Source organism: Neoarius graeffei, chromosome 24 (assembly GCF_027579695.1).
Source record: "Neoarius graeffei isolate fNeoGra1 chromosome 24, fNeoGra1.pri, whole genome shotgun sequence".
Lineage (NCBI taxonomy): Eukaryota > Metazoa > Chordata > Actinopteri > Siluriformes > Ariidae > Neoarius > Neoarius graeffei.
This window is the reverse complement of record NC_083592.1, coordinates 10102421-10246599: the sequence shown is the minus strand read 5'-3', so window position 1 is coordinate 10246599 and position 144179 is coordinate 10102421. Positions and strand designations below refer to the sequence as shown.

Below are 144179 nucleotides of genomic sequence, written 5' to 3'. Positions count from 1 at the left end.
GGGGTCACCCAGACAATTTTGTGTTTTCCATGAAAAGTCACACTTTTATTTACCACCATAAGTTGTAAAATGAATAGAAAATATAGTCAAGACATTTTTCTGGCCATTTTGAGCATTTAATCGACCCCACAAATGTGATGCTCCAGAAACTCAATCTGCTCAAAGGAAGGTCAGTTTTATAGCTTCTCTAAAGAGCTAAACTGTTTTCAGCTGTGCTAACATGATTGTACAAGGGTTTTCTAATCATCCATTAGCCTTCTGAGGCAATGAGCAAACACATTGTACCATTAGAACACTGGAGTGATACCGTAGTTGCTGGAAATGGACCTCTATACACCTATGTAGATATTGCACCAAAAACCAGACATTTGCAGCTAGAATAGTCATTTACCACATTAGCAATGTATAGAGTGGATTTCTGATTAGTTTAAAGTGATCTTCATTGAAAAAACCAGTGCTTTTCTTTCAAAAATAAGGACATTTCAAAGTGACCCCAAACTTTTGAACGGTAGTGTATCCTGTTCCTATTTATACAGGTGACATTGGGCATACCTAACAACCTGTGTTCTCTCTCTCTCTCTCTCTCTCTCTCTTTCTCCCTTCCCTCTGTCTGTCCGTCTCTGAGTTGCATGTCGATCCTGAGACACCAGTGATGCTCCTCGGACCTGTCTGATCCATCCTGATGCCCTACTTCTGGCTGGAGTCTCATCATGTTGCTCCTGTAGAGGACGGCCCCATATGGACAGTTGAAAGTCGTACTTGGAAGACGCTCTGGACTCTTACAGTAATACTTTTATGTCCGAGGACTACAGTTGACTTGATAACTTTAGGACTGCAGTTATCATGAACAGTTTTGCACTCAAGTTTCCATCAATGAACAGTTTATAACTTCAACAAAACAGACTTCATGTTAAACTATCATGAATTTCCTGGTTACAGAATTATACTTTGTGACTCTATAGGACACAGTTCCAGACACGAGTTATTTATAGTCATGCTATCTGTTATCACCCAAATGAGGATGGGTTCCCTTCTGAGTCTGGTTCCTCTCAAGGTTTCTTCCTCATGTCGTCTGAGGGAGTTTTTCCTTGCCACTGTCGCCACAGGCTTGCTCATCAAGGATAGATTAGGGATAAAATTAGCTCACGTTTAAAGCCTTTAATTTTCTGTAAAGCTGCTTTGTGACAATGTCTGTTGTTAAAAGCGCTAATAAACATGACTTGACATAAGTGACAAAAAGCACTGACCTAAAAGTGTGAACAAAAACAGTAAACGACAGACAGTGTCAACAAACAACAGATTAAATAAACACAATGCCTCTCAAGTCTGACCGATTTGATTTGTTTATCACTATTTCATAAAGGTCTTGTCGTCATCTCTTCAACGATGATTAGCCCCAGAGACATTGATCATGGCTGGTAATTTCATGCTCCAGCTAAAATGATAGGTTTTTCCGTCATTTCACATCATGACCAGATGAAAATCTCGGCTCTGATGAGAACCTTTTCTGAACCTAGTGAGGTCTCTCTTCTCCGAGTTTCTCTTGGTCTAATTAACTCTCACGGGGCTTGTGGAGAAAATATGGTATGTATAAATAAGCATGCGAGGGAAAACTTCATCCCACTGACACTTGTACAGGATTGCCTCGAGCAAAATCCACCTCATTACAATATCTACTTGTGGTACATGTTGGTCAGAAGATAAATAGAAGAGCATGAGGTTTAAAGCGTCCTTTCGGCTGTGAATGAATTACGATTCTGACCTTGAGTGGATTATTAACGATCGTAATACATTAAAATTAAGAAATTAGGGATTGATAACTTCAGAGCTTTGTGCATGTTTCGAGGAAACCTATGTCACAAACTGATTTGTTTTTTTTGTTCTTATTTGTTTTCAATTATTCTCGTCTCCTCGTATAAATCTCTATTGAAAGCATGTAACCAAAAGTTTCAATCCTGATTGGTCAGAATGAAGATTTTCCGTACCAGCAGCTCTGACAGTTTGCATGACGTGCTGTTTTTAATTGAACTAATTAAAAAATATATATTTGCAATGTGGAATGAAACACTTCAGGACACGCTGTTATCAGAAAATAATCCGAGGTAGGAACAGTAATGCAGCTTCGTCACATGACCACCCTATCGAGTTTATTCACTGCATCACTTCTACACTAATCCATGTGATTAAACAGCCTATTAAAACAGAAACGCTGAGGCGGGATGGGTTTTGGTTGTGCGACACGGCTGACTGCTGATTATGATGCAGAGAAATCCAGAGGGCCCTTAACACCGCCATCACGAACATAAACACATACGGAGCTGATTGGCCAATAATAACAACATCTGTTTTAATGTTTAGGCTTATTACATAATGAAATATTGCCCCCCTCTCTCTCTCTCTGTGTGTGTGTGTGTGTGCACGTGTGTGTGTAAGTCTTGCCTTCTTCTTCATCATCATATCGGTAACGACCATTGCTCATCCCTCTATCATGGTCCATCCTGAGAGAGAGAGAGAGAGAGAGAGAGAGAGAGAGAGAGAGAGAGAGAGAAAGAAAGGAAAGCAAAAAATAAAACTTGGGGAAAATTGATTCTGGGAAAATAAAAACGTCCATTTATTAAACAATAAATAAGTGAAATAAAAAAGAAAGTAATAAATAAGTAAGTAAGAAATAAATAAGTAGGCAAGTAAAGTAAATAATGAATGTAAATAAGTCAGCAAGTAAGAAGTATGTAAAGTAAAGTAAGTAGGTAAGTAAGTAAATAAGTAAGCAAAGTAAGTCAGTCAATAAGTAAGTAGGTAGGTAACTAAGTAACTGAGTAAGTAAATAAATAAGTAAAGTCAGTCAGTCAATAAGTAGATAAGTAAGTAAAGCAATCAGTCAATAAAGTAAGTAGGTAGGTAACTAAGTAAGTAAGTCATTAAGTAAGTGACTGAGTAAGTAAGTCAATCAGTCAATAAGTAAGTAGGTAAGTCAGTCAGTCAGCCAATAAGTAGGTAAGTAAGTCAGTCAATAAAGTAAGTAGATAGGTACCAAGTAAGTAAATAAGTCAGTAAACAAGTAGGTACGTCAGTCAGTCAATAAAGTAAGTAGGTAAGTAAGTCATTAAGTAAGTGACTGAGTAAGTCAATAAGTAAGTAGGTAAGTCAGTCAGTCAGCAAGCAAGCAAGCCAGTCAGTCAGTCAGTCAATAAAGTAAGTAGATAGGTACCAAGTAAGTAAATAAGTCAGTAAACAAGTAGGTACGTCAGTCAGTCAATAAGTAAGTAGGTAGGTAACTAAGTAAGTAACTGAGTAAGTAAATAAATAAGTAAAGTCAGTCGGTCAATAAGTAAGTAGATAAGTAAGTAAAGCATTCAGTCAATAAAGTAAGTAGGTAGGTAACTAAGTAAGTAAGTCATTAAGTAAGTGACTGAGTAAGTAAGTCAATAAGTAAGTAGGTAGGTAACTAAGTAAGTAAGTCATTAAGTAAGTGACTGAGTAAGTAAGTCAATAAGTAAGTAGGTAAGTCAGTCAGTCAGCAAGCAAGCAAGCAAGTCAGTCAGTCAGTCAGTCAGTCAGTCAGTCAGTCAGTCAGTCAATAAAGTAAGTAGATAGGTACCAAGTAAGTAAATAAGTCAGTAAACAAGTAGGTACGTCAGTCAGTCAATAAGTAAGTAGGTAGGTAACTAAGTAAGTCATTAAGTAAGTGACTGAGTAAGTAAGTCAGTCAGTCAATAAGTAAGTACAGTGCATTGAAAAAGTATTCATACCCCTTGAACCTTTTCACATTTTTCCACCTTACAACCACGAACTTAAAAGTTTTTTTATTGAGATTTTATGTGATAGACCAACACAGAGTAGCACATAATTGTGAAGTGAAACAAAAATGATAAATGGTCTTCAAATTTTTAAACAAATAAAAATCTGAAAAATGTGATGTGCATTAGTATTCAGCCCCCTGCGTCAATACTTTGTAGAGCCACCTTTTGCTGCAATTCCAGCTGCACGTCTTTTGTGGTATGTCTCTACCAGCTTTGCACATCTAGACACTGAAATTTTTGCCCATTCTTCTTTGCAAAATAGCTCAAGCTCAGCCAGATTGGATAGAGAGCGTCTGTGAACAGCAATTTTCAAGTCTTGCCACAGATGCTCAATGGGATTTAGGTCTGGACTTTGACTGGGCCATTCTAACACATGAATATTCTTTGATCTAAACCATTCCATTGTAGCTCTGGCTGTATGTTTAGGGTCATTGTCTTGCTGGAAGGTGAATCTCCTTCCCAGGCTCAAGTCTTTTGCAGCCTCCAACAGGTTTTCTTCCAGGATTGCCCTGTATTTAGCTCCATCCATCTTCCCATCAACTCTGACCAGCTTCCCTGTCCCTGCTGAAGAAAAGCATCCCCATAGCATGATGCTGCCACCACCATGTTTCACAGTGGGGATGGTGTGTGCAGGGTGATGAGCAGTGTTAGTTTTCCACCACACATAGCGCTTTGCATTTAGGCCAAAAAGTTCAACTTTGGTCTCATCTGACCAAAGAACCTTCTTCCACATGTTTGCTGTGTCCCCTACATGGCTTCTTATGCCTGTCTTTCAACAATGGCTTTCTTCTTGCCACTCTTCCAAAAAGGCCAGATTTGTGGAGTGTACGACTTATAGTTGTCCTGTGCACAGATTCTCCCACCTGAGCTGTGGATTTCTGCAGTTCCTCCAGAGTGATCATGGGCCTCTTGGCTGCTTCTCTGACCAGTGCTCTCCTTGCTCACTCTGTCAGTTTAGGTGGACGGCCATGTCTTGGTAGGTTTGCAGTTGTGTCATACTTTTTCCATTTTTGAATGATGGATTGAACAGTGCTTCTTCAGATGTTCAGAGCTTGGGATTTTTTTTTATAACCTAACCCTGCTTTAAACTTTTCCAGAACTTTATCCCTGACCTGTCTGGTGAGTTCTTTGGTCTTCATGATGCTGTTTGTTCTTCAGTGTTCTCTAACAAACCACTGAGGCCTTCACAGAACAAGTGTATTTATGCTGAGAGTAAATTACACACAGTAGGACTCTATTAACTAATTAGATGACTTCTGAAGGCAATTGATTGCACTGGATTGTATTTAGAGGTATCAGAGTACAAGGGGCTGAATACTAATGCACACCACATTTTTCAGGTTTTTTATTTGTTTAAAATTTTGAAGACCATTTATCATTTTCGTTTCACTTCACAATTATGTGCTACTCTGTGTTGGTCTATCACATAAAATCTCAATAAAAAACTTTTAAGTTCATGGTTGTAAGGTGGAAAAATGTGAAAAAGTTCAAGGGGTATGAATACTTTTTCAAGGCACTGTAGGTAAGTCAGTCAGTCAGCCAATAAGTAAGTAAGTAAGTAAGTCAGTCAATAAAGTAAGTAGATAGGTACCAAGTAAGTAAATAAGTAAGTAAACAAGTAGGTATGTCAGTCAGTCAATAAGTAAGTAGGTACCGTAGGTAACTAAGTAAGTAACTAAGTAAATAAATAATTAAAGTAAGTCAGTCAATAAGTAAGTAGATAAGTAAAGCAATCATTCAATAAAGTAGGTAGGTAACTAAGTAAGTAAATAAGTAAGTAAACAAGTAAGTCAGTAAGTGAGTAAGTAAGTAAGTAAGTAAGTAAGTAAGTAAGTAAGTCAGTCAGTCAATAAGTAAGTAGGTAAGTCAGTCAGTCAGTCAGTCAGTCAGTCAGTCAGTCAGTCAATAAGTAAGTAAGTAAAGTAAGTCGGTCAATAAAGTAAGTAGATAGGTAACTAAGTAAGTAAGTCAGTAAACAAGTAGGTAGGTAAGTCAGTCAGTCAATAAGTAAGTAGGTAAGTAAGTAAAGTAAGTCAATAAGTAAGTAGGTAGGTAGGTTACTAAGTAAGTAAATACGTAAGTAAACAAGCAAGTAAGTAAGTAAATAGTCAGCCAATAAGTAAGTAGGTAAGTAAGTAAGTCAATAAGTTAGTAGGTAGGTAAGTAGGTAAATAAATAAGTCAGTCAGTCAGTCAGTCAGTCAATAAGTAAGCAAGTCAGTCAGTAAGTAAGTAGGTAAGTAAGTCGGTCAATAAGTAAGTAGGTAGGTAACTAAGTAAGTAAATACGTAAGTAAACAAGTAGGTAGGTAAGTAAGTAAATAAGAAAGTCAATCAGTCAAAAAGTAAGTAAGTAGGTAACTCAGTAAGTAAAAAAGTAAAGTAAGTAGGTAAGTAACTAATGTAAGTAATTAAAGTAAGAAATAAGTATGTTAGTAATAAGTAAATAAATTAAGTAAAGTATCGAAGGAAGTAAACAATTAAGTAAGTAAAGAAAGAAAGAAAGAAATTACCAAGAGCTAGTACATGTTTGGCTAAATGTCATTTCTAAATGAGATTCCTCCATTATTCCCCAACATGTCCAAAACCATTTGTTCCCATTCAGCAGAAATCTGTTCGAGATTTTATGTTTAAAAAAAACAACTGTAATATCTTACCAACTTTTCTAGCAGATAATTTACTACAGGAAACAGGACAGAACTCCAACACGGATGCCATTTTATTTCATGACACACGACAGTGAAGAAATTTCAACCGCATCACTGAGTTCGTTTTAAATACGATTCTTTTTCTTGATTTGTCTTTGTTTATGTTTGAAGAGCATATTGTTATTTCAGAAAGATCACTGATCAGAATGCTTACACATTTATATGGAGGTTTTAAATCTAGATAATAAAGATTATGTTGAGAAGCACGACTGGCTGATGAGCAACAGACAAAAACCTGTTGCACTTTATTAAGAATGGATTAATGATCTTATGAGTTCTTTGAATGTCAAAGTGAAAATGTAGAATGAAGGAGGAAGATTACAAACCTAGATTTTACATTATACTCTGGGGAGTAGACATCAACGCCCGAAATTTATACTCAACTACCCTGTCATAATAAACAACAATATTCTTGCTTAAATAAATAAATAAATGAAGAAACTTAGTAGACTTTTTTTAAATGTGGTTTTGTGGCAGTTCTCCTCCCTCGAGGCTCTGACTCAGAGTATCGATCTGCCTCGTGGCTTTGTGTCCCATCTCCTATCGATACTTAACATAATTAGACTCGCCCAGGCTCAGTGGAAACACGTGATTAAGCACAATGTGATTAAAACCACTGTGAGAACCCGTGCAGCTCGTGGCACATGCCAGATCTCCTCTGCAGCTTGCATTGTGACAGCTAGCTATTAGCATTCAGCTAGCTTGTATGATCAGAGTTATCATCATGCTATCTAAGGAGTTCTCACGTTCCTACTAAATTAACATGTCTGAAATCAGACATCTTTTGTAAGCCTTTAGTGAGTTCTTTTTTAACCTGAAAAGTGCTCTCTGATGGAATATGCTGCTCAGATACAAACATTTTTTTCTGTAATATTTAATTTTGTGCTGGAAAAAACGCGAACATTTGGAACTCTAACATGTTTTGGTACTGACTCGATAATGTAGAAGTCATAAAATAGAAATCTATAACAAAAATTGTATGAAAAAAACAGGGGGCCGAAGACTTCTCCACAGTACTGTATATGTTACAGATGTTCCAGCTGTATGGATACGGGGATGGTGCTGGCACTGGCTTTGCTTCATCAGTTTTCTGGCCTGTAATTCATCCTGTCACATCATCAATCAGTATCTCGCTGCCTCAGAGAGAGCGCCACAGAGAGACAGAGAGCGAGCGAGGTACTGGGACAGGCCTTTTTGACGAGTGAATGCATTCCTCCACACAAATCGCTGCACTCTCATCTCTCGCCATCTGTCCAAATTTCCCATTAAAAAAAAAACGTCCTACATGAAAAAGTGAGCGCTGATCAGGGTCCTCACAGTCATTAATCAATGAAGTATCAAGCCTTTGGATTTTTTTTCTCTCCTCAGCAAACACTTCCACTCAGACATCATGATGAATGTCTTACCGCCTGAACTCTGCACTGCCGCCTCGTTTTTCATTTAAATTGCCGAGAACAATAACGTCACAAAGACGCACGTGGCTGACGTTGAAGTCAAAGAAAATTTTCTGTAATGGCACATTTTCACATGAAAGCATAATTCAATTAATTTGGGAAGGTAGAAATGCCTCAATTCCCATATCCCATACCAAGTTCCGTTCTAGAATCATTTCCCAAACTGACTTAAAAGCCAGGGCGGCACGGTGGTGTAGTGGTTAGCGCTATCACCTCACAGCAAGAAGGCCCGGGTTCGAGCCCCGTGGCTGGCGAGCACCTTTCTGTGCGGAGTTTGCATGTTCTCCCTGTGTCCGCGTGGGTTTCCTCCGGGTGCTCCGGTTTCCCCCACAGTCCAAAGACATGCAGGTTAGGTTAACTGGTGGCTCTAAATTGACCGTAGGTGTGAATGTCAGTGTGAATGTGTCAGCCCTGTGATGACCTGGCGACTTGTCCAGGGTGTACCCCGCCTTTCGCCCGTAGTCAGCTGGGATAGGCTCCAGCTTGCCTGCAACCCTGTAGAACAAGATAAAGCGGCTAGAGATAATGAGATGAGATGAGACTTAAAAGCCAAATACAAAAATGACACCTCAAAGTCATGGAGAATTCTAGAATGGTACTATGGACTCGAGAAACATATAGTAAACATCTGGAGAATCTTAGAATCACATGTATAATTATGCATCACTCAATCTGTGAGACTTCTAGAATAAGAGCAATAACGTCATGTACATGAACGTGGCTTTGACACGTGGTGTTCTGTCACCAAAAGCAAAAATATTCAAGAATATTTAATTGTTTGTAATATGATTCAAGACTATGTCATAGGGCTAGAATATTTCAGTGGATTTGGCATGCGCTTATAAAACATTTCATTGTTTGTCACACGATTGTAGAATGTTGTATTATTATCTCATGTTTCATTGTCATTGTTTGTGATACATTTCTAGAATATTTCATTGCTTGTGATGTTTCTAGAGCATTTCATTGTTTGTGAAATGACATTAGGACACATCATTCTTTTATATAAATACATGTTTCAGTTGACTCCAGAACATTTAATTGTTTGTGATCAGACTCTAGAACTTTGTCATTTGACTCAAGAATAGTTCATGATGCCAAAACATTTCTGTTTGTGATGTGCTTCTAGAATATTTCATTGTGCTATATCTATACAGAATGTTTCAGTTGACTCTAGAATATTTGTTTGTGATTAGACTCTAGAACATTTCATTGTCATGACTCAAGAATTGTTTTATATCAATATAGAATATTTCTAGAACGTTTCATTGCTTGTGATATGTTTCTAGAATATTTCATTGTTTGTGATGTTTGTGAAATTTCAGTGCATTTGGCATGTGCTTATAAAACATTTCATTGTTTGTCACACAATTCTAGAATGTCTTATTATTAGCTTGTGTTTCACTGTCATTGTTTGCAATATGTTTCTAGAATCTCATTGCTTGTGATGTTTCTAGAACATTTCATTGTTTGTGAAATGATGTTAGAACACTTCTTTTATATCAATACATAATGTTTCATTTGACTCTAGAATATTAAGTAAGTAAGCAAGTAAGTAAGTAAGTAAGTAAGTATGCCCTTTATTATCCCACAATGGGGAAATTCATGTGTCGCAGCAGTACATCACACAATCAACATGTATCCAAGGATAGACAACATACGTACAAACACAGGACCAAAGTTAAAACTAAAAGGATATATACAAGATAAATACAGGAGGGGGGATGTTATGAAAGTAAAAGTGTTATTACTAATCGACTAGATAAATAAATAAGTACATAAATAAAAAGTTAAAAATACACAGACAGTGCAGTCATATAGCAGCATAAGAGGGGATAAAAAAATCCTAACAGCACAAGATCATCGTCATCTTCATCACCCTCATCACAAACCCCCTCACCCCTACCACCCAACCCCCCCCCCCCCCACAGCATCATCATCACCATGGCTACCGCAAAGAGTTGTTAAACAGTCTAACCGCAGAAGGAAGAAAAGACCTGCGGTACCTCTCAGTCTTACAATGTGGGTGGATAAGCCTGCTGCTGCTCAGTGGGCTCTCCAGGGCTGCCATTGCTCCATGGTGGTAATGGTAATGTCCACCACCCATGCTCCATGGGTGGTGGACATTACCCAGGATTGACGACAGTTTTGTCATCATCCTCCTGTCCCCCACCACTTCCACAGGGTCAAGGCCACAGCCCAGGACAGAGCCAGCTCTCTTGACCAGTTTGTTTAATTTCTTTGCCTCTGCCACTGTAATGCTATTGCACCAACACACCACACCATACATGATACCAGATGTGACAACAGAGTCATAGAAGGTCCTCAGAAGGGTGTCCTGCACCCCAAAAGACCTCCACCTCTGTAGCAGGTGGAGTCTGCTCTGACCCTTCTTGTAAAGTGCCTGTGTGTTAGCAGTCCAGTCAAGTTTCTTGTTGAGGTGGAAACCCAGGTATTTGTAAGAGTCCACAATCTCAATTTCTACACCCTGAATATTCACGGGTACTTCATTGTGATATAACACCAGAACATTTCCTTGTCATATGACTCAAGAATAGTTCGCTGTTTTATATCAATATAGAATATTTCTAGAATAGTTCACTGTTTGTGATATGCTTCTAGAATATTTCATTGTTTGTGATCCAACTCTAGAACATTTCCTCATCATTTGAATCAAGAATAGTTCGTTTTTTTATGATGATTCCAAAACTTTTCTCTGTTTGTGATGTGCTTCTAGAATACTTCATTGGGCTATATCAATACAGAATGTTTCAGTTGACTCTAGAAAATGTCATTGTTTGTTATATGACTCAAGAATATTTCATGTTTTATATCAATAGACTATATTTCAAGAATATTTAATTGCTTATATGTTTCTAGAATATTTCATTGTTCTATATCTTTAGAGACTGTTTCAGCTGACTAGAATATTTCTGTGATACAACTTGAACATTTCCTTGTCATGACTCAAGGATAGTTCGTTGTTTTATATCAATACAGAATATTTCTAGAATAGTTTTTCGTTGGCGATATGTTTCTAGAGTATTTTGTTGTTTGTGATCTGACTCTAGAACATTTCCTTGTCATTTCACTCAAGAATAGTTCTTTTTTTTGTGATGACTCCAAAACTTTTCTCTGTTTGTGATGTGCTTCAGGAATATTTCATTGTTCTACATCTATACAGAAATGTTTCAGTTGACTCTAGAATATTGCGTCGTTTGTGATATGATTCTAGAATATTTCTTGTTATATGACAAGAATATTCATGTTTTATATCAAGAGAGCATATTTCTAGAATGTTTCATTGCTTATGATGTTTCTAGAATATTTCTTTGTTTTTGATCCAACTCTAGAACATTTCTTGTCATATGATTCAAGGATATTTCATTGTTCTATATCTGTACAGAATGTTTCAGTTGACTCTAGAAAATGTAACCATTGCTTGTGTGTTTCTGGAACATTTCATTACTTCATACCATTATAGGGAATTCCCCCCCCCCCCATATGATTCCGAAATATTCCAGCATGTTTGGCATGTGATTCTAGAACATTTCTTTGTTTGCAATTTAAGTCTAGAAAATTCCATTCTTGGTGATATGGTTCTCAAAATTTCTTTTTTTCCAGTTTCATTTCATTCTGGAACATTACAGCATATTAAGCATCGCCATGTGATATTTAATGTGAATATTTCATTGTTTCTCACATGACTGTAAAATGATTCTAGAAATTTCAGTGTCACAGGATCCTAAAATAAGTACATTTGGCATCTCTGTGTTGTAGAATATTTCAGTATGTTTAGCATATGATTTGAGACGATTTCAGCATGTGTGTTGGCTGATTCTAGAATAATTCATTATTGGTCATATCAGTATTGAATATTTCATCGTTTTTTTTTTTTTGATTGTAGAATATTTCATTGTCATGTGATTCTAGAATATTTTATGGTATTTGTTTTAACAAAATCATTCTAAAAGTTTCAATTGAGATTTTTTTTTTTGCCATATATTATTCATTTTGTTTTGAAATCTGTATCATAATTCGATTTCTGTTCGGTACCAGCTAACATACTATTGTGTATAATCTTAAATAGCCAGGGGTGCTGAACTGAGCCAGTGTTCTGTTGTATGCTTTGTGAAGCTTCTAGGTAAAACACATCATTTTCAACATGACAGCTTATACTGTACGTCTCAATGGAAACCATTACCTAAAGAGGTTTTATTGTCTACAATGAAATATGATGACATTTATAGCCTTAAAAGGCCACTTGGACTGGTGTGATCGTATAAATCTGCTGTCCTGTACCTGTTCAGTCGAAGAGTGATTAAACAGTTTGAACATTTACGATAAGCAAATTATCTTTCTCAAAAGGACTCAATCACCGATGAACATATTCCTGCTCTCGATGTTTAATAATCTGAAGTAAAGATATAATCATATAAAAGTATTTCAGATTCTAAGTCCCTGGATGTCACATGACACAGGCTCATGAGATTACACAATCTAAAGGAAAGAGCACCGAGGTTGGTTGGTTCAAGTAAAATAATTGAAACATCCATTTTAAAACATACGTCTGCATTACATCCTCCTAGTAAAACTAGAGTTTTAGAGATATTATTGAAGCAATAAACCACCGTTACAGACATCCTGGAGTTACTGCTTTTATAAAATGGTGACAAAAACAAAGGAATAAAAGTCAGTTCAATAATTAATTTGCAGTAAACAATTCTTCTGCAAAACACAATGGAGTACTGTATATTAACAGGAAGCTTTGGTTTCTAAGCAATGTAACGGATGAAATGTAGCGTATACTATGCACAGAAAAATGGCTGTAGTGATGTAGTGGGAGGTTTGCGGATTTCAAAATCTGGTGCGTTAATACAGAATTGTGATGTTCACAAGTGTGTGTATACACTGCAAAAAATGGCCTTTCAAAAATAAGAAATAAAAGATTAAAACAAAGCATATTTGCTTGAATCAGGTGAAAAAAATCTGCCAATGGAACTAGTCAAATTTGACTTGGTCAGATTTCTTAAAGTAAGATGAAAAATCTAACCTGTTTTTAGATTAAATAATTCCAAAATAAGATTGGGGAACTTATTATGCGAGATCTGATTCACTCAAAATAATCAAAATAGTTCTTATAACAAGATCGTACTTCTTACATTTAGCCATTCAAGTCATTTTTATTTATTTCATTTTAAGGGTATTTCACTTAAATTCATGACAAAGTCTTAGCAGTAAAAACTGAATTTAAGATAAATATACTAATATTAGGATTGTTAAATTCTACAACTAAGCATTGCTAGCTTAAAAGATTCTCCTTTTGTGACCTGTAATTAGTAAAATACTCTAGATATGAGACCAGAGACTATCTTGAATCAAGTTGACGACACGTGTAGCATTGCAACAAGTTTATTTTTTTCCCATTTCAACATTAAAACATCTCTTAAGATTCCACTTCCCCAGGACCTCAGGCACTAAAATAATAATAATAATAATAATAATAATAATAATAAAAAATGTCTACGCATTTTGACTTACAGTGCTTACACAATACCAAAGCAACAGTGCATTTTGGGGGCAAGATTCAAAGATTTCAGTAAAGTTCATTTATTCCCAAAACAAGCATACTTTTTTTTTCTTGAAACAAGATGAACCGCATTTGACAAATGTCCAAAATGTACTTGCTTGTTTTAAAAAAAAACTTGTTTTATTTTCAAAGCTGCTCCAAATAAGACTTTAAGACATTTTGTCTATACAAGATTTTCAAGATGGACTGCCTAAAAACTAGCCTTTCTAGCTAAATGAGGTTTTGCTTGTTGGGCAATTACGTCTTATAATAAGGGTGGCTAGATGTTTTGACTTGAAAATAGACAAATAAACTTCCTAAGATTATTTTTTGCAGTGTGGTTGTTCCTCAAGCCTAGGCAAAGGCGAGTGCAGAGTGTATATCAGCTCTTAAATATTTAAATATGACAACACACACTCACGGTAAGCAAGAAGTCTTACCTGGTTTCACCTGAAGAGACTGAACAACAGAGTGAAGTAGGATTCTCACTAATCAAAGGGATTCATGAATGCAGCTTGGAAAAAGGTGAATGAAAGAGCTACAGAAGGAAAACTCCAACACACTATTTCATTCACACATACAAACACACACAGGCTAACTAGCTCTCAGTCAATGCTATGGACCACTGAATAAGTCAATAGGTGGAGAACTGGGATTCAGGCAAATGGGACACTGGGATGTTTGTGTGTGTGTGTGTGAGGTGACTTCTCACATCACTGCACACACACTTTTCCGTTCCATAAAGTCTTCTAACATGATATCCAGCAGCTATAAGCATTCGCTCCGTCGCTCCTTTCCATTTTCTTTTTAGTTAAAGACAAATTTGCACTGGAGACTCCTTCCATAAATGTTAAACAAACATTGTCTGAACATTCAAGCGGTATAAATGTCAGTATTTACCATGTAAATGTAATTGCAGGACGTTAAATGTCACCAGTACTCTTGTGTTCAGTGCAGGAAGACACCTCCAATGCATACGGCAAGCAGAGCCTGTTACTCCAAGCCCTAAATGACGTTTATTCACTTCTGCTACTGGTATAGGACAATTTAATATCAGCACGTACTACAAGCTTCCTTTATAATATTTCAGGAATATTATATTAACAGCTCTATCAGTATCGATAAATCTCAGATGGCATTAGTGAGCTGATGTTCCAGCTTGGAGGGAGGATCTCTTTCCATTCTGATCACTGGGTTCTCATTTTATCTAAACAAACAGATATGGCTTTGTCAATGAGCGGATCCATTTTGGCCACCTCGGGCTGCTTTTGTATCAACAACACCTCAGCCTGGGATCTGGATCACGCTGGGTTAGGAGTGTTAGCAGTTATCGACTGCTAGAAATATTCCAGTTTGTGACAGATGGTATGCTCACACACGCACATACACACAAACACAAAGCCAATCAAGATGAAAGGTGGATGTATACCAGTATAATGTAAATAATATACACTGTAAAAACAATGTATAAAGCAGAAAAAATAAAACAGAATTAGTTAGCTCCATTTCGTTACATTATGACACAAGTGATTAAAGTGTTTCATCAGCTCTTTCGATTTCTGATGTACAGTGTATATATATATATATATATATATATATATATATATATATATCGACATTAACAGCATTGCGTTCCATCATGACGTTCGTCGTAACAGAGTACCGATATCTGTTTTCAGTGTGTGCTGTACAAAAGAAAACACTAAAGAGAAAATGGCACAAAACTGACATACGAAGAGGAATAAAGAAAAAGAAGTAGAAGAATCTCTCGATGCTTTGGTGGGTGTTGTCTCATTTGCATAGTGGCTACTTAGTACTATCGTTTTGTCACGTTTAGTATAAAGCAGTATACCGTATCCTGTGTTATCAGAGTTTTCATTAAGTTCATATAACACCACCACCACCAACAAGACCATCAATGACGACGTAGCTCACTCCGGCCCCGTCTAGTATAGAAGGAATGATCTAAAGTGGGCCACCTTGTGCAATACACTACCGTTCAAAAGTTTGGGGTCACTTTGAAATGTCCTTATTTTTGAAAGAAAAGCACTGTTCTTTTCAATGAAGATCACTTTAAACTAATCAGAAATCCACTCTATACATTGCTAATGTGGTAAATGACTATTCTAGCTGCAAATGTCTGGTTTTTGGTGCAATATCTCCATAGGTGTATAGAGGCCCATTTCCAGCAACTCTCACTCCAGTGTTCTAATGGTACAATGTGTTTGCTCATTGCCTCAGAAGGCTAATGGATGATTAGAAAACCCTTGTACAATCATGCTAGCACAGCTGAACACAGTTTAGCTCTTTAGAGAAGCTATAAAACTGACCTTCCTTTGAGCAGATTGAGTTTCTGGAGCATCACATTTGTGGGGTCGATTAAATGCTCAAAATGGCCAGAAAAATGTCTTGACTATATTTTCTATTCATTTTGCAACTTGTGGTGGTAAATAAAAGTGTGACTTTTCATGGAAAACACAAAATTGTCTGGGTGACCCCAAACTTTTGAACGGTAGTGTAAATGTTGTAAGCTATATCCACCCTAGGAATACTGACCTATTTGCCAGAAAGAATCCAAAACGGCGAGGAATTGACCAAGAAGAAGTGATTTTTGTTGATTTAATTAGTCCATAACTTCATTAAGAATTGTAATTAAGCAAATCTGGATAGGTACCCGATAGGTACCCTTACCTTCATACCAGAAAGAATCAAAATCGGTGAAGAATTGAGGGAGAAGCAGCATGTAGATTTGTGCGGAAACTGCTCAGTAGGACTTAATATTAGTCCAAATCTTTATTATTAATTGAAATCATGCAAATTTGGGTCGAAGCTACACTGTAAAAAGTGTGACTGGTCTGAATTAATATTTGCAAAATAAATATTAGTAACATATACATGAAAAAAAGACTGTGTGTAGCTTGGTATATTATTATTTTGATTTAATCAATTTTTAATTACTTAACAATTGCATTTTACTAATTTCAGTTTGAATAAATTCAGCTAAAAATCACTGTGTAAACTCTCATTATATTTTATCAGCAAAGTTAATGATGTCGGGGCGGTACGGTGGTGTAGTGGTTAGCGCTGTCGCCTCACAGCAAGAAGGTCCGGGTTCGAGCCCCATGGCCAGCGAGGGCCTTTCTATGTGGAGTTTGCATGTTCTCCCCGTGTCTGCGTGGGTTTCCTCTGGGTGCTCCGGTTTCCCCCACAGTCCAAAGACATGCAGGTTAGGTTAACTGGTGACTCTAAATTGACCATAGGTGTGAATGTGAGTGTGAATGGTTGTCTGTGTCTATGTGTCAGCCCTGTGATGACCTGGCGACTTGTCCAGGGTGTACCCCGCCTTTCGCCCGTAGTCAGCTGGGATAGGCTCCAGCTTGCCTGCGACCCTGTAGAAGGATAAAGCGACTAGAGATAATGAGATGAGATAAGTTAACAATGTCGAAAATTAATAAATTCTACTCATTGGGGGCTCTTTACTTGCTGTACACTTCCACCCAGAATGCGCGCCAAACACGGACACGTCTTCCACACAGCCGTCAACTGACCGCTGTTTTCTCTTAAGGTAAGAGCTTCAATAATGCTTTATTATCTTGCCCCAGCAGTTGAACATTGTTTTGCGTCACCGCAAGTTACCAAACAAGTTTACTGGGCTGGCTGTATATTAAGTTTAAATCTATATAGTGATTCAAAGTCATTCGGAGCTGCTTGGAGGAAAAGCTGCGAGTCATCATTGAGGACCAAATTGAGAAGTTGGTCCTTCCATCAGGAATCCCACCTACTGTTGAGGAGCTGCAAACTATTGTCAAAGAGAACTTTCGGATTTCTGGAGAGTTCAGTTTTCAGTATTTGGACCCCGAATTTGAACAATACTTCATTCTGCATAAAACTGACCAAATTAAACATAAAGACACTATAAAGGTTGCCTATGCTACCCCGATTGTTCTTAACTTGCAGCAAGTTCATGAAAGTTTGGACATTTCTTTTGGCCAACAGTCAACTGACTGTGACTCAGAGTCTTATACAGAGTAATCTGTATCAAATGCAGAGTCCTCTGATGGAACATCATCCTCACAGGACACCATTATCCTGCCTAGACGCAGAAGCACCACTGAACGATGTCAGTCATGGCCAAAGCAGTTCCCCGTTCCACAGTTTGCATACGAGACTGAGATGTGCCTTGAAAGAGCCGATGAAGACTACAAAAAGAATGGAACACTTCTGACTGCCTCAAAGGTCAAGGCAAACATACTGGAAAAGCTGGCAGAAGCGATATATGTGTATACAGCTTATCCATCAAGTGCACAGATAAGTGATGTTGCTGAGGCACTTGTTAAGAAACATCCTTGTCTGAAGGAACCTGGCTCCTTCTCAGGTTACTATGGCTGGCAACAAAGCCTCAAATACAAGATGGCAAATTATCGTACCAAACTCAGAGGCTACGGTGTTCCAGAGCTGATGTGCAATGCCTTGAAGCGCAAGAGCCCTGCAGACCAGAAGTCTGCAAAGAATGTGAAAAAGCCTTGAAAGGCAGAGGTAAACTACCTTCCCCCTTACCCAGCAGGAGAGGATGAGGAAAGTCAAGAACAGGAAAGGATTCAGTTGCTAACAGAAGTAATGAAAAGAGACAACAACAAATTGATCAAAGAAAAGATGGCCAAAACCTTTGCACACCGAAGAAATGAAATCATCAACCAATCACCCTCCATAGAGGACATCAGAGCCAGGTGGCCGGCTCTATCTGAGGCATCTAGTGTTTGTTACAAGTGTATAGTAATCAGAAATATTCCTTTGTAGTTGTGAGAGGTCTGCTATTTGAAACATGTGTTAAGTTACTGCCATCTGTTTTCTAAATCATGTTTTCTGGTATTTTCAAGATAAAAAATGGTTTACAGGTGGGTCATTCCATGCCAAATCAACAAATATCTGACAAATTTATGCTCGACCATCTCAGATTTCAATGAAATTTGGAGGGCTCAGAGACACTATTAAAAGAAGTTAATCCCCAAAATTTGAGCTTCCTATCTCCAACGGTTTCAGAGATACAGGCATTTGAATTTTTCGATTTTTTTTGCATTTTGCTCAAAACATACATATTTCAAAGTGTAATATAATCTTTATCATGCAAGATAGAAACCTAAAATTTTGCACAGAGAGACTCAATGTCTTGTACTACAAGCGTCAACTTAGAATTTCAATGGTCATTGTATATTAGATGGTGATTTTAACAAGGAAATTAAAAAGACAAATTTGCATTTTTAATTCATTCTGGAAGCTTGCCTGTGGCAGTAATGCTTAAACTAAGAATGTTATTCAAATCTACACAGAAATATCTACCAATTTCAGTTTTACCAAGTCTCCACTATTCCTAGTTTGTCTGTAATAGGGTTTTGAAATTCGCCGAGTTCTAAAACATGCCATTTTCAGTAGCAAGAAATCCAATGTGGGATAGCAGTTAGGAACTTGTAAATTATTTTCAGTAATCCCCAAGACCCATATTTTATATTTCCAAATTTTTGTTCTGTGGCTCTCAAGTATTTTTAAACTACAGGGGTTTAAAAAAATCCATTTTCACCTGTTAGGGTTTTGCTGGGATTCGAACCTGGTTCGTTGGTGGGATAATCCAGCAAACCCCCACTAGGCCACCAGGGGGATGACTCAAATGCAGAGGCGTGAGGCGGAAGTAGAAAAAGAATCAAAAGGTTTATTTAAACTATATACACTATATACAGGGCAAAACAAAAGACAAAAAAAAAACAAAGAGTATAATCCAAAAGAAAAGCAAAGTGCAAAAATTCAAAAGCTAAGAAGATCAAAAAACACAGTACAAAGGAAACTGGAGATAAACATAACAGCACAAAGACTCCGTGACAAGAGGACTGAACTCAGGGGTATAAATAGACAAACTAATTAAGGACACAGGTGAAGATAATTAGGCAATTAACACAAACACAAAACACAGGAACAGTGGCGGCCTCTAGAGGCCAAAATAAACACGACATGAAAAGGAAATAACAGCGGCCTCTAGAGGCCAAAACAGTCCTAGTCCTAACAGGACCCCCCCCTCTAGGAGCGTCTCCTGACGTTCCCAGGGCGATCCGGATGGGCCGAATGGAAGTCCCGACATAGTTCTTTATCAAGGACATCCCGAGCAGGAACCCAGCAGCGCTCCTCAGGACCATAGCCCTCCCAGTCCACCAGATATTGCAACCCGCCGCGGACCCGGCGGGAGTCAAGCAGGCGATTCACAGTGAACACAGTCTGCCCCTGGAAGATGCGGGGGGGTGGGGGGTTCCTAGGGGCAGGGGCATACGTAGACGTCAGTACGGGCCGTAACAGGGAAACATGGAAAGTGGGGTTGATCCTCAGAGTCCGGGGCAACTGGAGCCGGTAGGAGACAGGGTTCACCCTGCGCACCACCTTGAAGGGGCCAATGTAGCGAGGAGCAAGCTTGCGGTTCTCCACCCGCAGTGGAAGGTCCTTAGTGGACAGCCAAACACGCTGCCCAGGGCGGAAAGCGTGTGCAGGTCTTCTATGGCGGTTGGCCTGAGTCTGGTTGGTTCTGGAGGTCTGTATGAGGGTCTTCCTGACCTTGCTCCAGGTCTTGCGACACCGTCTCACATATTGGTTGACCGAGGGCACCCCCGCGTCCTCCTCCTGGTCCGGGAACAGAGGTGGCTGGAACCCGAATTGGCACTGGAATGGCGACAGCTTGGTGGCCGATGACTGCAGGGTGTTGTGGGCGTACTCCGCCCATGGCAGCCAGGTGCTCCACGATGTCGGGTTATCCATAGCCAGGCCTCGCAGGGTGGTTTCCAGGTCCTGGTTGAGCCTCTCCGTCTGACCATTGGACTGTGGGTGAAACCCAGAGGAGAGGCTGGCAGTGGCTCCGATGACCTTGCAGAACCCGTGCCACACTCGGGAGGAGAACTGGGGCCCTCGGTCTGAGACGATGTCCTGTGGAAGACCAAAGACTCGGAAGACATGATTAAACAAAAGTTTCGCAGTTTCAAGAGCAGAGGGGAGTTTGCACAGTGGTATGAAGCGGCAGGCCTTGGAGAATCTGTCAACTAAGACCAAAATGACCGTGTTACCTTGTGACTCAGGGAGACCCGTGATAAAGTCGACTGCCACGTGGGACCAGGGACGCCGGGGAATGGTCAGAGGATGCAGGAGACCCTGGGGACGCTGTCGTGGGTTCTTGGTTCTGGTGCAAACCTCACAGGACAGGACAAATGACCTTACTTCCTGCTCCATGTTAGGCCACCAGAAGCGTCTTTTCAGGAAGTCCAGGGTCCTCCGAGCTCCCGGGTGGGCGGTGAGAGGGGAAGAGTGACCCCACTGGAGAACCTTGGCCCGGGCTTGATGTGGGACGTACAAGAGGCCCGGTGGCCCCGTCCTAGGACCGGGGTCCTGGCGTTGGGCTCGTCGGACAGCCTCCTCAATACCCCAGCGGACAGGGGCCACAATCCGGGACACAGGGATAATAGGCCCGACTTCATTCTCCCTGTTAGTGGCAGAGAACAGTCTGGACAGTGCGTCAGGTTTGGTGTTCTTGGAGCCGGGGCGGTATGAGAGGGTGAAGTCAAATCGACTGAAAAACAGGGCCCACCTAGCCTGTCGAGGGTTCAGTCTCTTGGCTTGCTGGAGGTACTCCAGGTTCTTGTGGTCAGTCCAAACCAGGAATGGATGTTGTGCTCCCTCCAGCCAGTGCCTCCACTCCTCAAGGGCCAGTTTGACCGCTAGCAGTTCTCGATCCCCCACATCGTACCGGGACTCCGCAGGACTCAGGCGGTGGGAGAAGTAAGCGCAGGGGTGCAGCTTTCCTTCCGAACGTTGAGAGAGCACTGCGCCGACACCACTGTCCGAGGCGTCCACCTCCACGATGAATGGTTGGGAGGTGTCCGGGAGAACCAGAATGGGTGCCGTGCAGAAGCGGTCCTTGAGGTCTTTGAACGCCTTTTCTGCCTGAGGAGACCAGCCATAAGATCCACCTGTCCCTTTGGTGAGGTCTGACATGGGTGCTGCCACAGAACTGAAGTTCCTGATGAACTTGCGGTAGAAGTTAGCGAATCCTAAGAACCGCTGAACCTCCTTAACGGACTTGGGAGTAGGCCAATCCCGGACGGCCAGGGTCTTGGCAGGGTCCATTTGGAGTTGGCCTGTCCGTACAATAAATCCCAGAAAGGAGACCTCGGGAACATGAAATTCGCATTTCTGGGCCTTGGCGAACAGATTGTTCTGTAGCAGCCTCTGGAGAACCTGGCGGACATGGTGGCGGTGCTCCTGCACGGTCTTGGAAAAGATAAGGATGTCGTCGAGGTAGACAAAAACGTATAGGTTAATCATGTCCCTTAAGACGTCGTTGATTAGGGCCTGAAAAACAGCTGGTGCGTTGGTGAGTCCGAAGGGCATCACCTGGTATTCGTAGTGCCCAGACGGGGTGTTAAAGGCAGTCTTCCACTCGTCTCCCTGTCGGATACGGATGAGGTGGTATGCGTTCCGTAGGTCCAACTTGGTGAAGACGGTGGCGCCTTGGAGCAGGTCGAAAGCTGTGGACATCAGCGGAAGGGGATATCGGTTGCGCACAGTGATCTTATTCAGGCCCCTGTAATCAATACATGGTCGGAGCCCCCCATCCTTCTTGCCGACAAAGAAGAAGCCGGCTCCAGCAGGTGAAGTGGAGGGTCGAATAAACCCAGAGACCAGGGCATCTTTGAGGTATTCCTCCATGGCCTTGCGTTCTGGCTGAGAGAGTGAAAACAGTCTGCCACGAGGAGGGGTAGTCCCAGGGAGCAAGTCGATGGCACAGTCGTAGGCCCGGTGCGGAGGAAGAACGGCGGCCCTGCTCTTGCTGAATACCTCCTTGAGATCCCAGTACTCTGTGGGAACTTGAGATAACTCGGTGAGATCAGGGGGCTCGGCAGGAGACACAGGAGAGCTAGAGAGCAGACAAGAGGCATGGCATGCAGGGCCCCATTCCACAACCTGGCTTGTTACCCAGTCTATGCGAGGGTTGTGGCGAGTAAGCCAAGGAAGGCCTAGAATAACTGGGAACTCAGGTGAAGGAATCAGGTGCAGGGATATTTCTTCCTTGTGACCTTGAGACTGGAGGAATACTGGAGAAGTAACTTGGGTGACTCTTCCATCACCTAACGCTTGGCCATCGAGGGCAGACACAGACAGAGGGACTTCAAGAGGTGCAGTAGGTATATTGATGCTTTGGGCGAAGTGAATATCCATAAAGTTCCCAGCCGCCCCTGAGTCTATCAAAGCTTGACAAGAGTGGACAGACTCACCCCAGGAGATGGAGACCGGGATGTAGATTCCTTGGCCAGGGAGTCCGGGAGAGAGGGTAGGCCCCGTCACAACCCTCCCTCGGCTGGACGGGGCGGTCCTTTTCCCAAGAGTTCGGGACATGATGCTCGGAAGTGACCAGGCTTGCCACAGTAGATGCAGCACTTGTCCCTCCTTCTGCGCTCCCTCTCAGATGCGGAGAGGCGAGTACGACCCACTTGCATGGGTTCTGGACAGTCACTGAAGGAGGTAGACGGTCTCCAGGTAGAGGTAGGGAGGCTGGGGGGGCTCAAGGCTTGGTGGCGTTCTCTCATCCTGTTGTCCAGACGAATAGCATGTGAGATGAGGGTTTCGAGGTCACTTGGGCATCCAATAGAGGCCAGACCGTCCTTGATGGGGTCAGACAGACCATGGTGGAAGGCTGACACCAGGGCAGTCTCGTTCCATCCACTTACTGCTGCGAGTGTTCGGAACGAGATGGCGTAATCTGCGACGCTTCCTCCTTGCCGGATGGACATGAGCTTTCGGGCTGCGTCGGTACTGATGTCTGCCTGATCGAAGACCCGAAGCATCTCTTCAGAAAACAGCTGGAAATCAAAGCACTCAGGTCCCTGTCTTTGCCAGATAGCAGTAGCCCAGGCTCGCGCCTTACCAGCTAATAAGGTGATCACAAAGGCAATCTTGCGGCGATCCGTAGTGTAGGTGGTAGGCTGAAGCTCAAAGGTGAGTTGACACTGGGTAAGGAACTCTCGGCACTCACTGTGCTTGCCGTCATACCTCTGTGGTGCAGGAAGGCTGGGTTCGCGAGGTGAAGAAGGCAGCATTGCAGGAGGCACTGGAGCAGGAGTGGGAGCTGGATCAGGAGCAGGAACTGGATCAGGAGCAGGAGATGCAGGCAGAGATGTCAGCTGTGCCAGGGTTTTCCCAATTTGCTGAAGCAGTTCCTCGTGGCGAGCGAGGGCCTCACGTTGGCTGGTGAGCGTACGTCCATGAGCGTCCATGGTCGCTCCGAAGCGTGTCAAAGCTGCCATAATTCCCTGAAGGTTGGCCGGGTAGACAGTTGAAGCAGCCTCTGCTGAGTCGGTCATGACGGAGTCTTTCTGTTAGGGTTTTGCTGGGATTCGAACCTGGTTCGTTGGTGGGATAATCCAGCAAACCCCCACTAGGCCACCAGGGGGATGACTCAAATGCAGAGGCGTGAGGCGGAAGTAGAAAAAGAATCAAAAGGTTTATTTAAACTATATACACTATATACAGGGCAAAACAAAAGACAAAAAAAAAACAAAGAGTATAATCCAAAAGAAAAGCAAAGTGCAAAAATTCAAAAGCTAAGAAGATCAAAAAACACAGTACAAAGGAAACTGGAGATAAACATAACAGCACAAAGACTCCGTGACAAGAGGACTGAACTCAGGGGTATAAATAGACAAACTAATTAAGGACACAGGTGAAGATAATTAGGCAATTAACACAAACACAAAACACAGGAACAGTGGCGGCCTCTAGAGGCCAAAATAAACACGACATGAAAAGGAAATAACAGCGGCCTCTAGAGGCCAAAACAGTCCTAGTCCTAACATCACCAAATTCGAATTTTTGATATATTTTCATATAACTGATATTTGAGGGTTAATAAATGCTTCAATAAGGCTCAAGTAGGTTAGGAGACATGTTTCTTCCTCAATTTTAAATAAAATTTCAATTAATGCTCAGTATTAATTATTTGTAAATTGATTTTAATCTAAGACTGCGTAACATTAGCAATCAATGACCAGCTATTGTGTACCAGTCAACAGCCAGCCTTATCACTATCAACACAGCACAATAGGTGACCTTTGATACCAGAACAGGTGGCTCAATATCTTATAGTTTTAGAGTCTGTAAACTGCATACTTGTTCAGATAACATTATATTGCTTGGATTATATTAAATACATTGTAATACAGAGCACTGAGAAAATTTACCAATGTTATTAACTGAATGTGTTTCTTTGCAAGGATTGGATATTTTTGAATAGTTGACTAGGGAATTTAATTGTAGTTGCTTTCAATTTGAGATCAGTATAAATGAGTTTGTTCTTAGACATCTAGAAATGGCTGAACTTCCTCCCTGTTCTATAGGAATTGGACTAAAGAAAGATTCTGACTGCCATAAACTAACATACAACAGAAATTGTAAGTTAAGTGATTTATATGAAAAATGACTGACTTCTTTAGTTTTTATATATATATTTACTGAAAAATGTGAAATGTTCATATATTATTTAGCTTATTTCAAAATGATAATATTTTTAAAACCATATTTCTGTGACATGAACACAAGTAAAATGTTTCCTTATCTATACAAATCATTTAGTTGTATTTATCAGTCCTTAATCATCAATAAAATGGAAATAATATAAAAAATTCAAATTTGGAAAAAATGGATTTTTTAAACACCTGTAGCTCACAAATACTTGAGAGACACAGAACAAAAACTTGGAAATATAAAATATGGGTCTTGGGGATTACTGAAAAAAATTTACAAGTTCCTAACCGCTATCCCACATTGGAATCCATGCTACTGAAAATGGCATGTTTTAGAAATCGGTGAATTTCAAAACCCTATTACAGACAAACTAGGAATAGTGGAGACTTGGTAAAACTGAAATTGGTAGATATTTCTGTGAAGATTTGAATAACATTCTTAGTTTAAGCATTACTGCCACAGGCAAGCTTCCAGAATGAATTAAAAATGCAAAAAATGCAAATTTGTCTTTTTAATTTCCTTGTTAAAATCACCATCTAATATACAATGACCATTGAAATTCTAAGTTGACGCTTGTAGTACAAGACATTGAGTCTCTCTGTGCAAAATTTTAGGTTTCTATCTTGCATGATAAAGATTATATTACACTTTGAAATATGTACCTTTTGAGCAAAATGCAAAAAAAAAATCGAAAAATTCAGATGCCTGTATCTCTGAAACCGTTGGAGATAGGAAGCTCAAATTTTGGGGATTAACTTCTTTTAATAGTATCTCTGAGCCCTCCAAATTTCATTGAAATCTGAGATGGTCGAGCATAAATGTCAGATATTTGTTGATTTGGCATGGAATGACCCACCTGTAAACCATTTTTTATCTTGAAAATACCAGAAAACATGATTTAGAAAACAGATGGCAGTAACTTAACACATGTTTCAAATAGCAGACCTCTCACAACTACAAAGGAATATTTCTGATTACTATACACTTGTAACTCACACTAGATGCCTCAGATAGAGCCGGCCACCTGGCTCTGATGTCCTCTATGGAGGGTGATTGGTTGATGATTTCATTTTTTCGGTGTGCAAAGGTTTTGGCCATCTTTTCTTTGATCAATTTGCTGTTGTCTCTTTTCATTACTTCTGTTAGCAACTGAATCCTTTCCTGTTCTTGAGGAACAGGAAAGGATTCAGTTGCATGAATCATGAATCAGGTTCATGCACCAGATTCTTCATTGGGGATATTCACCTCATATACATATATCTGTATTTTTCTTAGCTGTTTAAAATTTTCACCAGTGCAATTTTCAGACTAACTGGAGACATGTTAATGAAACCCTTACAAACCTCAAATCTATGTCTGGTTGACTGATATCAAATTTACGGATTATTATATTCAGATTCAATTTTCTCATTTTTAAAAATATGTGGGTTATCAGGTTCATGCATGGGGCCACAGAATTCTTCTTCATTAAAGCAATATATGGCGCAAAGAACCACTCCGTACACTAACAATTGTTTCACACATGAGGGAAAGCAATCATTGTACAAGAATGTATCCTTCGCTCCATGTAGAACAAAGTTAGGGAAGGCATGAAAACTGTGCTGAGGAACAGAAAAGGCTCTTTTTACCTGATTGAGGCACAAAGGGACTTGATGATCCTATGCTGCTCTATTCTCTTCTCCTGATTGTGAATTTGTCACAGCAGTTACAGCTATAGTATCTGCAAGACTTTCAAATGACCCATGAAATCCTGCTTGCTGTTTCCAGAAACTGGAACAATTATTGGAAATAAAATATTTCCAATATTTCCTTGTGATGTTCAATCTAGCTCCCTGCACTTAGCACCCAATCTGTCTTTCATATTTGATCATAGCTTCCTGTTGTTCTTAACCTTCGTTCTGACTGTGGGTGCTAAAGAAGGCAACTGGACTTACTTGAAATCCTTGAAGACGTTTCATCTCTCATCTGAAAGGCTTCTTCAATTCCATCTGACTAGTGGGGAGTTCCAGGTATTTATCCTCTAGTGGGCCAAAAGCAACCCTAAGGAGAGTCATTGAGGTCACATGGGTCGTTGAGTCATCCTGTAGATGTAGGTCACTGGAGGCCGGGTGTGAACGGTGTTAGCAACCTAGAGAGTCATTAGGGTGATTTGTGGGTCGTTGGCTCTCTCTGCCATTATGTGAGTCTTTGAAATCAGCTGAGTCTTGGTGTGGATGTGTATTCAGTTTTATGGGAAGTGTGCCAAGGACTGCATTGTAGGTGGCTGATAAGTGGTGTCTCAGACCACCTCCTCTGTTCAGTGATGGTTGTTCCAGGTTGACGAAGATGGCTTCTTTTACTCCTCTTTCAAACCACCAGTCTTCTCTGGCTAAAATGCGCACATTGCAGTCCTGAAATGAGTGTCCTTTGTTATTGAGATGAAGATAGACCACAGAGTCTTGGCCTGAGGAACTGGCTCTCCTGTGCTGAGCCATGCACCTGTGAAGTGGTTGTTTCTGAGACAGAAATTGGTCCACCCTAAGGACAAAATACCCAGACACAAACAGGACAACGTAGTGTACGCAGTTCAATGCAGTGAGGAATGCACGGACATGTACATTGGGGAAATGAAACAACCGCTTCACAGGCGCATGGGTCAACACAGGAGAGCCAGTTCCTCAGGCCAGGACTCTGTGGTCTATCTTCATCTCAATAATCTACACCTTCATCTCCGTGACCTACACCTACAGGAAGACTCAGTGACCCATGTGACCTCAACGACTCTCCTTAGAGTTGCTTTTGGTCCATTAGAGGATAAATACCTGGAACTCCCCACTAGTCAGACAGAACTGAAGAAGCCTTTTGGATGGGAGGTGAAATGTCTTCAAGAATTTCAAGCAAGTCCAGTTGACTTCTTTAGCACCTACGGTTTTACTATGACCTAGATGACTGAGAACCTTCACAGACATACTTCGCTCTGACTGATTGGCCTTACACGAGTCTATTTCCTTCAGCATCTGACACCTCTGTCAACCAGGTTGTGTTCAGGGTGTTGGAGAAGAAGTGGGTCCATGTAGCACCTTTTAAGGGTTTGTCCCTCTGGTGGATGTTGGAGCCCTTAAAGATTGTACATAGAGCCCTACAACAAGGTTGACATTCTGGGTAGCACGTCATTACTAAGCTAGAACCTTAATGATCCAAAGAACATTTGAGGAACCAATTGTAAGTGTTGCTGATGGACTTTCATCTGAGAGGCTTCATCAGTTCTTCTGCATGGTGGGGAAATCTTCACTAAATTAAACACTATATGTGATTCACATACATGGTATCCATGAATTGGGTAGTGTTGCTGGCTCACAGCTCCAGGATCCCTGGTTTGATCTTGAGCTTGGGTTACTACATCCCCATATCCATGTAGGTGTTCATTCCTCTGGGTTCCAGAGCGTATGCCTGTGTCATGCCTGGTAATCCCAGTATAGGCTTTGACTGGGATAAAGTGGTTGTTGAAGATGAATGGTCATCAGTAGCATGACCCAGGGGTCCAGTGGGGTAAATTATCCTAGTCAGGGTGAAGCCTATCCTAGGAACACTGGATGTGAGGTGGGAATATACCCTGGATGGGATGCCACTCCATTAAAGGTCACCATGCATACACATTCACACCTAGGGTCAATTTAGATTCACCAAATCCAGTCATCGGAGTTGACTGGGAGGTGGGGAGAAACCAGAGAACCTGGTGCCAAGTAATACAACCCATAGGATTTTCACCCAATTATCTCAAGATAAGAAGTTCAAAATCCATCAGTACCAAAGCCAGCAGTGGCCAGAAGTCCAAGCTATCTGGGTGAGATGTTACATGAGCAGCAGTCTGAAAAGCTGTACTATCTGGCTTCAGATCATAGGAAGCATATTAACCATTGTCCTAGCTCAGTTAGAAGATGTAATTGGATCTAATCAAATTAGAGTGGAAAAATTAAGGAGCTTCATGTTTAGTGTCATATATCAGGTTAGATTAGATTCTACAGCCTGTTGTTCAGTGTGCCTGCTATGACTTTAAATAGCAACCCAGATTCTTCTGCTTTTTCAGCAAATCTCCCAAAGGAATGGCAAGTTAACCTGCTATCCACTCGTGAGGTCCACATGCCATCTCCTACACCTTTCACAGCAACAACTTTGTCATCTTTGATGTCTCAGAAATCAATCTGAGCATCAAGCAGGGATGAAGATGCAAAAGTGGTAGTATCATCAACCATGTATTTCACTGGAATATCTAATGAGTAATAATTGTAGGAGGAAAGATACCACCGGAATACCAAGAACCACAAGATGCTGTAAGTCCAAATATGTTTATCATCATTACTGAGTTTACAGCTTAACCAGTTTAGGCAGCAGTTCTGTTTGATGGTTGATCTGAAGTAACTGGTCAGGGCCTTTGTTCTATTATTATTATTATTATTATTATTATTATTATTATAGCATATCCTTTCTATAGTAATGGTTCATTCACAGGGAGTCTTCAGGATGGAGGAATTTGCATTTAGTCTTCATAGTAACTCCAAGAGAAAGTGATGGAATGACTCTTTATATCTTCTGTAATTAAGTGATAACAGGAGCGAACTTGGTTAATGGAAAAATTGCAATTGTTGACAAATTGCTTTGGTATAAGAGGAATAACACTTTAGAAAGTGCTGTTATAGAAAAACAGTCAGCTCTGGGGTTGATGAAGGAACTCTGGAGTTAACACATTAAATGTCACTTGCACTCCAGAGAACCAGCGCTTACACTAATCTTCATATTTGTTCAGACTCTATCTCTTCTTCATACCACTACATCATCCAAAATGTTGGTGGCAATTTACTTCTTCCGTACTTGTATCACAGATTGGATTCTACCTCAGTTATCATCATCATCATCATCATCATCTACCATATCTATCAAATGAATATGGAAAATGTTAGTGTAAACTTAAATACATACACATGTAAGTATGCTATTTAAAAAAAAGTGCTTTTTTGGCAATGTAGTGAAAAGCTATGCTTTTTCAGTGTATGGAAAATAAGTTTGACCCAGGAATGAGCAAATTAATATGCCCCCGATGCTGCCCAGCAAAACAGTCTTGGACAAAATTTCAAAATGAGCCTGGCATAATTGGCTGTGGGATGGTGAAGAGGAGGATGAGGCTGAGAACAGGAAGGAAGTGTACACTGAGGCAAAACCAGGTGTGCAATTTTAGCCCATTTTCTACCAATTTTGCTAGCCTGAGTTGTACCCATTATCCCAGCCTTATCCCATCCTGTTTATTTACTTACATGTGCCTGGTGCTCACTAGCATGCATTTATTGGCTCCTGGTGCAGCGTTCTTCACAGGAGAGCCCTCCCCCCTCAGGCTGGGTCAGCTGGCAGACCATGAAATAGAGGACCTTCTGAAGCATGTACAGGTCATCAAGCGGAACTCCAGGCAAAGTCATTTTAATCAAGCGAACATAAGTGCAGGCTGATGCACATGCTGGGCTTCAACTCACGCATGAGCTAACCAGGACAGAAAGAGTGGAGGCTGGGTCGTTTACGAAGTTGAACTCTTAGATGTTGGCGTGACCTTGTCTGGAGTGAAAGGTATATTTAAGGAATCTGTACCTCAGCTGTTGCAAACCTAATGATGACAGGTAGCTTAAACATGATCAAACCTTGCAGGATCGTCTCATGCACTAATGTGACTGAGTGGGCTTGAATGTCCAAAAAGTCAGGAGTAATTTGTACAGAGCAATATAAATACACAGACGATACAATATACAGCAATCTAATATGTGCAAAAGGGAACAGGAGTGCAATATTACAAGAGTCCAGGGTGAGTAATGGGAATGGTGTATAGGGTAATATGCTGTGTTTTTGGTCACAGCAACAGTTTCCAACAGTTGAACAAAGTTCATCAAAAATGACGCCAAGCACTTTAAATAAATATATATATATATATATATATATATATATATATATATATATATATATATATATATATAAACTCCTGCCGAATCAGGTTGCAAGTTGAGGAGTAAGGAAGAAAAACAATCATGGAGTGAGTGAATGTGACGGGATTTACGATATGCTGAATGGAAAAATATTTCACAGCCAATATTCCGACACTGCAAAGCATCGGAAACTAACAACTTGTGTATTGTTGGGACATTCCTCCATATACAAAATGACATCCCGCTTTATGTCAGCACAAAAGATTGCCAACACTGATTAAAAAAACATAAATGGCACTCAACCTTTAGATCACCTGAACAAATCCTTAACTGCTGGGCTAAAACTGCTCATTGTGTAAATACAAAAAAGTTCATTTTGGCACCCTTTCAACTTCTTTGGTTTGGGAATGATTACAGTTTACATGTAAATTTCTACAACATTCCAAGTAGAACCCCTTTAGAAAGCGAAAACCATTAAACCATTCCAAAGAACCACTGGGGAACCCTTTGTAAGAGTGTTGGTAACTGCTTTCTACGTCTCTTATTAACTTGCAGATGCACTGCAGTAAGAAACATAACACTTAAGCCTAATTTTAAATTTTATGGTGAAATTTTTTGGAAGGAGTCTGCAAGGTCAGTGCTTTGTCACGATCAGATTGTTATTCCTCTTCGTCCCGGATGGGACATAAGGCTAGCTCTCTCCACCTTGCCCTGTCTTGTGCGACCTTGTGTGCCTCGCCCCATGTGAGCCCCATCTCATCCAGCTCTGCCAAAACTGTCCTGCGCCAGGTGGCTTTTGGGCATCCTGGTTTTCTTTTTCCTGGTGGTGTCCATCTTAGGGCAATCTTTGGGATGCGCTGACTATCCATCCTCAGAGTGTGGCCAAGCCAGGTCAGCCTTCTCCTTCTGATTTCTGTGATGATGCTACGACAGCCAGTCTTTCTGTACAGCTCTTCATTCTTGATTTTGTTGGGCCAGAATATGCGGCAGATTTTACGGAAGCATCCATTATGGAAGGCTTGGATCTTGTTCATGTCTGTTTTCACAACTCGCCAGCATTCTGATCCATATAGCAGAACAGATTTAACATTGCTATTGTACAGATGGATCTTGGTTTTGAGGGAATACTGTTTGAATTTCCAGATGGGACCGAGTCTAGCAAATGAACTATGGGCTTTACCAAGTCTTGCCTTGATGTCTTTCTGGGCTCCATTGTCCTTACTGATAAGACTACCAAGATATGTGAGGTCTTCCACACATTCTAGTGGTTGGTCATTCACTGTGATAGTGAATGTAGGTTTGGCATTGATACACATAAAACTTGAGTTTTGGTGGTACTGATGTTGAGTCCCACTTGTTTGGCACTGCCCTCCAGTCTGTTTGTCTTCTCTTGGAGTTGGAGCTGCATAGCAGACAATGCAGCAATATCATCGGCAAAGTCCAGGTCTTCCAAGCATGTGAAAAGGGTCCACTGGATTCCTCTGGGTTTGTCTGATGTCTGCCTCATAATCCAGTCTATGGCTACAAGGAAGAGGATAGGAGATAGGATGCACCCCTGCCTTACTCCAGACTCTACTGGGAACCATTGTGAGAGGGTATTATCCACAATGACACTGCATTCAGAGTGCTCATATAACTGTTTGATGAGAGTGATGACTTTCATTGGAATCCCATATGACTGCATGATCTTCCATAGGGTGTCACGGTGAACACTGTCAAACACTTTCTTGAAGTCTATGAAGTTGATAAATAAGGGGGTGTTCCACTCCAGGCACTGTTCAATGATGTTTCTTAGTGCAAAGATCTGGTCGATACATCCTCTTCCCTTCCTGAATCCAGCCTGTTCCTCTCTCTGTTTGGTGTCTATGGCCTTTTCAATTCTCTTTAGAAGGATTCTGCAGAAAATCTTGCTGGGGATTGATAGTAGTGTTATGCCCCTCCAGTTGTAACAGTTATACAGGTCACCTTTCTTTGGGAGTTTAACAATGAATCCCTTCATCCAGTCTTTGGGGATTTTGTCCTCTGACCAGATTGCCCTGAAGAGATCTACAAATACTTTTGTGCTGGTATTGATATCAGCTTTCAACATCTCAGCATGAATGGAATCAATGCCTGATGCCTTGCCATTCTTCATAGCCTTGATGGCAGCAACAATTTCTTCTTTGGTAGGCTGGCTGGTGTCAATGTTGAGGACTTTGTCTGTGAGCAGAGGTCTAGCTGGCTCATCTGGCTCTGGGCGATTCAGTACTTCTTGAAAGTGCTGGACCCATCTGGCTGCTTGTTCACACTCAGTTGTTATTATTTTTCCTTCTTTGTCTTTGATGGGTGACGACTTGGTGCTGTATCCACAGAGGCGTTTGGTCACCTTGTAGACTGTGCCCATCTCACCCCTCAATGCTGCTCTCTCTGCCTCACCAGCCAGTTCCTCGATGAAAGTTCTCCTGTCACTCCTGGCACTCCTTTTCACTTCCTTGTCTTTCAACTTGTAGGCTTCTTGTGCTTTTTCTCTCAGTCTTTGAGATTTGGTGTTGAGCAACTTCTCCTTTAGATTTTTTCTTTCTTCTATTCTGCACCATGTTTCAGATCTTAGCCATTCCTTGTTCTTTTTCTGCCGGTAACCCAATATTTTCTTGGCCGATTCACAGTACATCTCTTTGATGTGTTATTCCATCTATCCTCTATGTCTAGTTGTTTTTCCTCATCTAGGTCTGACAGAACACTGAATCTGTTCCTGACCTCTGTGACAAATTCCTTCTTGACGCTAGGGCACTTTAGTTTTGCAATGTCAGGTTGTCTCCTGTGCTGAGTGAGTGTTTTCACCTGTCTCAGTTTTAGTTTGACTGTTGCTGTGAGCAGGTAGTGATCACTGTTTACATCAGCGCCACGGTAGACTTTAACGTCCAAGAGGGATCTGCGCCACTTGCCACTGACTATGACATGGTCAATTTGGTTGACTGTGTGACCATCAGGGGACTTCCATGTTAGTTTGTGGATGTTCTTATGTTGGAAGAGGGTGCCACCGATGACACAGTTACAGTGGGGCAAAAAAGTATTTAGTCAGTCACCAATTGTGCAAGTTCTCCCACTTAAAAAGATGAAAGAGGCCTGTAATTTTCATCATAGGTATACCTCAACTATGAGAGACAAAATGAGAAAAAAAATCCAGAAAATCACATTGATTTTTAAAGAATTTATTTGCAGATTATGGTGGGAAAATAAGTATTTGGTCAATAACAAAAGTTCATCTCAGTACTGTTATATACCCTTTGTTGGCAATGACAGAGGTCAAACGTTTTCTGTAAGTCTTCACAAGGTTTTCGCACACTGTTGCTAGTATTTTGGCCCATTCCTCCATGCAGATCTCCTCTAGAGCAGTGATGTTTTGGGGCTGTCGCTGGGCAACACGGACTTTCAACTCCCTCCAAAGATTTTCTATGGGGTTGAGATCTGGAGACTGGCTAGGCCACTCCAGGACCTTGAAATGCTTCTTACGAAGTCACTCCTTCGTTGCCCGGGCGGTGTGTTTGGGATCATTGTCATGCTGAAAGACCCAGCCATGTTTCATCTTCAATGCCCTTGCTGATGGAAGGAGGCTTTCACTCAAAATCTCACGATACATGGCCCCATTCATTCTTTCCTTTACACGGATCAGTCGTCCTGGTCCCTTTGCAGAAAAACAGCCCCAAAGCATGATGTTTCCACCCCCATGCTTCACAGTAGGTATGGTGTTCTTTGGATGCAACTCAGCATTCTTTCTCCTCCAAACACGACAAGTTGAGTTTTTACCAAAAAGTTCTATTTTGGTTTCATCTGACCATATGACATTCTCCCAATCCTCATCTGGATCATCCAAATGCTCTCTAGCAAACTTCAGACGGGCCTGGACATGTACTGGCTTAAGCAGGGGGACACGTCTGGCACTGCAGGATTTGAGTCCCTGGCGGCGTAGTGTGTTACTGATGGTAGCCTTTGTTACTTTGGTCCCAGCTCTCTGCAGGTCATTCACTAGGTCCCCCCGTGTGGTTCTGGGATTTTTGCTCACTGTTCTTGTGATCATTTTGACCCCACGGGGTGAGATCTTGCGTGGAGCCCCAGATCGAGGGAGATTATCAGTGGTCTTGTATGTCTTCCATTTTCTAATAATTCCTCCCACAGTTGATTTCTTCACACCAAGCTGCTTACCTATTGCAGATTCAGTCTTCCCAGCCTAGTGCAGGTCTACAGTTTTGTTTCTGGTGTCCTTTGACAGCTCTTTGGTCTTGGCCATAGTGGAGTTTGGAGTGTGACTGTTTGAGGTTGTGGACAGGTGTCTTTTATACTGATAATGAGTTCAAACAGGTGCCATTAATACAGGTAACGAGTGGAGGACAGAGGAGCCTCTTAAAGAAGTTGTTACAGGTCTGTGAGAGCCAGAAATCTTGCTTGTTTGTAGGTGACCAAATACTTATTTTACCAAGGAATTTACCAATTAATTCATTAAAAATCCTACAATGTGATTTCCTGGATTCTTTCCCCCATTCTATCTCTCATAGTTGAAGTGTACCTATGATGAAAATTACAGGCCTCTCTCATCTTTTTAAGTGGGAGAACTTGCACAATTGGTGGCTGACTAAATACTTTTTTGCCCCACTGTATTATTCATGCAGAAGCCCACTAGACGTTCGCCATTGTCATTGATGTCACCACAACCCCGTGTTCCCATTGCTCTTTCACTGTTGTGTTATCTGAACCCACATTGGCATTCATATCTCCCATTAGCATTAGGTCCTGAAGCCTCACACCAACATACTGTCGCATATGGACAGAGGAATAGCTGAAAGACTGGTAGTTATCGTTTCATAATCACTCGCATAAAGGCTGAAATTATTATTCTCATGATGATGATGATGATGCCTCTTGCTGTCAGTGAGTGAAGTGCTATTTTGGCTCCACGGCTCATTTCCCGCCTGTCATTGCTATAATTATTCCAGTTGCAGCACTTGTTACTCGTCCAGAGCCTGAGAGAGTGCACGTGAAAAGTGACCGAGTTAAATTAATAACAAATTTGACCAGGTGGTCCCTTCATTCTGCTGGACTTGTGTCTTGGTGCCATTTTAAATTCAGCATCAGGTGAATATCTGGATGTTTTTTAATTCAAGTCTAATTTAGCTCACACACATGACAGGCACCAGGAGGGTTCCGTGGGTAGAACCAAATCCTTTAAGTCTGAGCTGAGTGCTGCAGGTTTCTGGCTGTTTTCCAAGCATCAACTGCAGAGTTTCACCCACAGTGCCTAGCAACAAAGCCTTCTAGAAAGCAGATAGAGCAGCAAACCACAAAGGCAAGATGGTAAAGACAGAGAGAGAGAGAGATGTCAGTTTGTCTCGTATACGATGGGAAATAAACAGGCTTGGGAACAAATTCAAGTCAGTCATATTTTATTGGTGAGGACCGCAGTGGAGTTTTTATAAGGCCAGTGGTGCAGAAAAGTTCTGTCTTCAGCAACAAGCTTAAAGGAACAGTACAGCCAAAAACCTCACAGTGTACAATTCACTCTGTCTCTACAGCCGAGACATGTTTAGGGTCTGAAATATGCTACTTTCATTTGTGTACTGAAATGACAAGAACAATGTAGTGTACAAGGAAGGAATGAGAGAAGGAAAAAAAAAAGTTGCTATAAGCCTACTTTAAAAAAATAATAATTTTCAAAGAAACTTTTATAAAATAGCCATATTCAGATGGGATTAGTCTCTCTCTATTTTATGAATTGAACTTCTGAATTGTGGGCTATATGAGCTATATTTAACAGTTATTCCACAAAACCGAGTCGTACATGAGCTGATGGCTCGACTATAAGCCATGTACGACGTGATTGAGTAACTGTTTTATTCTATCCACATTCACTGGATTTTGAGAAACAGAGCATTTCAACTTTTATTTTTTGCAAATTTGATAATAAAATCTTTATACACAATGTCCGACAAAATCATTTCTGCTCAGAATGTAAACAAACCGGTGAAATGACAGGAGCAATTTGTGAAAAATGCTATAATAATAATAATAATTCTTGAAAATTTAATTTTAAAAGATCTATCAAATACTTTCATTCCATATTTTGTTGCTTTTTTTTTTTTAGGGATTTGTTTTCGAGTAGTTTTTATTTCGTCCTCTGTTGGTTCAGCAACACGCGCCGCCATTTTGTTTTTCTCTACTCATGGTATATAAGCTGATATCCTAGTAGTAGAATAGCCAATCAGAGCATGCGATTGCTCACATCCAGTGGACGTGGATTGAATAATTACTTATATAAATCGGCAGCATTTAACATTAAATTATGAAGGAATTATTAAGGACAATGATACAGGTACTGCTACTTGTTCATTTATTTATAACAGTCCTAGAATTTGCATGATATAATTTGGTGATATATGTATTTAATATATTTAACATGAATATAGGAAATTTAGAGAATTCTGGCACAGATGAAAAATCAAATGGATTAGGAATTACTCTCGGTGTACCATGTAGAACGAATCCCATCCAAACAGGGCTGTAGTGTGTATTAACATGTTTAAGTTAAAGGTCAAAGTCTAAGTGCTGTGGTACAAATTCACCACAGAGCTCAAAAAAAAAAAAAAAGCTTCCTGTAGCGTTAGAGCGAAGGTTTGTTCATGAACATGAACATAGGTGTCAGGAAGTGTCTTTAACCACGGGAGAACTGTAGAACTGGGTGTGTTTTGAGACAGAAGTTTATATAAAGTTTTGTTCATAACCTGTTCTGTCATAAGAAAATGCTTTAAAAAAATAAAATAAAAAAAAACAATACAAACTACAGCCATCAAACCACTTTGAAAATGTCAGCTATGGTCTCCATTTGTTTTTTTTAAATCATTTACAAAACCACATGCACTTGAGCTTACAGCATATTAACTGAAAGCACAAATACTGAATAAAAAAAAATGTGCATTATTATAAACATTACTTTTCAAGTACTGATCATCAAACTTTAAAAAATTATTCTTATTAAAAAAAAATTTGCACATAGGGCTATCATGAAATAGCTTGAGGTATTACTGATTGAAAAAATAAAACACAACAAAAACAACAAAAAATAATGGTAGTGACTAAGGCAATAGGTCGTCCTGAATTAGTGTCTCAAATTTAATTTCTACCCGCAGGACTGTAAACAGGAACAGCAGCAACGTCAAATCGAATTCCCCATTTCTAACATCTGCACATAGCTCCACACCCGTGTTCACTTTGAAAGCATTACACCCAAATAAATAAATGACAAAGAGAAATAACTGAACATTTTGATCCGAGCTCACGTTTTAAAATGGGATCTGGGATTGGGAAATTTCACTCGCTGATCAAATGAGTCACAGTTAAAGGAACATGATGAATACAGCAAGCGAAACCCGACAAATGTGTGTGTGTGTGTGGGGGGGGGGGAACCCATTCCCTTTTTGTTGCTAAATTTTTTTTTAACTCCTATTAAAAAAAACAACCACATCCCTTATGTTACGTTTGACAAAAGAAAACCGTTTCCCTTTCCATTAAACCCGGGTTGTTGTGCAAGACTCGTTAGTGCAATAAAAGATCTTGTGCTCCTCGAATACAAAGTAAAAAATAAATTAAAATCACTATCAAATTTTTAAAAAACAGGTGAAGGAAATGCACTTCGGTTCCCTTTCTGACCTCTACACCCGATTGTCCACCTCGTCCATCCCGGGCTTGTCTTGTTTCGATTGGCTGAGGGATATCTCAGCCTGTACCTGCTCTAAGGTCACAGGATCAGAATCAAAATCAGGGATCAGGACTTCTGTTTCCGGCTGTGGTTCCGGTTCCGGTTCTGTGTAAGGCATAGGCAGGTAGCCGCCAACACGGGGCAGGCACATGCACCAGCCGGCGCCGGACAGGTCCAGTTCGTTGTAGTCGAATCCAGCCTTCTTGAGTATCTTGAAGTCCACCATGTCTACGGATTCGCTCATCTCCACCAGAAGGTTCCAGAAGACGCAGCTCAGCACGATGCCCAGAAGCTACAGAGGGGAATGAACGCAGTGATGAAATGATCTAAAGGCCTGAGCATACTTCATGTAGAAGGAGCATTCTTTTGGCTTCCACAAGCAACATCTACAGAGTTGAACAGCTGATGTTCGGAGGCTTGAACATGGTACACCTGTTCAAGCCTCCGACTGGTCATTACAAACAAGTTTTCCGAAGATAGTCGACTACTTCCTGTAGGCATGGAAATGAAATTTTATTGGAGCATTTGAAGATGGGCAGTGTGAAGGAGGAACCCTTGCAGACGTCACCTTCACATGAAGTATTAATTAAGATCTACTGCAGAATGTTTCTCCTGCTGCAATTGACCAAAAAAAAAATTGGACCTAAATAAAATTGTTTGGAACGACATTTACTAATTACCAGTTACAAAATTTGCCTTTAGCCTTAGCATAATTTCACTTAGCATCACTCGCATGCCAGACTACCATGGGTTCTGTTGAGCCATCAGAAGACTTCTGAAGACAAGAACGAGCTAATTATAGGGAAACGTTTCAAACAGGGTGAACACGCATCTCAGTTTGTACATAGAGCTACATAGTTCCTGGAACGAGTTCTAGGTTCCTGGAGGAACCGGGACGTCCATTTACAATTATTTACCATGACAAATTACGGCAAAAAAAAAAAAAAAAAATCACTGAATATGTCGAAAGCCAAGATCTAAACTCGGGTTCTTTGTTGTGTTGATTTGTTCTGCAAAATAAGATGCTACCATGCTACTATTAGTCCAAACTATATCGCAAGTTAGTCATTAGCTAATGAGCAATGTTGAAAATAGAAAGCTCCACCTCCAACAGTCCCTGGTTCTGAAAAAAAAATAAATTAAAAAAACCCCACAGACTCTGAAGAATTTGAAAAATTCCTGCGAATACCCTTGCAGACATACACCTAAGATGTCTAAGCTTCCGAATAAATTCCTCAAGTGGAAACGTACCTAAAGTTCTGAAAACATTCCTGACTTAAACAACTAAGTTGCGAAGATCCCGAGCAGGTTCCTGTGGGACAAATGTCCCTGAAGTTCCTGCATTTCTGAGAAAGGTTCCTGCTGTAGAAAAAAAAGTGCCTTTACGTCCTGTTGAAGAAAGATGCACCCAAGTTCCTGAAAAGGTTCCTGTGGTGAAAACATGCCTTGTGTTCGTGGTATTATGCAAATCGGGACTCCTCAAACCCGAGACGGAGCCTGGTGTAGTTTTAAAGCACGTCTTTGATATCTCCATTAGATCAAAGGACCATAGTCATGAAAGATAGCAGACGAATGCAGACTGCATGTCTCTGCTCTTTTAGCTAAAGCAGCGTTCTGATGATGTCAGCGCTGGAGAGTGTTAATGGTGATGTCGGGCACCATCTGCTGCCCCTGATGTTATCTACCCCCTGTCTGTGTGGGGAGTGAATGAGAGAGAAGGTGGTAGAAAGGGCAGGACAGGACCAAGTCTCAGGGAGATTGTGAGAGGCAGAAAAGATGTACAGATCTTCCTGTTTGGAATCTTGCCAACAGTTCCTGCGTTTCAGTGCCTGGAGTTCATCATTTGTACCTTGTGGTTAAAATGGGGAGAAAACACTTAAGTTCTTGTGGTGAAACTCTTCCTAAAGGGTTCCTGAGGTAAAACTGCACCTCATGGTCTTACATTGTTGAAAAGGTTCCTGGAGTGAAACTGGCTTAAAGTTCTTCAACTGCTGAAAAGATTCTTTTCATAAATTGGCCTGAAGTTCTTAAGCTGCTGAAAAGGTTCCTGTGGTGAAACTGGCCCTAAAGTTCTTAAATTGCTGAAACATTTCTTGAGGTACAATTGGCTTTAAAGTTTGTGAGCTTTTTAAAAGGTTAACCTTAGGTGCTAAAGAAGGCAACTGGACTTGCTTGACACCCTTGAAGATGTTTCACCTCTCATCCAAAAGCCTTCTTCAGTTCTGTCAGACTAGTAGGGAGTTTCAGGTATTTTATCCTCTAGTGGACCAAAAGCAACCCTAAGGAGAGTCATTGAGGTCACATGGGTCGTTGACACTCTCAATCATCCTGTAGGTTGTTAGGGTCACTGGAGGCTGGGCATGAACGGTGTTAGCAGCCTAGAGGGTCGTTGGCTCTCTCTGCCATTGACCCTCTAGGTTGCTAACACCGTTCACACCTGGCCTCCAGTGTAACACCTACAGGATGATTGAGAGGGTCAATGGCCCACGTGACCTCAACAACTCTCCTTAGGGTTGCTTTTGGTCCACTCGAGGATAAATACCTGGAACTCCCCACTAATCAGACAGAACTGAAGAAGCCTTTCAAATGAGAGGTGAAACGTCTTCAAGGATGTCAAGCAAGTCCAGTTGCCTTCTTTAGCACCTACGGTTTACGATGACCTGGATGACTGAGAACCTTCACAGACATATTTTGAAAAGGTTCCTGCAATAAAAGGTGCCCAAAGTTCGAGAGCTTCTGAAAAGTTCATGGACTACCAAGATGGTTCCTGTGGAACAAATGTATTATTCAGGCTGCTGAAAAGTGTTCTGGGTCTAAAGTTCCTGGGCTGTTGTTATAAAGGTTCTTGAAGTAAAAAAAAAATAAAATCACGCTGAAGTTCCTGAGCTACTGAAATGTTTCCTGGAGAAAAATGGGTCTAGTCCAGGGCTAATGAAAATGATCCTGAGGCAAAATTGCCTAAAAGGTCTAGAGGTGATGAAGATGTTCATCCTTTGGGGTCGAAGAGGACTATGACTTCAATTTGGTGGGTGGTGGTTGTGGGTCTGGAGGTGGCTGATGAGGCCAATCTGGGCTTTGAAGGTACGCCCACATGTCACGCGTGGGTAGGTGCTGTAGTGGGGGTGGCAATAGTTTGAACCTTCCGTGAAGCTTGTTTCTTCTGGGCCTTGGTGATGCGTTTCATCTCTGCTGCACATGTGCTACTGGTGAGCTTTGCTTACCTTGGTCTCGAGGTAAAATGTGCCTGAGCCATTGAAAAGGTGTCTGTAGTAAAATGGGCCTGCTGAAAGGTTCTTGTCTTTCAAACATTTAAATTGATGAGTTCCTGAAAAGAATATCCAGTGGTTCTAAGCTCCTTAAAAGATTCCCTGAGTGGAACCATGCCTAAAGTTCCTGCATTTCTGGAAAGGTTCCTGTGGTGAAAATGTGCCTCAAGTGAAAAGGTTCTTTTCAGCAAAAGATAAAAAGGTGTGCATCAGCTGGACAGAAAATTTGTTTGACACATTGGCATCTTGAAAGGTCAGTCAGACGTGGTTCCTGGTTCTTGGGTCATGGCTGACGCAACACAGCAGACTTCACTTTGGGGAATGTTCCTGTTCCTGGCATGTTTAACCTTCTGCCCAAATTACTATGCAGAGTCATATCTACACATTTTCCTGAAGTGAAAGATGTACAGCTGGAGTGGGGTTCCATTGGTTTTACTCAACAAGAACCTGCTCAGGTAGGAAATGATGGAACTCAGGGTTCAAGAGTCCTCAGTTTTGGGACAAAGTGACACGAGTTCACCAAGTTTCCAAGAAGAATTTTGCCTGCAATGGTGACATTCCTCAAAATGGCAGAACCCATAGAAGTCAAGTTTTCAACAAATATGGTGTCTTTCTCCTGACCAAGGGTTGCTAGGTAACAGCAATGGTTATGTTTAAAATTGTTAACAATGGTCTATTTTGTGTTTGACTGTTTGCCTTTTATGTCGAAGTTGCATCTAACTGCACCTTAGCTACCTTCAAGTTCAGGAAATTTTTAAACTTTCTAAAATCTCAGAGTTTATATTTATTGGTTGCATAGCAACACCATGTTCATGTGTTTTGACCACTTGAACAAGTGATTGCTTGCTGTGATCCTTTTGGTGCACGATGGCACCATTTCATTAATTCAGAACATCATGTCCAGTCGATAGAATAACAGATAAAAAGTCTAGAGAAGTTGGTCAACAATATGAAGATGAAATATAACAGGAAGTGGCGATCTGCGGGGTCCAAGCACCCTTCACAAGCAGTGCCCCCTGTGGCCAGTAAGAGACCACAGATGCTCAAGTGTTCATGATGGCAGCTCAATGCCAGTGTTTTTAAACTGCTGACTGGCTCATGGCAGCCATGTCTTTTACGCCATCATTATGAATCCAAATACACATTAACACAATGGTTCGGTCCACCAAAATTCAGCTTGATTGGGTTTCTAGTAACAGCTATATGAATGACCACATCCCAAACTATCCATACTGCGTTTCAGGAAAAATAAATGAAATACTACAGTAAAAAGACAATGGAATAGAGATGTTTAACCTGAGGCAACCCCACGGCGCAGCAGATTCCTACAGTGGCCCCGATGTTGTCGCCCATCCACAGGTTTACAGCATGAATACATCCTCGCACGTGTATGACATCGTCCAAATCTTCACGCTGTGCACAGACGGGGGTGGGGGGGGGTGGGAAAATGAAATGGCAAAATGATTCCAGACATCATCACACACAACAACCCTGCGGAATGGCAAAATGGAGACAGCGGCAGTAACACTGCTTCAATTTGTCTGAATAAATGACCTCGTAAAGCCGGAGGTCGTGAATAGCAGTGGCTGAGGGTGTAAAGACGCGTTTCGTGGTTTTGCCAGTAAACAATCAGGCCTTGGAATAAAGGATAATAAGCAGGTGAGTCACAGGAAGCATGCTGTCATAAAACCTTTTTATCATCATTACTGGTGGATTGCAGTAGTGTTTGCTTCTTGAACCAGAAATCCAATATTTCAAGATGGATGAAACAAGCATTTGTTTTGAAATGAATATACGATTTAGGACCATAAGAAGCGTACGCACCTGTTTGGTAAGAGTCTTATAGCCACACAGTGTGTTTACTACTTCTCCAGGCTGAAAAAAAAAAAAACACACACACACACAACTATTATATCTCATTATTACACAAGGCTTTTGAGTTCTGGATTGTGATTGGCCAGAAGGTGTCGATTAATTTCCTTAATTTGAAAATTTTGCGCTTTCTTGTGAAGGTCGTATTTGTTTCCGGCTGCGATAACTTGTTTTGCAGGCGTTTGACAACCTTAAAGTAGCACTAAATGAATAAAAAGAAAAAATCTTTCTGAATAAAAAGTGCAATTGTTGGCAAAATGCTCTGCAGTCAGAGGAATCAAACACTTAAATAATATTGGCTGGCTTTTTCTTGTGGTATATCAGATATATTCCGTTCAGCTAGCATGATACTGAACGAGTCGAAGACAGAGCGACAGAAGACAGAGAGCGAGACAGAGACAGAAAGTGAGACAGAGAGACACAGACAGAGAAACACAGACAGGAAGCAAGACAGGGAGACACAGAGAGAGAGAGAGACAGAGCAAGACAGGGAGACAGAGAGAAAGAGACAGGGAGCAAGACAGAGCAACACAGACAGACAGACAGACAGACAGACAGACAGAGACACAGACAAGGAGCAAGACAGGGAGAGAGAGAGAGAGAGAGAGAGCGCAACAGACAGAGAGAAACAGGGAGCGAGACAGAGCAAGACAAAGAGACAGAGTGAGACAGAGAGCGAGACACAGACAGGGAGCAAGACAGAGTGACACAGACAGAGAGACGGTGTTTTCACTTTGTTGATGTCATTTGCATGGTTATTCTTGGCGCTTGTTATATGAGAAATGAGAATCAGGAAGTCAGGGTTGCAGCTGGCAAGAATGAGACGTGGGCTGCCGTGTTGTGTTTATTATTCTTCGCTCAGAGAACCAAGGTGTTAGAAGTGCAGATCTTAAAAGAAGATCAACATATCAAAAAGGGCTTTTCATCCAAGATTTCAGCCGTATCCCAAACCGGAGAGCACTCCGAGAAGCACTAATACTTAAAAACTACATCTGTTCATTATGCCTGGCTTTAATAGCAGAATTCATCATCTATTTCTCCACCCAGTATCCAAGGGGGATGCAAAATTTTGCACTTGGGTAAAAACGGCTAAGGCTACAGTGAACGCCTTTAAATGTGAAGTCTATAATTTAGGAAGAAGCTGTATAATACACACACACTTTCCACTTCATGTCACTCCATTTCACACCCCAGGTCCCGTGATGTCTCTTTACAGCAGCATGGAGCTCCTTTTTTCCCCTTGTTTACATGATTAGATCTCGGTGGGACACAGACAGGTGAAGGCGATCTCTGATGCTCAGCGTCGATGCTGTGGTGCTCTGGCTGCGCCGTGTGCACTGGTGTCTCGGCTGAAATGGGGTCACATGACCGCCTGCGCTCGTTCGCTCGCGATTAAAGAAGCATGGTGTTGCATAATGTACAGAACACAGATCGTTATATATCTGGCGTTACGCTGAGGGGTCAGTCGGCGTTGGTTGTATAAAAGATTAAACAGCCAGCGAGCTATAAATTATTAAAAGTGTTCAAGGTGCAGTGGGAGAACATGGAAAAGAATGCAAGGAGCTTTCAGTGACCTCGTCTCATTAAGGATGATGTGTAATCTCATCTCATCTCATTATCTCTAGCCGCTTTATCCTTCTACAGGGTCGCAGGCAAGCTGGAGCCCATCCCAGCTGACTACAGGCGAAAGGCGGGGTACACCCTGGACAAGTCGCCAGGTCATCACAGGGCTGACACATAGACACAGACAACCATTCACACTCACATTCACACCTATGGTCAATTTAGAGTCACCAGTTAACCTAACCTGCATGTCTTTGGACTGTGGGGGAAACCGGAGCACCCGGAGGAAACCCACGTGGACACGGGGAGAACATGCAAACTCCGCACAGAAAGGCCCTCGCCGGCCCCGGGGCTCGAACCCAGGACCTTCTTGCTGTGAGGCGACAGCGCTAACCACTACACCACCGTGCCGCCCCTGATGTGTAATGGGTTTAATTAATTTATTAGCGCCAATAATTGGATGATCAGCTGTTTTAGCGATTTCAGATCCTCCAGAAATACCAAGACTCAGATTTCTAGAGGAAATGATGATGGGGGGGGGGGGGGGGGAGAGAAAGAGAGAGAGAGTTCTTCATCTTCATTCATGCCTCATTTTGTTTCAAGCAGCTTGTCCTTCCACCTCCAGACTTTCCTTAGAATCAGTGCATTAGCATCCCAGTGGCATCACACAGATTTATCATGAGAGAGAAAGAGAGCGACAGAGAGCACGTGAGAGAGAGAAAGAGAGTAAAAGCAGAGGAAGATGAAGAGAGGTCTCTACAGAGCGAAGTGCAACTAATTCAATACACTCAGGCACTACATGCATGAAACAACTTCCATCAGCCAGCGTGCACACACACACACTCTCTCTCTCTCTAACCACAAAGAGAGACTCAGAGAGCAAAGGGGTCTACAAAAAAAGCATCAGAGAAGAGAGACAGAGAGTGTGAGGGAGTGAGTGTGTGAGAGGAAGACAAGAACAAGAAAGAGAGACACAGCCAGAGATCAACAAACAGAGAAACAGAGCGAGAACAAGAGAAAGTTAGGGTGCGTCAGATTCAAAAAAGAGAGCAAGAGAGACTTTGAGAAAGCAAGAGAAACTTCAGGAAAGAGCGAGAGAGCAAGAGAAAGAGAAAGTGAGACTGTGAACAAACAGCAAGACCACATGCTAACACCACACGTATGGGGGGGGAGAGAGAGAGAGAGATTATAATGAATAAGGAGTCATGAGAGATTATAATGAATAAGGAGTCGTGACAGATTATAATGAATAAGGAGTCGTGAGAGATTATAATGAATAAGGAGTCGCGAGAGAGATTATAATGAATAAGGAGTAGCGAGAGACTATAATGAATAAGGAGTCGCGAGAGATTATAATAAGGAGTCGCGAGAGATTATAATGAATAAGGAGTCGAGAGAGAGAGATTATAATGAATATAATCTCTCGTGACTCCTTATTCATTATAAACTTTCACGACTCTTTATTCATTATAATCTCTCTCGACTCCTGATTCATTATAATCTCTCTTGTGACTCCTTATTCATTATATCTTTCACGACTGCTTAATGAATAAGGAGTCGCGAGAGAGATTATAATGAATAAGGAGTCGCGAGAGAGATTATAATGAATAAGGAGTCGCGAGAGAGATTATAATGAATAAGGAGTCGAGAGAGAGAGATTATAATGAATATAATCTCTCGTGACTCCTTATTCATTATAAACTTTCATGACTCTTTATTCATTATAATCTCTCTCGACACCTGATTCATTATAATCTCTCTCGCGACTCCTTATTCATTATAATCTCTCGCGACTCCTTATTCATTATAATCTCTCGCGACTCCTTATTCATTATAATCTCTCGCGACTCCTTATTCATTATACTCTGTCACGACTCCTTATTCATTATAATCTCTCTCTCGACTCCTTATTCATTATAATCTCTCGACTCCTTATTCATTATAATCTCTCTGGAGTCCTTATTCATTATACTCTGTCACGACTCCTTATTCATTATAATCTCTCTCTCGACTCCTTATTCATTATAATCTCTCTCGACTCCTGATTCATTATAATTTCTCTCGTGATTCCTTATTCATTATATCTTTCACGACTGCTTAATGAATAAGGAGTCGCGAGAGAGATTATAATGAATAAGGAGTCGCGAGAGAGATTATAATGAATAAGGAGTCGCGAGAGAGATTATAATTAATGAGTCGCGAGAGAGATTATAATGAATAAGGAGTCGCGAGAGAGATTATAATGAACAAGGAGTCGCGAGAGAGATTATAATGAACAAGGAGTCATGAGAGAGATTATAAAGAACAAGGAGTCGCGAGAGAGATTATAAAGAATAAGGAGTCGCGAGAGATATTATAAAGAATAAGGAGTCGAGAGAGATTATAATGAATAAGGAGTCGAGAGAGAGATTATAATGAATAAGGAGTCGAGAGAGAGATTATAATGAATGAGTCGAGAGAGAGATTATAATTAATAAGGAGTCGAGAGAGATATTATAATTAATAAGGAGTCGAGAGAGATTATAATGAATAAGGAGTCGAGAGAGTATAATGAATAAGGAGTCGAGAGAGTATAATGAATAAGGAGTCGAGAGAGAGATTATAATGAATAAGGAGTCGCGAGAGAGATTATAATGAATAAGGAGTCGCGAGAGATTATAATGAATAAGGAGTCGCGAGAGATTATAATGAATAAGGAGTCGAGAGAGAGATTATAATGAAAAAGGAGTCGTGACAGAGTATAATGAATAAGGACTCCAGAGAGATTATAATGAATAAGGAGTCGAGAGATTATAATGAATAAGGAGTCGAGAGAGAGATTATAATGAATAAGGAGTCGTGACAGAGTAGAATGAATAAGGAGGCGCGAGAGATTATAATGAATAAGGAGTCGCGAGAGATTATAATGAATAAGGAGTCGCGAGAGATTATAATGAATAAGGAGTCGCGAGAGATTATAATGAATAAGGAGTCGCGAGAGATTATAATGAATAAGGAGTCGCGAGAGATTATAATGAATAAGGAGTCGCGAGAGATTATAATGAATAAGGAGTCGAGAGAGAGATTATAATGAATAAGGAGTCACGACAGAGTATAATGAATAAGGAGTCGCGAGAGATAATAATGAATAAGGAGTCGCGAGAGATTATAATGAATAAGGAGTCGAGAGAGATTATAATGAATAAGGAGTCGAGAGAGAGTATAATGAATAAGGAGTCGAGAGAGAGTATAATGAATAAGGAGTCGAGAGAGAGATTATAATGAATACGGAGTCGAGAGAGAGATTATAATGAATACGGAGTCGAGAGAGAGATTATAATGAATAAGGAGTCGAGAGAGAGATAATCATGAATAAGGAGTCGAGAGAGAGATTATAATGAATAAGGAGTCGTGAGAGAGATAATAATGAATAAGGAGTCGAGAGAGAGATTATAATGAATAAGGAGTCGTGAGAGATTATAATGAATAAGGAGTCGCGAGAGAGAGAGTATAATGAATAACGAGTCGTGAGATATTATAATGAATAAGGAGTCGTGAGAGATTATAATGAATAAGGAGTCGTGAGAGATTATAATGAATAAGGAGTCGTGAGAGATTATAATGAATAAGGAGTCGTGAGAGATTATAATGAATAAGGAGTCGTGAGAGATTATAATGAATAAGGAGTCGCGAGAGAGATTATAATGAATAAGGAGTCGTGAGAGATTATAATGAATAAGGAGTCGTGACAGAGTATAATGAATAAGGAGTCGTGAGAGATTATAATGAATAAGGAGTCGAAAGAGATTATAATGAATAAGGAGTCGTGAGAGATTATAATGAATAAGGAGTCGTGAGAGATTATAATGAATAAGGAGTCGTGAGAGATTATAATGAATAAGGAGTCGAGAGAGATTATAATGAATAAGGAGTCGAGAGAGAGATTATAATGAATAAGGAGTCGAGAGAGAGATTATAATGAATAAGGAGTCGCGAGAGAGATTATAATGAATAAGGAGTCGCGAGAGAGAGAGTATAATGAATAAGGAGTCGTGAGAGATTATAATGAATAAGGAGTCGTGAGAGATTATAATGAAGAAGGAGTCGTGACAGATTATAATGAATAAGGAGTCGTGAGAGATTATAATGAATAAGGAGTCGTGAGAGATTATAATGAATAAGGAGTCGCGAGAGAGATTATAATGAATAAGGAGTCGTGAGAGATTATAATGAATAAGGAGTCGTGACAGAGTATAATGAATAAGGAGTCGTGAGAGATTATAATGAATAAGGAGTCGTGAGAGATTATAATGAATAAGGAGTCGTGACAGAGTATAATGAATAAGGAGTCGTGAGAGATTATAATGAATAAGGAGTCGTGAGAGATTATAATGAATAAGGAGTCGTGAGAGATTATAATGAATAAGGAGTCGTGAGAGATTATAATGAATAAGGAGTCGTGAGAGATTATAATGAATAAGGAGTCGTGAGAGATTATAATGAATAAGGAGTCGTGAGAGATTATAATGAATAAGGAGTCGTGAGAGATTATAATGAATAAGGAGTCGTGAGAGATTATAATGAATAAGGAGTCGCGAGAGAGATTATAATTAATGAGTCGCGAGAGAGATTATAATGAATAAGGAGTCGAGAGAGAGATTATAATGAACAAGGAGTCGCGAGAGAGATTATAATGAACAAGGAGTCGCGAGAGAGATTATAATGAATAAGGAGTCGCGAGAGAGATTATAATGAAAAAGGAGTCGCGAGAGAGATTATAATTAATGAGTCGCGAGAGAGATTATAATGAATAAGGAGTCGCGAGAGAGATTATAATGAACAAGGAGTCGCGAGAGAGATTATAATGAATAAGGAGTCGCGAGAGAGATTATAATGAATAAGGAGTCGCGAGAGAGATTATAATGAATAAGGAGTCGCGAGAGAGATTATAATTAATGAGTCGCGAGAGAGATTATAATGAATAAGGAGTCGCGAGAGAGATTATAATGAATAAGGAGTCGCGAGAGAGATTATAATTAATGAGTCGCGAGAGAGATTATAATGAATAAGGAGTCGCGAGAGAGATTATAATGAACAAGGAGTCGCGAGAGAGATTATAATGAATAAGGAGTCGCGAGAGAGATTATAATGAATAAGGAGTCGCGAGAGAGATTATAATGAATAAGGAGTCGCGAGAGAGATTATAATTAATGAGTCGCGAGAGAGATTATAATGAATAAGGAGTCGCGAGAGAGATTATAATGAACAAGGAGTCGCGAGAGAGATTATAATGAATAAGGAGTCGAGAGAGAGATTATAATGAATAAGGAGTCGAGAGAGAGATTATAATGAATAAGGAGTCGAGAGAGAGATTATAATGAATAAGGAGTCGAGAGAGAGATTATAATGAATAAGGAGTCGAGAGAGATATTATAATTAATAAGGAGTCGAGAGAGATTATAATGAATAAGGAGTCCAGAGAGATTATAATGAATAAGGAGTCGAGAGAGTATAATGAATAAGGAGTCGAGAGAGAGATTATAATGAATAAGGAGTCGAGAGAGAGATTATAATGAATAAGGAGTCGCGAGAGAGATTATAATGAATAAGGAGTCGCGAGAGATTATAATGAATAAGGAGTCGAGAGAGAGATTATAATGAAAAAGGAGTCGTGACAGAGTATAATGAATAAGGACTCCAGAGAGATTATAATGAATAAGGAGTCGAGAGATTATAATGAATAAGGAGTCGAGAGAGAGATTATAATGAAGAAGGAGTCGTGACAGAGTAGAATGAATAAGGAGGCGCGAGAGATTATAATGAATAAGGAGTCGCGAGAGATTATAATGAATAAGGAGTCGCGAGAGATTATAATGAATAAGGAGTCGCGAGAGATTATAATGAATAAGGAGTCGCGAGAGATTATAATGAATAAGGAGGCGAGAGAGATTATAATGAATAAGGAGTCGAGAGAGAGATTATAATGAATAAGGAGTCACGACAGAGTATAATGAATAAAGAGTCGCGAGAGATTATAATGAATAAGGAGTCGCGAGAGATTATAATGAATAAGGAGTCGAGAGAGATTATAATGAATAAGGAGTCGAGAGAGAGTATAATGAATAAGGAGTCGAGAGAGAGTATAATGAATAAGGAGTCGTGAGAGAGTATAATGAATAAGGAGTCGTGAGAGATTATAATGAATAAGGAGTCGTGAGAGATTATAATGAATAAGGAGTCGCGAGAGAGATTATAATGAATAAGGAGTCGAGAGAGAGATTATAATGAAAAAGGAGTCGAGAGAGAGATTATAATGAATAAGGAGTGGTGAGAGATTATAATGAATAAGGAGTCGTGAGAGATTATAATGAATAAGGAGTCGTGACAGAGTATAATGAATAAGGAGTCGTGAGAGATTATAATGAATAAGGAGTCGTGAGAGATTATAATGAATAAGGAGTCGTGACAGATTATAATGAATAAGGAGTCGTGAGAGATTATAATGAATAAGGAGTCGTGAGAGATTATAATGAATAAGGAGTCGTGAGAGATTATAATGAATAAGGAGTCGAGAGAGAGATTATAATGAAAAAGGAGTCGAGAGAGAGATTATAATGAATAAGGAGTCGCGAGAGAGATTATAATGAATAAGGAGTCGCGAGAGAGAGAGTATAATGAATAAGGAGTCGTGAGAGATTATAATGAATAAGGAGTCGCGAGAGAGTATAATGAATAAGGAGTCGCGAGAGAGAGAGTATAATGAATAAGGAGTCGCGAGAGAGAGAGTATAATGAATAAGGAGTCGTGAGAGATTATAATGAATAAGGAGTCGTGACAGATTATAATGAATAAGGAGTCGTGAGAGATTATAATGAATAAGGAGTCGTGAGAGATTATAATGAATAAGGAGTCGTGAGAGATTATAATGAATAAGGAGTCGCGAGAGAGATTATAATGAATAAGGAGTCGTGAGAGATTATAATGAGGAGTCGGGCGAGAGATTATAATGAGGAGTCGTGCGAGAGATTATAATGAATAAGGAGTCGCGAGAGAGTATAATGAATAAGGAGTCGCGAGATAGAGAGTATAATGAATAAGGAGTCGCGAGAGAGAGAGTATAATGAATAAGGAGTCGTGAGAGATTATAATGAATAAGGAGTCGTGACAGATTATAATGAATAAGGAGTCGTGAGAGATTATAATGAATAAGGAGTCGTGAGAGATTATAATGAATAAGGAGTCGTGAGAGATTATAATGAATAAGGAGTCGCGAGAGAGATTATAATGAATAAGGAGTCGTGAGAGATTATAATGAATAAGGAGTCGTGACAGAGTATAATGAATAAGGAGTCGTGAGAGATTATAATGAATAAGGAGTCGTGAGAGATTATAATGAATAAGGAGTAGTGACAGAGTATAATGAATAAGGAGTCGTGAGAGATTATAATGAATAAGGAGTCGTGAGAGATTATAATGAATAAGGAGTCGTGAGAGATTATAATGAATAAGGAGTCGTGAGAGATTATAATGAATAAGGAGTCGTGAGAGATTATAATGAATAAGGAGTCGAGAGAGAGAGATTATAATGAATATAATCTCTCGCGACTCATTATTCATTATAATCTTTCACGACTCCTTATTCATTATAATCTTTCTATTCTCCTTATTCATTATAATCTCTCTCGTGACTCCTTATTAATTATATCTTTCACGACTCCTTAATGAATAAGGAGTCGCGAGAGAGATTATAATGAATAAGGAGTCGCGAGAGAGATTATAATGAATAAGGAGTCGCGAGAGAGATTATAATGAATAAGGAGTCGCGCGAGAGATTATAATAAGGAGTCGCGCGAGAGATTATAATGAGGAGTCGTGCGAGAGATTATAATGAATAAGGAGTCGCGAGAGAGTATAATGAATAAGGAGTCGCGAGAGAGAGAGTATAATGAATAAGGAGTCGCGAGAGAGAGAGTATAATGACTAAGGAGTCGCGAGAGAGAGAGTATAATGAATAAGGAGTCGTGAGAGATTATAATGAATAAGGAGTCGCGAGAGATTATAATAAATAAGGAGTCGCGAGAGAGAGAGTATAATGAATAAGGAGTCGCGAGAGAGAGAGTATAATGAATAAGGAGTCGCGAGAGATTTATAATGAATAAGGAGTCGCGAGAGATTATAATGAATGAGTCGCGAGAGATTATAATGAATAAGGAGTCGCGAGAGATTATAATGAATAAGGAGTCGCGAGAGATTATAATGAAGAAGGAGTCGCGAGAGATTATAATGAATAAGGAGTCGCGAGAGATTATAATGAATAAGGAGTCGCGAGAGATTATAATGAATAAGGAGTCGCGAGAGATTATAATGAATAAGGAGTCGCGAGAGATTATAATGAATAAGGAGTCGCGAGAGATTATAATGAATAAGGAATCGAGAGAGATTATAATGAATAAGGAATCGAGAGAGATTATAATGAATAAGGAGTCGTGCGAGAGATTATAATGAATAAGGAGTCGTGCGAGAGATTATAATGAATAAGGAGTCGCGCGAGAGATTATAATAAGGAGTCGCGCGAGAGATTATAATGAATAAGGAGTCGCGAGAGAGATTATAATGAATAAGGAGTTGCGAGAGAGAGAGAGTATAATGAAAAAGGAGACGCGAGAGAGAGTATAATGAATAAGGAGTCGCGAGAGATTTATAATGAATAAGGAGTCGCGAGAGATTATAATGAATAAGGAGTCGCGAGAGATTATAATGAATAAGGAGTCGCGAGAGAGATTATAATGAATAAGGAGTCGCGAGAGAGATTATAATGAATAAGGAGTCGCGAGAGAGTGAGTATAATGAATAAGGAGTCGCGAGAGATTATAATGAATAAAGAGTCGCGCGAGATTATAATAAATAAGGAGTCGCGCGAGATTATAATGAATAAGGAGTCGCGCGAGATTATAATGAATAAGGAGTCGCGCGAGATTATAATGAATAAGGAGTCGCGCGAGAGATTATAATGAATAAGGAGTCGCGCGAGAGATTATAATGAATAAGGAGTCGCGAGAGAGATTATAATGAATAAGGAGTCGCGAGAGAGATTATAATGAATAAGGAGTCGCGAGAGAGATTATAATGAATAAGGAGTCGCGAGAGAGAGTATAATGAATAAGGAGTCGAGAGAGAGAGTATAATGAATAAGGAGTCGCGAGAGATTTATAATGAATAAGGAGTCGCGAGAGATTATAATGAATAAGGAGTCGCGAGAGATTATAATGAATAAGGAGTCGCGAGAGATTATAATGAATAAGGAGTCGAGAGAGATTATAATGAATAAGGAGTCGCGAGAGATTATAATGAATAAGGAGTCGCGAGAGAGATTATAATGAATAAGGAGTCGCGAGAGAGATTATAATGAATAAGGAGTCGCGAGAGATTTTAATGAATAAGGAGTCGCGAGAGATTATAATGAATAAGGAGTCGTGAGAGATTATAATGAATAAGGAGTCGCGACAGATTATAATGAATAAGGAGTCACGCGAGAGATTATAATGAATAAGGAGTCGCGCGAGAGATTATAATGAATAAGGAGTCGCGAGAGAGAGTATAATGAATAAGGAGTCGAGAGAGAGAGTATAATGAATAAGGAGTCGCGAGAGATTTATAATGAATAAGGAGTCGCGAGAGATTATAATGAATAAGGAGTCGCGAGAGATTATAATGAATATAATCTCTCGCGACTCATTATTCATTATAATCTTTCACGACTCCTTATTCATAATAATCTCTCTATTCTCCTTATTCATTATAATCTCTCTCGTGACTCCTTATTAATTATATCTTTCACGACTCCTTAATGAATAAGGAGTCGCGAGAGAGATTATAATGAATAAGGAGTCGCGCGAGAGATTACAATGAATAAGGAGTCGTGCGAGAGATTATAATGAATAAGGAGTCACGCGAGAGATTATAATGAATAAGGAGTCACGCGAGAGATTATAATGAATAAGGAGTCACGCGAGAGATTATAATGAATAAGGAGTCGCGCGAGAGATTATAATGAATAAGGAGTCGGGAGAGATTATAATGAATAAGGAGTCGCGAGAGATTATAATGAATAAGGAGTAGCGAGAGATTATAATGAATAAGGAGTCGGGAGAGATTATAATGAATAAGGAGTCGCGAGAGATTATAATGAATAAGGAGTCGCGACAGATTATAATGAATAAGGAGTCGCGACAGATTATAATGAATAAGGAGTCGCGACAGATTATAATGAATAAGGAGTCGCGACAGATTATAATGAATAAGGAGTCGCGCGAGAGATTATAATGAATAAGGAGTCGCGAGAGATTATAATGAATGAGTCGCGAGAGATTATAATGAATAAGGAGTCGCGAGAGATTATAATGAATAAGGAGTCGAGAGAGAGTATAATGAATAAGGAGTCGCGAGAGAGTATAATGAATAAGGAGTCACGAGAGATTATAATGAATAAGGAGTCACGCGAGAGATTATAATGAATAAGGAGTCGCGAGAGAGATTATAATGAATAAGGAGTCGCGAGAGAGTGAGTATAATGAATAAGGAGTCGCGAGAGAGTGAGTATAATGAATAAGGAGTCGCGAGAGAGTGAGTATAATGAATAAGGAGTCGCGAGAGATTATAATGAATAAGGAGTCGCGAGAGATCATAATGAATAAGGAGTCGCGAGAGATTATAATGAATAAGGAGTCGCGAGAGATTATAATGAATAAGGAGTCGCGAGAGATTATAATGAATAAGGAGTCGCGAGAGATTATAATGAATAAGGAGTCGCGAGAGAGTATAATGAATAAGGAGTCACGAGAGATTATAATGAATAAGGAGTCGTGCGAGAGATTATAATGAATAAGGAGTCGCGAGAGAGATTATAATGAATAAGGAGTCGCGAGAGAGTGAGTATAATGAATAAGGAGTCGCGAGAGATTATAATGAATAAGGAGTCGCGCGAGATTATAATGAATAAGGAGTCGCGAGAGATTATAATGAATAAGGAGTCGCGCGAGATTATAATGAATAAGGAGTCGCGCGAGAGATTATAATGAATAAGGAGTCGCGCGAGAGATTATAATGAATAAGGAGTCGCGCGAGAGATTATAATGAATAAGGAGTCGCGCGAGAGATTATAATGAATAAGGAGTCGCGAGAGAGATTATAATGAATAAGGAGTCGCGAGAGAGATTATAATGAATAAGGAGTCGCGAGAGAGATTATAATGAATAAGGAGTCGCGAGAGAGATTATAATGAATAAGGAGTCGCGAGAGAGAGTATAATGAATAAGGAGTCGAGAGAGAGAGTATAATGAATAAGGAGTCGCGAGAGATTTATAATGAATAAGGAGTCGCGAGAGATTATAATGAATAAGGAGTCGCGAGAGATTATAATGAATAAGGAGTCGCGAGAGATTATAATGAATAAGGAGTCGCGAGAGAGATTATAATGAATAAGGAGTCGCGAGAGAGATTATAATGAATAAGGAGTCGCGAGAGATTATAATGAATAAGGAGTCGCGAGAGATTATAATGAATAAGGAGTCGCGAGAGATTATAATGAATAAGGAGTCGCGAGAGATTATAATGAATAAGGAGTCGCGACAGATTATAATGAATAAGGAGTCACGCGAGAGATTATAATGAATAAGGAGTCGCGCGAGAGATTATAATGAATGAGTCGCGAGAGAGATTATAATGAATAAGGAGTCGCGAGAGAGAGTATAATGAATAAGGAGTCGCGAGAGATTTATAATGAATAAGGAGTCGCGAGAGATTATAATGAATATAATCTCTCGCGACTCATTATTCATTATAATCTTTCACGACTCCTTATTCATAATAATCTCTCTATTCTCCTTATTCATTATAATCTCTCTCGTGACTCCTTATTAATTATATCTTTCACGACTCCTTAATGAATAAGGAGTCGCGAGAGAGATTATAATGAATAAGGAGTCGCGCGAGAGATTACAATGAATAAGGAGTCGTGCGAGAGATTATAATGAATAAGGAGTCACGCGAGAGATTATAATGAATAAGGAGTCACGCGAGAGATTATAATGAATAAGGAGTCACGCGAGAGATTATAATGAATAAGGAGTCGCGCGAGAGATTATAATGAATAAGGAGTCGGGAGAGATTATAATGAATAAGGAGTCGCGAGAGATTATAATGAATAAGGAGTAGCGAGAGATTATAATGAATAAGGAGTCGGGAGAGATTATAATGAATAAGGAGTCGCGAGAGATTATAATGAATAAGGAGTCGCGACAGATTATAATGAATAAGGAGTCGCGACAGATTATAATGAATAAGGAGTCGCGACAGATTATAATGAATAAGGAGTCGCGACAGATTATAATGAATAAGGAGTCGCGCGAGAGATTATAATGAATAAGGAGTCGCGAGAGATTATAATGAATGAGTCGCGAGAGATTATAATGAATAAGGAGTCGCGAGAGATTATAATGAATAAGGAGTCGAGAGAGAGTATAATGAATAAGGAGTCGCGAGAGAGTATAATGAATAAGGAGTCACGAGAGATTATAATGAATAAGGAGTCACGCGAGAGATTATAATGAATAAGGAGTCGCGAGAGAGATTATAATGAATAAGGAGTCGCGAGAGAGTGAGTATAATGAATAAGGAGTCGCGAGAGAGTGAGTATAATGAATAAGGAGTCGCGAGAGAGTGAGTATAATGAATAAGGAGTCGCGAGAGATTATAATGAATAAGGAGTCGCGAGAGATCATAATGAATAAGGAGTCGCGAGAGATTATAATGAATAAGGAGTCGCGAGAGATTATAATGAATAAGGAGTCGCGAGAGATTATAATGAATAAGGAGTCGCGAGAGATTATAATGAATAAGGAGTCGCGAGAGAGTATAATGAATAAGGAGTCACGAGAGATTATAATGAATAAGGAGTCGTGCGAGAGATTATAATGAATAAGGAGTCGCGAGAGAGATTATAATGAATAAGGAGTCGCGAGAGAGTGAGTATAATGAATAAGGAGTCGCGAGAGATTATAATGAATAAGGAGTCGCGCGAGATTATAATGAATAAGGAGTCGCGAGAGATTATAATGAATAAGGAGTCGCGCGAGATTATAATGAATAAGGAGTCGCGCGAGAGATTATAATGAATAAGGAGTCGCGCGAGAGATTATAATGAATAAGGAGTCGCGCGAGAGATTATAATGAATAAGGAGTCGCGCGAGAGATTATAATGAATAAGGAGTCGCGAGAGAGATTATAATGAATAAGGAGTCGCGAGAGAGATTATAATGAATAAGGAGTCGCGAGAGAGATTATAATGAATAAGGAGTCGCGAGAGAGATTATAATGAATAAGGAGTCGCGAGAGAGAGTATAATGAATAAGGAGTCGAGAGAGAGAGTATAATGAATAAGGAGTCGCGAGAGATTTATAATGAATAAGGAGTCGCGAGAGATTATAATGAATAAGGAGTCGCGAGAGATTATAATGAATAAGGAGTCGCGAGAGAGATTATAATGAATAAGGAGTCGCGAGAGAGATTATAATGAATAAGGAGTCGCGAGAGATTATAATGAATAAGGAGTCGCGAGAGATTATAATGAATAAGGAGTCGCGAGAGATTATAATGAATAAGGAGTCGCGAGAGATTATAATGAATAAGGAGTCGCGACAGATTATAATGAATAAGGAGTCACGCGAGAGATTATAATGAATAAGGAGTCGCGCGAGAGATTATAATGAATGAGTCGCGAGAGAGATTATAATGAATAAGGAGTCGCGAGAGAGAGTATAATGAATAAGGAGTCGCGAGAGATTTATAATGAATAAGGAGTCGCGAGAGATTATAATGAATATAATCTCTCGCGACTCATTATTCATTATAATCTTTCACGACTCCTTATTCATATTAATCTCTCTATTCTCCTTATTCATTATAATCTCTCTCGTGACTCCTTATTAATTATATCTTTCACGACTCCTTAATGAATAAGGAGTCGCGAGAGAGATTATAATGAATAAGGAGTCGCGCGAGAGATTACAATGAATAAGGAGTCGCGCGAGAGATTACAATGAATAAGGAGTCGTGCGAGAGATTATAATGAATAAGGAGTCACGCGAGAGATTATAATGAATAAGGAGTCACGCGAGAGATTATAATGAAAAAGGAGTCGTGCGAGAGATTATAATGAATAAGGAGTCGCGAGAGAGATTATAATGAATAAGGAGTCGCGTGAGAGATTACAATGAATAAGGAGTCGTGCGAGAGATTATAATGAATAAGGAGTCACGCGAGAGATTATAATGAATAAGGAGTCACGCGAGAGATTATAATGAATAAGGAGTCACGCGAGGGATTATAATGAATAAGGAGTCACGCGAGGGATTATAATGAATAAGGAGTCGCGAGAGAGATTATAATGAATAAGGAGTCGGGAGAGATTATAATGAATAAGGAGTCGCGACAGATTATAATGAATAAGGAGTCGCGACAGATTATAATGAATAAGGAGTCGCGACAGATTATAATGAATAAGGAGTCGCGCGAGAGATTATAATGAATAAAGAGTCGCGCGAGAGATTATAATGAATAAGGAGTCGCGAGAGATTATAATGAATAAGGAGTCGCGAGAGATTATAATGAATAAGGAGTCGCGAGAGATTATAATGAATAAGGAGTCGAGAGAGAGTATAATGAATAAGGAGTCGCGAGAGAGTATAATGAATAAGGAGTCGCGAGAGATTATAATGAATAAGGAGTCGCGCGAGAGATTATAATGAATAAGGAGTCGCGAGAGAGATTATAATGAATAAGGAGTCGCGAGAGAGTGAGTATAATGAATGAGTCGCGAGAGAGTGAGTATAATGAATAAGGAGTCGCGAGAGAGTGAGTATAATGAATAAGGAGTCGCGAGAGATTATAATGAATAAGGAGTCGCGAGAGATTATAATGAATAAGGAGTCGCGAGACATTATAATGAATAAGGAGTCGCGAGAGATTATAATGAATAAGGAGTCGCGAGAGAGTATAATGAATAAGGAGTCGCGAGAGATTATAATGAATAAGGAGTCGCGAGAGAGTATAATGAATAAGGAGTCGCGAGAGATTATAATGAATAAGGAGTCGCGCGAGAGATTATAATGAATAAGGAGACGCGAGAGAGATTATAATGAATAAGGAGTCGCGAGAGAGATTATAATGAATAAGGAGTCGCGAGAGAGATTATAATGAATAAGGAGTCGCGAGAGAGTGAGTATAATGAATAAGGAGTCGCGAGAGATTATAATGAATAAGGAGTCGCGAGAGATTATAATGAATAAGGAGTCGCGAGAGATCATAATGAATAAGGAGTCGCGAGAGATTATAATGAATAAGGAGTCGCGAGAGATTATAATGAATAAGGAGTCGTGCGAGAGATTATAATGAATAAGGAGTCGAGAGAGAGTATAATGAATAAGGAGTCGCGAGAGAGTATAATGAATAAGGAGTCACGAGAGATTATAATGAATAAGGAGTCGCGCGAGAGATTATAATGAATAAGGAGTCGCGAGAGAGATTATAATGAATAAGGAGTCGCGAGAGAGTGAGTACAATGAATAAGGAGTCGCGAGAGAGTGAGTATAATGAATAAGGAGTCGCGAGAGATTATAATGAATAAGGAGTCGCGAGAGATTATAATGAATAAGGAGTCGCGAGAGATTATAATGAATAAGGAGTCGCGAGAGATTATAATGAATAAGGAGTCGCGAGAGATTATAATGAATAAGGAGTCGCGAGAGATTATAATGAATAAGGAGTCGCGAGAGATTATAATGAATAAGGAGTCGCGAGAGATTATAATGAATAAGGAGTCGCGAGAGATTATAATGAATAAGGAGTCGCGAGAGATTATAATGAATAAGGAGTCGCGAGAGATTATAATGAATAAGGAGCCGCGAGAGATTATAATGAATAAGGAGTCGCGAGAGATTATAATGAATAAGGAGTCGCGAGAGATTATAATGAATAAGGAGTCGCGAGAGATTTATAATGAATAAGGAGTCGCGAGAGATTATAATGAATAAGGAGTCGCGAGAGATTATAATGAATAAGGAGCCGCGAGAGATTATAATGAATAAGGAGTCGCGAGAGATTATAATAAATAAGGAGTCGCGAGAGATTATAATGAATAAGGAGTCGCGAGAGATTATAATGAATAAGGAGTCGCGAGAGAGATTATAATGAATAAGGAGTCGCGCGAGAGATTATAATGAATAAGGAGTGGCGAGAGATTATAATGAATAAGTAGTCGCGAAAGAGATTATAATGAATAAGGAGTCGCGAGAGAGTGAGTATAATGAATAAGGAGTCGCGAGAGATTATAATGAATAAGGAGTCGCGAGAGATTATAATGAATAAGGAGTCGCGAGAGATTATAATGAATAAGGAGTCGCGAGAGAGATTATAATGAATAAGGAGTCGCGAGAGAGATTATAATGAATAAGGAGTCGCGAGAGAGATTATAATGAATAAGTAGTCGCGAAAGAGATTATAATGAATAAGGAGTCGCGAGAGAGTGAGTATAATGAATAAGGAGTCGCGAGAGATTATAATGAATAAGGAGTCGCGAGAGATTATAATGAATAAGGAGTCGCGAGAGATTATAATGAATAAGGAGTCGCGAGAGATTATAATGAATAAGGAGTCGCGAGAGATTATAATGAATAAGGAGTCGCGAGAGATTATAATGAATAAGGAGTCGCGAGAGATTATAATGAATAAGGAGTCGCGAGAGATTATAATGAATAAGGAGTCGCGAGAGATTATAATGAATAAGGAGTCGAGCGAGATTATAATGAATAAGGAGTCGCGCGAGATTATAATGAATAAGGAGTCGCACGAGAGATTATAATGAATAAGGAGTGGCGCGAGAGATTATAATGAATAAGGAGTCGCGCGAGAGATTATAATAAGGAGTCGCACGAGAGATTATAATGAATAAGGACTCGCGAGAGAGATTATAATGAATAAGGAGTCGCGAGAGAGAGAGTATAATGAATAAGGAGTCGAGAGAGAGAGTATAATGAATAAGGAGTCGCGAGAGATTTATAATGAATAAGGAGTCGCGAGAGATTATAATGAATAAGGAGTCGCGAGAGATTATAATGAATAAGGAGTCGCGAGAGATTATAATGAATAAGGACTCGCGCGAGAGATTATAATGAATAAGGAGTCGCGCGAGAGATTATAATGACTAAGGAGTCGCGCGAGAGATTATAATGAATAAGGAGTCACGCGAGAGATTATAATGAATAAGGAGTCGCGAGAGAGATTTTAATGAATAAGGAGTCGCGAGAGAGAGAGTATAATGAATAAGGAGTCGCGAGAGAGAGAGTATAATGAATAAGGAGTCGCGAGAGAGAGAGTATAATGAATAAGGAGTCGTGAGAGAGTATAATGAATAAGGAGTCGTGAGAGAGAGAGTATAATGAATAAGGAGTCGCGAGAGATTTATAATGAATAAGGAGTCGCGAGAGATTATAATGAATAAGGGGTCGCGAGAGATTATAATGAATAAGGAGTCGCACGAGATTATAATGAATAAGGAGTCGCGAGAGATTATAATGAATAAGGAGTCGCGAGAGATTATAATGAATAAGGAGTCGCGAGAGATTATAATGAATAAGGAGTCGAGAGAGATTATAATGAATAAGGAGTCATGAGAGATTATAATGAATAAGGAGTCGCGAGAGATTATAATGAATAAGGAGTCACGAGAGATTATAATGAATAAGGAGTCGCGAGAGATTATAATGAATAAGGCGTCGCGAGAGATAATGAATAAGGAGTCGAGAGAGATTATAATGAATAAGGAGTCGCGAGAGATTATAATGAATAAGGAGTCACGAGAGATTATAATGAATAAGGAGTCGCGAGAGAGATTATAATAAGGAATTGCGAGAGATTATAATGAATAGGGAGTCGAGAGAGAGATTATAATGAATAAGGAGTCGCGACAGAGTATAATGAATAAGGAGTCGCGAGAGATTATAATGAATAAGGAGTCGCGAGAGATTATAATGAATAAGGAGTCGCGAGAGATTATAATGAATAAGGAGTCGAGAGAGATTATAATGAATAAGGAGTCGAGAGAGAGTATAATGAATAAGGAGTCGAGAGAGTATAATGAATAAGGAGTCGAGAGAGAGATTATAATGAATCAGGAGTCGACAGAGAGATTATAATGAATAAGGAGTCGAGAGAGATTGTAATGAATAAGGAGTCGAGAGAGAGATTATCATGAATAAGGAGTCGAGAGAGAGATTATAATGAATAAGGAGTCGAGAGAGATTATAATGAATAAGGAGTCGAGAGAGATTATAATGAATAAGGAGTCGAGAGAGATTATAATGAATAAGGAGTCGTGAGAGATTATAATGAATAAGGAGTCGTGAGAGATTATAATGAATAAGTAGTCGAGAGAGAGAGAGAGATTATAATGAATATAATCTCTCGCGACTCCTTATTCATTATAATCTCTCACGACTCCTTATTCATTATAATCTCTCACGACTCCTTATTCATTATAATCTCTCACGACTCCTTATTCATTATAATCTCTCGCGACTCCTTATTCATTATAATCTCTCGCGACTCCTTATTCATTATAATCTATAATGAATAAGGAGTCACGAGAGATTATAATGAATAAGGAGTCGCGAGAGATTATAATGAATAAGGAGTCGCGAGAGATTATAATGAATAAGGAGTCGTGAGAGATTATAATGAATAAGGAGTCTTGAAAGATTATAATGAATAATGAGTCGCGAGAGATTATATTCATTATCTCTCTCTCTCTCGACTGCTTATTCATTATAATCTCTCGCGACTCCTTATTCATTATAATCTCTCGCGAATCCTTATTCATTATAATCTCTCACGACTCCTTATTCATTATAATCTCTCGCGACTCCTTATTCATTATAATCTCTCGCGACTCCTTATTCATTATAATCTCTCGTGACTCCTTATTCATTATAATCTCTCTATTCTCCTTATTCATTATAATCTCTCTCGTGACTCCTTATTAATTATATCTTTCACGACTCCTTAATGAATAAGGAGTCGCGAGAGAGATTATAATGAATAAGGAGTCGCGAGAGAGATTATAATGAATAAGGAGTCGCGAGAGAGAGAGTATAATGAATAAGGAGTCGCGAGAGAGAGAGTATAATGAATAAGGAGTCGCGAGAGAGTATAATGAATATACTCTCTCTCTCGCGACTCCTTATTCATTATACTCTCTCTCTCGCGACTCCTTAATGAATAAGGAGTTGCGAGAGATTATAATGAATAAGGAGTCGTGAGAGATTATAATGAATAAGGAGTCGCGCGAGAGATTATAATGAATAAGGAGTCGCGAGAGAGAGAGTATAATGAATAAGGAGTCGAGAGAGAGAATAATGAATAAGGAGTCGCGAGAGATTTATAATGAATAAGGAGTCGCGAGAGATTATAATGAATAAGGAGTCGCGAGAGATTATAATGAATAAGGAGTCGCGAGAGATTATAATGAATAAGGAGTCGTGAGAGATTATAATGAATAAGGATTCGCGAGAGATTATAATGAATAAGGAGTCGCGAGAGATTATAATGAATAAGGAGTCGAGAGAGAGAGAGATAATGAATATAATCTCTCGCGACTCATTATTCATTATAATCTTTCACGACTCCTTATTCATTATAATCTCTCACGACTCCTTATTCATTATAATCTCTCGCGACTCCTTATTCATTATAATCTCTCGCGACTCCTTATTCATTATAATCTCTCGTGACTCCTTATTCATTATAATCTCTCTATTCTCCTTATTCATTATAATCTCTCTCGTGACTCCTTATTAATTATATCTTTCACGACTCCTTAATGAATAAGGAGTCGCGAGAGAGATTATAATGAATAAGGAGTCGCGAGAGAGATTATAATGAATAAGGAGTCGCGAGAGAGAGAGTATAATGAATATACTCTCTCTCTCGCGACTCCTTATTCATTATACTCTCTCTCTCGCGACTCCTTAATGAATAAGGAGTCGCGAGAGATTATAATGAATAAGGAGTCGTGAGAGATTATAATGAATAAGGAGTCGCGCGAGAGATTATAATGAATGAGTCGCGCGAGAGATTATAATGAATAAGGAGTCGCGAGAGAGAGAGTATAATGAATAAGGAGTCGAGAGAGAGAATAATGAATAAGGAGTCGCGAGAGATTTATAATGAATAAGGAGTCGCGAGAGATTATAATGAATAAGGAGTCGCGAGAGATTATAATGAATAAGGAGTCGCGAGAGATTATAATGAATAAGGAGTCGAGAGAGAGAGAGATAATGAATATAATCTCTCGCGACTCATTATTCATTATAATCTTTCACGACTCCTTATTCATTATAATCTCTCACGACTCCTTATTCATTATAATCTCTCGCGACTCCTTATTCATTATAATCTCTCGCGACTCCTTATTCATTATAATCTCTCGTGACTCCTTATTCATTATAATCTCTCTATTCTCCTTATTCATTATAATCTCTCTCGTGACTCCTTATTAATTATATCTTTCACGACTCCTTAATGAATAAGGAGTCGCGAGAGAGATTATAATGAATAAGGAGTCGCGAGAGAGATTATAATGAATAAGGAGTCGTGAGAGATTATAATGAATAAGGAGTCGCGAGAGAGAGAGTATAATGAATAAGGAGTCGCGAGAGAGAGAGTATAATGAATAAGGAGTCACGAGAGAGAGAGTATAATGAATAAGGAGTCGCGAGAGAGAGTATAATGAATATACTCTCTCTCTCGCGACTCCTTATTCATTATACTCTCTCTCTCGCGACTCCTTAATGAATAAGGAGTCGCGAGAGATTATAATGAATAAGGAGTCGTGAGAGATTATAATGAATAAGGAGTCGCGCGAGAGATTATAATGAATAAGGAGTCGCGCGAGAGAGTATAATGAATAAGGAGTCGCGAGAGAGAGAGTATAATGAATAAGGAGTCGCGAGAGAGTATAATGAATAAGGAGTCGAGAGAGAGAGTATAATGAATAAGGAGTCGCGAGAGAGATTATAATGAATAAGGAGTCGCGAGAGAGATTATAATGAATAAGGAGTCGCGCGAGAGATTATAATGAATAAGGAGTCGTGCGAGAGAGATTATAATGAATAAGGAGTCGCGCGAGAGATTATAATAAGGAGTCGCGCAAGAGATTATAATGAATAAGGAGTCGCGCGAGAGATTATAATGAATAAGGAGTCGCGAGAGAGAGAGTATAATGAATAAGGAGTCGCGAGAGAGAGAGTATAATGAATAAGGAGTCACGAGAGAGAGAGTATAATGAATAAGGAGTCGCAAGAGAGAGAGTATAATGAATAAGGAGTCGCGAGAGAGAGAGTATAATGAATAAGGAGTCGCGAGAGATTATAATGAATAAGGAGTCGTGAGAGATTATAATGAATAAGGAGTCGCGCGAGAGATTATAATGAATAAGGAGTCGCGAGAGAGAGAGTATAATGAATAAGGAGTCGCAAGAGAGTATAATGAATAAGGAGTCGAGAGAGAGATTATAATGAATAAGGAGTCGCGAGAGAGATTATCATGAATAAGGAGTCGCGAGAGAGATTATAATGAATAAGGGGTCGTGCGAGAGATTATAATAAGGAGTCGCGCGAGAGATTATAATGAATAAGGAGTCGCGCGAGAGAATATAATGAATAAGGAGTCGCGAGAGATTATAATGAATAAGGAGTCGCGAGAGATTATAATGAATAAGGAGTCGCGAGAGATTATAATGAATAAGGAGTCGCGCGAGAGATTATAATGAATAAGGAGTCGCGAGAGAGAGAGTATAATGAATAAGGAGTCGAGAGAGAGAATAATGAATAAGGAGTCGCGAGAGATTTATAATGAATAAGGAGTCGCGAGAGATTATAATGAATAAGGAGTCGCGAGAGATTATAATGAATAAGGAGTCGCGAGAGATTATAATGAATAAGGAGTCGTGAGAGATTATAATGAATAAGGATTCGCGAGAGATTATAATGAATAAGGAGTCGCGAGAGATTATAATGAATAAGGAGTCGCGAGAGATTATAATGAATAAGGAGTCGAGAGAGAGAGAGATAATGAATATAATCTCTCGCGACTCATTATTCATTATAATCTTTCACGACTCCTTATTCATTATAATCTCTCACGACTCCTTATTCATTATAATCTCTCGCGACTCCTTATTCATTATAATCTCTCGCGACTCCTTATTCATTATAATCTCTCGTGACTCCTTATTCATTATAATCTCTCTATTCTCCTTATTCATTATAATCTCTTTCGTGACTCCTTATTAATTATATCTTTCACGACTCCTTAATGAATAAGGAGTGGCGAGAGAGATTATAATGAATAAGGAGTCGCGAGAGAGATTATAATGAATAAGGAGTCGCGAGAGAGAGAGTATAATGAATAAGGAGTCGCGAGAGAGAGAGTATAATGAATAAGGAGTCGCGAGAGAGAGAGTATAATGAATATACTCTCTCTCTCGCGACTCCTTATTCATTATACTCTCTCGCGACTCCTTAATGAATAAGGAGTCGCGAGAGATTATAATGAATAAGGAGTCGTGAGAGATTATAATGAATAAGGAGTCGCGCGAGAGATTATAATGAATGAGTCGCGCGAGAGATTATAATGAATAAGGAGTCGCGAGAGAGAGAGTATAATGAATAAGGAGTCGAGAGAGAGAATAATGAATAAGGAGTCGCGAGAGATTTATAATGAATAAGGAGTCGCGAGAGATTATAATGAATAAGGAGTCGCGAGAGATTATAATGAATAAGGAGTCGCGAGAGATTATAATGAATAAGGATTCGCGAGAGATTATAATGAATAAGGAGTCGCGAGAGATTATAATGAATAAGGAGTCGCGAGAGATTATAATGAATAAGGAGTCGCGAGAGATTATAATGAATAAGGAGTCGAGAGAGAGAGAGATAATGAATATAATCTCTCGCGACTCATTATTCATTATAATCTTTCACGACTCCTTATTCATTATAATCTCTCACGACTCCTTATTCATTATAATCTCTCGCGACTCCTTATTCATTATAATCTCTCGCGACTCCTTATTCATTATAATCTCTCGTGACTCCTTATTCATTATAATCTCTCTATTCTCCTTATTCATTATAATCTCTCTCGTGACTCCTTATTAATTATATCTTTCACGACTCCTTAATGAATAAGGAGTCGCGAGAGAGATTATAATGAATAAGGAGTCGCGAGAGAGATTATAATGAATAAGGAGTCGTGCGAGAGATTATAATGAATAAGGAGTCGTGAGAGATTATAATGAATAAGGAGTCGTGAGAGATTATAATGAATAAGGAGTCGTGAGAGATTATAATGAATAAGGAGTCGTGAGAGATTATAATGAATAAGGAGTCGTGAGAGATTATAATGAATAAGGAGTCGCGAGAGAGATTATAATGAATAAGGAGTCGCGAGAGAGAGAGAGTATAATGAATAAGGAGTCGCGAGAGAGAGAGTATAATGAATAAGGAGTCGCGAGAGAGAGAGTATAATGAATAAGGAGTCACGAGAGAGAGAGTATAATGAATAAGGAGTCGCGAGAGAGAGTATAATGAATATACTCTCTCTCTCGCGACTCCTTATTCATTATACTCTCTCTCTCGCGACTCCTTAATGAATAAGGAGTCGCGAGAGATTATAATGAATAAGGAGTCGTGAGAGATTATAATGAATAAGGAGTCGCGCGAGAGATTATAATGAATAAGGAGTCGCGCGAGAGATTATAATGAATAAGGAGTCGCGAGAGAGAGAGTATAATGAATAAGGAGTCGCGAGAGAGTATAATGAATAAGGAGTCGAGAGAGAGAGTATAATGAATAAGGAGTCGCGAGAGAGATTATAATGAATAAGGAGTCGCGCGAGAGATTATAATGAATAAGGAGTCGTGCGAGAGAGATTATAATGAATAAGGAGTCGCGCGAGAGATTATAATAAGGAGTCGCGCAAGAGATTATAATGAATAAGGAGTCGCGCGAGAGATTATAATGAATAAGGAGTCGCGAGAGAGAGAGTATAATGAATAAGGAGTCGCGAGAGAGAGAGTATAATGAATAAGGAGTCACGAGAGAGAGAGTATAATGAATAAGGAGTCGCAAGAGAGAGAGTATAATGAATAAGGAGTCGCGAGAGAGAGAGTATAATGAATAAGGAGTCGCGAGAGATTATAATGAATAAGGAGTCGTGCGAGAGATTATAATGAATAAGGAGTCGCGAGAGAGATTATAATGAATAAGGAGTCGCGAGAGAGTGAGTATAATGAATAAGGAGTCGCGAGAGATTATAATGAATAAGGAGTCGCGCGAGATTATAATGAATAAGGAGTCGCGAGAGATTATAATGAATAAGGAGTCGCGCGAGATTATAATGAATAAGGAGTCGCGCGAGATTATAATGAATAAGGAGTCGCGCGAGAGATTAGAATGAATAAGGAGTCGCGCGAGAGATTATAATGAATAAGGAGTCGCGCGAGAGATTATAATGAATAAGGAGTCGCGAGAGAGATTATAATGAATAAGGAGTCGCGAGAGAGATTATAATGAATAAGGAGTCGCGAGAGAGATTATAATGAATAAGGAGTCGAGAGAGAGAGTATAATGAATAAGGAGTCGCGAGAGATTTATAATGAATAAGGAGTCGCGAGAGATTATAATGAATAAGGAGTCGCGAGAGATTATAATGAATAAGGAGTCGCGAGAGATTATAATGAATAAGGAGTCGCGAGAGAGATTATAATGAATAAGGAGTCGCGAGAGAGATTATAATGAATAAGGAGTCGCGAGAGATTATAATGAATAAGGAGTCGCGAGAGATTATAATGAATAAGGAGTCGCGAGAGATTATAATGAATAAGGAGTCGCGAGAGATTATAATGAATAAGGAGTCGCGACAGATTATAATGAATAAGGAGTCACGCGAGAGATTATAATGAATAAGGAGTCGCGCGAGAGATTATAATGAATGAGTCGCGAGAGAGATTATAATGAATAAGGAGTCGCGAGAGAGAGTATAATGAATAAGGAGTCGCGAGAGATTTATAATGAATAAGGAGTCGCGAGAGATTATAATGAATATAATCTCTCGCGACTCATTATTCATTATAATCTTTCACGACTCCTTATTCATATTAATCTCTCTATTCTCCTTATTCATTATAATCTCTCTCGTGACTCCTTATTAATTATATCTTTCACGACTCCTTAATGAATAAGGAGTCGCGAGAGAGATTATAATGAATAAGGAGTCGCGCGAGAGATTACAATGAATAAGGAGTCGCGCGAGAGATTACAATGAATAAGGAGTCGTGCGAGAGATTATAATGAATAAGGAGTCACGCGAGAGATTATAATGAATAAGGAGTCACGCGAGAGATTATAATGAATAAGGAGTCGTGCGAGAGATTATAATGAATAAGGAGTCGCGAGAGAGATTATAATGAATAAGGAGTCGCGCGAGAGATTATAATGAATAAGGAGTCGTGCGAGAGATTATAATGAATAAGGAGTCACGCGAGAGATTATAATGAATAAGGAGTCACGCGAGAGATTATAATGAATAAGGAGTCACGCGAGGGATTATAATGAATAAGGAGTCGCGAGAGATTATAATGAATAAGGAGTCGCGAGAGATTATAATGAATAAGGAGTCGCGAGAGATTATAATGAATAAGGAGTCGAGAGAGAGTATAATGAATAAGGAGTCGCGAGAGAGTATAATGAATAAGGAGTCGCGAGAGATTATAATGAATAAGGAGTCGCGCGAGAGATTATAATGAATAAGGAGTCGCGAGAGAGATTATAATGAATAAGGAGTCGCGAGAGAGTGAGTATAATGAATGAGTCGCGAGAGAGTGAGTATAATGAATAAGGAGTCGCGAGAGATTATAATGAATAAGGAGTCGCGAGAGAGTATAATGAATAAGGAGTCGCGAGAGATTATAATGAATAAGGAGTCGCGCGAGAGATTATAATGAATAAGGAGACGCGAGAGAGATTATAATGAATAAGGAGTCGCGAGAGAGATTATAATGAATAAGGAGTCGCGAGAGAGATTATAATGAATAAGGAGTCGCGAGAGAGTGAGTATAATGAATAAGGAGTCGCGAGAGATTATAATGAATAAGGAGTCGCGAGAGATTATAATGAATAAGGAGTCGCGAGAGATCATAATGAATAAGGAGTCGCGAGAGATTATAATGAATAAGGAGTCGCGAGAGATTATAATGAATAAGGAGTCGTGCGAGAGATTATAATGAATAAGGAGTCGAGAGAGAGTATAATGAATAAGGAGTCGCGAGAGAGTATAATGAATAAGGAGTCACGAGAGATTATAATGAATAAGGAGTCGCGCGAGAGATTATAATGAATAAGGAGTCGCGAGAGAGATTATAATGAATAAGGAGTCGCGAGAGAGTGAGTACAATGAATAAGGAGTCGCGAGAGAGTGAGTATAATGAATAAGGAGTCGCGAGAGATTATAATGAATAAGGAGTCGCGAGAGATTATAATGAATAAGGAGTCGCGAGAGATTATAATGAATAAGGAGTCGCGAGAGATTATAATGAATAAGGAGTCGCGAGAGATTATAATGAATAAGGAGTCGCGAGAGATTATAATGAATAAGGAGTCGCGAGAGATTATAATGAATAAGGAGTCGCGAGAGATTATAATGAATAAGGAGTCGCGAGAGATTATAATGAATAAGGAGTCGCGAGAGATTATAATGAATAAGGAGTCGCGAGAGATTATAATGAATAAGGAGCCGCGAGAGATTATAATGAATAAGGAGTCGCGAGAGATTATAATGAATAAGGAGTCGCGAGAGATTATAATGAATAAGGAGTCGCGAGAGATTTATAATGAATAAGGAGTCGCGAGAGATTATAATGAATAAGGAGTCGCGAGAGATTATAATGAATAAGGAGCCGCGAGAGATTATAATGAATAAGGAGTCGCGAGAGATTATAATAAATAAGGAGTCGCGAGAGATTATAATGAATAAGGAGTCGCGAGAGATTATAATGAATAAGGAGTCGCGAGAGAGATTATAATGAATAAGGAGTCGCGAGAGAGATTATAATGAATAAGGAGTCGCGAGAGATTATAATGAATAAGTAGTCGCGAAAGAGATTATAATGAATAAGGAGTCGCGAGAGAGTGAGTATAATGAATAAGGAGTCGCGAGAGATTATAATGAATAAGGAGTCGCGAGAGATTATAATGAATAAGGAGTCGCGAGAGATTATAATGAATAAGGAGTCGCGAGAGAGATTATAATGAATAAGGAGTCGCGAGAGAGATTATAATGAATAAGTAGTCGCGAAAGAGATTATAATGAATAAGGAGTCGCGAGAGAGTGAGTATAATGAATAAGGAGTCGCGAGAGATTATAATGAATAAGGAGTCGCGAGAGATTATAATGAATAAGGAGTCGCGAGAGATTATAATGAATAAGGAGTCGCGAGAGATTATAATGAATAAGGAGTCGCGAGAGATTATAATGAATAAGGAGTCGCGAGAGATTATAATGAATAAGGAGTCGCGAGAGATTATAATGAATAAGGAGTCGCGAGAGATTATAATGAATAAGGAGTCGAGCGAGATTATAATGAATAAGGAGTCGCGCGAGATTATAATGAATAAGGAGTCGCACGAGAGATTATAATGAATAAGGAGTGGCGCGAGAGATTATAATGAATAAGGAGTCGCGCGAGAGATTATAATAAGGAGTCGCACGAGAGATTATAATGAATAAGGACTCGCGAGAGAGATTATAATGAATAAGGAGTCGCGAGAGAGAGAGTATAATGAATAAGGAGTCGAGAGAGAGAGTATAATGAATAAGGAGTCGCGAGAGATTTATAATGAATAAGGAGTCGCGAGAGATTATAATGAATAAGGAGTCGCGAGAGATTATAATGAATAAGGAGTCGCGAGAGATTATAATGAATAAGGACTCGCGCGAGAGATTATAATGAATAAGGAGTCGCGCGAGAGATTATAATGACTAAGGAGTCGCGCGAGAGATTATAATGAATAAGGAGTCACGCGAGAGATTATAATGAATAAGGAGTCGCGAGAGAGATTTTAATGAATAAGGAGTCGCGAGAGAGATTTTAATGAATAAGGAGTCGCGAGAGAGAGAGTATAATGAATAAGGAGTCGCGAGAGAGAGAGTATAATGAATAAGGAGTCGCGAGAGAGAGAGTATAATGAATAAGGAGTCGTGAGAGAGTATAATGAATAAGGAGTCGTGAGAGAGAGAGTATAATGAATAAGGAGTCGCGAGAGATTTATAATGAATAAGGAGTCGCGAGAGATTATAATGAATAAGGGGTCGCGAGAGATTATAATGAATAAGGAGTCGCGCGAGATTATAATGAATAAGGAGTCGCGAGAGATTATAATGAATAAGGAGTCGCGAGAGATTATAATGAATAAGGAGTCGCGAGAGATTATAATGAATAAGGAGTCGAGAGAGATTATAATGAATAAGGAGTCATGAGAGATTATAATGAATAAGGAGTCGCGAGAGATTATAATGAATAAGGAGTCACGAGAGATTATAATGAATAAGGAGTCGCGAGAGATTATAATGAATAAGGCGTCGCGAGAGATAATGAATAAGGAGTCGAGAGAGATTATAATGAATAAGGAGTCGCGAGAGATTATAATGAATAAGGAGTCACGAGAGATTATAATGAATAAGGAGTCGCGAGAGAGATTATAATAAGGAATTGCGAGAGATTATAATGAATAGGGAGTCGAGAGAGAGATTATAATGAATAAGGAGTCGCGACAGAGTATAATGAATAAGGAGTCGCGAGAGATTATAATGAATAAGGAGTCGCGAGAGATTATAATGAATAAGGAGTCGAGAGAGATTATAATGAATAAGGAGTCGAGAGAGATTATAATGAATAAGGAGTCGAGAGAGAGTATAATGAATAAGGAGTCGAGAGAGTATAATGAATAAGGAGTCGAGAGAGAGATTATAATGAATCAGGAGTCGACAGAGAGATTATAATGAATAAGGAGTCGAGAGAGATTGTAATGAATAAGGAGTCGAGAGAGAGATTATAATGAATAAGGAGTCGAGAGAGAGATTATAATGAATAAGGAGTCGAGAGAGATTATAATGAATAAGGAGTCGAGAGAGAGTATAATGAATAAGGAGTCGAGAGAGTATAATGAATAAGGAGTCGAGAGAGAGATTATAATGAATCAGGAGTCGACAGAGAGATTATAATGAATAAGGAGTCGAGAGAGATTGTAATGAATAAGGAGTCGAGAGAGAGATTATCATGAATAAGGAGTCGAGAGAGAGATTATAATGAATAAGGAGTCGAGAGAGATTATAATGAATAAGGAGTCGAGAGAGATTATAATGAATAAGGAGTCGAGAGAGATTATAATGAATAAGGAGTCGTGAGAGATTATAATGAATAAGGAGTCGTGAGAGATTATAATGAATAAGTAGTCGAGAGAGAGAGAGAGATTATAATGAATATAATCTCTCGCGACTCCTTATTCATTATAATCTCTCACGACTCCTTATTCATTATAATCTCTCACGACTCCTTATTCATTATAATCTCTCACGACTCCTTATTCATTATAATCTCTCGCGACTCCTTATTCATTATAATCTCTCGCGACTCCTTATTCATTATAATCTATAATGAATAAGGAGTCACGAGAGATTATAATGAATAAGGAGTCGCGAGAGATTATAATGAATAAGGAGTCGCGAGAGATTATAATGAATAAGGAGTCGTGAGAGATTATAATGAATAAGGAGTCGTGAAAGATTATAATGAATAATGAGTCGCGAGAGATTATATTCATTATCTCTCTCTCTCTCGACTCCTTATTCATTATAATCTCTCGCGACTCCTTATTCATTATAATCTCTCGCGAATCCTTATTCATTATAATCTCTCACGACTCCTTATTCATTATAATCTCTCGCGACTCCTTATTCATTATAATCTCTCGCGACTCCTTATTCATTATAATCTCTCGTGACTCCTTATTCATTATAATCTCTCTATTCTCCTTATTCATTATAATCTCTCTCGTGACTCCTTATTAATTATATCTTTCACGACTCCTTAATGAATAAGGAGTCGCGAGAGAGATTATAATGAATAAGGAGTCGCGAGAGAGATTATAATGAATAAGGAGTCGCGAGAGAGAGAGTATAATGAATAAGGAGTCGCGAGAGAGAGAGTATAATGAATAAGGAGTCGCGAGAGAGTATAATGAATATACTCTCTCTCTCGCGACTCCTTATTCATTATACTCTCTCTCTCGCGACTCCTTAATGAATAAGGAGTTGCGAGAGATTATAATGAATAAGGAGTCGTGAGAGATTATAATGAATAAGGAGTCGCGCGAGAGATTATAATGAATAAGGAGTCGCGAGAGAGAGAGTATAATGAATAAGGAGTCGAGAGAGAGAATAATGAATAAGGAGTCGCGAGAGATTTATAATGAATAAGGAGTCGCGAGAGATTATAATGAATAAGGAGTCGCGAGAGATTATAATGAATAAGGAGTCGCGAGAGATTATAATGAATAAGGAGTCGTGAGAGATTATAATGAATAAGGATTCGCGAGAGATTATAATGAATAAGGAGTCGCGAGAGATTATAATGAATAAGGAGTCGAGAGAGAGAGAGATAATGAATATAATCTCTCGCGACTCATTATTCATTATAATCTTTCACGACTCCTTATTCATTATAATCTCTCACGACTCCTTATTCATTATAATCTCTCGCGACTCCTTATTCATTATAATCTCTCGCGACTCCTTATTCATTATAATCTCTCGTGACTCCTTATTCATTATAATCTCTCTATTCTCCTTATTCATTATAATCTCTCTCGTGACTCCTTATTAATTATATCTTTCACGACTCCTTAATGAATAAGGAGTCGCGAGAGAGATTATAATGAATAAGGAGTCGCGAGAGAGATTATAATGAATAAGGAGTCGCGAGAGAGAGAGTATAATGAATAAGGAGTCGCGAGAGAGAGAGTATAATGAATAAGGAGTCGCGAGAGAGAGAGTATAATGAATATACTCTCTCTCTCGCGACTCCTTATTCATTATACTCTCTCTCTCGCGACTCCTTAATGAATAAGGAGTCGCGAGAGATTATAATGAATAAGGAGTCGTGAGAGATTATAATGAATAAGGAGTCGCGCGAGAGATTATAATGAATGAGTCGCGCGAGAGATTATAATGAATAAGGAGTCGCGAGAGAGAGAGTATAATGAATAAGGAGTCGAGAGAGAGAATAATGAATAAGGAGTCGCGAGAGATTTATAATGAATAAGGAGTCGCGAGAGATTATAATGAATAAGGAGTCGCGAGAGATTATAATGAATAAGGAGTCGCGAGAGATTATAATGAATAAGGAGTCGCGAGAGATTATAATGAATAAGGAGTCGAGAGAGAGAGAGATAATGAATATAATCTCTCGCGACTCATTATTCATTATAATCTTTCACGACTCCTTATTCATTATAATCTCTCACGACTCCTTATTCATTATAATCTCTCGCGACTCCTTATTCATTATAATCTCTCGCGACTCCTTATTCATTATAATCTCTCGTGACTCCTTATTCATTATAATCTCTCTATTCTCCTTATTCATTATAATCTCTCTCGTGACTCCTTATTAATTATATCTTTCACGACTCCTTAATGAATAAGGAGTCGCGAGAGAGATTATAATGAATAAGGAGTCGCGAGAGAGATTATAATGAATAAGGAGTCGTGAGAGATTATAATGAATAAGGAGTCGCGAGAGAGAGAGTATAATGAATAAGGAGTCGCGAGAGAGAGAGTATAATGAATAAGGAGTCACGAGAGAGAGAGTATAATGAATAAGGAGTCGCGAGAGAGAGTATAATGAATATACTCTCTCTCTCGCGACTCCTTATTCATTATACTCTCTCTCTCGCGACTCCTTAATGAATAAGGAGTCGCGAGAGATTATAATGAATAAGGAGTCGTGAGAGATTATAATGAATAAGGAGTCGCGCGAGAGATTATAATGAATAAGGAGTCGCGCGAGAGAGTATAATGAATAAGGAGTCGCGAGAGAGAGAGTATAATGAATAAGGAGTCGCGAGAGAGTATAATGAATAAGGAGTCGAGAGAGAGAGTATAATGAATAAGGAGTCGCGAGAGAGATTATAATGAATAAGGAGTCGCGAGAGAGATTATAATGAATAAGGAGTCGCGCGAGAGATTATAATGAATAAGGAGTCGTGCGAGAGAGATTATAATGAATAAGGAGTCGCGCGAGAGATTATAATAAGGAGTCGCGCAAGAGATTATAATGAATAAGGAGTCGCGCGAGAGATTATAATGAATAAGGAGTCGCGAGAGAGAGAGTATAATGAATAAGGAGTCGCGAGAGAGAGAGTATAATGAATAAGGAGTCACGAGAGAGAGAGTATAATGAATAAGGAGTCGCAAGAGAGAGAGTATAATGAATAAGGAGTCGCGAGAGAGAGAGTATAATGAATAAGGAGTCGCGAGAGATTATAATGAATAAGGAGTCGTGAGAGATTATAATGAATAAGGAGTCGCGCGAGAGATTATAATGAATAAGGAGTCGCGAGAGAGAGAGTATAATGAATAAGGAGTCGCAAGAGAGTATAATGAATAAGGAGTCGAGAGAGAGATTATAATGAATAAGGAGTCGCGAGAGAGATTATCATGAATAAGGAGTCGCGAGAGAGATTATAATGAATAAGGGGTCGTGCGAGAGATTATAATAAGGAGTCGCGCGAGAGATTATAATGAATAAGGAGTCGCGCGAGAGAATATAATGAATAAGGAGTCGCGAGAGATTATAATGAATAAGGAGTCGCGAGAGATTATAATGAATAAGGAGTCGCGAGAGATTATAATGAATAAGGAGTCGCGCGAGAGATTATAATGAATAAGGAGTCGCGAGAGAGAGAGTATAATGAATAAGGAGTCGAGAGAGAGAATAATGAATAAGGAGTCGCGAGAGATTTATAATGAATAAGGAGTCGCGAGAGATTATAATGAATAAGGAGTCGCGAGAGATTATAATGAATAAGGAGTCGCGAGAGATTATAATGAATAAGGAGTCGTGAGAGATTATAATGAATAAGGATTCGCGAGAGATTATAATGAATAAGGAGTCGCGAGAGATTATAATGAATAAGGAGTCGCGAGAGATTATAATGAATAAGGAGTCGAGAGAGAGAGAGATAATGAATATAATCTCTCGCGACTCATTATTCATTATAATCTTTCACGACTCCTTATTCATTATAATCTCTCACGACTCCTTATTCATTATAATCTCTCGCGACTCCTTATTCATTATAATCTCTCGCGACTCCTTATTCATTATAATCTCTCGTGACTCCTTATTCATTATAATCTCTCTATTCTCCTTATTCATTATAATCTCTTTCGTGACTCCTTATTAATTATATCTTTCACGACTCCTTAATGAATAAGGAGTCGCGAGAGAGATTATAATGAATAAGGAGTCGCGAGAGAGATTATAATGAATAAGGAGTCGCGAGAGAGAGAGTATAATGAATAAGGAGTCGCGAGAGAGAGAGTATAATGAATAAGGAGTCGCGAGAGAGAGAGTATAATGAATATACTCTCTCTCTCGCGACTCCTTATTCATTATACTCTCTCGCGACTCCTTAATGAATAAGGAGTCGCGAGAGATTATAATGAATAAGGAGTCGTGAGAGATTATAATGAATAAGGAGTCGCGCGAGAGATTATAATGAATGAGTCGCGCGAGAGATTATAATGAATAAGGAGTCGCGAGAGAGAGAGTATAATGAATAAGGAGTCGAGAGAGAGAATAATGAATAAGGAGTCGCGAGAGATTTATAATGAATAAGGAGTCGCGAGAGATTATAATGAATAAGGAGTCGCGAGAGATTATAATGAATAAGGAGTCGCGAGAGATTATAATGAATAAGGATTCGCGAGAGATTATAATGAATAAGGAGTCGCGAGAGATTATAATGAATAAGGAGTCGCGAGAGATTATAATGAATAAGGAGTCGCGAGAGATTATAATGAATAAGGAGTCGAGAGAGAGAGAGATAATGAATATAATCTCTCGCGACTCATTATTCATTATAATCTTTCACGACTCCTTATTCATTATAATCTCTCACGACTCCTTATTCATTATAATCTCTCGCGACTCCTTATTCATTATAATCTCTCGCGACTCCTTATTCATTATAATCTCTCGTGACTCCTTATTCATTATAATCTCTCTATTCTCCTTATTCATTATAATCTCTCTCGTGACTCCTTATTAATTATATCTTTCACGACTCCTTAATGAATAAGGAGTCGCGAGAGAGATTATAATGAATAAGGAGTCGCGAGAGAGATTATAATGAATAAGGAGTCGTGCGAGAGATTATAATGAATAAGGAGTCGTGAGAGATTATAATGAATAAGGAGTCGTGAGAGATTATAATGAATAAGGAGTCGTGAGAGATTATAATGAATAAGGAGTCGTGAGAGATTATAATGAATAAGGAGTCGTGAGAGATTATAATGAATAAGGAGTCGCGAGAGAGATTATAATGAATAAGGAGTCGCGAGAGAGAGAGAGTATAATGAATAAGGAGTCGCGAGAGAGAGAGTATAATGAATAAGGAGTCGCGAGAGAGAGAGTATAATGAATAAGGAGTCACGAGAGAGAGAGTATAATGAATAAGGAGTCGCGAGAGAGAGTATAATGAATATACTCTCTCTCTCGCGACTCCTTATTCATTATACTCTCTCTCTCGCGACTCCTTAATGAATAAGGAGTCGCGAGAGATTATAATGAATAAGGAGTCGTGAGAGATTATAATGAATAAGGAGTCGCGCGAGAGATTATAATGAATAAGGAGTCGCGCGAGAGATTATAATGAATAAGGAGTCGCGAGAGAGAGAGTATAATGAATAAGGAGTCGCGAGAGAGTATAATGAATAAGGAGTCGAGAGAGAGAGTATAATGAATAAGGAGTCGCGAGAGAGATTATAATGAATAAGGAGTCGCGCGAGAGATTATAATGAATAAGGAGTCGTGCGAGAGAGATTATAATGAATAAGGAGTCGCGCGAGAGATTATAATAAGGAGTCGCGCAAGAGATTATAATGAATAAGGAGTCGCGCGAGAGATTATAATGAATAAGGAGTCGCGAGAGAGAGAGTATAATGAATAAGGAGTCGCGAGAGAGAGAGTATAATGAATAAGGAGTCACGAGAGAGAGAGTATAATGAATAAGGAGTCGCAAGAGAGAGAGTATAATGAATAAGGAGTCGCGAGAGAGAGAGTATAATGAATAAGGAGTCGCGAGAGATTATAATGAATAAGGAGTCGTGCGAGAGATTATAATGAATAAGGAGTCGCGAGAGAGATTATAATGAATAAGGAGTCGCGAGAGAGTGAGTATAATGAATAAGGAGTCGCGAGAGATTATAATGAATAAGGAGTCGCGCGAGATTATAATGAATAAGGAGTCGCGAGAGATTATAATGAATAAGGAGTCGCGCGAGATTATAATGAATAAGGAGTCGCGCGAGATTATAATGAATAAGGAGTCGCGCGAGAGATTAGAATGAATAAGGAGTCGCGCGAGAGATTATAATGAATAAGGAGTCGCGCGAGAGATTATAATGAATAAGGAGTCGCGAGAGAGATTATAATGAATAAGGAGTCGCGAGAGAGATTATAATGAATAAGGAGTCGCGAGAGAGATTATAATGAATAAGGAGTCGCGAGAGAGAGTATAATGAATAAGGAGTCGAGAGAGAGAGTATAATGAATAAGGAGTCGCGAGAGATTTATAATGAATAAGGAGTCGCGAGAGATTATAATGAATAAGGAGTCGCGAGAGATTATAATGAATAAGGAGTCGCGAGAGATTATAATGAATAAGGAGTCGCGAGAGAGATTATAATGAATAAGGAGTCGCGAGAGAGATTATAATGAATAAGGAGTCGCGAGAGATTATAATGAATAAGGAGTCGCGAGAGATTATAATGAATAAGGAGTCGCGAGAGATTATAATGAATAAGGAGTCGCGAGAGATTATAATGAATAAGGAGTCGCGACAGATTATAATGAATAAGGAGTCACGCGAGAGATTATAATGAATAAGGAGTCGCGCGAGAGATTATAATGAATGAGTCGCGAGAGAGATTATAATGAATAAGGAGTCGCGAGAGAGAGTATAATGAATAAGGAGTCGCGAGAGATTTATAATGAATAAGGAGTCGCGAGAGATTATAATGAATATAATCTCTCGCGACTCATTATTCATTATAATCTTTCACGACTCCTTATTCATATTAATCTCTCTATTCTCCTTATTCATTATAATCTCTCTCGTGACTCCTTATTAATTATATCTTTCACGACTCCTTAATGAATAAGGAGTCGCGAGAGAGATTATAATGAATAAGGAGTCGCGCGAGAGATTACAATGAATAAGGAGTCGCGCGAGAGATTACAATGAATAAGGAGTCGTGCGAGAGATTATAATGAATAAGGAGTCACGCGAGAGATTATAATGAATAAGGAGTCACGCGAGAGATTATAATGAATAAGGAGTCGTGCGAGAGATTATAATGAATAAGGAGTCGCGAGAGAGATTATAATGAATAAGGAGTCGCGCGAGAGATTATAATGAATAAGGAGTCGTGCGAGAGATTATAATGAATAAGGAGTCACGCGAGAGATTATAATGAATAAGGAGTCACGCGAGAGATTATAATGAATAAGGAGTCACGCGAGGGATTATAATGAATAAGGAGTCGCGAGAGATTATAATGAATAAGGAGTCGCGAGAGATTATAATGAATAAGGAGTCGCGAGAGATTATAATGAATAAGGAGTCGAGAGAGAGTATAATGAATAAGGAGTCGCGAGAGAGTATAATGAATAAGGAGTCGCGAGAGATTATAATGAATAAGGAGTCGCGAGAGAGATTATAATGAATAAGGAGTCGCGAGAGAGTGAGTATAATGAATGAGTCGCGAGAGAGTGAGTATAATGAATAAGGAGTCGCGAGAGATTATAATGAATAAGGAGTCGCGAGAGAGTATAATGAATAAGGAGTCGCGAGAGATTATAATGAATAAGGAGTCGCGCGAGAGATTATAATGAATAAGGAGACGCGAGAGAGATTATAATGAATAAGGAGTCGCGAGAGAGATTATAATGAATAAGGAGTCGCGAGAGAGATTATAATGAATAAGGAGTCGCGAGAGAGTGAGTATAATGAATAAGGAGTCGCGAGAGATTATAATGAATAAGGAGTCGCGAGAGATTATAATGAATAAGGAGTCGCGAGAGATCATAATGAATAAGGAGTCGCGAGAGATTATAATGAATAAGGAGTCGCGAGAGATTATAATGAATAAGGAGTCGTGCGAGAGATTATAATGAATAAGGAGTCGAGAGAGAGTATAATGAATAAGGAGTCGCGAGAGAGTATAATGAATAAGGAGTCACGAGAGATTATAATGAATAAGGAGTCGCGCGAGAGATTATAATGAATAAGGAGTCGCGAGAGAGATTATAATGAATAAGGAGTCGCGAGAGAGTGAGTACAATGAATAAGGAGTCGCGAGAGAGTGAGTATAATGAATAAGGAGTCGCGAGAGATTATAATGAATAAGGAGTCGCGAGAGATTATAATGAATAAGGAGTCGCGAGAGATTATAATGAATAAGGAGTCGCGAGAGATTATAATGAATAAGGAGTCGCGAGAGATTATAATGAATAAGGAGTCGCGAGAGATTATAATGAATAAGGAGTCGCGAGAGATTATAATGAATAAGGAGTCGCGAGAGATTATAATGAATAAGGAGTCGCGAGAGATTATAATGAATAAGGAGTCGCGAGAGATTATAATGAATAAGGAGCCGCGAGAGATTATAATGAATAAGGAGTCGCGAGAGATTATAATGAATAAGGAGTCGCGAGAGATTATAATGAATAAGGAGTCGCGAGAGATTTATAATGAATAAGGAGTCGCGAGAGATTATAATGAATAAGGAGTCGCGAGAGATTATAATGAATAAGGAGCCGCGAGAGATTATAATGAATAAGGAGTCGCGAGAGATTATAATAAATAAGGAGTCGCGAGAGATTATAATGAATAAGGAGTCGCGAGAGATTATAATGAATAAGGAGTCGCGAGAGAGATTATAATGAATAAGGAGTCGCGAGAGAGATTATAATGAATAAGGAGTCGCGAGAGATTATAATGAATAAGTAGTCGCGAAAGAGATTATAATGAATAAGGAGTCGCGAGAGAGTGAGTATAATGAATAAGGAGTCGCGAGAGATTATAATGAATAAGGAGTCGCGAGAGATTATAATGAATAAGGAGTCGCGAGAGATTATAATGAATAAGGAGTCGCGAGAGAGATTATAATGAATAAGGAGTCGCGAGAGAGATTATAATGAATAAGTAGTCGCGAAAGAGATTATAATGAATAAGGAGTCGCGAGAGAGTGAGTATAATGAATAAGGAGTCGCGAGAGATTATAATGAATAAGGAGTCGCGAGAGATTATAATGAATAAGGAGTCGCGAGAGATTATAATGAATAAGGAGTCGCGAGAGATTATAATGAATAAGGAGTCGCGAGAGATTATAATGAATAAGGAGTCGCGAGAGATTATAATGAATAAGGAGTCGCGAGAGATTATAATGAATAAGGAGTCGCGAGAGATTATAATGAATAAGGAGTCGAGCGAGATTATAATGAATAAGGAGTCGCGCGAGATTATAATGAATAAGGAGTCGCACGAGAGATTATAATGAATAAGGAGTGGCGCGAGAGATTATAATGAATAAGGAGTCGCGCGAGAGATTATAATAAGGAGTCGCACGAGAGATTATAATGAATAAGGACTCGCGAGAGAGATTATAATGAATAAGGAGTCGCGAGAGAGAGAGTATAATGAATAAGGAGTCGAGAGAGAGAGTATAATGAATAAGGAGTCGCGAGAGATTTATAATGAATAAGGAGTCGCGAGAGATTATAATGAATAAGGAGTCGCGAGAGATTATAATGAATAAGGACTCGCGCGAGAGATTATAATGAATAAGGACTCGCGCGAGAGATTATAATGAATAAGGAGTCGCGCGAGAGATTATAATGACTAAGGAGTCGCGCGAGAGATTATAATGAATAAGGAGTCACGCGAGAGATTATAATGAATAAGGAGTCGCGAGAGAGATTTTAATGAATAAGGAGTCGCGAGAGAGAGAGTATAATGAATAAGGAGTCGCGAGAGAGAGAGTATAATGAATAAGGAGTCGCGAGAGAGAGAGTATAATGAATAAGGAGTCGTGAGAGAGTATAATGAATAAGGAGTCGTGAGAGAGAGAGTATAATGAATAAGGAGTCGCGAGAGATTTATAATGAATAAGGAGTCGCGAGAGATTATAATGAATAAGGGGTCGCGAGAGATTATAATGAATAAGGAGTCGCGCGAGATTATAATGAATAAGGAGTCGCGAGAGATTATAATGAATAAGGAGTCGCGAGAGATTATAATGAATAAGGAGTCGCGAGAGATTATAATGAATAAGGAGTCGAGAGAGATTATAATGAATAAGGAGTCATGAGAGATTATAATGAATAAGGAGTCGCGAGAGATTATAATGAATAAGGAGTCACGAGAGATTATAATGAATAAGGAGTCGCGAGAGATTATAATGAATAAGGCGTCGCGAGAGATAATGAATAAGGAGTCGAGAGAGATTATAATGAATAAGGAGTCGCGAGAGATTATAATGAATAAGGAGTCACGAGAGATTATAATGAATAAGGAGTCGCGAGAGAGATTATAATAAGGAATTGCGAGAGATTATAATGAATAGGGAGTCGAGAGAGAGATTATAATGAATAAGGAGTCGCGACAGAGTATAATGAATAAGGAGTCGCGAGAGAGTATAATGAATAAGGAGTCACGAGAGATTATAATGAATAAGGAGTCGCGAGAGAGTGAGTATAATGAATAAGGAGTCGCGAGAGATTATAATGAATAAGGAGTCGCGAGAGATTATAATGAATAAGGAGTCGCGAGAGATTATAATGAATAAGGAGTCGCGAGAGATTATAATGAATAAGGAGTCGCGAGAGATTATAATGAATAAGGAGTCGCGAGAGATTATAATGAATAAGGAGTCGCGAGAGATTATAATGAATAAGGAGTCGCGAGAGATTATAATGAATAAGGAGTCGAGCGAGATTATAATGAATAAGGAGTCGCGCGAGATTATAATGAATAAGGAGTCGCACGAGAGATTATAATGAATAAGGAGTGGCGCGAGAGATTATAATGAATAAGGAGTCGCGCGAGAGATTATAATAAGGAGTCGCACGAGAGATTATAATGAATAAGGACTCGCGAGAGAGATTATAATGAATAAGGAGTCGCGAGAGAGAGAGTATAATGAATAAGGAGTCGAGAGAGAGAGTATAATGAATAAGGAGTCGCGAGAGATTTATAATGAATAAGGAGTCGCGAGAGATTATAATGAATAAGGAGTCGCGAGAGATTATAATGAATAAGGACTCGCGCGAGAGATTATAATGAATAAGGACTCGCGCGAGAGATTATAATGAATAAGGAGTCGCGCGAGAGATTATAATGACTAAGGAGTCGCGCGAGAGATTATAATGAATAAGGAGTCACGCGAGAGATTATAATGAATAAGGAGTCGCGAGAGAGATTTTAATGAATAAGGAGTCGCGAGAGAGAGAGTATAATGAATAAGGAGTCGCGAGAGAGAGAGTATAATGAATAAGGAGTCGCGAGAGAGAGAGTATAATGAATAAGGAGTCGTGAGAGAGTATAATGAATAAGGAGTCGTGAGAGAGAGAGTATAATGAATAAGGAGTCGCGAGAGATTTATAATGAATAAGGAGTCGCGAGAGATTATAATGAATAAGGGGTCGCGAGAGATTATAATGAATAAGGAGTCGCGCGAGATTATAATGAATAAGGAGTCGCGAGAGATTATAATGAATAAGGAGTCGCGAGAGATTATAATGAATAAGGAGTCGCGAGAGATTATAATGAATAAGGAGTCGAGAGAGATTATAATGAATAAGGAGTCATGAGAGATTATAATGAATAAGGAGTCGCGAGAGATTATAATGAATAAGGAGTCACGAGAGATTATAATGAATAAGGAGTCGCGAGAGATTATAATGAATAAGGCGTCGCGAGAGATAATGAATAAGGAGTCGAGAGAGATTATAATGAATAAGGAGTCGCGAGAGATTATAATGAATAAGGAGTCACGAGAGATTATAATGAATAAGGAGTCGCGAGAGAGATTATAATAAGGAATTGCGAGAGATTATAATGAATAGGGAGTCGAGAGAGAGATTATAATGAATAAGGAGTCGCGACAGAGTATAATGAATAAGGAGTCGCGAGAGATTATAATGAATAAGGAGTCGCGAGAGATTATAATGAATAAGGAGTCGAGAGAGATTATAATGAATAAGGAGTCGAGAGAGATTATAATGAATAAGGAGTCGAGAGAGAGTATAATGAATAAGGAGTCGAGAGAGTATAATGAATAAGGAGTCGAGAGAGAGATTATAATGAATCAGGAGTCGACAGAGAGATTATAATGAATAAGGAGTCGAGAGAGATTGTAATGAATAAGGAGTCGAGAGAGAGATTATAATGAATAAGGAGTCGAGAGAGAGATTATAATGAATAAGGAGTCGAGAGAGATTATAATGAATAAGGAGTCGAGAGAGATTATAATGAATAAGGAGTCGAGAGAGATTATAATGAATAAGGAGTCGAGAGAGATTATAATGAATAAGGAGTCGTGAGAGATTATAATGAATAAGGAGTCGTGAGAGATTATAATGAATAAGTAGTCGAGAGAGAGAGAGAGATTATAATGAATATAATCTCTCGCGACTCCTTATTCATTATAATCTCTCACGACTCCTTATTCATTATAATCTCTCACGACTCCTTATTCATTATAATCTCTCACGACTCCTTATTCATTATAATCTCTCGCGACTCCTTATTCATTATAATCTCTCGCGACTCCTTATTCATTATAATCTATAATGAATAAGGAGTCACGAGAGATTATAATGAATAAGGAGTCGCGAGAGATTATAATGAATAAGGAGTCGCGAGAGATTATAATGAATAAGGAGTCGTGAGAGATTATAATGAATAAGGAGTCGTGAAAGATTATAATGAATAATGAGTCGCGAGAGATTATATTCATTATCTCTCTCTCTCTCGACTCCTTATTCATTATAATCTCTCGCGACTCCTTATTCATTATAATCTCTCGCGACTCCTTATTCATTATAATCTCTCGTGACTCCTTATTCATTATAGATTATAATGAATAAGGAGTCGCGAGAGATTATAATGAATAAGGAGTCGCGCGAGAGATTATAATGAATAAGGAGTCGCGAGAGAGAGAGTATAATGAATAAGGAGTCGAGAGAGAGAATAATGAATAAGGAGTCGCGAGAGATTTATAATGAATAAGGAGTCGCGAGAGATTATAATGAATAAGGAGTCGCGAGAGATTATAATGAATAAGGAGTCGCGAGAGATTATAATGAATAAGGAGTCGTGAGAGATTATAATGAATAAGGATTCGCGAGAGATTATAATGAATAAGGAGTCGCGAGAGATTATAATGAATAAGGAGTCGAGAGAGAGAGAGATAATGAATATAATCTCTCGCGACTCATTATTCATTATAATCTTTCACGACTCCTTATTCATTATAATCTCTCACGACTCCTTATTCATTATAATCTCTCGCGACTCCTTATTCATTATAATCTCTCGCGACTCCTTATTCATTATAATCTCTCGTGACTCCTTATTCATTATAATCTCTCTATTCTCCTTATTCATTATAATCTCTCTCGTGACTCCTTATTAATTATATCTTTCACGACTCCTTAATGAATAAGGAGTCGCGAGAGAGATTATAATGAATAAGGAGTCGCGAGAGAGATTATAATGAATAAGGAGTCGCGAGAGAGAGAGTATAATGAATAAGGAGTCGCGAGAGAGAGAGTATAATGAATAAGGAGTCGCGAGAGAGAGAGTATAATGAATATACTCTCTCTCTCGCGACTCCTTATTCATTATACTCTCTCTCTCGCGACTCCTTAATGAATAAGGAGTCGCGAGAGATTATAATGAATAAGGAGTCGTGAGAGATTATAATGAATAAGGAGTCGCGCGAGAGATTATAATGAATGAGTCGCGCGAGAGATTATAATGAATAAGGAGTCGCGAGAGAGAGAGTATAATGAATAAGGAGTCGAGAGAGAGAATAATGAATAAGGAGTCGCGAGAGATTTATAATGAATAAGGAGTCGCGAGAGATTATAATGAATAAGGAGTCGCGAGAGATTATAATGAATAAGGAGTCGCGAGAGATTATAATGAATAAGGAGTCGCGAGAGATTATAATGAATAAGGAGTCGAGAGAGAGAGAGATAATGAATATAATCTCTCGCGACTCATTATTCATTATAATCTTTCACGACTCCTTATTCATTATAATCTCTCACGACTCCTTATTCATTATAATCTCTCGCGACTCCTTATTCATTATAATCTCTCGCGACTCCTTATTCATTATAATCTCTCGTGACTCCTTATTCATTATAATCTCTCTATTCTCCTTATTCATTATAATCTCTCTCGTGACTCCTTATTAATTATATCTTTCACGACTCCTTAATGAATAAGGAGTCGCGAGAGAGATTATAATGAATAAGGAGTCGCGAGAGAGATTATAATGAATAAGGAGTCGTGAGAGATTATAATGAATAAGGAGTCGCGAGAGAGAGAGTATAATGAATAAGGAGTCACGAGAGAGAGAGTATAATGAATAAGGAGTCGCGAGAGAGAGTATAATGAATATACTCTCTCTCTCGCGACTCCTTATTCATTATACTCTCTCTCTCGCGACTCCTTAATGAATAAGGAGTCGCGAGAGATTATAATGAATAAGGAGTCGTGAGAGATTATAATGAATAAGGAGTCGCGCGAGAGATTATAATGAATAAGGAGTCGCGCGAGAGAGTATAATGAATAAGGAGTCGCGAGAGAGAGAGTATAATGAATAAGGAGTCGCGAGAGAGTATAATGAATAAGGAGTCGAGAGAGAGAGTATAATGAATAAGGAGTCGCGAGAGAGATTATAATGAATAAGGAGTCGCGAGAGAGATTATAATGAATAAGGAGTCGCGCGAGAGATTATAATGAATAAGGAGTCGTGCGAGAGAGATTATAATGAATAAGGAGTCGCGCGAGAGATTATAATAAGGAGTCGCGCAAGAGATTATAATGAATAAGGAGTCGCGCGAGAGATTATAATAAGGAGTCGCGCAAGAGATTATAATGAATAAGGAGTCGCGCGAGAGATTATAATGAATAAGGAGTCGCGAGAGAGAGAGTATAATGAATAAGGAGTCGCGAGAGAGAGAGTATAATGAATAAGGAGTCACGAGAGAGAGAGTATAATGAATAAGGAGTCGCAAGAGAGAGAGTATAATGAATAAGGAGTCGCGAGAGAGAGAGTATAATGAATAAGGAGTCGCGAGAGATTATAATGAATAAGGAGTCGTGAGAGATTATAATGAATAAGGAGTCGCGCGAGAGATTATAATGAATAAGGAGTCGCGAGAGAGAGAGTATAATGAATAAGGAGTCGCGAGAGAGTATAATGAATAAGGAGTCGAGAGAGAGATTATAATGAATAAGGAGTCGCGAGAGAGATTATCATGAATAAGGAGTCGCGAGAGAGATTATAATGAATAAGGGGTCGTGCGAGAGATTATAATAAGGAGTCGCGCGAGAGATTATAATGAATAAGGAGTCGCGCGAGAGAATATAATGAATAAGGAGTCGCGAGAGATTATAATGAATAAGGAGTCGCGAGAGATTATAATGAATAAGGAGTCGCGAGAGATTATAATGAATAAGGAGTCGCGCGAGAGATTATAATGAATAAGGAGTCGCGAGAGAGAGAGTATAATGAATAAGGAGTCGAGAGAGAGAATAATGAATAAGGAGTCGCGAGAGATTTATAATGAATAAGGAGTCGCGAGAGATTATAATGAATAAGGAGTCGCGAGAGATTATAATGAATAAGGAGTCGCGAGAGATTATAATGAATAAGGAGTCGCGAGAGATTATAATGAATAAGGAGTCGAGAGAGAGAGAGATAATGAATATAATCTCTCGCGACTCATTATTCATTATAATCTTTCACGACTCCTTATTCATTATAATCTCTCACGACTCCTTATTCATTATAATCTCTCGCGACTCCTTATTCATTATAATCTCTCGCGACTCCTTATTCATTATAATCTCTCGTGACTCCTTATTCATTATAATCTCTCTATTCTCCTTATTCATTATAATCTCTTTCGTGACTCCTTATTAATTATATCTTTCACGACTCCTTAATGAATAAGGAGTCGCGAGAGAGATTATAATGAATAAGGAGTCGCGAGAGAGATTATAATGAATAAGGAGTCGCGAGAGAGAGAGTATAATGAATAAGGAGTCGCGAGAGAGAGAGTATAATGAATAAGGAGTCGCGAGAGAGAGAGTATAATGAATATACTCTCTCTCTCGCGACTCCTTATTCATTATACTCTCTCGCGACTCCTTAATGAATAAGGAGTCGCGAGAGATTATAATGAATAAGGAGTCGTGAGAGATTATAATGAATAAGGAGTCGCGCGAGAGATTATAATGAATGAGTCGCGCGAGAGATTATAATGAATAAGGAGTCGCGAGAGAGAGAGTATAATGAATAAGGAGTCGAGAGAGAGAATAATGAATAAGGAGTCGCGAGAGATTATAATGAATAAGGAGTCGCGAGAGATTATAATGAATAAGGAGTCGCGAGAGATTATAATGAATAAGGATTCGCGAGAGATTATAATGAATAAGGAGTCGCGAGAGATTATAATGAATAAGGAGTCGCGAGAGATTATAATGAATAAGGAGTCGCGAGAGATTATAATGAATAAGGAGTCGAGAGAGAGAGAGATAATGAATATAATCTCTCGCGACTCATTATTCATTATAATCTTTCACGACTCCTTATTCATTATAATCTCTCACGACTCCTTATTCATTATAATCTCTCGCGACTCCTTATTCATTATAATCTCTCGCGACTCCTTATTCATTATAATCTCTCGTGACTCCTTATTCATTATAATCTCTCTATTCTCCTTATTCATTATAATCTCTCTCGTGACTCCTTATTAATTATATCTTTCACGACTCCTTAATGAATAAGGAGTCGCGAGAGAGATTATAATGAATAAGGAGTCGCGAGAGAGATTATAATGAATAAGGAGTCGTGCGAGAGATTATAATGAATAAGGAGTCGTGAGAGATTATAATGAATAAGGAGTCGTGAGAGATTATAATGAATGAGTCGTGAGAGATTATAATGAATAAGGAGTCGTGAGAGATTATAATGAATAAGGAGTCGCGAGAGAGATTATAATGAATAAGGAGTCGCGAGAGAGAGAGTATAATGAATAAGGAGTCGCGAGAGAGAGAGTATAATGAATAAGGAGTCGCGAGAGAGAGAGTATAATGAATAAGGAGTCACGAGAGAGAGAGTATAATGAATAAGGAGTCGCGAGAGAGAGTATAATGAATATACTCTCTCTCTCGCGACTCCTTATTCATTATACTCTCTCTCTCGCGACTCCTTAATGAATAAGGAGTCGCGAGAGATTATAATGAATAAGGAGTCGTGAGAGATTATAATGAATAAGGAGTCGCGCGAGAGATTATAATGAATAAGGAGTCGCGCGAGAGATTATAATGAATAAGGAGTCGCGAGAGAGAGAGTATAATGAATAAGGAGTCGCGAGAGAGTATAATGAATAAGGAGTCGAGAGAGAGAGTATAATGAATAAGGAGTCGCGAGAGAGATTATAATGAATAAGGAGTCGCGCGAGAGATTATAATGAATAAGGAGTCGTGCGAGAGAGATTATAATGAATAAGGAGTCGCGCGAGAGATTATAATAAGGAGTCGCGCAAGAGATTATAATGAATAAGGAGTCGCGCGAGAGATTATAATGAATAAGGAGTCGCGAGAGAGAGAGTATAATGAATAAGGAGTCGCGAGAGAGAGAGTATAATGAATAAGGAGTCACGAGAGAGAGAGTATAATGAATAAGGAGTCGCAAGAGAGAGAGTATAATGAATAAGGAGTCGCGAGAGAGAGAGTATAATGAATAAGGAGTCGCGAGAGATTATAATGAATAAGGAGTCGTGAGAGATTATAATGAATAAGGAGTCGCGCGAGAGATTATAATGAATAAGGAGTCGCGAGAGAGAGAGTATAATGAATAAGGAGTCGCGAGAGAGTATAATGAATAAGGAGTCGAGAGAGAGATTATAATGAATAAGGAGTCCCGAGAGAGATTATCATGAATAAGGAGTCGCGAGAGAGATTATAATGAATAAGGGGTCGTGCGAGAGATTATAATAAGGAGTCGCGCGAGAGATTATAATGAATAAGGAGTCGCGCGAGAGAATATAATGAATAAGGAGTCGCGAGAGATTATAATGAATAAGGAGTCGCGAGAGATTATAATGAATAAGGAGTCGCGAGAGATTATAATGAATAAGGAGTCGCGAGAGATTATAATGAATAAGGAGTCGAGAGAGAGTATAATGAATAAGGAGTCGAGAGAGAGAGATTATAATGAATATAATCTCTCGCGACTCCTTATTCATTATAATCTTTCACGAGTCCTCATTCATTATAATCTCTCTCGACTCCTTATTCTTTATCTCTCTTGACTCCTTATTCATTATAATCTCTCTCGTGACTCTTTATTAATTATATCTTTCACGACTCCTTAATGACTAAGGAGTCGCAAGAGAGATTATAATGAATAAGGAGTCGCGAGAGAGATTATAATGAATAAGGAGTCGCGAGAGAGATTATAATGAATAAGGAGGCACGAGAGATTATAATGAATAAGGAGTCGCGAGAGATTATAATGAATAAGGAGTCGCGAGAGAGATTATAATGAATAAGGAGTCGCGAGAGATTATAATGAATAAGGAGTCGAGAGAGATTATAATGAATAAGGAGTCGCGAGAGATTATAATGAATAAGGAGTCGCGAGAGATTATAATGAATAAGGAGTCGCGAGAGATTATAATGAATAAGGAGTCACGAGAGAGATTATAATGAATAAGGAGTCGAGAGAGATTATAATGAATAAGGAGTCGCGAGAGATTATAATGAATAAGGAGTCGAGAGAGATTATAATGAATAAGGAGTCGCGAGAGATTATAATGAATAAGGAGTCACGAGAGAGAATAATGAATAAGGAGTCACGAGAGAGAGAGAGAGAGAGAGAGAGAGAGAGAGAGAGGATAATGGATAGAAGTCTTACCTCTTTGTTGGGGACGCAGCAGGTGTACGGAACCCCGCAGGCCAGGGGCCCGGAGCCGTTACAGAAGTGGTACTGATTCACCTCCCAGTCCTTATATTCATCACCTCCACAGCAGGAGAACTGCAGAGAGCAAGACAGAAAGACACAGGTCAAGAGCAAGACAAATGGTGAGACAGAGGGTGCGACAGGGAGACACAGACAGAGTGCGAGACAGAGAGACACAGATAGAGAGCAAGACAGATGGTGAGACAGGACGAGTCAGGGAGACACAGACAGAGGGCAAGACACAGCGAGACAGGGAGACATACAGATAGCTAGCAAAAGAGAGCAAGACAGAGAGATACAGCGTAAGACAGAAAGACACAGAATGACAGGGAGTGACACAGAGACAGATAGAGAGCGAGACAGAGAGCAAGACAGAAAGAGAGCGCGAGACAGAGAGACACAGAGCGCGAGACAGATAGAGAGCGAGACAGAGAGCCATAGAGAGTGAGCCAAAGAGTGAGACAGAGACACAGACAGAGAGAGAGAGAGACAGACAGACAGAGAGAGACAGACAGGGAGTGAGATAAGGAGCTAACTGAATGAAAGAAACCTCACGCCAACACTGCGTTCCACAGCCATGTGACCAGAGCAGAGTTTGTGTTCGTCTCCATCAGAAACCTGGCAGTGGTTCTACAGACGGTCGGTCTGTGTGTGTGTGTGTGTGTGTGTGTGTGTGTGTGTAGTCGGGGGTGGGGGGGGTAGGTGATGCATTTGACAGGTGTGTAAATTAATCCTGAGCCTCTGGCTGTATTTTTAGATTCATTAATGACATCACTGAGGATTACAGGATTATTCTTCCACTCAAATCATCCATACTTAATAATAATAATAATAATAATAATAATAATAATAAAATAATAATAATAATATTTATTGTCATCCTCATAATTGTGACTGCTTGTTTACACCAGAATTACACAGCACTAATTCGGGATGTAATCAAATCCCCCAGACTGCTGCACTTCCTGTGTGTTACTGGGCGCCCAAACTACATTTATAATGAGGACGCTATTAATACGCTGGTAATAAACTCCAGCCTTTTCCATCCTGCTCGTCTGTGTACAGTCCCAGCCTCAGACCTTTTCCTGCACGTAGTCCAGGATGTTTTTGAAGTCCAGGTCATCGTAGTAGTGCTTGATGCCCTGCTGGATGTTCTTCTGGAACAGTTCGGACGTCTGGAGGAGGATAAAGGGAGAGTAGAAAGCGACAGGTTGAACATGCGAGTGTGGAGCGCTGTGAGGAGAAGTGTGACGTCTCTGTGGAGTTGCGTCCGCTTACCTTTTTCTCAAACAGCAACGCAATGATGAGCGCGAGAGCCTGGAGCGCCAGGAGAACCGACAGCACACTCAGGAACTGCAGAGATCACACTCGGATTGGTCAGACGCTCAGACAGCAGCGCGGTTACTAATCACGGGTTTGTACGGCGTGAGCGAGGAGCACTCACCACATGCAGCAGGGTTTTGTTGTCGCGCAGTGAACCCAACATTCCCACCACAGACACGGAGAACATGACAAGACCCAGGAGGATGAGGAGCACAGCCGGAGCCAGAAACACGCCCTCCAGCGTGCGGTGCTTCTGCCTCTCCACCTCGGCATACACACCCACACACAGCACACACAGGCCCACCAACTGCAGGGACACACACACAGTCATTTATCGTGAGTGTGTATGAGCGCACAAAACACAAACAAACATTGATCAAATGCAAAAAGAAGGCAAGAAAAACAAAGAAAGTTAAAAACTGCATGAAAGCAAGAGATAAAGAAATAAAGAAAAACATGACAGAGAAAGAAAAAAAGTAGATGATAAAAGAAAGAAAAGTCCAAATCAAAACATGAGGAGGGGACATGGAGAAGGGAATCTCTGAAAGAGAGGAAATCAAGAATTTGAGAAAAAGGACAAAGAAGGGATGGAAGTAAAAACGGAAAGTAAAAAAAGAAAAGTCAAGATAGAAACAACACAAAGAAAAACAAGAAGGCAAGCAGAAAGAAAAAGTTTTTTAAAAATAAAAAAATTAAAAAATCAAGAATAATAACTAGATGAAAGAAAAAAGGAAGAAAGGGGGAAAGCAAGAATGTACAATAAATAAATAAATAAATAGACAATAGAAGAGAATAAACATCAGAATTAAAACATGAGGATGGTGCATGAAAAACAGAATTTAGAAAGAAGGAAGAAAAGCAAGAATGTAAAAAAGTACAAAGAAGGAATGTAAGAAAAACAGGTAAAAAAAAGAAAGGCAAGTTAGAAACAAAAGAAAGAAAGAAAGAAAGAAAGAAAGAAAGAAAGAAAGAATATAAAACAATTTTGTTTTAAAGAAAAGAAAAAAAATCAAGAAAAGATAGAAGAAAAAAAGGAACAAAGGGGAAAAGCAAGAATGTTGAAGAAAGAAAGAAAGAAAGAAAGAAAGAAAGAAAGAAAGAAAGAATTACATGAGGATGGTGCATGAAAAACAAAATTTAGAAAGAAAAGAACAAAAGCAAGAATGTAAAAAAAATTACAATTTCGCGGTTCTTTAGTAAAGGTTAAAGGTCGCAACAGACCGAATTCACGGCTCTTTCGTAAAGGTTAAAGGTAGCGAAGGACCGAAATCACGGCTCTTTCGTAAAGGTTAAAGGTTGCAACGGACTGAATTTGTGGCTCTTTAGTCAAGGTTAAAGGTCATGACGGACCAAATTCGTGGCTCTTTTATAAAGGTTAAAGGTCGCGAAGGACCAAATTTGCAGCTCTTTACTAAAGGTTAATGGTCGCAGTGGACTGAATTCATGGCTCTTTAGTAAAGGTTAAAGGTCACGACGGACCGAATTTGCTGCTCTTTAGTCAAGGTTAAAGGCTGCGACGGACCAAATTCGTGGCTCTTTAGTCAAGGTTAAAGGTCGCAACGGACCGAATTCATTGCTCTTTAGTCAAGGTTAAAGGTCGCGATGGACCAAATGCGTGGCTCTTTAGTCAAGGTTAAAGGTCGCAACGGACCGAATTCATTGCTCTTTAGTAAAGGTTAAAGGTAGCAACGGACCGAATTTGCGGCTCTTTCGTAAAGGTTAAAGGTTGCGACAGACTGAACTCGTGGCTCTTTCGTAAAGGTTAAAGGTAGCGAAGGACCGAAATCACGGCTCTTTCGTAAAGGTTAAAGGTTGCAACGGACTGAATTTGTGGCTCTTTAGTCAAGGTTAAAGGTCATGACGGACCAAATTCGTGGCTCTTTTATAAAGGTTAAAGGTCGCGAAGGACCAAATTTGCAGCTCTTTACTAAAGGTTAATGGTCGCAGTGGACTGAATTCATGGCTCTTTAGTAAAGGTTAAAGGTCACGACGGACCGAATTTGCTGCTCTTTAGTCAAGGTTAAAGGCTGCGACGGACCAAATTCGTGGCTCTTTAGTCAAGGTTAAAGGTCGCAACGGACCGAATTCATTGCTCTTTAGTCAAGGTTAAAGGTCGCAATGGACCAAATGCGTGGCTCTTTAGTCAAGGTTAAAGGTCGCAACGGACCGAATTCATTGCTCTTTAGTAAAGGTTAAAGGTAGCAACGGACCGAATTTGCGGCTCTTTCGTAAAGGTTAAAGGTTGCGACAGACTGAACTCGTGGCTCTTTAGTAAAGGTTAAAGGTCACGACGGATCGAATTTTTGGCTCTTTAGTAAAGGTTAAAGGTCGTGATCGACCGAATTCACAGCTCTTTAGTAAAGGTTAAAGGTCGCGAAGGACCGAATTTGCGGCTCTTTAGTAAAGGTTAATGGTCGCAATGGACTGAATTCATGGCTCTTTAGTAAAGGTTAAAGGTCACGACGGACCAAATTCGCTGCTGTTTAGACAAGGTTAAAGGTTGCGACGGACCAAATTCGCGGCTCTTTAGTCAAGGTTAAAGGTCGCGACGGACCAAATTCGTGGCTCTTTAGTCAAGGTTAAAGGTCGTAACGGACTGAATTCATGGCTCTTTAGTAAAGGTTAAAGGGACCGAATTCATTGCTCTTTAGTAAAGGTTAAAGGTCGCAACGGACCGAATTTGCGGCTCTTTCGTAAAGGTTAAAGGTTGCAACAGACTGAACTCGTGGCTCTTTAGTAAAGGTTAAAGGTCGCGACAGACTGAACTCGTGGCTCCTTAGTAAAGGTTAAAGGTCACAACGGATCGAATTTGTGGCTCTTTAGTAAAGGTTAAAGGTTGTGACGGACCAAATTCGCAGCTCTTTTATAAAGGTTAAAGGTCATGACTGACCGAATTTGCGGTTCTTTCATAAAGGTTAAAACGTCGCGACGGACCGAATTCATTGCTCTTTAATAAAGGTTAAAGGTCACGATGGATCGAATTTGTGGTTCTTTAGTAAAGGTTAAAGGTCACGACGGACCAAATTCACAGCTCTTTTTTAAAGGTTAAAGGTCGTGACGGACTGAATTTGCAGCTCTTTCGTAAATGTTAAAGGTTGTAACGTGTCCCTGAGTTCAGATCAGATCTCTGAGTGTCACTGTGCTCCTGCGTTAATGAGAAACACAGCGTTGCTCACCAAGAAGAAAAAGAAGAAACCACCTTTATTTGTCACATGCACACTTCAAGCACAGTGAAATTCATCCTCTGCATTTAACCCATCTGAAGCAGTGAACACGCACACTCAGAGCAGTGGGCAGCCACACCAGAGCACCCGGAAAGCAGTCAGGGGTTCGGTACCTTGCTCAAGGGCACCTCAGCCCAAGGCCACCCCACGTCAACCTAACTGCATGTCTTTGGGGGAAACCGGAGCACCTGGAGGAAACCCATGCAGACACAGGGAGAACATCCAAACTCCACACAGAAAGGCCCTCGCCGGCCGCTGGGTTCGAACCCGGAACCTTCTTGCTGTGAGGCGACTGCGCTAACCACTACACCACTGTGCCACCCATATGATGCAGCAGTGCAGACGGAGAAGAGCAGATCCGCTCCTCCTCACGGCCCTGAGCCGACACGCCGTCACTAATCCATTCCGTCCATCAATTTCCTTCTCGTAAGATTGATTTAGTTTTTTCATTCATCTGATTTGTGTTACAGCGCTGATGATTTCTTTAATCTGACAGGTCACAGCCAACAGAATCAGTAAGCAATCAAACATCTTCACATCCGCTCCAATGGAAGTCAGAACAAGAACCCACTTTTTTTCTCCACGGATGTTCTGTTCCATCTAAGGGTAACCACAAATGGATAAAAAGTATCCTTCTTTACAAAACTCATATGACGTGCATCTGTCTTGTGCATTCACTGTCATGTGACAAAGGCAAGACTCGTTTGTCTTGGTTGAGCTCGTACCGCTGTCGTCTGTGACCGATTCAGCCCGAGTCGACTCTTTGATCCGAACGGTTAAAGCCGAGTCGTGAGAATATGAGCCTCGTTTCGATATCTGAGCGGTTAGCATGAATTCAGTCATCTTTAGTATTTGTTTCCTGCTGGTCAGGATCACATCATGTTATCACAAACAAAATGTCAGGGAGTCGTTTGAGAGTCAAAAGAGTCGACTCTTATTGGTGAGCCGAGTCAAATGATCTGACTGACTCCTCTTGTGCTGCTATGCAAGTAATACATGTATGTTATTTACCAGCTGAGAAGTCCATATGGTGAAATACTGTGACCGAGGTCTTGAAAGTACTGAGCGAGGCCCTCTGGGCCGAGGTCAGTATTAAAGGCCGAGGTCACGGTATTTCACCATACGGACCGACCTTAAGCTGGTAAATAATATATTTATTTTTTTCTTTACCAAATTCTAACAGAAAATGAGAGCGCCTGAAAGGGAAAACCGAGCCGAGCCGCCATTTTGAATCCTCATTCACGGCTGTAATGCAAATGGCTTCCTCCTCGGTATACAAGTGCACTTCCATGGCAGGAAAAAACTACATTTTGCCGCCTATGTAGTCCCCTATTTATACAAATAGGAGTCATTCAGAATTCAGCCATGTTTTTGCTCGGCGTTAGCAACAGTTACAGGTTTTTAGCTTTCTCCTGAAATGTTTTCTTTTATTTTGTCTTCCTCAGGGTAGTAAAACTCACTTTCGCTGTGAACACTGTCGTTATCGCTATCCATGCTGTAAAATTAATGCTATTTTGAATCCTCATTCACGGCTGTAATGCAAATGGCTTCCTCCTCGGTATACAAGTGCACTTCCATGGCAGGAAAACAACTACATTTTGCCGCCTATGTAGTAGAGGTCTGCGCGGGTCGGATTTTTCAGTCCCGCTCCTGCCTGCATTGTGCAGTCCCACTCCCGCCCGCGCCCGCAAAGAATTATGATTTTCAGTCCCGCTCCCGCCCGCGCCCACAAAAAAATTATGATTTTCAGTCCCGCTCCCGCCCGCGCCTGCCATATTTTGTCCCGCTCCCGCCCGCAAATCCCGCATGATGCAGACGTTCGCGTTATTTCTCAGGAAAGTTCTTGTCTTGACACAGCGTGATGGTGCCCCGCCCCCTACTTTGAGTGGATTTGAACATAAATATCTACAGCTCACGTTTGTTATTGTTTACCTTGTTTCTGAATTCAGCATGTAGTATCTCTAATAATAATAATTAGTGCTGTCTAACAATTAAAATATTTAATCGCAAATCGCACATTTTTATCACATGAGAAACCATTGTAATTCTCTGATCAGCATAAAAAAGTGAATAGGCTTGCTTTGTACCAATGTTTTTTTTTTTTTGATTGCAAAGCAGAGCTAGTAAAAGAAGTGAATTAATTAACTGCTTGAGTTAGTCTACAACTTTAATCAGAGAGACATGTTAAACAGTGACGGTAGGCTTGACTCAATGCTATCCCAGAAATCCTTCCTGTAATATGCAAATTTGATTTGCCTCTGATTGGACAGCCAAATTTGCATATTACAGGAAGGATTTCTGGGATAGCATTGAGTCAAGCCTACCGTCACTGTCTAACCTGTCTCTCTGATTAGAGTTGTAGACTAAAGTAACAAGTAAATCAATTCACTCATGGTTCTCTTGCTAGCTGGGTGTGAACTGCGAGTCATTAGAGTGATCAAAGAATTTCCCCTTAGGGTGATCAATGGCAAGTTTAAGATGCCATTTTTCACTCAATCTGGCAATCTGACTTTCTCTGCAAATTTAGGCATCTTAAAATGTTTTTATTAATACCAAATAAAATATCCAGCACAAATTATATATGATAGACATAAATTAATAATTTATAAATTTTATTTCAAGCACGTTTTCAGTTAGCGGGACTGCAGCTTATCACCGCTCCCGCCCGCGCCGCATATGTGCACTCCCGGTCCCGCCCGCGCGCGCATATGTGCACTTCCGGTCCCGCCCGCAATGAGCTTTCAAAATTTGTCCCGCACCGCACTGCTTTGCGGCAGGTCCCGCGAGACTCCCGCGGGAGTGCAGGGCTCTACTATGCAGTCCCCTATTTATACAAATAGGAGTCATTCAGGATTCAGCCATGTTTTTGCTCAGCGTTAACAAGTTAGAGGTTTTTATCTTTCTCCTGAAATGTTTTCGTTTATTTCTTCTTCCTCAGGGTAGTAAAACTCGCTTTCACTGTGAACACTGTCGTTATCGCTATCCATGCTGTAAAATTAATGCTATTCTCCTGAGAAATGCGAAAATAAACGTTGACAAAAATTGCTATGATATTTGTTGTTGTGGTGAATGAGTGAGTTGCCAGAGGTCCATAACCGGGGTCCGTACCGTAGGATACGGACCCGCTCGCCAGCCAATCAGAGCGCAGGATTTGGACCGCGAGAAAAATAAACAATCGTATTATTTTACTGCTACTCTCAAACTCTCGCGGTTACCAGAGGACCGGCCCCCTGCTGTATCTCCAGCTGTGTAGTAGGCAAGAGGTCGAAGGCTGTAGAAATGGAGATCAGCTCTGCACGGTGTTCCTAAGGACCTGGTTAGTACTGGGATGGGAGGCTGCCAGGGAATATCAGGTGCTGATACATGGAGGACTTTGACTTTTTTTTTTTTTACTTTTACTGCTACAGTTCTTGATCGAATTTAAAGTCTTTTCTTTGGTAACCATCACCACCAGACCTCCCGTAACCTTTTTTTAAAAATTCGCTCGGCCCGTTTTTGCCGCTAACTCGCGCTAAAGTGTCGATTTTGCTTTCTGCTGCTTTAAGTGTCAAAACGTCCGTTTCTTATTCTTTGCTCGTAATTTTGTCGCGTGCTGTGCGTTTATAATATGCTCACACCCCCCGAGTGTGTAAGTACTGCGTGGACGCAACAGGACAACGAACAACAACAACAAGTAAACAGAAATTCAGTTACAGTACAGGTTTGAATCCCCTTGATTCCTGGGCAACATTTACGTTTTATTTGTTTTGGGGTATCAAATTAAAAACACAGGAAAGGATAGAGGAGTTTGCGCTCTTGGTAACAAGACGAGCTGCTTTTTTTTTGTGACAGCGCGACTGTTTATTACAGAAGCTGAGAGAGGCCCTTCATATAATCCTTTTTTTTATTCACCTTGTTATCCCGAGATAACGACATAATTAATTCAGGATGTCGAGAAAACAAAACCGTTATTTCGAGATCTCAAGAAAACAAAAGCGTTATTCCGAGATAACGACATAATTAATTCAGGATCTCGAGAAAACAACACAACTAATTCGAGATCTCGAGAAAACAAAACCGTTATTTCGAGATCTCGAGAAAACAAAACAATTATTTCATGATCTCGAGTAAACAGCTGAGAAATGGTTCATTCAGGTACGCCAAGAGACTTGTGATATGCTGACTTTGGGGCTATTTCTCATTCTGTATAGACGTTTCTGCTCTGTTACATGCCCGCCAATTTCTAAGTCTTCGTTGTCTGACCCACAGGGGGGCGCAGCTCTGCTAGAAATCTCAGCTGTTTTCTCGAGATCATGAAATAATTTTGTTTTTTCGAGATCACGGAATAATTGTTTTGTTTCCTCGAGATCTCGAATTAGTTGTGTTGTTTTCTCGACATCCTGAATTAATTATGTCGTTATCTCGGGATAACAAGGTGAATAAAAAAAAGATTATATGAAGGGCCTCTTGCGGCTTCCGTAGTTTATAGCTGCAATAACTTGTTTTCGCGGCCGTTCATTCTCGTAATGTTAAGCACAAGGTCGCACAGTGCTGTGGCGGTCGAGGTATAAAACAAGTTTAGAATAACAGACCGGAACATACCGTGATATGGAAATAAAATGAACAACTCTGTCCTGAAGACTGTGCTGTGCTGACAGACTTCACAAATCATCGTGATGGCTACAAAACACTTACAACCTTCCATAAACTTTGTCTCCTAATAAAGAAAATGCATCAGGAATAAATACAGGCTTTACTTTGACACCACAACACTGTACACCAAGTCCCTGTGCGCGAGCTGTTACTATAGAAACATCCCAGCATGTGAATATAATCCTATCGCTCTTGTTACAGCCAGAACTACTTTCCAATCAATGTGCACCTTCTGACCAATCACATTCCAGCATTCAGCCACGAATAATCGATATAGAACATCATAACTCTGCATAGTACGAATATTCGGTACTATTAGTGCTCGTTATTGAAAATGAGTAATAATAAAGGAGCAGCGACTACAACCCCGATTCCAAAAAAGTTGGGACAAAGTACAAATTGTAAATAAAAACGGAATGCAATAATTTACAAATCTCAAAAACTGATATTGTATTCACAATAGAACATAGACAACATATCAAATGTCGAAAGTGAGACATTTTGAAATTTCATGCCAAATATTGGCTCATTTGAAATTTCATGACAGCAACACATCTCAAAAAAGTTGGGACAGGGGCAATAAGAGGCTGGAAAAGTTAAAGGTACAAAAAAGGAACAGCTGGAGGACCAAACTGCAACTCATTAGGTCAATTGGCAATAGGTCATTAACATGACTGGGTATAAAAAGAGCATCTTGGAGTGGCAGCGGCTCTCAGAAGTAAAGATGGGAAGAGGATCACCAATCCCCCTAATTCTGCGCCGACAAATAGTGGAGCAATATCAGAAAGGAGTTCGACAGTGTAAAATTGCAAAGAGTTTGAACATATCATCATCTACAGTGCATAATATCATCAAAAGATTCAGAGAATCTGGAAGAATCTCTGTGCGTAAGGGTCAAGGCCGGAAAACCATACCGGGTGCCCGTGATCTTCGGGCCCTTAGACGGCACTGCGTCACATACAGGCATGCTTCTGTATTGGAAATCACAAAATGGGCTCAGGAATATTTCCAGAGAACATTATCTGTGAACACAATTCACCGTGCCATCCGCCGTTGCCAGCTAAAACTCTATAGTTCAAAGAAGAAGCCGTATCTAAACATGATCCAGAAGCGCAGACGTCTTCTCTGGGCCAAGGCTCATTTAAAATGGACTGTGGCAAAGTGGAAAACTGTTCTGTGGTCAGAAGAATCAAAATTTGAAGTTCTTTATGGAAATCAGGGACGCCGTGTCATTCGGACTAAAGAGGAGAAGGACGACCCGAGTTGTTATCAGCGCTCAGTTCAGAAGCCTGCACCTCTGATGGTATGGGGTCGCATTAGTGCGTGTGGCATGGGCAGCTTACACATCTGGAAAGACACCATCAATGCTGAAAGGTATATCCAGGTTCTAGAGCAACATATGCTCCCGTCCAGGCGACGTCTCTTTCAGGGAAGACCTTGCATTTTCCAACATGACAATGCCAAACCACATACTGCATCAATTACAGCATCATGGCGCTGTAGAAGAAGGGTCCGGGTACTGAACTGGCCGGCCTGCAGTCCAGATCTTTCACCCATAGAAAACATTTGGCGCATCATAAAACGGAAGATACAACAAAAAAGACCTAAGACAGTTGAGCAACTAGAATCCTACATTAGACAAGAATGGGTTAACATTCCTATCCCTAAACTTGAGCAACTTGTCTCCTCAGTCCCCAGACGTTTACAGACTGTTGTAAAGAGAAAAGGGGATGCCTCACAGTGGTAAACATGGCCTTGTCCCAACTTTTTTGAGATGTGTTATTGTCATGAAATTTAAAATCACCTAATTTTTCTCTTTAAATGATACATTTTCTCAGTTTAAACATTTGATATGTCATCTATGTTCTATTCTGAATAAAATATGGAATTTTGAAACTTCACATTCCGTTTTTATTTACAATTTGTACTTTGTCCCAACTTTTTTGGAATTGGGGTTGTATAATTATCAACACCTTTTCAGATTTACCAATAGAAAAAAAACAAAAACAAAAAACAATCTTACAAAGCTGAGTTTCAGTTCCAACAGTTATGATTGGTCAATTAATCAACCCGAAGACCGCCCTCGCCCTTTGATCTTGTCGTCTGATGACACAGCTCGTTACCCGAGATGGAATCTTTTTAGCCCGATCAACAATTTTTCAGAAAACCTGGACGTTATTATCGCAGGTAAGCATGGCGGAAAGGATCATGAACATGTTTGTTTTTACTTCTCAAATTCACCGATATTTCATGATCTCCTCGTTGAAACCTGCTTTGTTTCTTACTCTTTCATTTGACAGTCGCGTTTAGATTTTGTATCTAAACGCGCGTGAGGTGTCGATAATAGCGATCACTTGCACCGGTGTCCACCATTATCGACACGCTGTGGAATTAAGTGACATTTACAACCGTTATGGATCGATCTTTGTGTAACATTGTTGAAGTCGATGAAGTACTTTAAAAAAATTAATAATAAATTTTTTTTTTCTCTGATTGATAACAGAATGGAATGTTTGGAATCAAAGTGCAGTAAATAGAATTACAGCAGAATTAAATTCATAGTATATCAAAAATTACATGCTTGAAATATTCAGATTTTTCTATTCCATTCAGAATTGTTCTGCAGTTTGCTGGAAATATCGGCCACTTATTTTTTTCGCGGTCCAAATCCTGCGCTCTGATTGGCTGGCAAGCGGGTTCATATCCTACGGTACGGACCCCGGTTACGGACCTCTGTCGACTTGCTCGTTCACAACAACAGCAAACATAGTCGCATTTTTTGTCAACATTTATCTTTTTTTATAAGATTTATTTATAAGATTATCAAAAATCTTATAAATGTTTGCCAGCATTTCTCAGGAGAATAGCATTAATTTTACAGCATGGATAGCGATAACGACAGCATTCACAGCGAAAGCGAGTTTTACTACCCTGAGGAAGAAGAAATAAAAGAAAACATTTCAGGAGAAAGCTAAAAACCTGTAATTTGCGAACACCGAGCAAAAACATGGCTGAATCCTGAATGACTCTTATTTGTATAAATAGGGGACTACATAGGCGGCAAAATGTAGTTTTTTTCCTGCCATGGAAGTGCACTTGTATACCGAGGAGGAAGCCATTTGCATTACAGCCGTGAATGAGGATACAAAATGGCGGCTCGGCTCAGTTTTCCCTTTCGGGCGCTCTCGTTTTCTGTTAGAATTTGGTAAAGAAAAAAATAAATATATTATTTACCAGCTTAAGGTCGGTCCGTATGGTGAAATACCGTGACCTCGGCCTTTAATACTGACCTCGGCCCAGAGGGCCTCGCTTAGTACTTTCAAGACCTCGGTCACGGTATTTCACCATACGGACCTCCCAGCTGGTAAATGACATATATTACGATATCAGTAGATATTTTATATTTTTAGATGTAAATTTAAAAATCTCAATTTAAAAAAAAAAATCACTTGTTTGAAAATACTGAAGCATCACTAATCTGAATCTAATCGCAGCAAATTGTTTGAATTATTGGTAAACTACAAAAACTAGAAATTAATCCAGACAGCAACAAATGATTAACAAAATGTGATCTACGAAAATAGGTAGAAAGTGGAACAGGAAAATTTTTAAACATTATCAATTCATTTGTTTACAAACATTAGAATGACTTCCTCATTTACACAAACACTGACATCCTTGGAACAGCCATCCAAGTATTGTTCGGGACTCAGACACAGTCTCAGCATTTAAGTCGAGGCTGAAAACATATCTGTTTAGTCAAGCCTTGTGTTAATAGTGTTTATGAGGTAAAGGAGGAGATCTGGAGGATCCTCAGACAGAGTGTTTTGGTAAACTGGGATGTATGGATGCTGTCAGTCCCCACTCGCTTGCTCACTCGAGTTTGACGACGGTGTAGTGGCTGCTGCTTTATGTCCCAGAGCTCCCTCATGCCTGTGTTACCTTCTGGCTCTCCCCTTTTAGTTATGCTGCCATAGTTAGTTTTGCTGGAGCCCCTACTTGTACTCAGCGCAATATGTATACTGTTCCTACTTATTCAGGTGACACTGAGCATACCTAACAACCTGTGTTTCCTCCCCCCTCAAATCTGTCCCTCTGAGTTACATGTCGGTCCTGGGATTGAGATGCTGAACCTCTTCTGCTCCTCGGACCTGCCTGATTCATCCTGGTGCCCTGTGTCTGGTTGGAGTCTCATCGCATCGCTCCTGTAGAGGACGGCCCCATGTGGACAGTTGAAAGTCACACCTGGAGGACGCTCTGGACTCTTACAGTAATGCTTTTATGGCCGAGGACTACAGTTGACTTGCTAACTTTAGGACTGCAGTTGTCATGAACAGTTTTGCACTCAAGTTTCCATCAGTGAAGAGTTTATAACATCAACGAGACTGACTTCATGTTAAAACTGTTAATGTTAAGCCAGTATCTCACTGGGCTGCGACAGCCTGTGACTAGTTGGAGACACAACAACTGCGATAAAATATGCAAATTAGTGACAATTTTCACTTGGAATCACACTGAATTGCATATTTTACCACAACTGTTGTGTCTCCAACTAGTCGCAGGCTGTCACAGCCCGGCTTTCCCTCAGCAGGCAGGGAAGTAGAGGAAGCCTCTCAAGGAAACTGACTTGAGAAGGGTTCGCGACGGCTTTGCAACACCAGCGACGCATTTGCAGCTATTTTGAGAGAAATTTTGGTGCACAAATTTTTTGAACATGTTCAAAATTTCAGTGACGAAGGAGCGAAACTTTGCAACTCATGCGAGGAAACTGAGAAGCCCCGCGAATGTTTCAAGACACTTTTGAAACACTCTCGCGAATGACGTTTGTGATTTGTCGTAGCCCAGTAAGATACTACCCTTATGGTCATGTTCTCTGTTGTTGCCTAAATGAGGATGGGTTCCCTTTTGAGTCTGGCTCCTCTCAAGGTTTCTTACTCATGTCGTCTGAGGGAGTTTTTCCTTGCCACCGTCGCCACAGGCTTGCTCATTGGGGACAGACTAGGGATAAAATTAGCTCATGTTTTAAGTCGTTCAAATTCTGTAAAGCTGCTTTGCGACAATGTTTATTGTTAAAAGCGCTATACAAATAAACTTGACATATTTATCTCATCTCATCTCATTATCTCTAGCCGCTTTATCCTGTTCTACAGAGTCGCAGACAAGCTGGAGCCTATCCCAGCTGACTACGGGTGAAAGGCGGGGTACACCCTGGACAAGTCGCCAGGTCATCACAGGGCTGACACATAGACACAGACAACCATTCACACTCACATTCACACCTACGGTCAATTTAGAGTCACCAGTTAACCTAACCTGCATGTCTTTGGACTGTGGGGGAAACCGGAGCACCCGGAGGAAACCCACGCGGACACGGGGAGAACATGCAAACTCCGCACAGAAAGGCCCTCGCCGGCCCCGGGGCTCGAACCCAGACCTTCTTGCTGTGAGGCGACAGCGCTAACCACTACACCACCGTGCCGCCTGACATATTTATATAAAAGATATTTTGGACTAAATACAAGTCTGCGGAAAACAAATTTTAAATAAAAACTGTTTTAACTTAATACCACATACCAATTATTATTTTTTTTTTTAATAAATAATCACGAGGGCATGGTGGTGTAGTGGTTAGCACTGTCGCCTCACAGCAAGAAGGTCCGGGTTCGAGCCCTGTGGCCGGCGAGGGCCCTTCTGTGTGGAGTTTGCATGTTCTCCCCGTGTCCGCGTGGGTTTCCTCCGGGTGCTCCGGTTTCCCCCACAGTCCAAAGACATGCAGGTTAGGTTAACTGGTGGCTCTAAATTGACCGTAGGTGTGAATGTGAGTGTGAGTGGTTGTCTGTGTCTATGTGTCAGCCCTGTGATGACCTGGCGACTTGTCCAGGGTGTACCCCGCCTTTCGCCCGTAGTCAGCTGGGATAGGCTCCAGCTTGCCTGCGACCCTGTAGAACCGGATAAAGCGGCTACAGATAATGAGATGAGATAAATAATCACCTGGATGTCGATAATTGTGGAATGGTGTCATGTGATCTGATTCTCTAAGTAATCAGGAATCAACTCTTCCCCCTCCAGTGGAAGTTTGAGTAATAATTCATGCACAATTTATGTATCGAAAGTCTTTTTTATTTTTGCAACGGTCAAAAGATTAAGGTGTCGATAATTGTAGTAATAATAGTATAGTGCCGTTACCTGTTTGCGTGGAATTTCCGTTTCACGGTTTTTTCTCGCGCATGCGCATTCAATCAACCAACATCGGGCGTCATTCTGACAGCTGTGGTCTGGCAGATGTCATTTTTGGAAAAACGTCCCGCATTGTGTCAAGTCCATGTCATGGTTTGCCATGCAAGCCAAGTGATGAGGAATGAAACTTGCAGTCATTCAGCGTCAGCCTGTAAAGGCACTTGCCAGACGATATCCAGTTGTATTTTTACTAGGGATGTTAACCGATGACCGTTTGACCGATGGTTGACCGAATCAACATCAACCGGTTAATTTTTTTTGGTTGTCGGTTAAAAAAAATAAATCGTTTTGAAGCTGCTGATTTTGGAGCGGAGAACCTGGAATTCTGTGTTGTAAACGCTTGGGGCATGCCATGCGGTGTAAGGACGACAGCTGACAAATCAGAAACACCCATTCAGTCATGTCCCGCCCTCCCGCTGCCACTCGGCGAAATAAAAGTGCAGACACAGGCTTTTTAGCTTACAAATTACTATTCTGTTTTTTTTTTAATTATTATTAGAAGGCACATGGAGTTTAGTCCTGCCTTGGCCAGTGCATTCTGAAAGTATGTTTCGGTCTGTAGCCAACAATGCATGTTATTGCAGATCATATCTCTCCACACAAACTAAAGGCGCGGATGCCACCTTTTTCGCGGCTGAATCGCGCAGATCCGATTTTTTTTTTTTTTGGGGGGGGGGGGGGGGGGGGGGGCGTTGGAGTGTCTGATTGTAATTTCAAGGTGGATTCTGTATTAAAATTACTAAATAGGCGGGTGCCGTTGCAGTCCATGAGGCGTGGGGGGTGTGGGTGTGGGAGGAGGGCAGTGGATCGGGGGGCTGCGCGAGTTTGCGCGGAAGCTGCGCAATCAGTAGATTAGAAAGCTGCGCACATTTGCGCGGCTTCGGCGCGGGCGGGCGCGGCTTTCTGATTTGCTGTTTTCTTCTCGTGCTTGTACTTCCTGTGTTTCATGGACTGTGGCGGCATTTGCTTATATGCAGAATTTGCTTTGATGAAGTTGTGGTCGGACGCTCCAACACCCCCCTTGGGAAAGGAAGGTCGGATCTGCGCAATTCAGCCGTGGAGAGGGCGGCATCCGCCAAAAGGCGCGCCGTTTGCATCCCTGTAATAATTCCAATTCTAGAATTTTAAACTCATAGGTTAACCGACTTTAACCGGCTAATGAGGCTCGGTGGTCGGTCAAGATTTTTTTTTAGTTTTCGCCATCCCTAATTTTCACGCGATTTTATTTTCTGAATAAACAGTTTTTGTTGTTCATTTGTTCGTGATTGTTCTAAAACATGTTTAACGGTGACGCAGCCCACCAGATACACTGCATATGACTGAACTTTAAAGAATGACATAATTCCACGAAAACCGGTGATGACAATGCCCACATGATCCCACAATTTACATATTTAGAAAATGGCCGCCCCCGGCTGCAGATATTTTCCAAGTGTTTTTGTTATTTTATGCATCCGTTGAGAACTAATTGGTGTTTCGCTTGGTGCATGATTATCAACATTTCTATGCTTCTTTTAACGGTTACATTTATCTGAACCCTTATATCCATGAAAACTATGGAATCAATTTTGTGCCAAAATGTTCATGCAATACTTTTGAAATATCAAACAAAAACAACAAATCAAAATACAAAAAAAAAAGTAAATTTTTTTAGACTGGCAAACAAATTATTCGTGTAATCGTGCAAAATATCAGTCTATTACTCTTCAGAAACCTTTTATTTTTGTTCCGCGTCTTTCTCAGTTTTGTTTGACGTAATATATTTTGGTTGCGATTCCAGCTTTCTTGTTTGCGCTCCCTGACTTTTTGCTTGCAGTTTTGGCACAAACTTCACATGTGGGTGGGCTCATAGATATACATAGAAGACTAGATGCCTCACCGCGTATTCCAGAACGTCTGCACAGGGCGGCCATCTTACCACAGGCAAGCTTTTCCACAGAATTTGCGGTACACTGAGGTAAGACCATTGAGATGCTTAAATGTTTATACTCTTATCTCGCTGAAATTTTGACGTATATACAAATGGTTTGATTTCTTAAAACATTATTAATGTGGCTGTAATTCTGGGTGCTTGAACATGCTAAAATCGTACCTTTTCTCTTCAAAAACGACTTACTGCAGCTTTTAGTCAAAGTTGTGTTTCATGCTAGGCTAGCTCGTAGCACCAAGTAATTTTACATGGAAGGTCAATGAGATAATATTTTCAATAACTGAAGTTGCACTTGCACATGGTTTTCATTTTCGGGTTGGTTAATTTAAAACAACTTACATTATGATTTCTAGAGGAAATTAAATTACTGACTGTGACGAGATGCCAGACTTCTGCGCGGCTTTCAGTTGCTCGAACCGGCGATGTCTGGAAAGTAGGGCACGCAGGATCACCTTTCACCACTAAGATAATACAGCATTTTTTTAAGGATAATCGGTAGCGTTATTTACTTAGTGAAATAACGTCCAATACAGTTCCTGAAATGAGCAGCCGGGCTTTTTTTGTCACAAACTACCGTGAGTGGCTGTCACTGTTTTATACTATTACTTACTCGGGCAGTGCATTTGTTATTATGCTATGATGTGAGGTTACATTTGTTATTATGCTATGATGTGAGTTTACATTTGTTATTATGCTATGATGTGAGTTTACATTTGTTATTATGCTATGATGTGAGTGCATTAGGTTTTTGAGGTGGATGAAGTATTTCTGAAGTTTCAGAAGTGAGTAAGCTGTTTATTTAACTTTAGCTTCCCCTACGGCCCTATCACATGTAAACATATTTTCACTAAAAATTGGAAATAAATTGTATGGTTATTTGTCCTAAGGCCGCAGTTATCCATAAGTATGCAGTGTTAGGCTTCTCACAGCATAGGAATTTCAGCATGTATTTTTTTTAAAACATAAAATGATTATTCATCATTAATATCATAAATACATACTTCCGTTTGTTTGTTTTTTATATAACAAACCAAACCGTTTGAATATCGATTGAAATTTGAGGAAGTTACGGTCATCTGAAAAGTACATATCGCTGCCAACACAGTGTAATGGGTAAGCCAGCTGTCTGAGGTAAGATGGCCGCCATGTGTGGACGTTCGACTTCGTTGACGGGCAACGGGGACGAGGCATCTAGTCTTCTATGTATATCTACGGGTGGGCTGTCCAGGAATGCATTCCCATTGGCTAACTTGTGTTTGACTGACAGCTACGCTCAGCCATTCCCTACTCGGATTCTGGCGGGCTGTTTGACGAGTGACCGATCCATTGACGGTAAACAAGGATCGAGTGGACTTCAGTGGCGACTATGATATTCAATAGATATGACTAGACTATGATATTCAGTGGCGATATGGTTCAGTATCATAGTCGCCACTGAAGTCCACTCGATCCTTGTTTACTGTCAGTGGATCGGTCACTCGTCAAACAGTCCGCCAGAATCCGAGTAGGGAATAGCTGAGCGTAGCTGTCAGTCAAACACAAGTTAGCCAATGGGAATGCATTCCTGGACAGCCCACCCACACGTGAAGTTTGTGCCAAAACTGCAAGCAGAAAGTCAGGGAATATCCTCAAAGAAGAAGGAATGCAAAGAGATAAAATGAAATCCCTATTTATTTTTCTCAATAATTCAGGTTTAATGAAAAGGATTTCATTTCTTTTCTTTTTTTTTTTTTACTTGATCAAATAGCCATAGTCTGCTAAGTCCCTTTACACACTCCTGTACAGTAGGTGGCGGTATGCACCAAAGAGATGTAATCTGCCAATAAACTAAGAAGAAGAAGAAAGTCAGGGAGCGCAGACTATTGGTGGGACATGGCGATTCATTTCCGCCAGTTCGTTCATGTCGGTCAGTTCAGCAAAGAAATTCGTTCGTTCAGTTCGTTCACTCGTTCATTTTGATGACGTCACACCAAAGCGGCACAACAATGGCTGTCGTCCGAAGTTTAGTTCATCTTGAGTGAACGAGAGGCGGCAGAGGTGCCATCCACAATAGATTTTCATACATTACAATGTGCTTGAGAAAAAGATGGAAGAAAAACATCCTAGTATTATCTGAAAAAGACTACATAAACAAAGCTCTGAAAGTTAATTAAATGTAGATGAGAATAAAGCTGTTTTTATATTTATTATATTTATTTTAGTAGAGCCATGGTCTGCCGGCTATGCAGTTGTTCTCTCAAACCCATTAAGCAAAAAAAAAATTGCTTATTCAACAACAACGCTCATTACAAAGAACAAACCACTTTATTACAAATTGCATTAACATTAAAAAAAACGAACACAGTATGCCGCGATCTCCAGAGCCACGTTCTTCATTGTTTATCACAGTCATGGAAACCGTTGCTATGCGCCCAGCCCAGTATGGCAGCAGGTAGGCTGGCTGCTGGCTGTTCGTTCGTTCGCGAACTGCTGAGCTCGTTCGCTGTGAACTGAAATGTATTGCTGAGTGAGAGCTCTAAATTGTAAACTAAAGACCTGGCATGTGTCAACGCTCTGATAATAGGGCTCAGATAGCCCTTAAAGAAGTAAAGTGGCGCTGCTCTGCACAGATCAAAATGCAAGTTGGACGCCCTTCTGCTACTGAACAGATCCTGCTGATTCGCCAACGACCGAGATTCAGCGACCGCCCTGCTGCCAGCGAGCAGAGACTGCTGATTCGCGAACGACCGAGAACGAGAGGCAGCGCGAACTAGTTCTAGTCGTTCACTTCGAAGACTCGTTCAAAAAGAACGGTTCGTTCGTGAACGACACACCACTAGCGCAGACGAGAAAGCTGGAATCGCAACCAAAATAAATTACGTCAAGCAAAACTGAGAAAGACGCGGAACAAAAATAAAAGGTTTCTGAAGAATAATAGACTGATATTTTGCACGATTACACGAATAATTTGTTTGCCAGTCTAAAAAAAATTGACTTTTTTTTGTATTTTGATTTGTCGTTTTTGTTTGATATTTCAAAAGTATTGTATGAACATTTTGGCACAAAATTGATTCCACAGAAAACCGGTAACGCGCCGATAATAATAATAATAATATCGCGGTATTGTTGAACATACGGTAATACCGCGCGCTCAGCCGGAAGCAGGACAGTGACGTTGATTTGTACCTTTAACCGAACACACACGGTTTATTCCATAGACACGAATAAATATGGTTTATTCACCACAAATAACAGCATTTGGTTCAAAACTAACATCTCTTGACGGGTTACTGAGCGGCTCCGACACAGAACAGCACCTTCAGCTTTAAAGCCCTGTAATGGTTTATTATTTAGCCGGTTAGCCTGGTCTCAGTCTCAGGGGGAAACAAGTGATTTTCAGTGATAATTCCACTCACCGAGAACAGCATCGAATAAACATTCAGTGTGAATTTGACACAGTAATAGAAGTAGATGTTTTTCTTCCATTCTTCATACGAAGGCATGATGAGCTCCAGCCTGTGTTTAGACTCGCCTTCATTTAAATTAAACCCAACCACAGGAGAATAATATTAATAAACCATCCAGGCGACACTTAATTCAACCCCTGCTCCGTGTGAACATGACCACTGCTTTAATTTCCACTCATTTTCATAAACAAAGGCGTTTACACAACAACACAGCTCGAGCCAAACTTGTATACACTGTAAACAAAAACAACTTCCGCCCTGCTAATGGCGCGCGCCTCCATTTAAAGGGCCAGCAGCACCTTTTATTATTAAAATTTGTATTTTATTTTTATTCACACAACTCTGATAAAACTGTACAAAAGTGTCATTTAGATACTTTGGGTGACACGGTGGTGTAGTGGTTAGCGCTGTCGCCTCACAGCAAGAAGGTCCTGGGTTCGAGCCCCGTGGCCGGCGAGGGCCTTTCTGTGCGGAGTTTGCATGTTCTCCCCGTGTCCGCGTGGGTTTCCTCCGGGTGCTCCGGTTTCCCCCACAGTCCAAAGACATGCAGGTTAGGTTAACTGGTGACTCTAAATTGAGCGTAGGTGTGAATGTGAGTGTGAATGGTTGTCTGTGTCTATGTGTCAGCCCTGTGATGACCTGGCGACTTGTCCAGGGTGTACCCCGCCTTTCCCCCGTAGTCAGATGGGATAGGCTCCAGCTCGCCTGCGACCCTGTAGAACAGGATAAAGCGGCTAGGGATAATGAGATGAGATGAGATGACACATGATACATGTCAGTGTGTTAGTAATAGTTTTAGATCACTTTCTCCAGAACCATGGCTCACCCTTTTCACTTTTCACACTTTTTCCCCCCTCAAGACTGACTGAAAACTGTTTTAATGATATTAGTGTAGTGAATTGGGACACAAATTTTGATATTTATTTTTAATTTCATTGCCAATTGGCCCTGAAATCTGAACAGAACTGTGGTGGGTTTCCCAAAAGCCTCTTAATGCTAAGAGCATCTTAACTAAGAGAGAGAGTGTTCATTGTGCTGTTCGCTCTACCATTTAATGATGATCTTGGTGCTATGATGCTTTTGGGAAACTCGGCACTGAACTGTGGTGGGTTTCCCCAAAGCCTCTTAATGCTAAGAGCATCTTAACTAGGAGAAAGAGTGTTCATTGTGCTGCTCGCTCTACCATTTAACGATGATCTTTGTGCTACAATGCTTTTGGGAAACTCGGCACTGAATTGTGGTGGGTTTCCCCAAAGCCTCTTAATGCTAAGAGCATCTTAACTAGGAGAGAGAGTGTTCATTGTGCTGCTCGCTCTACCATTTAAAGATGATCTTTGTGCTACGATGCTTTTGGGAAACTCGGCACTGAATTCTGGTGGGTTTCCCCAAATCCTCTTAATGCTAAGAGCATCTTAACTAGGAGAGAGAGTGTTCATTGTGCTGCTCGCACTACCATTTAATGATGCTTTTTGTGTTACAATGCTTTTGGGAAACTCGGCACTGAATTGTTTTTTGTAACAGAACATTCCGGATTAATATAGACACTAAGTAAATAGCTAGGCATGTTTTTCAAGCTTGGCTAGTCCATTTAAATTGAGGGCCTGGTGCAGTTCCTAATGAATACAGCACCATTAAACTTGCTAGCGCTAGCAACAATCAGGGCATGTGCAAAATAAATTGTCATACCCACTATATAGTCTAAAGTTCTTGGGGACCTGACTATCACACCTGTAGCTATGTGGTTCTTCTCTAAACTGCTGCCAACACAATTGTATAGACTGTCTTTATACTATAATTTCCCTTCATTGGAAGTTAGATGCCCAAACCTGTTCCAACATGACAATGCCCCTGTGCACAAAGCGAGCTCCAGAGTGTGTTAAGGTTGAAGTGGGAGAACTCGAGTGTCCTGCGCAGAGCCCTGACTGAACTCAACCCCACTGAACACCTTTGGGATGAACTGGAACACTGACTGCACCCCAGCCGTCCTCACTCAACATCAGAACCTGATCTCACTAAAGATCTTGTGGCTCGATGAACACAAATCCCCACAGCTACACCCCAAAATCTAATCAAAATCAAAACCCAAGCATCTTGCGAAGTAAATGCTCAGTGATCACCAGAAAATTGTGTGGTTCATCAGTTTGCTCACCGGAAAAGCCTTCAGGTGGGCTATGATTGTGTGGGAACAAGGCAGAGAACCCTTATCTTCCTACAACTGTTTTGTTGAACTGTTCCAATGGGTCTGTGATCACACATCAGAGGACAAGGAGATCGGAGACCAACTGCTTTCAGTAATTCAAGCTGAGTATGCTTGAGTTCCGTACACTCACAGCCGGAAGTAAAGGGAGGGAGCAAGCCAGCACTGAAATGGCTCACTGAAACGGTCAAAGTCTTAACTCAGACATGCTCACAGAATGGGTTTCTTGCAATGATAAGGCTTCCCTCATTTCTCTCATTGGCATGACCATCCATCTTGATAACTTTATCAGCATCCAACCAGCCCTGTTCCCGTGATCGACCACCCTGAGCCCATGCAGCTTGGATGAATGAAGCTTATCCTCGCTGAATGCAAGAAGGAAGGACAGAAGGAGAGATTTTACTTTTACTGTGGCACCACCAATTACTTTGTGGCTCAGTGTCCCAATCGCACCAAGACTTTTACCTCCTCCTCTCAGGCTGAGAGAACTCCACCTCCCCAAGTGAGTCTATCACAGTTTTTGTTTTACAAATCATTCACCCTAAAAGTTCAGATAAGGCACTCAGTATCTGTGTCTGTTCTCTCAGCACTGATCAACCCCAGAGCCGTAGGCAACTTCACTGATCACGACAGCACTATAGCACTACACTAAAGCGCCCCCTAAGGATCAAGGCCATCGATGGAGGTCCCATCGGAATGGGCACTATCACTTTATGCACCAAGCACCCCATGCTTCAAGTCAGTGCTTTCCACCAAGAGATCATCTGCTTCCTGGTCACTGTCACAACTGAACACCCGATAATCCTTGGATTTCCCTGGATGCATTTTCATGCATTTCCAATCAACATAACAGCAGAGGAGGTGAGAAGGCAGTTCAGTCATCTCTGCCCAGGCGAGGCTGCAGGCCCTGATGGCCTCAGCCCCAGAGTGCTGAAAGGATGTCCTACTCAGCTGTGTGGGATTTTTCAGCACATATTCAACCTGAGCCTGAGCAGGATGATCATCCCAGCCCTGTGCAAAACATCATGCCTTGTTCCTGTGCCCAAGAAGAAACACCCAAGCACGTACAATGATTACAGACCAGTGGCTCTGACTTCACATGTCATGAAGTCACTTGAGAGGCTGGTCTTGAAGCACCTTCATTCAGTAGTAGAACCATCACTGGACCCCCTCCAGTTCACCTACCAGCCCCATATTGGAGTGGAAGACGCCATCATCTTTCTGCTGCACAGGGCTTATACCCATCTAGAGGAGACAGGTAGCATTGTGAGAGTCATGTTTTGTTTTGTTTTTTTACTTTTCCAGTGCTTTTAACACAATAAGACCTGCCCTACTTGGTGATAAGCTACTGAAGATGCAGGTTGATGCTCCTCTAGTGGCCTGGATCACCAACTACCTCACAGGAAGGCCGCGGTATTTGAGGCTAGAAAACAACATGTTGGATCTTATAGTGAGCAGCACAGGGGTGCCTCAGGGGATAGTCATATCTCCCTTCCTGTTCACACTCTATACTTCTGACTTCAGATACTGCTCACAGTCCTGCCACCTGCAGGAGTCTTCGGACGACTCTGCCATTGTGGGCTGTATCAGCAGGGGACAGGATACTGAGTATAGGAATGTGGTGGACAGGTTTGTGGAGTGGTGCAGACTAAACCACCTGCAACTCAATGTTGCAAAGACTAAGGAGTTGGTGGTGGACTTTAGGAAGCAAAGGACCAGTCTGAGCCCAGTCAACATCGAGGGAACGGAAGTGGACATTGTGGAGGAATACAGGTACCTGGGCATCCATATAGATAATAAACTGAACTGGACAAAAAACACAAATGCACTATACAAGAAAGGTCAGAGCTGCCTGGTTTTCCTCAGGAGACTCAGGTCTTTCAATGTCCGCAGAACAATGCTGCAGATATTTTATCACTCTGTGGTGGCCAGTGTCATTTTCTACACTGTGGTGTGCTGGGGCAGCAGGGTGAAAGCAGCTGATGCCAACAGACTCAACAAGCTCATCAAGAAAGCTGGGTCTGTCTTGGGAGTGGAACTGGAATCGTTGGTGGAGGTGTCAGAGAGGAGGATGCTGAGGAAACTTCTTAGTATTATGGACAGTCCCTCCCACCCCCTGCATGACAGTGATGTTACATCAGAGCACCTTCCTGATGCGGATTGGGGGGGGGGGGGGGGGGGGGGTCATATTGCAGATACCGAGATATGCCTGCCATTTTTTATTTAATTAATGAGGTTTAAAAAAATTAACAACATAAATCGTTATGTGGGACTGAGCTGAAGAGTTTATGGTATAAATTTATATTTATAGTGGGTCCTAGTTTCGTTTTTTTCGTTTGTGACATGAATGCAGTGAAAAACAAGCTGGGCAAGCCCTGTTGGATTTTAACAGGGTGCCAGAACTTCGTGCATCGACATAACAACACGGAGAATTGAGGCTGGATGGGCGGACACCGACCGGTAACTTTTGCATTTGTCCGTCTGTATTTCAAAAGCATCGGATGGGATGGCCCATGAAAAATTGCAAATATATGGGTCTAATCTACTTCTAATTTTCTTCCAAATGTTACACTGGGTGAATATATTATGTTGTAACACGGCCTGTGATTGGCTGATCGTGGACGCTCTTGATGATTGACAAGTGGCCTCTCATCAGCGAGTAGGAGCACATTCTGGCATGACAGCACGCGACGCTGTTATCAGCTGGGTAGATTTACCACTAATGTTAAAAGAAAATAGACTACTACAGGTTTTGGACCCTGAGAAAGTGAGGGGGGGGGGTTCCATCGTATTTTAACCCTCGGGGGTCGAGAACTTCTCCAGCGAAGCTCGGCAGATTTAGAATGAGTAGGTCATGGATTTAGATAAATATCTTCGCGAGTTTTTATCATACAAGCATAATAAACATATTGATATAAACTTTATACTTTACACTTTCCTCTGTGCCCACTGCCAAATAATATTATAGTTTTTAAAGTATGGTACCTAAATTAGATGGAACATAAAACTTGTCACCTTACTCAGTCACACCTGAGTCGTAGCGCTGAGTGCCCACTTACACAATCTTAAAAGATTGTTCCCATGGTAACGGCATGATAATCACTTTCACTCTTTCAGTTTCGATTGCTTTCTCTTTCGCTGTGTTTTCTTCTATTTTTTTATTTTTCTTCTATTTTCACTTTGTTTTCTTCTAGATTTATATTTCAATAGTTTTTATTTTCTTCTCTCTTCTAAGTTCTAGTCCAGCAGATTTTAGTCTGAATGCCAAATGATGTGACCATGTCTAGTTTTGAGTCATTTTAAAAGTCATTTTGTTACAAAGTTATTTGGAATCTCGGACTCAAAATTTTAACTCTATTATGTAAGAATAGTTGTATTGTTAATTACTAAGTTTCTTATAGACTTATTCTAAATATAGTATAAAAAAAGTCATTATTGACATCATGTTTCATGAGTGTTATTATAGTACCTATGTATGAGGGCCAGTAAGTTGTAACCAATTGGAACATCCTTGGCCTCCATACTTTTTTCTAGACATGGAACTGACCGTGCTACTGTTTTCTTGGGTAGAACTTTTAGCATGTTTTTCTTGAATCTTCTGACATGTTCTTGTAAATTAGATTCAATTTGTAGTGTAATGAGCAACTAATGTCTAGCATCATTTGGCCTTTGAAGACAAGGACGCGTTATCCTAATGGACTTCATGGGCAGCTGCCCAGGGCCTCAGCCACTAGGGGGCCTCGGAGGTAGCAAGATCGGAAAATATGAAACGATATTTTCAGAAGTTTTGATCATATTGATAACATTTTTGATGCATTTCGCCACCCGTAAGGAAGCCCACCTTGTCCCGTCGCATAAATCACCCATCATTGTCAATATGATCACTGTCCACCATGTCTTCACACGCTACGCCAGCTTGAGTTCAATGATTTAATTAATGACTTCGCTTTCCAGAAAAGTAGGAAAGTGCCCTTGTAAGTTGACCCATAGCTGTCAAACTGAATGCGCAAAGCTGTGTGCCACTGCTGTTTGGGACATTACGTGTGTGAAAGGATGAAATGTTTCACATAGCCTAACATTTTGAGATTTGTTTCTGAGAAGCAAGATATTTTTCTTTCTTTGTTATCGCTCTTTGTTTTCACAAGTTAAAAGTCGCCTGGATTCCAAAATGAAAACGAACAGTTATATACCAAATGAATGTTCTTGTTCTGAATACTAAAGAAACTGTTGTAGGCCTAGGTTATGTTATTGACATGTTGTTCATTGACTCACTCATTCAAAGGCTTCTTGAGGCTAAACTTTAGTTAACCAGACTTGTTAACCGTGATGTCTGATGGATTTTTTCACCATGCAATTGCCTATTTCACCATTGCTTTTTCTCGATTAAATAGGTGTTGATGGATCTAAAGTTTTATCGTTCAATAGTATTTCTAATTGTGCCACTGTCATTATTTAAGCTTCTGTGTCTAGTTAGACAGGCACGTCTGAGGGGGTGAATTTGCTGAGCGCAGTTGACAACAGGCGGGGGTGGGGCCCCGGGGGTGTGTCTGCCCAGGGCCTCGGCAAGAGTTAACGCGGCCCTGTTTCAAGATCACAAAAATGTGCCTGGAAATAGCTGAGAAGCATCTCCAGGCATCTAAAGCCCTTCAGCTTCCAGGGCCCTAAGGCAAGCCCCGGACCCCCAGCCGTATTGTTCCAGGCCTTTGGCCCGTTATTTGAACAGGCTGAAATTTGGATGGACAGACAACATTTCAGACTTGTCTATCCTTGCTTAAAATTCCCCAGTGAGCTCAGATGGCAGTTGCTAAAATAGTAATAATTTACTGATATAGGAAAGTTCGCGGGCGGCACGGTGGTGTAGTGGTTAGCGCTGTCGTCTCACAGCAAGAAGGTCTGGGTTCGAGCCCCATGGCCGGCGAGGGCCTTTCTGTGCGGAGTTTGCATGTTCTCCCCGTATCCGCGTGGGTTTCCTCCGGGTGCTCCAGTTTCCCCCACAGTCCAAAGACATGCAGGTTAGGTTAACTGGTGACTCTAAATTGACCGTAGGTGTGAATGTGAGTGTGAATGGTTGTCTGTGTCTATGTGTCAGCCCTGTGATGACCTGGCGACTTGTCCAGGGTGTACCCCGCCTTTCGCCCGTAGTCAGCTGGGATAGGCTCCAGCTTGCCTGCGACCCTGTAGAAGGATAAAGCGGCTAGAGATAATGAGATGAGATAATGAGGAAAGTTCGCACAGGCGGCACGGTGGTGTAGTGGTTAGTGCTGTCGCCTCACAGCAAGAAGGTCCGGGTTCGAGCCCCGTGGCCGGCGAGGGCCTTTCTGTGTGGAGTTTGCATGTTCTCCCGGTGTCCACGTGGGTTTCCTCCGAGTGCTCCGGTTTCCCCCACAGTCCAAAGACATGCAGGTTAGGTTAACTGGTGACTCTAAATTGACCATAGGTGTGAATGTGAGTGTGAATGGTTGTCTGTGTCTATGTGTCGGCCCTGTGATGACCTGGCGACTTGTCCAGGGTGTACCCCGCTTTTCGCCCGTAGTCAGCTGGGATAGGCTCCAGCTTGCCTGCGACCCTGTAGAACAGGATGAAGCGGCTAGAGATAATGAGATGAGATGAGACATATACCTGCAAAACTGACAATATCATTTTCAGTGACTAATAAAATGGTTTTGAAAGTTCCTACTTTTAAAACATTTTTGATATGGTCATTTTCTTTCAGAGATTTCATTTACAACATGTCTCTGACAGCTCAAAATGCATCTCCAGCCATTTAAAAACTTCAAGGTTTCCAGGGGACTCTGGCAGCCCTCTGGACCTTATTGGGTTGATGCCACACCTCCCCTTCCCATTGTCCTGGATCCTGCCTTCAGTAGGAGACTGAGGCCACCAAGGAGCACCACAAAATGCCACAGGAGGTCTTTCCTACCAGTGGCCATCAAACTGTATAACTCCTCCCCCTTCTGCAAGATGGACAGCTGATCAGTCACGACAATAATACCTCTGACAGCTCATGTGCAATATTCTGAGTGGTCATGTGCAATAATGTTTTTTCACAACACCATGTGCAATATATATATTTCCTGTTTTGTTATAGAGTGACTTCTGGCACAAGAATTTCCCTCGGGATTAATAAAGCGTTACCTTATCTTATGATCCTCAGGACAAAGAAATGACTAAGTGGTCAGAGTACTGCCTTCAGCACTGTTTGCACCTCCCACATCTCGTTGTCACATGCACCTCTGTAGAGAGTACCAACGTGTCAGTCACAACCTCTATCCCAGAAGTATATCAAAACCTCCTTCTAATTGCCCTTCGGGGATAAATAAAGTTTTGTCTAAGTCTAAGGAAGTGTTCAGTCAAACCAAGGCTCGCGGTCTACTTTCACATAGACCCTATGCCTGCACCATTGACTTCCTGCCCGGCATCACACCCCCATGTAACTGTGTCCATTTACTATCCCTAACAGAACAAAAAGCCATGGAGGACGACATCCTGTAAGCCCTCCAGGAGGGTTATAGCTGTCCTTTTTTCATCTCTCCTACTTTAGCAGTCTTCTTCTTTGTGGAGACTATCATGGATCAAATCAGATCACAGAAAAATATCCCTATCCTCTCTCTTTGGTCCTCTCAGCCCTAGACCAGCTTATAGATTTACTAAATTTTTCACTAAGCTTGACCTATGCAGTGATTAAAATCTCACACACATCAGACAGAAGATGGCTTTTAGCACCACCACTGGCCACTTCAAGTATTGCTTCATCTCTTATGGTCTCTCTTTGGTGTTCCAGTGTCTAATTAACGATATGCCAAAGGATATGCTGGGTAAAATTTGTCATAGCTTAGTGTAAATTCATTTTCATCTATTCTCTTTCTCTCGAAATTCATGTTACCTACGTTAGGCAAGTCTCGTCTCAGCTCCTTGCAAACTAGATCTTCATCAAGGGTGGAAAAATGTGAATTCCACGTTTCTGAGATCTCGTTAATGGGGTGCATCATCAGCCAAGAATGCCTGGCCACAGATGTGAGCAAAGTGGCTGATGTGACCAATTGGCCCACAACAAATATTTTCAACACTTTTTTGGCTTCGCCAACTTTTATAGTAGGTGTATCAGATGCTTGTCGGCTGTGGTGAGAAAATTGTGCATGCAGACGCTCATCAAAGTTTACAAATCTGTCATTGCTTAACTCTTGAATATTTTATATTGTGAACACTCTCTTTAAAAAGCTTATAATCTCTGCTTTCCAAAGAAATGTATCTGGTTAAGATCTGTTCAGTACTTTGGGAGTAACGGCAGGTTGAAGTCGGTACAACAGAGTAAAAACTCTGCTCGCATGACATCGGGAAACTGCCGGTGCTTTTCTTTTTGAGTTAGGGGAAAGTGGTCAGGCTCCCTCTCTCTCTCTTCTGATCGGTTTTGCACTGGATTACTCATGAATATCAATCAGACAACTTTTATAGGGATGTTCTCTCACTCTCACTGTTTCTGATGATGATTCAGCAAAATTTTCCCTCAGCTAGTTTTGATGTTATGCTTCACAGGAGACTTTGAAGTGAGTTTTCATAGCTTTACCTACTTTTTTTTTCAGATCAAACTGATTCATGTAAATAAATATCTATTTTGAATATAACTGTAGTTGTTTTGATGAGTCGATGGGGGCAAGGTCCCTGGAGGAGTAGTACGGTACCTTTCTGGTTGCCGATCGTCATCCTGGCATTCCAGACTGGTCTCCCCATACCAGCGGCATGTGATGCGGAATATAGGACCAACTCGTCATCAGCAAGCGGTCCCTCTATCTAGCCTCTCACATGCCAAAGATCGTCCGCATGGCTCTCAGCGCCACCCCTAGTGTTGCAGAACGCGGTGGACCTATGGGAGTAAACCTAGACAGAAAATCCTGGGAGTATTTGTGTCACCCCTGTTTTTCACCACAGTTTGAAAACTTGATGATGATATCCAATACTTGCACCACGGTTCAAGCCTGTGCTCTAACTTCACCCCATACCGTGCCTGTCGATGCCTGTCAGACATCTCTTGACGACAGTGCCCCAAACCCCCAGGGGAGGTCACTGTCTGATCGCCAGCCTGGGAAAGGTCTTATGCACCCTGGTAAAACACTCATCATAGGGCAGATCAATTGTCGAACTCTCTCGACTACGTCATCCAAGGAAGAACTGAATTTCCTTATGTGCCACTATAACACACCCATAGTGTGCATCCAAGAACATTGTTTAGTCCATAACGATGAGTCCTCAGACATCGTAACCCATAATCTAGGTGCAGTGATGCTGTTTACCATCTCGGCTTCCCGTAACGCCCAAGGCGCGGCCATTCATGGAGTAGGGATAGCTATACTTTCGTCTTTCTTACCACTACTTTCTACTATCAGGAAGGTCTCGGAATGAATTATTATTGCCATTTTCAAAGGCAATCCGAGGCTCAATGTTGTGTCGTGCTACTCGCCTCATAACGTTTCCCCCGAGGAGGAAGTCATGCAGTTCTACCACTCTTTGTGTGAGGCAGTTGCCTCTATACCGGCGCATGCTTTCCTTGCAATTGGGGGTGACATTCATATCACATGAGTGAAAATCGGAATGGGGAGCTATTGACCGAATTTGCTCGTGAGCACAGTCTTATCATTGCTAACACTTGTTTCCAAAAGCCCAGGCATAAACTCTGGACTCATAGGTCCCCGAGAGGTGATCTCTCTCAAATTAACTTCATTCTATGTCGTAAGCGCTGGCAAAACAGCCTTAGAGACTCTCAAGCACACTCATCGTCCAATCCTGTTGGCAGCGATCACAGAATTGTGACTGTGTCTACCAAATTGAGTGTCCGTTCGATCAGGCGCCCACAAATGAAACAGCTCAACTGGTCTTCCTTGACTTCTGACCCAAATCTCGCCTCCTCCGTCGATGCTCTAATATCCAAAGAATTCCGAAGCCTTCCTGAAGAAGACCAATCTTATTCGTCCTTCATGGGAATCTGTAATAAAGTGGGGTCGTCCCTTCTACCCAAAGAACATCCCAAAAAGTCACCACTTTCCGATTGCCCTGCGGTGGCGGAGGCGCACCATGCGCACCATATTAACACCAGCGTTCAGCTTACTCAAGCTGCCCAGGCTTCCCTTTGTTCTACGTATGTTATGCAGGAAGAATTAAGAATCCAAGCCATCCTCGACTGGTTTGACTCCAGTAACACCTTGACGGACACAAAAAGTGCGTGGAACCTAGTGAAGAAGTTATCCAACAAATCTCCAAACCCAGTATTCATCCAAGGTGAAGATTGTTTGAAGCTCTGGAAGGACCATTTTCAACTTGTGTTATCACCTGATAGCCCTATGCCAGAAAGGCCAACTGAGATCATCCAAATCTTTGAACTCAATGAGCAAATCTTCACTGGGCCATTCGGCCATAATGAAGTTGCTGTTGATGAGATGAAATCTGGTCGCGCTCCTGGGATGGATGGTCTCCCTATTGAGCTATGGAAGCTCCCAAACATCCACGACTTCCTCTTCACATTCTGCAATGAAACCCTTGCAGGCAACAGGCCCAAGGAATGGGGTCTAGCAGGCATCGTCCCTGTCCCTAAGAAAGGCAACCTGACGTTGCCTGACGACAGGGGAATTAGTCTAGCTCAGATCGCCTCTAAAGTGTATAACTGACTGTTACTCAATAGGTTGAGGCCGGTAATGGATAACTTCTTGCGCCCAAACCAAAATGGCTACCATCAACTGCGTTCTACTAGCACTCACATCTTAGCCCTCCGGCGCATTATCGAAGAGCTCATGAACCACCATAAAGAAGGTGTGATAGTCTTTTTGGACTTTAAGAAGGCTTTTGATTCCATCAGATGCGACACAATGTTTTCCATTCTACAAGCATATGGCGTCCCCCCTAGCATGGTCGAGGCAATCAGGACAATGTATATCAATAACACTGCTGTGGTTATAACTCCTGACAGTGTAACTGAGGAGTTTTCTATCAACTCGGGCATCCTTCAAGGAGACCCCCTAGCTCCTCTGCTCTACATCATTGTTCTTGATTACGCCTTGTGTTTAGCCCTTCGCATGGATGATGGGCTCACTCTTAAACGCCGTAGAAGTTCTCGCCACCCTGCTGTCCATCTATCCAATCTCGACTTCGCTGATGACATTGCTCTTCTCGAGGACTCGGTGAATTCGGGCGAGGATCTTCTCCACTGAGTAGAACTGGCTGCTAAATCAGTTGGCCTTCAGTTGAACACATGCAAAACCAAATGGATGCATATAAATTTCTCTACGGACCAATCTCTCCACACACTTGACAACTCTGCTATCGAGAAGGTGGACGACTTCAAATACCTTGGCAGTTGGATGAACACTGCTCATGACATCGACTCCAGAAAGGCCAAAGCCTGGGGCACCCTAAATTCTCTAATCAAGGTGTGGGCTGCCCTGCTGTCTAGAGACACAAAGGTCAGAGTGTTCAAGGCCTCAGTCAAATCCATTCTTCTCTACGGATCCGAGTCTTGGTCTCTAATGAGAGCACAAGAGCAATCCTTGGATGGCACGTACACCCGCATGCTCCACAGAGTGTTCAATGTCAACTGGCAGGACCATTGGACAAACGACTGCCTGTACGGTTCCCTACCACGCCTCTTGACCATAATTGCCAAACGCCGTTTGGCATTGTGCGGCCATGTGTTTCGTCACGATCAACCTGCCGCACAAGTTCTCTTGTGGGAGCCGAGGCGAAGCGCAAAGTTGGTCGACCACGTACCACCCTGAAAACAGTCCTCGAGCGAGAGACGGGGTTGAAGGAAGAACAACTCAGAGCAGCTATGCTCGACCGGCGGGTCTGGGATAGGATATCTTACCAAGTCACCAGCCTGCCGGATGACAGATGATGATGATGTTTCGATGAAAAATGTTTAGCTCTTCGTGGTCAGAATGATATTTTAAAAAAACGGAAGTCAGAAACACGAGTGTCAGTTTCAATTCAGTTGATGTGAATTGTTTATTGGATGAGGCTCACAGTTTTTTCGAGGTTCGCCATGAAAGCTGTGAATATTATCATTTATATTCTTTCATATAAACACTAGTCGGCCCTACTTTTGAGAAATACAAAGACCTACAGAGCACAAAGAGGATATTAGAAATAACTTTTTATTACTTTTTTTATTGAGTGTACCAATTTAACATGTTATCTAATTAGCATAATTAATGCTAATTAAATACTAATTTGCATAATTTGTTTTTACTAATTTTAAAAACTTTGTATTCAGTATACAACCATCTATGTGCCTGTGAATTTCCATGTAAATATCTTGAAAAATAGAAAAGTTATGAAGAAAAAACATTTGATCTCATTGGTTAATGAGGCCCATTTTGGACCATGTGATCCTCATACGGAATATTACGGCAGTTTTTGAAAAATTACGCTGCTTTTTTAAAATCTTTGATTTGTAATATCTCAAGAACGGATAAGCATATTTTCATCTCATCTCATTATCTCTAGCCGCTTTATCCTGTTCTACAGGGTCGCAGGCAAGCTGGAGCCTATCCCAGCTGACTACGGGCGAAAGGCGGGGTACACCCTGGACAAGTCGCCAGGTCATCACAGGGCTGACACTAATGCTGTGTTCACACTTATACTGGTACGAAAGTGGTATAACTGTATCGATACAAAGTATACCAGTACAGTTTAGTGCATCTGTCCACACTAGCGAGAAATGTTTTCTTTCACGGTAGTTGAAATGCACGTGCGTGAAATGTTTCCGTGGTTACCGAGTAACTTCCTTCCGAGAATATGGCGGATGAAACAACGTGTGTGTGCTTTTTGTTGTCAGTGTACAGTCTGTATTTCTGGTGGTCGTTTATTCAGTCGAATCGTATAAAACGCACGAGGCAGTTGAGAAAGAAACAAACGAATCTCCGTTCTTCACTATTTTATTCAGCGAAGACATCGATTGAGGTGTGTGACTTTGCGCATGCGCATTATATTTGTATCGATACAGAGCCGCTTCATCTGTCCACACTACAGCGAAGCGCTACAGTACTGATACTGTACCGGTACGAAACCCATACATTTGTGGGTTTCGTACCGATACAGTTATACCGCTACAGTACTGGTATAGTTGCTAGTGTGGACAGGTGTTGCGGTATGAAAGTAGTTTTGTATCGGTACAAAATTCCTAGTGTGGACAGGGTAATAGACACAGACAACCATTCACACTCACATTCACACCTACGGTCAATTTAAAGTCACCAGTTAACCTAACCTGCATGTCTTTGGACTGTGGGGGAAACCGGAGCACCCGGAGGAAACCCACGCGGACACGGGGAGAACATGCAAACTCCACACAGAAAGGCCCTCGCCGGCCACGGGGCTCGAACCCAGACCTTCTTGCTGTGAGGCGACAGCACTAACCACTACACCACCGTGCCGCCCCTAAACATATTTTAATTCTGTAAAAAGTATGTTGTTCTGCATTCAATTCTGAATTCAATGAGAGTTTTAAGCAATTTGGATTGAATTTGAATTTTCACCTGATATGCTTACTTAGAGGAGATTCTTTCAGGGCTTCAGCTCTGTTCCCACCCCCCTCATGACCCTCCTCAAGAAGAGCCTAATGTTTTGGAGATATGCCCAAGCTCTATCCTGTAGCATTCTTCTCTAGGAAACTTTTGCCCACAGAGATGGATTACAACATTAGAAACCGTGGGCTGCTGTCAGTAAAGGAGTGGCATCACTGTCTCCAGGGAATTTTACAATCTTCACAAACAGCAAGAACCTGGAGTACTTGAAAACATCTAAACCCTTACCAAACCTGAAGAATTATGAATGAATGAAAAAGAGACTATAATAAAAAATACAAATTTTAAGTGTGTGATTTTACTCCAAAAAAAACCCTACCACCACACATGCACTAGTTAATGACAAAAACATTAACGATGAATAAATGAATGAACAAATGAGCAAATAATATTTAGTTTACTCTGAAAGATTGTTATAAACACATTTTGGTGCATTGATGCAAAAAAAAACCCCTATACAGTAATTATTTGTTAGCTCATCCGGCCAACAGGTGATGAGTTTATGCCATCGCGTGTTGTCTGTCATCCGTCTGGCATCGTCCACATTTCACAAAAATCACTTCTTCTCTTTCAGTTCTTCACCGATTTTGATTCTTTGTGGCAGGAAGGTAGGTCTGCCTAGGGTGCATATAGCTTCTACCCAAATTTGCTTCATTACGATTATGAATGAAATTATGGACCAATTAAGCCTTAATGAGCAGTTCAACAAAAAATTGCTTCTTCTTGATCAATTCCTCACCGTTTTGGATTCTTTTTGGCAAATAGGTCAGTATTCCTAGGGTGGATATCGCTTCAATATGAAGAGTTTGGTTCCAAAACACTATATATCCATTTCCATTGTTTCAAGAAAATGGACTAACTCCTTAATGATAATAAACTTCAAAAAAGAAATCCAGAACTTATTAACAGCTTTTAACTGAACCAAGTAATTATTTTTTGTCAAGTCGATACATATCCATGCCATGGCATTTTCCCCAAAATGCTACATATCCCTTTCTATTTAAAGTGCATTTAACCATGTTCTTTCATGACAGATTATTTTATTTTATAGATTTTTATAGATTATTTTATTAAGCTTATTCATATAATTCAGCGTGAAATTGTCCAAAAAATGCAAGAAGTGCCGAAGCGATTTCCTACTTCATGGGCACAGCTATCTTAGAAGACTTCATGCCAATGGTGGCCTCTGATTGGCCAAATGGATATGTCTGGTTTTGAGAAAAATCAGTGATGGTGCTTGTTGCGTTTTGGAATGAAAGGCCGTAATGCAGTGTGTAAATCAGATATCGTGGCAGATATCGTGTTTTGGCGAAAACTGAATATGGTACAAGTAAGATATGATAATTGCTGATGGTTTGGTGGCGGGAGTTTCGATTTTTCAAGTTTGGCGTTTATCGCGTTTTGGAACCAAACTCTTCATATATACACTACCATTCAAAAGTTTGGGGTCACTTTGAAATGTCCTTATTTTTGAAAGAAAAGCACTGTTCTTTTCAATGAAGATCACTTTAAACTAATCAGAAATACACTCTATACATTGCTAATGTGGTAAATGACTATTCTAGCTGCAAATGTCTGGTTTTTGGTGCAATATCTACATAGGTGTATAGAGGCCCATTTCCAGCAACTATCACTCCAGTGTTCTAATGGTACAATGTGTTTGCTCATTGCCTCAGAAGGCTAATGGATGATTAGAAAACCCTTGTACAATCATGTTAGCACAGCTGAAAACAGTTTAGCTCTTTAGAGAAGCTATAAAACTGACCTTCCTTTGAGCAGATTGAGTTTCTGGAGCATCACATTTGTGGGGTCGATTAAATGCTCAAAATGGCCAGAAAAATGTCTTGACTATATTTTCTATTCATTTTACAACTTATGGTGGTAAATAAAAGTGTGACTTTTCATGGAAAACACAAAATTGTCTGGGTGACCCCAAACTTTTGAACGGTAGTGTAGCTTGTATACAGTGTATATAGCTTGCAACATTTATTGCGCCCATAAGGTGGCCCACTTTAGGTAGTTCTTTCTGGACTAGATGGTGAGCTACACCATCATTGACGGTCTCGTTATTCTTTCACTTTTTTACTACTGGACTGAAAATGACAGCTGGTAAAATATAACAATAAACAGATAAAAAATGATCTGATGTCATTTACTAAATTGTAAAATGGTAATTATTTTTAAATTACTGTAGTATAAGAGGAATAAATCAATTTGAGACCAGCTCCACTCCATCACAGCACTCCAAAGTTGATCATTTTCATATAACAGCATGACACCTGGGAATTTATTCCTTCCAGAGCTTCTACTTCGAACCCTTCCTGATCAGGAAACTCTGTGCCAAGATATATTTTTAGTACTTTTTTTAGGCTTCACTTCATTTTCCTCCCAGACGGAAACCTTCAAGACTTCAAAAGATTCCTGGTGTCTGTTACAGCGTAAAATGTCGAAGCAGCATGACCCTTCCCAACCTCAATCATCTTCTTGCTCTGCTGATCAGTTTCTATTATTTGCAATTATGTTCCAGGCCACAGCTGGGATTGAGATGAAAGCAGGTGTGTGGCAATCGGCCACGCACGTGGTTCTATCAGAACCGTGCAAATTTAGTTACAATCCCACATCAGGGTCGGAACCAGATGCGTCATGGACCTGTGGAGGATGGATCTGACCTGTGGCATATCCATCAGGTCCTCTTTTTCCACCACAGATAGAATTTAACATGACATAAAACTAAAATAAACTTGGAGTCTGAGGTTATTTTTGAGGTCCATGTAGGTGGCGATAATACATCATAAACTGTTGTATCAGATAGACACTTCAGAAACCTGCGTAGAGCGCTGGAGAGAATGTGAAATGCATAAAAACACTAAAACAAAAACAAGCATGGATTGATATGTATTTGTAATATGTTTCATGGACTGCCAGAGCAGTGGATTCAGTTTTTGGATTCAGGTACGGCGTGGCTCATATTCTGATGGTGTCGCTCTGTAAACGAGGAAGGGATTTGAGAAGACTGCTCCAATATGACCAGTTGAAATTTCAAGATACTAATTGTAGGTGAGGAATTACATGTTACAACTTAGTCGCAAATGCAGCATTGTTACAGTACTATGGTTCTATGAACCCTGGATAAAGACCGGTGTTCCTCGTAATTCATAACCAGCACTGCCTCAGTAAGGAGGTTACAGGGACTGATGGCTGCATGATGGTGGCATTACTTCTGAATTCTTTCCTGCAGAAAGTTTTTGTTTTTGTGTGCACTGGAGGTGTCTCATCGATTCTCACCTCATTGACCATCTCAGTGTTTCTTTATTAAACAGCCGAAACAGTAATGCATAATAATAATAATAATAATAATAATAATAATAATAATAATAATAATAATTTATATAGCATCTTTCTCACATTCAAGGTCGCTTTACAATTACAAAAAGAAAAAAAGTCCACCAAAAGAGGGTCAGGATGTAATTCCAATGGTGTAGTTACCCACAGTCCCACCAAAAGGCGCACAAAGGTATGTCCCACACTGCCTGCACAACCGCCACGATTCCACCAAGCAACATTGCTCGGAACACCACACCAAGCACAGAAGCATCACCGCACAGAGCAATAGACAACCTTGTTGTTCAAAGAGCAACGAGTTTGCTGCAGTCCACAGCGAGGAGCACAGGCATCACCCACAGCGGACCAAAGCCTGAAGGAAACCAACACCCAAAGCTGGGTCTGGAGCTACACCACAACTGGCAGACAAAACATTCAAACAAAGAACAAACATCAAACTATACAAACACAAAAAGTTTGTGTTACTAAGTTACTGGATAGTATTACTGATGTAAAGCAGTGGCTGGCACGGAACTTTTTGCATTTGAACGACAGCAAAACAGAATGTATTTTATTTGGCATGTCACCCACGTCAAATGTTTTTACAACAAATTTTGGTACTCTGGCCCCCTTTTTTAAACCATTTGTACAAAATCTTGGGGTAACGTTTGACAGTGGGCTTAAAGTGCTGATGACATGTTTTTGACATCTTTGGCGAGGTTTTATAACATAAAAAGTAATTCCCGATGATCCATATATTAATTCACGAAGGCGCCTATTTTACAAGTTATGATGATAAACACGGCTATTTGGGCAAATTTGACGGGGCTGCAGCACCCAGGAGACGAAGGAGGAGGAGGAGCTATATGATGTCAGCGAAAGAACCTTCCTCCTAACAGTTTGTTGTTGATGCGACAGGTATCCAGTTTATCATTATTAGTATTTTTATTAGACATTATTATACATTATTATATATATAGTTATTATGCCTTTGCGTTGTGTTGCCGGCTTTTGCTCCAAAACCCACAAGGATGGGGTAAGTTTATTCAAGTTTCCCAGAGATCCCGAGCTGCATGCGAAGTGGATGAAGCAAGTCAGGCGCACTCGTGACAAGTGGGAGCCCTCACCAACATCCGTCCTGTGCTCTGAACACTTCGATTTGGATTGTTTTGACACCCTTCACAGCTTAAAATAATCTCTTGGGTGTTCAGTTCAGCACAAACGTGTGTTACTACCATCAGCAGTGCCTACATAGTGTTGCCAGATTGGGAGGTTTCCCACCCAGTTGCGCGGTTTCAAGTGCATTTTAGTGGGTTTTGAACATATTTTGGGCTGGAAAACATCAGATACTGCTGAAGTTTTCCAGCCCAAAATATGTTCAAAACCCACCAAAATGCACTTGAAACCGCCCAACTGGGCGGGAAACCTCCCAATCTGGCAACACTGCCAGTATTCCGGAGGGGGTCTACTAGTAGCTATGCCGGATCCAAAGACAGTCCTCCTGTCAGAACATGTGTTGTGAAATGACATAAGCTATGTCATAGCTATGTCATAGGTACGTAGAGCTATAGATTCTACATGATCATAAATGTATCATAATCATAAATGTAATCATAAAGTCGGCGTGATATCAGTCATGTATTTGCTTGTGAAAGCTTGCGGCTTTCATGTAACTGCCGCCTAGCAACGAGAGGCAAAGGGTAAAGAGGGTAGACTATCATAGATTCTATTCGGAAGAGATCAACACAATTCTAGACTCCCAGAAGAGGAAGAGCTAGCACTAGAGAGTTCACCGGCGTTTTCATGCGCCATTTCCATTGAGTAGAACCAGAGTAGAACAGCCAGTGAACCGCAGCGTGTTCTTCCGCTGACGTCACAACATGGCCGTGAGCCACGGACCCAGTTTTCTTGCGCTGTGCAATTAAAAATTGGATATTTGCGTAACAACAGCTTCTTTTCACGTAATTATAACAGAAATCTAACATGTTTGCCATGTTGTATAGTTTATTTAAGAAATTGCATAGAGTCATGTTCCTGTCATCAGCCCTTTAAATTTGATAAACAGATTAGTTCTGTTAGAACGAGCTTTTTTCAACTTCGTCTCTTGGCCAAAGCGAAGCCGTTTCTCAGTCGGCAGGATCTCGAGAAGGCAATTCATGCATTTATCAGTTCGAGACTGGACTACTGTAATGCCCTGTATGTTGGCCTCAGCCAGTCTTCAATTTTACGTCTTCAACTTGTACAGAACACTGCGGCCTGATTTTTAACAAGCACGTCTAGACGTGAACACATTACTCCTGTGTTGTTGTCACTCCATTGGCTTCCAGTCCGTTTTAGAATTGATTTTAAACTTCTATTGTTTATTTTTAATGCCATCAATGGCCTGGCTCCCTCTTACTTGTCTGAGATTTTAACTATTCGGGATCATGGTAGGGCCCTGTGTTCTTCGGGTCAGCTTCTGTTAGATGTTCCAAGGTCGAGATATAAACAGTGGGGTGATCGTTCTTTTGCTGTCTCTGCTCCCAGACTGTGGAACAATCTGCCCCCCGACATTCGCACCACTATTGATCCCGGCCTTTTTAAATCAAAGGTGAAGACCTACTTTTTTAGATTGGCATACAATCCTGACTACAGGAGTCTTGTTTTTGAGGGGTGCTTCATTTCGTCTGTTTTATTTCATGTACTTCTGAAAGGCTTTTGGTAATCTGCAGCACGGTGGCACCTTCCGCAGTTAAAACCTGTGTTTTTATGTGTTTTGGTGTTCTGTTTTATGGCTTTGATGCAAAGCACTTTGGGTACCTTTTGGTTATTGTAAAGGCCTATATAAATAAAATTTGATTGATTGATTGATTGATTGATTGATTGATTGATTGATTGATTGATTGATTGATTGAAAAAGAAAAACAAATGGGGAAAAAATAAAAATAAAAAGCTCTGGTGAGAAGCGGCAGCCAAAATGCGCACAGCATACTCTCAACCAGAAACGGAAAAAAAAATGAGCACATTAATGATAAACCTGTGATTTGGTTTACTGTCCAAATCAGCTGCCGTTATAGAAAATGAATCAACACCTCCTGACCAATCAGAATTAAGAATTCAGGAACGCTGTAGTGTCAATCCAGGTGGCACGGTGGTGTAGTGGTTAGCACTATCGCATCACAGCAAGAAGGTTCTGGGTTCGAGTCCAGTGGCTGACAGGGGCCTTTCTGTGTGGACTTTGCATATTCTTCCCATGTCTGTGTGGGCTTCCTCTGGTTTCCCCCACAGTCCAAAGACATGCAGGTTAGGCTAACTGGAAGCTCTAAATTGACTGTAGGTGTGAATGTGAATGGTTGTTTGTCACTATGTGTCAGCCCTGTGATGATCTGGCGACTTGTCCAGGGTGTACCCTGCCTCTTGGACATTGTCAACTGGGACTGGCTCCAGCTTGCCTGTGACCGTGCACAGGATAAGCAGTTATGGATAATGGATGGATGGATGGATGGATGTAGTATAAATCCGTACAGCATCTGGAACACTACTTCTAAATGAAAAATGTGTCACGATTTTACAATTTATCGACAAGAGTTATACGAAACCATTTGAAAGCATTGCACTGGACCCACTTCCTGTGAGCGAGCTGGCATGATGGAGTGATGTTCTGCATACTGATGGAATTAAAACTGCATTTAGCACTGCTTTTATGACTATATGGCAGTGCTGTGAATTCTAATGGACAACGAGTACGTAATTGGAGGAATAATTATCTCGCCAAGGCTTTAAACTCTGAATTAAAAGACCTTAAATTTAGTACAGTGACTGATTCAGTGTTTATATCAGCACTCAAACCTGGGAATGGTCTATAAATTGCCTGTGAACGAAATACCTGTTTAATGCGTTCATGGGCTGCATCCAAAACGTCGTAACCTCCGGCTGAAACAGGATGGCCAAAAAAAAATTAATTAATTAAAAAAACCAAACAAACCCAGGATTATCCTATAACCCTGAGCCGTGTGTGTGTGTGTGTGTGTGTGTGTGTGTGTGTGTGTGTGTGTGTGTGTGTGTGTGTTTATGAATAATGCAGTACAAAGTTCTCCTGTTATTGAAACTGTCCCATAATGCAAATTGTGAGCTTTGTGTTTCCTTTCCCAGACGAGGAATCAGCGTCTTTGCGAGAGCGAGGCCACATGAATGCTTTTCCATATCAGCAGCAAACAGAACAGATTTTTTTTAATATCATATTCCGAAACAGCACAGAAACAGAAGGTATAAAAACGTTCAATGCGGTTTCCATTGCTGTGTTTTACAACCAAACCTAGTAGCTCTACGACGGAGTGAAGGAATTAGTGGAATTTTCCAGGGTGCTGGTTTCTTATCTGAGCACTAACAGCAAAGTTATGACCTTATACTGTCTATTAAAGGCACAGATGTTCATCCTCTGAAAGTCTGGATCTCCTAAATGATCCAAATGGTTCTCCTGGCAGTCCTTTACAGTATTTATTTATTCATCATATAACTACACTGCTGTGCAAAGGCAAACTGCAGGATCTGCATATTGTGTCGGTGGCAAAAGACGGTCCAGTAGTGAATAGGTGACGCCCTTGGACCGTCTTTTGCCATCAACTCATTATGCAGGTTCTGCAGTTTGCCTTTGCACGGCAACACAGGTATATCTATAATCAAAAGCTCTACTTCCTTTTGTTCTTTTATGGAACGAGTTGAGTCACATTCTGATACATTCATGCATTTCTTATACAGCATGGAAATGATTCAACACCTTCTGACCAATTAGAAAGATATACAGTGTCTTGCGAAAGTATTCATCCCCCTTGATGTATGCCTACCACTTTAAAGGTGAAAATTGTTTTTTACTGTGACACAAACAATAATTAAGATGAAAAAATAGAAATCTGGAGTGTGCATAGGTATTCACCCCCTTTCGTATGAAACCCCTAAATAAGAGCTGGTCCAACCAATTCACTTCATAAGTCACATAATTAGTTGATTAAGATCTACCTGTGTGCAATCAAAGTGTCACATGATCCATCACATGATGTCTGTATAAGTCAACCTGTTCTGGAAGGACCCTGACTCTGCTACACTACTAAGCAAGCAACATGAAAACCAAGGAGCCTCCAAACAGGTCAGAGGCAAAGTTGTGGAGAAGTATAGATCAGGGTTGGGTTATAAAAAATATCCCAAACTTTGAATATCCCACAGAGCACCATTAAACCCATTACAGCAAAATGGAAAGAATATGGCACCACGACAAACCTGACAAGAGAAGGCCCCGCCCACCAAAACTCACAGACTGGGCAAGGAGGGCATTCATCAGAGATGCAACAAAAACACCAAAGATAACACTGAAGGAGCTGCAAAGATCCACAGCGGAGATGGGAGAATCTGTCCATAGGACCACTTTAAGCCGTACACTCCACAGAGTGGGTGGGGCTTTATGGAAGAGTGGCCAGAAAAAAGTAATTGCTTAAGAAGACCCGTTTGGAGTTTGTCCAACAGCATGTGGCAGACTCCCCAAACACATGGAAGAAGATTCTCTGGTCAGATGAGACTAAAATTGATCTTTTTGGCCATCATGAGAAATGCCATGTGTGGTGCAAACCCAACACCCTGAGAACATTGTTCCTACAGTGAAGCATGGTGGTGGCAGCATCATGCTGTGGGGATGGTTTTCATCTGCAGGGACAGGGAAGCTGGTCAGGACTGAAGGAAAGCTGGATGGCACTAAATACATGGCAATTCTGGAGGAAAACCTGTTTGAGTCAGCCAGAGGTTTGAGACTGGGACGAAGGTTCATGTTCCTGCAGGACAATGACCCTAAACATGCTGCCAAAGCTACACTGAAGTGTTTTAAAGGGAAATATTTAAATGTCTTGGAATGGCTGAGTCAAAGCCCAGACCTCAATCCAATTGAGAATCTGTGGCATAACTTGAAGATTGCTGTACACCAACGCAACCCATCTAACTTGAAAGAGTTGGAACAGTTTTGCCTTGAGGAATGGGCAAAAATCCCAGTGGCTAGATATGCTAAGCTAATAGAGACATACCCCAAGGGACTTGCAGCTGTAATTGCAGCAAAAGGCGGCTCTACAAAGTATTGACTTTTGCAAGACACTGTATGCATAACATTGGCATTGTGACACTAGTGTTGTCTTCTGATACTCCACTTATTTGACCCTTATTAGCTCAGTCAAATCAAGGCATACTGTACAGTATATGGGTCTGTCTCAGAAACTGGGTACTGTGGGGGTACTCCACTAAATATCATTATCATCATTCACTGGTTTTCTGCATCTACAGTCATGGAAGCGTCCTACAGCTGCATTCAGTCTTTTTTCATCTTCTTCCACTGCGTCTCGCATCCTGCAAGATCCCTTAGCTCTCTGAGTTTCTTTTCTGTTGTAGGAGGACCTCGTCCTCTGTGCTTGAGGTCTGCCTTCAGCGTGCTGAGCAGATTTACACAATGCCTTCCTTTACGGGCCTTGTATATGCTGGAGCCTAATACTGCAAATTCCAAATATCACCAACTAAATATACTCACAGTCAATAAACTATACGGTTTTGAATGGTGATGTTGGTTTTAATTTGAAATAAAATGATGAATGAAATAATACAGATAAAAGTAAATCTTTGATGTGAATACTCTATTCAGAATTTGGCAAAAATTCTGCAAATTTGTGGAAAAATGATGGCTTGATCTGGGACATGATAAATGGTTGACTACATCGCATTCCCTTAAAAAGGTTGTCGTCCACTGAAAAGTCTACAGTTATCACTAATTGTATTTTAAGTTGCAACTTTATACACCTAAGGATTGGTGCGCTCACAGAATAATCATAACCGTAATAAAACATCATGCAAAATATTTGATCACTGTCGTAACTCCATTTTCCGCAAACCAATACGATCGTGTGTTTTGATCTAAATGGAAAGCCTCAGGGTCAAGGTCACTACCTCACCAAAAGTAGTAACTTAAAATCACTACGCTGTATAAAAATTTAGTTATAAACCTGCGATTTTGTTTTTTAAAATGAAAGCTGAAAGTTAGGTATAGAATATGTTTCTTACAGAATATGTTACGATGGTAGCTGGTCTTGTATGAATTTCTGAGCTATAAAATGAGTTGTGGTCTATTTTTTACCGTAGCATGTTATTTGTGTGCGGGGAAGGACACACATTAACAATTTGCATGTGTAGAATGGAATTTTCCACTCCAACAGTTAGAAGTTGATCGCGCTTCCATTTGCGGGCTTTCTGTTACGCGGGTGATCTGTTCGGACGTTCTCACTGAAAAGGGGAGTTTGGGCAGTTTTATTTTGTTTTAGTCTTGCAGTATAAGGCAATAGAATGTTTCTTTTTCATCTTACTTTCATATTTCGTAGTGTTTGCGTATTTTTGGCCAATATTTTGCAACCATGGTCAATTTAGATCGAACTTTTGATCGAATCTACGGCCAGTCATTTTGTGCAGCAGAGACCCGCGCGACCTTCAGCCGGTACAGTCGCTGTTCTTTTACCACCGCCGTTATTCTCATCTTTCCGGTGTGTTCTTGATTTTTCCATTGTGTCCTATTTCGCCATATCAAATACCCAAAATGTATCATATTATTCATATTTAAGTGAATAATCAATTCAGTCATCATAACTTGGCATTTTTAACTCAAGCAATCAAAAAGAGGAAATGTATTCAATATTTTCACTCATCTGTGAAGGAGGGGCTTTAATTCTTCATGATGGAGTTATTTTATATGGAAATCAATTTTACAAAAGCATTTGAATTGTAATCAAAAAAATTTTCCACAGTGGAGGCCAGATAAAGCAAGATACTATCTTTATTCTTATTAAACATGACAAAAGAAACATTGAGTGTTAAGCAAATGCAAAAAAAAAAAGGAAAATTAGAAAATTTATTTTTTGATCATAATGTCCCAAATGAAAGACCAGTTTCTGAGACGGACCCATATAAAGTGGATAAGCATGGAATAAAAGCGGTTCCTCTGATCTGTTCTCGAAGCTCAGCCCTTTTATCAGGATCCGTGAGAGTCAGCGTCAACTGGACCTCAGATGAGATCAGAGGATTGTAACGTTTCTTTCTATATTAATGTATTTTTCATTTCGGCCTTGTATTGACAGGCATGGATTTGTGGGACGTTGTTCTGAACTAAAGCACCAGTGAGTCATTAGCGCTGCTGATTGCCGTCTCTTTCCTCTCCCCGTTGTGGAATGCACTCAATACCAGTTGGTGTGTGAAATGAGATTTCTGATTTCTCACCTCAGATTGATTTGTCAAACTAAAGGAAGCCTTTCTTTGCTTTTTTTGTAATACTTCAGGACATTGTGTCACTCTGAAGGGCAAAATGAAAGGCGTAAGCAACAGCGACCAAAATGGCGCAATTAGAGTGTTTTAATGCAATTAATGTTCACAGTGTTCAAACGTCAGAATGGGAAAAACTGCGATCTCAAAGTGTAACTTTCTTTCATTGTGGCATGGGTGTTGGTTTGAGTATTTCAGATGGACTGGTTTGAGTACTTCAGAAACCGCTGATCTCCTAGGATTTTCACACACACACAGTCTCTATACACAGAATTGTGCAAAAAACAAAAAAAATATATTGAGTTGCGTGAGCGAGTAACAGTTCTGTGGGTGGAAACAAACGTCTTGTTGATAAGAGAGGTCAGAGGAAAATGGCCAGATTTGAAGTGGTTCGAGCTTTTTTTGCCAGGAAGGATACAGTAACTCATATAATCACTCTTTACAACCGTGGTGAGCAGAAAAGCATCTCAGCATGCAACAGAAAACAGAAGAACACACTGGGTTCCACTCCTGCAGCCAAGAACAGGGATCTTAGAATCAACAAGTTCCTATTAAAGTGGCCGGCCGGTGAGTTTGTGTATATGTATGGTTTTTTGCTTCAACAAAGAAAGTCTAGTGAGGAAATGGGATGAACAGGAGCATCTGGTGTGTGTGAGTTTGAATGGAACAGGATTACAAGTGGCATCTAACGCTTCCATAAAGTAGCATTAATCAGTCTTTGCTGGAGGATTTCTTTTCGGACCTGGAATGCTAACACGGCTAAGAAAGCATGCAGAATCATGCTTATCATCAAGAGACAGAAAACAGAATGTCAATGTGTCTGTTCGAGATTGAGAAGTGTTGTGTGTCAATGCAGAGCTTGCTTGGGGGATGCAACAACCTCAACCTCAACTACCCTGGCCAAGTATCTCTTCTTCAGAGAGATGCTAACTGCTTATCGTTCTGTACACAGCTGCATGGACATGGCAAGTGGCTTCAGGAAACATGTGCCTACAAATACTAAAAAGCTCAGAATTAAGTGGACGATCTGCCTGGACACGCATGGGCTGACGTATGGAAAGACGAGGACATGCTTCTTGTTTGGCGGAAATGCATGATGATGATGAGTGTGCATGATGTTAGATGATGAGCGTATGGATATCCAGAACCAGAGGAGAGCGTCGTCCATCTGTGGCACCACAGGAACCAGATTTGTGCTGGAAAAGATCAGATGGCGTCATGTAGACACGGTGCAACCAAAAAGATAGTGTTAAAGCTGTACTCGTTCTAACAACTCATTCACAGGGACTTGGATTAAATGTAACAATAAATGGATAAAAAGTGTGATGTGTCCTTCTTTAATAAATTTAAAAAATAAATTTGTTAACTGCTGTGGTATAAGAGGAACAAACAGACCTACACCAAAATACTCCATTATACAGTCTTTAAAAGTCATTTATTTATTTATTAAATTATTATTATTATTATTATTATTATTATTATTATTATTATTGCTGTATTAACACTTAAATACATTGTGATGCTTTCTCTTTCAGTCACTTAGGTTAGACTGTAGCTTTCGGCCAGGAGATGATGTCATCAGGTGGTGTCCAACTTTCATCAGGCGTTTCAACCCTAAACCACAACTCCCTCCAGTTGGCAGGTCGGCAGTGATGGCCAGTCACTACCCAACTTCTCCTGGCCCCCAGCTTAACTCCTCCCTCCTATTCCAAAGCCAACAAGAGGCTCTCGCAGCTGCCTCCCCCAACCTATGGACAGCTATCTTCCTCTCCTTTCCTACTATTCCCAAAGCTGTGAGCATGTTCCACACAGACTGTGCAGGGAAACCCCTGCATCCAACCTCAACTGGGAATAGCCAGGCCTGCCATCCTTTGTCCCTACATTGCTGGACTGGGTCCTGATACTTGGTGGCTTTACTCTCTGAGGCCTTGACGTAGCCATCTTCCCACGGGACTGTCAGTTCAATCAGGATGATCTTCTTGGCCTCCTCAGACCATATGACCATGTCAGGCCTCAGGGTGGTTTGAATGACCTGGGGAAAGTGTAGTTTCCTTCCCAGGTCCACCCTCATCTCCCACAATGGTGCTGTCTGCAGGAGACCCTTCTTGATCTTCTTGGAGGATGGTGGTTTCTCCCCCTCCCTGATGAACTGAATAGATGGTGTTAGTCTCACGTGGACTTGATGCTTTTTCTGTCTCTCCAGCTCCAAGATGTCAGCCAGTGCTCTGAGGACCTTGCCATGGCGCCATCTGTATCTTCCCTGGCTCAGGACAGTCTTGCAACCTGTCAGGATGTGTGCCATTGTTCCTTTCTCCCCACATAACCTGCACAATGGGTCCTCCCTCAGTCCCCACCTGTGCAAGTTTGTTGGAGTTGGAAGGGTATCATACACTGAACAGAGCAGGAAAGAAATAAACACACACTTTGTAAGGTTCATTCCATTTGTTTGTAATTCATCATGCCATCGTCTCAGTTCCTCCATCACTGCCTCCAGAGACTTGCTAATGAGCCAATTATTAGCCCATATGTGTTTGAACACACTGTGGTGAGATGTGAAACTCGGCCTTGTCTCAGTCCAACGGATTGACGTAGTGAGCGGTGTTCTCTGTGAGTCATGATCGATCAGACTGCTGACATTTACACCATTATTGACACATAGGATATGACCAAGACACACTGACGACTGCACAGCTGTCCACATCAGTCAGTCTGGAAGAATGAGCTTGTGGAGTGTGTGTGAGCCAAATTATCAAGTGCACTACATAGGGTGCTTTAGCTTCCTCGGCTTGTTTACATTTAGGATGTGTAATATCATCTAATCCCTGTTTAGTGCACTAAACAGT

General features: G+C 40.4%; 1 protein-coding gene across 1 annotated transcript; it reads right to left on the bottom strand.

Moving 5' to 3' along the window:
- Positions 1-36415: 36415 nt before the first annotated feature.
- zgc:110329 (uncharacterized protein LOC550500 homolog) lies at positions 36416-115187 on the bottom strand. Its single transcript, XM_060907601.1, has 8 exons — positions 114889-115187; positions 95592-95777; positions 95426-95500; positions 95227-95322; positions 94103-94222; positions 43832-43882; positions 43304-43420; positions 36416-39033 (listed from the first exon to the last, which is right to left on the bottom strand). Exons 1-8 carry the CDS (start codon positions 114973-114975, stop codon positions 38695-38697), a joined length of 1071 nt encoding a protein of 356 aa, XP_060763584.1. The 5' UTR covers positions 114976-115187; the 3' UTR covers positions 36416-38694.
- Positions 115188-144179: the final 28992 nt, after the last annotated feature.

Bases quoted from the DNA above. Each gene is read 5' to 3' on its own strand.
- zgc:110329 (XM_060907601.1), bottom strand. From the start codon at position 114,975: ATGCCTTCGTATGAAGAATGGAAGAAAAACATCTACTTCTATTACTGT. The intron at 95,501-95,591 runs GTGAGTGCTCCT...TGATCTCTGCAG, and splicing joins ACAAAACCCTGCTGCATGTG to TTCCTGAGTGTGCTGTCGGT. The intron at 94,223-95,226 runs GTCTGAGGCTGG...TGCTCTCTGCAG, and splicing joins TGGACTACGTGCAGGAAAAG to TTCTCCTGCTGTGGAGGTGA.